This window comes from Lynx canadensis, chromosome C1 (assembly GCF_007474595.2).
Source record: "Lynx canadensis isolate LIC74 chromosome C1, mLynCan4.pri.v2, whole genome shotgun sequence".
In the NCBI taxonomy this organism is placed as follows: domain Eukaryota; kingdom Metazoa; phylum Chordata; class Mammalia; order Carnivora; family Felidae; genus Lynx; species Lynx canadensis.
In genome coordinates, this window is record NC_044310.1 from 101,050,056 (window position 1) to 101,194,234 (window position 144,179).

Sequence of the window (144,179 nt, forward strand, 5' to 3'; positions counted from 1 at the left end):
CTTGGTAGACTTTATCTAGAGACTCCTCTTATGGGCTGAAATATGGAAGTGACTATATTGAATAAGTTGTGTGGAAAGGAACGATAGGCAGGAACTGCAGTGGTTTCTAAGATATAACCTGTCCTCTAGCCAAAAGTCATCCAAAAAAAACAGAGCCCTCAATCATATAGCCCACTGAGCATGGAAGCAAATTCTTCCTCATTCAAGTTTCCAGATGAGAATGTAGCCCACTTGATGTACAATAAAAGTGCTCAGTAATTTACGTTTTAATTATAATGTAAATACCTAACGTTAAGTGTTAGATTGCTGAGGTATCCACTTCAAAGACATCCATCTTGAATAAACATAATGCCAGCTAAACAAATAGATAAAGATCCAGGCCATTCAATCCATCAAGTTTCCCTTTTTAGAAGCTCTGGTTGGCCTAGATGACCTTGGGGCTGTGGCTGACTTTTAAAATACAACACCAAGATATTAGCCATGAAAAAAAATAATTAAAAAGCTGGCATTTATTAAAATTAAAAATTTCAGCTCTGCAAGTGATACTGTAGAAAATGAAAAGATAAGCCACAAAGTCATTTAGATTTTTTCCTATGTTATCTTCTAAGAGCTTTATAATGTTGCATTTTACATATAGGTCTGTGATTCATTTTGAGTTGACTTTTGTAAAGGATATAATGTCTGTTTCTAGGTACTTTTTTTTTTTCAGTTTTTGTATGTGGATGTCCCATTGTTTCGGCAACATTTTGTTGAAAAGATTTGCAAACACTTGCAAAAGATATATCTGATAAAGGACTGAAATCCAAAATATAAAATAAACTCTTAAAACATAACAATAAGCCCTTAAAAAAAGAAAACACAATGATAATAAAACAAACTCAGTTAAAAAAAAATGAGCCATAGACCTTAACAGACACCTCACCAAAGAAGATAGATACACAGATGGCCAGTAAGCATATGAAAAGACATATCACATCATGTGTCCAGAAAAATGTAAATTAAAACAACAGTGAGATACCACTACACATCTATTAGAATGACCAAAATTCAATTTACTGACAACACTAAATGCTAGTGGAAATGCAAAATGGTACAGCCACTTTGGAAAGCAGTTTGGCCGTATCTTATGAAACTAAACGTACTCTTACCATATAATCTGGCAATCATACTATCTGGTATTTACCCCCCACCAAAAAAAAAAAAAAAAAAAAAAGCTGAAAACATATCCACAAAAAAGCCTGGGCATAGATGTTTCTAGCAGCTTTATTCATAATTGCCAAAACTCAGAAGCAACTAAGATATGCTTCAGTAGATGAGCAGATAAATAAACTGTGGTTCATTCAGATAACAGAATATTATTCATAGATAATAAGAAATAAGCTATCATCCCATTAAAAGATATAGAGGAAACTTAAGTGATATTACCAACAGAAAGAAGCCTAAAAGGCTACATGCTGTACAATTCTCCCTGACATTCTGGAAAAGGTAAAACTGTGGGGACAATAAAAAGATCAGTGATTGCCAGAAGTTAGTGGGACACAGGGATACATAGTGGAGCACTAAGGATTTTTAGGGCAGTGAAATTATTCTGTACGATACTATAATGTTTGACAAATGTTATTATACATTTGTCCAAAGTCATAAAGTACAACACTAAGAATGAATCCTAATGTAAACTAGGGACTTCGGGTGATAATGGTGTGTCAATGTAGGTTCATCAACTGTAACAAATATACCATTCTGATGGGGGAATGTGGATAGCAGGAGAAGCTATGTACATGTAGGAGTAAGTGTAACACATGTACCAATCTGGTGCGGAAATGTTGACAATAGGGGAAGCTATGAATCTGTAGAGGTGTGATAATGGAGGAAGCTAAGCAATGCGGGGACAGAGGGTATCTGTACCTTCTGCTTAATTTCTCTATGAACATAAATTTGCTCTAAAATGTAAAATCTATTTTTTTAAAGTACCACTTTTTTTCTGGCCTCCATGATTTATGAATAATCCACAATCATTCAAATCATTGTAGTCCTATAGGTAATGCACTGGCTGCATTCAAATATTTTTCTTTGTGTTCGGTTTTCACTATTTTGATTATGGTACATCTACGCATTGATTTTTTTAAGGCTTATTCTCTTTAGAGTTCAGTGAAATCGTATCTGTATACTTAAGTATTTCACCAAATTTGAGAAGCTTTTGGATTTTATGTCTTCAAATACTTTTTTATCAGTAATGCACCTTTTCCTCTTCTGGATTCCAACAAAATGAGCATTAGGTTTTTTTTAATCACCCACAGGTACCTCAGGCTCTATTGATGTATTTTTTCAATATTTTTTTTTCTGTTTCTACACTGGATAATAGCTATTGATCCATCTTCAAGATCACTGATTCTTTACCCTGTCACCGCCATCCTGCTATTGAACTTATCTAGGGAACTTTTTAAAATTTTGGTTATTGTCTATAATTTTCATAGCATCTTCTTTATAACTTCTATTTCTTTGCTGTGACTTTCTATTATTCCATATGTTTCAAGAGAGTCTGCAATCACTTGCTGAAGCATTTTTACAATAGCAGCTTTACAGTCTTTGTCAAATAATTCTGACATCTGTGTCACCTAAGTGTGGACATCGACTGATTATCTCTTCTCATGGAATTTGGGATATTCCGGGTTCTGGTGTTGTTTTATATTATGAGACTCTGGGTCTTATTTGGATACCATGAGGAATGTTGATATTTTTGCTTTCGTAGGCAGATAAGCTGGTTAGGTTTTGGTCACAATTTCTGACCCACCTTCCATGTACTGTCATTCCAATGTCAATTCCGTTTTTAAAGCCAGGTGCAGTATTATGCAGATATGTCCTTCATGTGCACCACCTAGTAGCCAGTCTGGGACCTGAAATATGGTCTCTGTTAGTTTAGTTCTCAGTATTTGATATCTGAGAATGATCAGATCCATGCATGCATGGCAAGAAGGTTAGTCTAAGGATTCATAAATAATTTTATGGATTTCCTCTGTCTGAGCAACCTCTTTGATACTTTTTCCAGTCCTTGGGACTCCTCGTTTTGGTGCTCTTGCTGGAAACTGGGACTGTAGTTTTCTTTTGCTGTTACAAATTTCTACAACTGCAACTACATCAGGGGCTAAGCATAAGAACAGTGAAGAGAGAAAACATGCAACAAGTGTTGGCCTTATCCTCTTGAAACCACAGTTCCATTAAACGGAAAGGAGTAATTCCTCTCTCAGACTGTTGGCTCCTGTGGGCTACCATTACCTGCTACTGTTACCATGGGATTGCTTAGGGATTGAAAATAGAGAGAATGGGAAAAAAAGAAAAAAACAAGGAAATATTTCTGCATTCTCTCTCTGAAGATTATTAACTGCTTTTCCCTGCTTCTTGAGCAAGAATTCCTGCAGGGCTCTTTGTTTGCATTCAGACACCTAATTCCAGGTTCCTAGTGCAGGTGCATGGTAAACCAATTGCTGGCTCAGAGATACCCAGAATTCTAGTTGTCTTCTCAAGTATCTCTGCTGCCATTTACTTTTCAGAGTCCTGAAATAGCTGTTCCATGCATCCTGTATAAGTTTTTTTTTTTTTTCAACGTTTTTATTTTTATTTTTGGGACAGAGAGGGACAGAGCATGAACGGGGGAGGGGCAGAGAGAGAGGAGACACAGAATCGGAAACAGGCTCCAGGCTCTGAGCCATCAGCCCAGAGCCTGACGCGGGGCTCGAACTCACGGACCACGAGATCGTGACCTGGCTGAAGTCGGACGCTTAACCGACTGCGCCACCCAGGCGCCCCAAGTTTTATAGTTGTATTCAGTAGGAGAGACAGGGTGGAGTGGGCTTACTCCATTTTAACTTGACATGGAAACTTGTTTTCCTCAAAGCTCTTATCATTACGTTTACTCTTTATCTTCTTTTAATTATTTATTTTGTTGGATCTCCCATTATAACAGAAGCTTCATGAGAGCAAGGATCTTGTCTATCTTTTCACCACTGTATTCCCACAGCCTACAACAGCACCTAACACATCGTTTTAATTTAATTAATATTAGTTGAATGACCAAATAAATGGAAGTAGGCTATGAATTGGCCCTTAAAGCATGAGATTATGGTTTTGAAAATGTGTAGAGGAAAAAGGAGGAGTTTCTGTCATTCGAGCAAGTGTATAAGCAGAAAAAGAGGGACAGAAATTATTTTGAAAGATAGAGATTTTAATTAGTTTATCTGAAGCAGAGGGCTCATATAGGAGAGGTACTGGTAGTATGCAATGAGACTAGAAAGATAAATCGAATCTCCTTCTGTAAAGACTTTTTTTCTTAAAGTTTATTTCTTTTTGAGAGACAGACAGAGACAGAGTGTGTGCAGGGGAGGGGAAGAGAGAGAAGGAGACAGAATCGGAAGCAGGCTCCAGGCTCTGAGCTGTCAGCACAGAGCACCATGTAGGGCTCTAACTCACAAGCCACTCGATTGTGACCTGAGCCAAAGTCGGACACTTACTGACTGAGCCACCCAGGTGCTCCTGTAAAGACTTTTTTCAATGTTTATTTATTTATTTTTGAGACCGAGAGAGAGAGAGAGAATCTGAAGCAGGCTCTGTGCTGCCGGCACAGAGCCCAATGAGGGGCTCAATCTCATGAACCTGAGATCATGACCCGAGCTGAAATCAAGAGTTGGACGTTTAACCAACTGAGCCACCCAGGTGCTCCCACTTAGTAGAGACTTTAGTAACAGGCAAAGGCATTTAGATATTATTCAGTGGGCAAAAGGGAAGTGATAAAAGTTTTAGATAGGTAAACAATATGATCAAAATTGTAATTTAGAGTGACTGCTATGGTGAGAGCAGAAAGAGATGGAAGGCATGTAGACTAGTTAGGAACTTTCAAGGACTTTCAACTCCTTTTCAGGGAGGTGATAATTTAAGAACATGAACTGACAGAATCAAAGAACAAATAGAAGAAACGAAGAGGAGGTGACTAATACATAAACAAAGCCATCATGGATTGATTGGTTCAGCAAGGGTAGAGTGCACAATTAAAGGAAGTGGCAGGATTCTTGTCAAGTGACAAGGCAGGTATCTCCAGAGCATACAGAGAAAGACTTGAGCAACGTTTCTCTCTGCAAGGTAAAGCTCCATTTTTAATCTTTTTTCAGATGGAATGTGATTGAACACTCCTCCCCCTCCATTTCTGTTCTGTGGCTCCACGAGCCCTATCGCTCCAGAGGCTCTGACCTTTCTTTAGTTGCCTGGCATCCAGGCAAGTTCTTAGCTGTCAAATTTCTATCCAGGTGGCCTCCATAAATATCTCAACAGAATTTATTTTCTTTAATTTTCTTTGGCCTTGCTTGAGAATTTGCTGATTGGGAGACTGTTTGGGGGCCAGTATGCCCAAAGATGGATAGCCACATCTGCTAGCCATTTGGATTAATTATTACACCTGTGTCATAAAACCTGCATTAATAAAGAGGTGGCAAGAAAACTCATACTGAAACCTAGACAGGACCCTTATTCCTTCCCAACTTTCCGTCCTCATCAATGGTGTGCCACCATCCTACTTTCTTGGCACACCACCTGGAGCATTACAGGTTGCTTCCTCCAGAACCCCCATGACTAGCGTGTCTCGAAGTCCTCATCTTTCTTTATCCGAAACACCTTTCAGAGCCATCCTTTCCTACTTCTTTCTAGTCCATGTTCTAGTCTTGGCCTTCTCTAATCACATGACACCTAAAATATTACAAATCATCCCCCTTGCCAGCTGCCTGCCCCTTCAGTCTGCCCTTTATACAGTAGAAAAAATTTTCCTTCTCCAACATTTTTATGAAGTTAGACTCCAGTGCCTTGACTGGTAAGCATGAATCTCATCTTTGATCTATTGATAGGTTCTCAGGAATTTACTGGTTTTCTGTTGTCTTGGTCTTTTTAATTACAAACAAACGTTTCATACTAGTCTTTAAGACTGTCTATCAACATCCCTTAGTATTCTTGTTCTTGTTCTTCTATAATTACTTTATGCCCCAGACAAGTAAACTTGCTCGCTCTCATGTGCAAAAATGTTTGATTCTTTGCTGCTGGGTGCTTCAAACCTTAGCTGCACACAATACCCCTAAACACCTTTCCCTTTCTTTCCACTAAGCCCCTCTGCAAGATGCTCTCCAGGAGTCACAGCTGACACAGCCTTCAGTCCCAAGTACATGGGGTCTGTATTAACAAGAGATCTATAGTCTTATGGGAAGCTGTTGAGAATCCAATGCATGAAAATCCAGAGTTGGCATTGTACCTTTAATATCCCGCTTTCGTAATGTATCAGCCCCTGGCAGAAGCTTTTTCCATGTTGCAGAGCCTTTGACACATGTGGGGAAGTGGTCTAGGCTGTCAGACATGGAGAATCAACTATATCAATAAATAAGGTGACAGATGTTACAACTCACATCCCTCATGATAGGATATCGATAAGTATAGATGCATCATATATATGCAACATATCATGCTAATCTTTTGGTGGTCAGGTAGAGATGACTTAAAAACAAAAGTTTTATAGCGGGGGAGAACCTCTTTTAATTTTCCTTTCTCTTTACTGTTTTCAGTAGAGTGTATTATTTAGGTAATATTGACCTAAGTAACTTGCTATACTTATGAGGGGCAGAAGTAGAATCCTTTATATTAGGAGAAAACATACCGTTCTAATTCTATGAAATGTTCTCTATCTAATATTGAAAAATTATTTTCTTTCCTTTCCTCCTCTTATATAGTTTCCCCCTTTTTACTTTTGCATCTCGGCCCTCTCCCTCATTCCCCTTCTTCAGCCTATTTCTCTCCCTTTCTTTCTGAAACACATTGCTCCTAAACATAAAGGGAAAGAAAAATCATTAATCACGCTGCAGGACACAGTGCTTAGATGGCTATAGTTGCTGAAGGAGGTCTGTTTAGCATCAGCCGATTTTTCATTTCCTTTCAGTGGGGACAGTGGGCTGCTCTGGGTCCCTGGGGCCAGCCAGCATGAATGCAGGTATTGAGTGTTCAAGAGGAGACAATTAGGACCAAGTGCTGGAGATACAATAGCATTTAAATTAATCTAGTATCTGGGCTGGAGTTCTTCAGCCCCTCTTTTCCTTTCTCTGGCTTAAAGATACAGATTTAACAGGATAGACATCAGTCATTGTTAACTCTGCATTTTCTGATGGACAATGATTCCTTCTCACATAATTTATTCTCCTCCATTGAACTTGTGTTCCTCAATTCTAAAAATTAAATTCTATAGTTTCAAAAGGATGGAAACACATGCCCAGTTTTCCCAGCAAAACATTTGCTGAATTTGGGGACAGAGAGGCTAGGAAGCTGGAGTGCAAACTTCTAAAAACCAGAATGAAATTTCCATCACCTTGGAGTACTTAGGGAATAAAGTCCCAACAGAGTGGAGGACTCAAGATTACTGCTATATTTTGAAACTGCATGGGGCAGGAACCTCAAAAGGTAAGTTCAAAATCTCTTCAGGGTAAAACCAAATCTCACATGGTATTTCAGGGTCAAAATTTCTCAGGCTGTCAAAGCTGATATATAAGAAGCATAGTACATTATGACTAAGTGGGATTGGTTTATTCCAAGGCTGGTTTAACAGAAAAATCAACCAATGTAATTAACCATATTAAAAGAATAAAGCGGCGGGGGGGTGGGGAAGGGACATGTTTATCTCAATAGATACAGAGCATTTGATAAAACTCAACATGTTTATGTTACAAACTCCCAGCAAACTAAGGATAGAATTTTTAACCTGATAAAAGCCATCTATAAAAACCCTACAGATAGCATACTTGCTGTTGTGACATTAAAAATTTCCTCCCAGGGCACCTGGGTGCCTCAGTCGGTTGAGTGTCTGACTTAGGCTCAAGTCATGATCTCGTGGTCCATGAGTTCAAACCCCACAGCGGGCTCTGTGATGACAGCTCAGAGCCTGGAGCCTGCTTCTGTGTCTCCTCTCTCTGCCCCGCTTGCACTCTGTCTTTCTCTGTCTCTGTCTCTCTCCTCTCTCTCTCAAACATAAATAAACATAAAAAAAAAAAAGTTAAAAAAATTTCCTCCTGAGGTCAGAAATAAGGCAAAGACATCTGTTTTTGCTACTTTGATTCACTTCCATACTCCAGTGTAATAAAAGAAAAAGAAATGAAAGGAAGAAGCAAAACTACTTTTATTCATAAATGATGTAGTTTTGTACTATTGAAAATTCCCAAATCTACAATTTGAGTCAATGAGTTAATTTAGCAAGGCTATCATTGATAAATTAACTCACAAAAGGGGCACCTAGGTGACTCAATCGGTTAACCATCCGACTTCAGCTCAGGTCATGATCTCATGGCTCATGAGTTCGAGCCCCATGATAGTCTCTGTGCTGCAGCTCAGAGCCTGGAGCCTGCTTCGGATTCTGTGTCTCCCTCTCTCTCTGCTCCTCCCCTGCTCACACTCTCTCTCTCTCAATAATAAATAAACATTAAAAAGGTAAAAACAGGGGCGCCTGGGTGGCGCAGTCGGTTAAGCGTCCGACTTCAGCCAGGTCACGATCTCGCGGTCCGTGAGTTAGAGCCCCGCGTCAGGCTCTGGGCTGATGGCTCGGAGCCTGGAGCCTGTTTCCGATCCTGTGTCTCCCTCTCTCTCTGCCCCTCCCCCGTTCATGCTCTGTCTCTCTCTGTCCCAAAAATAAATAAAAAACGTTGAAAAAACATTAAAAAAAAAAAAAGGTAAAAACAATTAACTCACACAAGATGAATATATAAAACTCAATTGTACTTCTACATTCTAATAACAATTTGAAAATAAATTATTAAATACCATTTACAGTAGCTTCAAAAATAATAAATATCAGGCTAACAAAATACTAATACTAAAGCTAGCAAAACATCGCTAAGGGAAATTAAAGATCCAAATAAATGGAGAGATATCCCATGGTCATAGATTGAAAGATTCATGTTGTTAAGATATCAATTCTCACCAAATTTGTCTATAATCAGCATTTAATTATTTGAAAACTTCAATAAAATTGGTAACTCCCAGCGGGGTTGATATAAAATAAAAATATATAGTAAAATATATTTTTAATCACAGAAAACATAAGTTGCTTTAACTCACCTAGAAGACAGATTTTCAAACAGGATGAAAAACAAAAAACCCTATTTTGTTTACCTGAGATTAACCTGTATATAATATCACAAAATAGTAGCCGTTTACCAGAAAGAAGAGGAAATCCAAATGGCTAGTAAACATATGGAAGGTTGTACAATCTCACCGTTAACAGAGAAATGCAAAAAACAGTAATGAAATGCCACTCCTCAAGTGACTCTTATTTTTTAATAGTTTTTTTTAAGTTTATTTATTTTGAGAGAGAGAGAGAGAGTGAGAGAGAGAGCACAAGCATGGGAGGGACAGGGAGAAAGGGAGAGAGAGAATCCCAAGGAGGCTCCATGCTGTCAGGACAGCACCTGACACAGGGCTGGATCTCACTAACTGTGGGATCCTGACCTAAGCTGAAATCAAAAGACTTGGCTGCTTAACTGACTGAGTCACCCAGGCGCCACCCCTCAGCCCTCGTGTCAAGTGATTCTATAAGTACTGATGAAAGTGAGGGAAAATAGTAAGTCCTATGCATAACTAATGGAGCTATAAATTTGCAAAGCAGTAGGTCAATATGTAGTAAAGTGAAAACATACATATCTAAGGCTCAGAAGTAGAATGTTAGAAAAAACTTGCACTTGGACATCAGGATACATGTTTGAAAATGGTCACTGCATCACTGCTTATACTACCTGAAGTTGGAAACAATATAAATGTCAGTCAATACAGATGCATAAAAACGGTAGCATACTTAGGGTGACCTTACCTCCTGATTTACCTGGGATAATCCTAAGTTACTCCTATTACATTGATGTCAGTATTAATTGACCCTATTTTAATTCTCAAAAGAGGGTGCTTTGATAATAAATTATATAGTCATCCTGATATATCCATATAATGGAATACTGAATAGTTACTTAAATGAAATAAACATGTTGGCATAATGTGTTTAGCCTGGATAAATCTAGAAAAAAGCATAATGTTGAATGAAAACAGTCAAGTTGAAAATAGATATACACCCCTCTTGATACCATTTATGTAAAATTTACAATAAAAAGCAGTACTATCTATAGATATATAAATATATATATGCATATATGACATAGGTGTGTATGTATACACATGTCTGTATATGTAAAATTTTATTTTTTAAATTTATTTTCTCAAGTTTATTTATTTATTTTTGAGAGACAGAGAGAGAGGAGGGGCATAGAGAGAGGGAAAGAGAGGGAGAGAGAATCTTAAGCAGGTTCTGCACTGTTAACGCAGGGCCCAATGCAGGGTTTGATCTCACAAACAGTGGGATCATGACCTGAGCGGAGGTCAAGACATCAGGTGCCCCAAAAACTTTATTTTTTTTGAATATCTGTCAAAATTTTTTTGTTAAATCCGGGGTTTGCTATACTACTGAGATTATTTCACAATTAAAAAAAAATTTTTAATATTTTTAAACCATTGGTGGTCCCATCCATCATTTGTACTTCAGAAAATGTTTTTGGTATGGCAAGGAGATTGGCCTGGATGAGCTTTAAGATATTTTTGAATTTCATTACTCCATAAATATAAAAGCCTTTCTTTATTAGAGGATGAATCATCTTTGCTTTGAGGTCAAACAACAGCCTGACTTTGAACAAAGCCTATGCACTTATAAAAAAAAGGCCGAATGTGTTGGTCTTGGATAGGTCTTAAGCTTGGAAAATATTTCCTTAACCATTTTCCATTACCCTTTGTACAACAAAAGCAGCTTTCTGTGTTTGGCTAGATCTGAGAACACTCTTTGGTGTCTGGTCTGATCTGACCCACCGATAAAAGGAGGAGGCAATTTTTATTAGAGTGAAAGTTCCATGTTATTACCCATCTGTTTGATATGATAAGTTTATGTCTGGGGAGCTCACAGGTGGGGTCATGAGCCTTGTCATAGATCACAGATCTAAGAATGGCTTTGTGATGAGCAAGTGTGTTGCTATGGCAGGTAGGACTGCATTTTAAAATAAGATGGTTAACAGCTGCACTCGGAACTTGTTTCTTCTTGCTTATTGAGTTACTCTTTTTGATGGAATTTAGAAAAGGTTGATGCTCTCTGAGCACAGGAAATACCTCGGACTGGTCATGGGCAAGAGGACATGTCTAGTGTGCCTCCTGCCTGGGGTCATGAGGCCTGAGTGACCGAACACTGGTGTGAACCTGGGTCCAGGTGTGCTTCTAGAATCTGCATGTAGCCCGGTGAAGCAAGGAATCTGGGCCAGTGCCCCAGGCCCTTTCTCTTCTCAGGGGCCTGCTGTTTCCTCCAGTGTCAGACTTAGTATGATCACAAATGCTAGAGTCAAACAGGACATTGAAAACAAACTTCCACTTAATCATAAATTATATCACCTTCATGCAGATCTAGTGCCCAGCGTTTCTCATAACAAAAATCAAAGGATACTTTCCTTAATTATCATCTCATTAAAAACAAAACACAGGAGATACAAAGCAATAATGTTTGCCTGCAGTACTTAATAAAGTGAAAAGCATAGGAATATTTGAAGTCAGACCTTGGGTTGAATTCTGATTGTACTACTTACTAGCCTTTTTTTTTTTTTTTTTAATTCAACTTAGTTAACATACAGTGTAGTCTTGACTTCAGGAGTTGAGCCCAGTGGTTCGTTCATCTCTTACATATGACACCCAGTGCTCATCCCAAATGCCCATCATCCATTTAACCCATCCCCCCACCTATCTCCCTTCTAGCAAGCCTCAGTTTGTTCTCTGTATTTACGAGTCTGGGGGCACCTGGGTGGCTCAGTCAATTCAGCCACCGACTCTTGATTTCGGTTCAGGTCATGATCTCACAGTTCATGAGTTCAAGCTCCACCTTGGGCTCTGCTCTGACAGAGCGGAGCCTGCTTGAGATTCTATCTTCCTCTCTCTCCACCCCTCCCCCACTCATACTCTTTTTTCTCTCTCTCAAAATAAATAAACATTTAAGAGGCGCCTGGGTGGCTCAGTCGTCCATCTTCAGCTTAAGTCATGATCTCACCATTCCCAAGTTCAAGCCCCCTGTTGGGCTCTGTGCTGACAGCTCAGAGCCTGGAGCCTGTTTCAGATTCTGTGTCTCCCTCTCGCTCTCTGCCCCTCCCCCACTCACACTCTGTCTCTCTCAAAAATAAATATTAAAAATAAAAAAAAAATGTAAATTTTTTTGAAGAGTCTCTTATGGTTTGCCTCCTGTTTTTATCTTATTTTCCCTTCCCTTCCCCTATGTTCATCTGTTGTGTTTCTCAAATTCCATATATGAATGAAATCATACGATATCTGTCTTTCTCTGACTTATTTCACTTAGCATAATACCCTTTTAGTTCCATCCACATAGTCGTGAACGGCAAATGTCGTGGATGTGTTGTTTTCCTCACCAAGTAGTGTTCCATTGTATATATATTATCCATTCATCAGTCGATATACATTTGGGCTCTTTCCATGGCTTGGTTATTGTTGATAGCACTGCTATAAACATTGGGGTGCATGTGTCCTTTTAAATCAGCATTTTTGTATCCTTTGGATAAATACCTAGTAGTGCAATTGCTGGGTCTTAGGGTAGTTCTTTTAATTTTTCTGAGGAACCGCCATACTGTTTTCCAGAATGGCTGCACCAGTCTGCATTCCCACCAGCAGGGCAAAAGGGTTCCCCTTTCTCTGCATCCTTGCCAACATCTATTGTTTCCTGAGTTAATTTTAGCCATTCTGACAGGTGTGAGGTGGCATCTCATCTTTTTCACCAGATCACTTTCACTGTACCTGAGTCAGTGTCCTTGGTGTACCATCTATTCTGTCTTACTTTGCCCTCACTTGTGTTTACCTTTCTAAAGCTTTTCTTAGTGTAATTTTGATTTCCAGAGAGGCAACTCCATGGAGGACATATCCTGGTTTTACTTATTTCGTGTCCTAATCTCCATTATGTATAGTGAATATTTGGTTTTCACTGAATACTCAAGAGAGCAGGAAAAGCTCTGACCTCAGGCAATACCTCCAGGGTAGGGATAAAATGGCTCCACTTTTGGTGAATCCAGTTTGCTGTGTTACTGATTCTGTCCTATATGTTCACACCCAACTAAGTAAGGTACATCTTAGTTTTGTGCTGCATTTTTAAAGAAAACATTATAAAACTGAGAAGCAGAGATAGAGTGGTAGAAGCAAATAATTTAAAAATAATAAGGATGCACACACACACACACACACACACACACAGAGGAAGAGAAAGGCCAATTCTGTAATGTGTCTGCCAAACAGAATATGGCCCTAAAATATTTCAGAAGTCATGGAAGTATTTTATTAAGTATTTAGATATTTATGTACTTTAACATGAAAAACTCCAGTAGAGTACTTAATTTTTCAATGGAAAAGATACCAGTCAGGCCTGAAATACTGATTTATAGGTCATTAGTGGCACCCTAAAAACTGGTTTGCTTTTTGACCAGGAATCACTAAAAAAAAGCAGGGGTGGGGGATCACTTAAAGCACTTCAGTATGAATAAAAGAGACTAGTAAGGCTAGAATATTGAGGGTTGGGAGGTAAGATATGGTATGCTTCAATGGCAATGGAAACCAGTTGCTCCGATCATTTACCAGCTGAATTATTCTTTTAAAAGATTCCCCTACTTCTAAATATCCATTCAAACAAAAATAACATGGACAATGAATATGGGATCCCTTTCAATTCAAAGGCTGGAGATGAATAGGAGATGATGGATAAGAGATAGCTTATGCCAACAGACACATGTGTTATATTGGAACGACCACTGGATTTGGCTTCAGGACACAAGGACATGCCTCTTATTTGGCCACTGGCTGACTAATCAGCCAAGAGTCAGATCTACCATGTATGTCTCATACACAGTGGATCAGTAATAAACAGAGGAAAATGTTTATTTTATTAAGTGTTTTTATAGCATCTAATTGTACTGTATCTTTTTTTTTTAAGAGAGAGACAAATCATGAAACACTCTTTTTTTTGAAAATTTTTGATGTTTCTTTTTGAGAGAGCACAAGTGGGGCAAGAGCAGAGAGAATGGGACAGAGGATCCAAAGCAGGCTCTGCACTGACAGCAGCGAGCCCAATGTGGGGCTCGAACTCACGAACTGCGAGATCATGACCCAAGCCAAAGTCGGACATTCAAACAACTGAGCCACCCAGGTGCCCCTGTAATTATATATTTCTCTACCACGTGTTCACCACCATTTTTCTTGTTCACTTGCAGATGAAGAAACTATAGCTGAGTAACTTGTCCAAGTTGAGGCAAGTGTAGAGATAAGTCCATTTCCAGAGGTGTTGTTGGGAGACCTGTATTCTAGCCCTGATTTTACTTCTTACTAGCTGGTAGGTTTTAGGTAGCTGAATTCATCTTTTTGAACCTTAGTTTGTGGTTCTGTAATAGGATAGTTACCAGTATAATAATAATGTGTGACAAGGTTAGTGATAGAACTGAGTTTACCAATTACTGAGCACTGACTACCAAGATTAAAGAAGACACACATGATTACATCTGACACAAGATAGCGAAAAATGCTATCAAACCACATGCTGTGGGATTATGGAAGTATAAATAAAGACATAGGACTTCCAGCTGGGGTAACATGGAAGGAAGAGATAGGATTTCCAGTGGGTCTTAAAAGAAAACAGTGCTTTGATGGCAAGTAATGAACACTGAATGGGCAAAGAAGGATCAAACAAAAGGAATTAGTATCTTGTAGAAAGGCACAGACCAATGAAAATGTAGATTTAATTCAGAGAATTTCAAGTATATGATCGGCTCTTTAAGAATTGGGACCATATGTGTATCTTGTTCGTTGCTTATCTCTGGGACCCGCACAATATCTGACATGTAGTGATAGCTGAAGTTTACTTGACAGTTACTTTATCTGTATTATCTACTTTAATCCTCATAGCAACAATATAATGGAATAGAATTATTCTCTTCCATTAGAGACAGGATACTGAAGATTAGATTCATTTACCCAAGGCCATGCAACTAGGAAGAGGCAGAGCAAGAATTGGAATCTGGGCTTTTAATCATTACACTCTGCTGCCTCCCCAGGTAGCAGAGAAGGTTCAGTAATAGTCTTTGAATGCTCACATTAATGCAAAAATGATATGTCCAAATACAGAGTAAATGGGAAAGTGTTTTTGGAAAATGACAAAAATGGGAGCCATACTATGAGTACGTAGGACTTTAAAACCTGTCTGCACACAGCTACAACCACTCAGAGGAAGAAACACTTCAGCACCTGATCATAGGTGGAATATAATGTCCTTTTATTACATTTCTTTTTCAAAGAAACCTAGTCTAGAGCCATGAGACTTTAATCAGAACGGTGACACTTCACTAGTTATGCGACCTTGAGAAAGATAACCTCCATGGGCCTCAATTTCCTCCTTGGTAAAATCAGGGGACTGGACTTACTTATTTTAAATCCCTTTTAGCTCTCTCATCCTATACCTTTATGATGTTAGGAATTTACTCTGTTTCTGCCATGTGAACTGTCTATCTTTAAGGCAGTCCTGGCTGCACAGTCCCAGGAGCTGCCTAATCTAGCTTTCAGCCCCCCATCAATCCAAATCTTCAGGTTTCTTTTTTTTTTTAATGTTTTTAATGTTTATTTATTTTTGAGAGAGACAGAGAATGCGAGTGGGTTAGGGGCAGAGAGAGAGGGAGACACAGAATCCAAAGCAGGCTCCAGGCTCTGAGCTGTCAGCAGAGTCCAATGAGGGACTCGAACTTACCAGCTGTGAGATCATAACCTGAGCCGAAGTTGGACGCTCAACTGACTGAGCCACCCAGGTGCCCCCCACATCTTCAAGTTTCTTTATCAGATGTGAATATAAGGCTGACTTTTCTCACCTTTTTTTGATACACATAAAATATCCTACACCAATAAGGGAATGGTTGACTATGTATATTATGGAATATTACATACCACATAGCTGCTTATTATAGATTACATATAACTTTATGACAATAAATTGGATATGTGTGTATGGGTTTTTATGAACAAGAATAAATTTTTTCCTTATAAATTTCTAAATAATTTGACTATTTAAAATAAGCATTATTTCCTTTATAATTATAATAAGGAGGAAAGAAAATAATAACCTTCTAACTTTTAAAAAATTTACTTACATACCCTCTCTACAAAATACTAATCCCTCCTCATTTTCCTTCTCTAATATTATGGATCTTTCCCTCTTCCCACACAGAATCACTACTTCCATATATTCCTCATGAGCTAAGCAGATTTTCATAGAGGTTTACTTAATATTAGCAAAATAAAATGCCCCCCCTCCATGTTTTTCCAAATAGCAGATTTCTATTGTGCTATTGGATATGCTTTTGGGGAAAAAAAAAACCCTCCTAGAGACTGGCAACTACTCTCTGTCCCCACAGAAAGCTCCCCCCTCCCCCCAGTAATGAATTCCCACTCCAGGACAGCAATTTATGACAGTTTATGTTGCTGGCAAGGTATCACTAAGATCATGTGTGTGTTCATATGTTTCAAAAGAAAATGTCTCTTTAACATTTGTAGAAGAATGCTAAACAATCCTTTTTAATGTCTGACCCACAGAGAAAATCTGGGAATGTTATTGCTATCCAAATCAAATCCTTTTGTGGTTCATAGGCCAAAAAAGAGGGGAGGGAGGCAGAACAAAAGAAAAGCAGCCAATAATATATATATATATATATATATATATATATATATATATATTTGCCAGCAACATTTGATATGTTGAAATCCACAAAGAACTAGAGGTGATTTGAGTATCAGTATTAGGATTGAAAAGCTAAGACAGAAACCAATGAATCCAACCTCTGAATTTTACAAATAAAGCAGCTGAAGCCCGGAGAGATTAGCTTATTTGCACAATATCACACATGGTGGCAGTGGAGTTGGAATTACACCCTCCATCCCTCACTTCCCAGTTTACAGGTAAACACATACAGAGGCTTGGGATGCAGGCTGACCTATTTGAGGTCTTGGATCCTCCACTGAGTAGTTGTGTGACATTCTGATTCATCATCCAAAAAAGGAGGAATGTAATAATATCCAATTCATGGGTTTATTGTAAAGATTAAATGAAATGATGCATACATATGGCTTAGTACAATGCCTGGGGCACAAGAGGTATTCATAAAATGTTAGGCTTAGTGTCCCTTCAAATGTTCTGTTCACTGTGTGTATTTTCTTTGCATTTCATGGATTACCTCTACTTCCAGCACATTTTATCTTTTCTTACATTCATGAGGTAAAACAAGGCCATCCAAAATCATCCTCTTACATCACTGTTCTTATCTTCCATGTTTATCATGGCCCAGACGTTCTTAGTCTTCATCTGATCACATCCTACCGTAACGCTGCCAAGTCACTTCTGTCTTAGAAAAAACAAACATAACAGGGTCTTTGGGGCCTAGGCCATGGTAGCAGACTGTCTAGATAGCTTTCTTATCCAAATCATCTCTGAACTGCTACTCTTTAGCCTAGAAATGGCTGAGCAGAAAGAAAGGTAGAATTAATTGCGCTCTGCAATATGATAGCCACTACCCATATGCGGTTAAATAAACTAAAATTAAATAATATTAAAAATTAAGTTCCCCAGTCACACAACTTAATGGCTACCATATTGGACAGTGCAGATTATAGAACATGACCATCACCGCAGCAACTTCTAGCGAGCAGTGCTGGAACAGAACATGATGCTGGAGTAAACAGATGGAGGAAATGTAGTTATTAACCAGAACCTGTAGATAATGGTCACTATTATCAGACCAAATCTGAAGGAACTAGAGAAGAGATCTTAAAGGTGAAAAATGATTAAGACCAAGCTCATGTGAGAGAAAGAAGGTGATAAGCCTTGCTATCCAATATAATTCACAGCAAAAGAATGAGTCCATCAACAGAAAAGTGACTATCAAAAGACAGTGAGCTTCAAATTCCTCAGAGTTTCAACTGTTTCATGAAGGTGTTTTCACAATGAAGGTGTTTTCAATAGTCCAGTCCTTGTCCAACATGCTAGGACTGTAGTCTCCAGGAGGCATTCTCAGTAGAAGACAAAGACTGTCGAGAAATAGAGGGTCATTTTTTTAATGTTTATTTATTTATTTTGAGACAGAGAGAAAGAGTAGGGGAGGGACAGAGAGAAAGATAAAGAGAGAGAGAGAGACAGAGAGGGAGAATCCCAAGCAGGCTCCATGCTGTAGCACAGAGATTTAATAATAATTCACACAGTTAATAACAGACCATGAAAATATATGAAGCAAAAATTGACATAACTGAAGAGAGAAATAGATCGAATAATTCAAAACACCATTCTCAATAACAGATAGAAGAACCAGACAAAAGTCTTGCCATTTGCAACAACGTGGACGTAGCTAGAGAGTATCAGGCTAAGCAAAATAAGTCAGTCAGAGAAAGACAAATACCATATGATTTCACTCATATGTGGAATTTAAGAAACAAAACAAATGATCATGGGGAAAAAAAGGAAAGAGGCAAACCAAGAAACAGATTCTTAACTAGAGAGAATAAACTGATGGTTACCAGAAGGGAGGCAGGTGGGAGTATAGCTTAATAGGTGATGGGGTTAAGGAGTGCACTTATGATAAGCACCAGGTATCATATGTATGTGCTGAATCACTAAATTGTACACCTGAAACTAATAATACACTGTATGTTAACTAACTTGAATTTAAATAAAAACTTTAAAAAAAGAATGTAAGTAAACTGAGTATTTGAACAACACCATAAACAAAGTAAATACATACAGAACATACTTCACAGTCGTAAGTGCATACACATTCTTCTCAATTGCACATGGGGCATTCTCCAGGACAGACCATATTTGAGGCCACAAAATTAAGTTCAATATTTTAAAAGACACATATCATGCACAGTATCTTTTCTGACGAAATGAAGTTATAAATCATAACATAAATAAAACTAGAAATGTCACAAATTTGTGGCAATTAAGTGACACACTCAAACAATAAATGAACCAAAGGAAAAATCACAAAGGAAATTATAAAATACTTAGAGATGGATAAAGATGAAGATACAACATACCAAAACATCTGGAACACAGTGATAATAACAAGGGGAAATGTATAACTATAAGCACATATTAAAAAATGAAATCTCAACGAACAACCTAATTCTACAACTTCAAAAGCTAGAAAAAGAAGGACAAATTAAACTCAAAGCTAGCAGAAGGAAAGAAATAATAAAAATTAAAGTAGAGATGAAAGAAAGAAAAATAAAAATAACAGATAAAATCAACAAATTTAAAAGTTGGTTCTTAACAAAGATCAACAAAACAGACAAACCTTTAGCTAGATTAACTAAAGAAACAGAGACCAGCCAAATTACTAAAACCAGAAATGAAAGTAGGGACATTACTACTGGTTCTACAGAAAGAAAAAGGATTATAAGCGAGTGCTGTGAAAATTATACACCAACAAATTGGATAAACTTAGTTGAGATGGACACTTTCCTAGAAACACAAAATCTACCAAGATTGAATCACAAAGAAATAGAAAAAGGAACGGACCTATAACTAGTAAGAAGATTGAATCAATCATCAAAAATCTCCCAACAAAGAAGAACCCTGAATTTGATGGCTTCACTGGTAAGTTACACACAACATTTAAAGAAGAGCTAACGCTAAAGCCTTCTCAAACCTCTTCACCAACGTAACTGCTTGCGCTCCTGCCTGCTATCCCTGACCAGAGCCACCATGCCTAGAGGTCAGAAGGGTAAGCTCCATGCCCTTGAGAAACACCACCAGGCCCGTGGTGAGACCCGGGGTCTGGGGGGGCACTCAGGCTACTGCAGGAGCAGCAGCAGCATCGGGAGAGTCCTCCTGCCCTGCCTGCCCTCTCTCTGGGGATAGACCTCAGAATCTGCCTGCTGCTGTGACACCCAGCTGTCCTAAGGCGGCTGAGTGAACCCCTCTCCTGCCAGTGCCAGTGTAGCTGTTTCATGCACCGATTTGGATGAAGGTGCCAAAAGCCAAGAGGAGGGAAGCCCAAAATCCTCTAATGGCACTGAGGTCTCATGCAGAGACCCATTAAACAAAAGGTGGTTTGGTTGGTGCAGTTCCTGCTGCAGAAGTATCAAAAGAAAGAGCCAATTACGAAGGCAGACATGCTGAAGTTTGTCATCCAGAAAGTACAAGTATCATTTCAATGAGATCCTCAAGAGAGCCTCTGAGCACATGGAACTGACCTTTGGTGTTGATTTGAAGGAAGTGGATCCCATCAGCACTGCTAGGCCCTTGTCAGCAAATTAAACCTCACCGTGGAGAACTATTTATCATGCCACTGGAAGTCCAAAGAAAGCTGGAGTAGCCATACTTATATCAGACAAACTAGACGTTAAATTAAAGGCTGTAACAAGAGATGAAGAAGGCATTATATAATAATCACAGGGTCTATCCATCAGGAAGAGCTAACAATTATAAATGTCTATGCGCCGAATACAGGAGCCCCCAAATATATAAAACAATTACTCACAAACATAAGCAACCTTATTGATAAGAATGTGGTAATTGCAGGGAACTTTAACACTCCACTTACAGAAATGGATAGATCATCTAGACACACGGTCAATAAAGAAACAAGGGCCCTGAATGATACATTGGATCAGATGGACTTGACAGATATATTTAGAACTCTGCATAGAAAGCAACAGAATATACTTTCTTCTCGAGTGCACATGGAACATTCTCCAAGATAGATCACATACTGGGTCACAAAACAGCCCTTCATAAGTATACAAGAATTGAAATCATACCATGCATACCATACTTTCAGACCACAATGCTATGAAGCTTGAAATCAACCACAGGAAAAAGTCTGGAAAACCTCCAAAAGCATGGAGGTTAAAGAACACCCTACTAAAGAATGAATGGGTCAACCAGGCAATTAGAGAAGAAATTTAAAAATATATGGAAACAAATGAAAATGAAAATACAACAATCCAAATGCTTTGGGACGCAGCGAAGGCAGTCCTGAGAGGAAAATACATTGCAATCCAAGCCTATCTCAAGAAACAAGAAAAATCCCAAATACAAAATCTAACAACACACCTAAAGGAAATAGAAGCAGAACAGCAAAGACAGCCTAAATCCAGCAGAAGAAGAGAAATAATAAAGATCAGATCAGAAATAAACAATATAGAATCTAAAAAAACTATAGAGCAGATCAACGAAACCAAGAGTTGGTTTTTTGAAAAAAGAAACAAAATTGATAAACCTCTAGCCAGGCTTCTCAAAAAGAAAAGGGAGATGACCCAAATAGATAAAATCATGAATGAAAATGGAATTATTACAACCAATCCCTCAGAGATACAAGCAATTTTCAGGGAATACTATGAAAAATTATATGCCAACGAACTAGATAACCTGGAAGAAATGGACAAATTCCTAAACACCCACAAGCTTCCAAAACTCAATCAGGAGGAAATAGAAAGCTTGAACAGACCCATAACCAGCGAAGAAATTGAATCAGTCATCAAAAATCTCCCAACAAATAAGAGTCCAGGACCAGATGGCTTCCCAGGGGAGTTCTACCAGACGTTTAAAGCAGAGATAATACCTATCCTTCTCAAGCTATTCCAAAAAATAGAAAGGGAAGGAAATCTTCCAGACTCATTCTATGAAGCCAGTATTACTTTGATTCCTAAACCAGACAGAGACCCAGTAAAAAAAAGAGAACTACAGGCCAATATCCCTGATGAATATGGATGCAAAAATTCTCAATAAGATACTAGCAAATCGAATTCAACAGCATATAAAAAGAATTATTCACCATGATCAAGTAGGATTCATTCCTGGGATGCAGGGCTGGTTCAACATTCGCAAATCATCAATGTGATACATCACATTAATAAAAGAAAAGATAAGAACCATATGATCCTGTCAATCGATGCAGAAAACGCCTTTGATAAAATTCAGCAACGTTTCTTAATAAAAACCCTCGAGAAAGTCGGGATAGAAGGGACATACTTAAACATCATAAAAGCCATTTATGAAAAGCCCACAGCTAACATAATCCTCAACGGGAAAAACTGAGAGCTTTTTCCTGAGATCAGGAACACGACAGGGATGTCCACTCTCACCGCTGTTGTTTCACATAGTGTTGGAAGTTCTAGCATCAGCAATCAGACAACAAAAGGAAATCAAAGGCATCAAAATTGGCAAAGATGAAGTTAAGCTTTCACTTTTTGCAGATGACATGATATTATACATGGAAAATCCGATAGACTCCACCAGAAGTCTGCTAGAACTGATACATGAATTTAGCAAAGTTGCAGGATACAAAATCAATGTACAGAAATCAGTTGCATTCTTATACACTAATAATGAAGCAACAGAAAGACAAATAAAGAAACTGATCCCATTCACAACTGCACCAAGAAGCATAAAATACCTAGGAATAAATCTAACCAAAGATGTAAAAGATCTGTATGCTGAAAACTATAGAAAGCTTATGAAGGAAATTGAAGAAGATATAAAGAAATGGAAAAACATTCCGTGCTCATGGATTGGAAGAATAAATATTGTCAAAATGTCAATACTACCCAAAGCTATCTACACATTCAATGCAATCCCAATCAAAATTGCACCAGCATTCTTCTCGAAACTAGAACAAGCAATCCTAAAATTCATATCGAAACACAAAAGGCCCCGAATAGCCAAAGGAATTTTGAAGAAGAAGACCAAAGCAGGAGGCATCACAATCCCAGACTTTAGCCTCTACTACAAAGCTGTCATCATCAAGACAGCATGGTATTGGCACAAAAACAGACACATAGACCAATGGAATAGAACAGAAACCCCAGAACTAGACCCATAAACATATGGCCAACTAATCTTTGACAAAGCAGGAAAGAACATCCAATGGGAAAAAGACAGTCCCTTTAACAAATGGTGCTGGGAGAACTGGACAGCAACATGCAGAAGATTGAAACTAGACCACTTTCTCACACCATTCACAAAAATAAACTCAAAATGGATAAAGGACCTGAATGTGAGACAGGAAACCATCAAAACCCTAGAGGAGAAAGCAGGAAAAGACCTCTCTGACCTCAGCCATAGCTATTTCTTACTTGACACATCCCCAAAACAAAAGGGAATTAAAAGCAAAAATGAACTACTGGGACCTTATGAAGATAAAAAGCTTCTGCACAGCAAAGGAAACAACCAACAAAACTAAAAGGCAACCAACGGAATGGGAACAGATATTTGCAAATGACACATCGGACAAAGGGCTAGTATCCAAAATCTATAAAGAGCTCACCAAACTCCACACCCAGAAAACAAATAATCCAGTGAAGAAATGGGCAGAAAACATGAATAGACACTTCTCTAAAGAAGACATCCAGATGGCCAACAGGCACATGAAAAGATGCTCAACGTCGCTCCTCATCAGGGAAATACAAATCAAAACCACACTCAGATATCACCTCACGCCAGTCAGAGTGGCCCAAATGAACAAATCAGGAGACTATAGATGCTGGAGAGGATGTGGAGAAACGGGAACCCTCTTGCACTGTTGGTGGGAATGCAAATTGGTGCAGCCACTATGGAAAACAGTATGATGGTTCCTCACAAAATTAAAAATAGATTTATCATAAGATCCAGCAATTTTGCTTCTGTGTATATATGCAAAAGAAATGAAAGCCAGATCTTGAAGAAATATCTGTACACCTCTACATATAGCGGCATCATTCACAGTAGTTAAAACGTGGAAGCAAAGTGCCCATCAACATATGAAAAGATACGCACAATGTGGTATATAATGTAATATTATTCAGGTTATAAAGGAAAGGAAAATTTGTTTTTCGAAGAAAATTCTGATAAATGTTACAATATGGATGAAACTTGAGGACATTATGCTAAGTGAAATAAGCCAATCACAAACCGACAAATACTATACAATTGCACTTACACGAGGTGCCTAGACTAGCTAAAATCAGAGACAGAAAGAATGGTGGTTGCCAGGAGATGGGAGTGCAGGAAATAAGGTGTTCTTGTTTCATGACAATAGAGTTTCAGTTTTACTAGATGAAAATAGTTCTGGAGATAAATGTACTTAATACCACTCAACTATACACTAAAAAAGTATGAAGATGATAAACTTATTTTATGTGTATTTTATCACAATAAAAAATGTGGGGCAACAGCTGGAATGTACATTTTCCCAGTAATTTCGTAGACACTTTATCCTATTGCTGTTTTTGTCAACTTGATTGGCCCTTTTTCCTATGTTGTCTTTTAAGAGGAAAATATCTGCCTATGCCCTTCAAAATACTTAGTGTTATTTTCATGGGAGCCCTGGTTCCCAGGGATCATTCAGTGGACTCGCTGTTTTGTCCCAGTTCCCGGAACATGTACAGATGGATGGACTACGGACTCCCAGTTACCACCTTTCTGAATGCTCTTTTACACAACAAGCCTGAAGGATGCTGACTTGGATTGGTTGTGGCTGGAGTGTTTTCTGGTTTGGTGTTCCAATCCTTCCTTCCATATCCAATGATTACTGGATATCCATCAGTCCCCAAATGGTGATTTAGTCAGCAGTGAGGAAAGGCAAACACAGATGCTCTCCAAATATATCAAAGGATTAACAAAGTGGAAACAAGAAACTTTAAGTAATAATTAGAAGATTTTAAATTTGTTGAGCAGAACTGAACACCAGTTAGTAGCTTGTTTTCTCCCCAAACCTCTTGTACTCTTTTCTGTTTCACAGACAGAGAAACTAAGACTCAGACTTCGTGAATATTATCAACAGATCAACTCTCTCTCCCTTAGGTTCTGAGGTTTCTGGCTATATGTTCATTAATTATAAGCAGAAACTTTCTATCTTAAGTACCTTTGAATTTATCTCAGCAGTGAGCATAGTGACTAGCACACACTCAGTTTTCAATAAATATTTCATAAAGGAACAAATGTCCTAATAATCAGGACATATGCTTAAGCACAAATAATCTAATTTTCTAAAACCCAAATGGCACGGTTGAATAGTTCCTGAGCCACCTTCTTAGTTTTGCTTCCGTCATGAGGAAAAGAAAAAGGATAGTAAAATAAACACTTTCTTTAGAGAAATAAACTCTTTTCTTTAGATAACCAGGCATCTGTGTTACTTAAACTGCCATTTCTCCAGTTCTGGCTAATTATTATGCATTTTATCATAGATTTTCCCTTGTATTTCCTGCAAGAGAAAATTTCTGTTGTATTCTTTCTTTTAAGTCTACTTTTTACTTCGATCAGCTTCTCAAAACACCTGGAGGACTAATGTGAACCACCCAGAGAAATGCTATCTGAAACTTACCAGCAGCTCATGGTAGCGTCAAAATCAATGGTTGCCACAATAGCCCTGAGTTATCATGATTTCATCTCTGCCATTACCTAGCTGTGACATTGAACAGGTCACTTAACTTCTCTGTACCTCTCTTTCTTTGCTAGGGGTATTATGAGGCTCAAAAGAAATAATGTATTTAAAAAACTTTGTTCTTTGAAAAATATAAAATGTAATGAACGTACAAAGCATGGTTACAAACTTTTATAAAGTAGAGTCTTATGAATTAAAATCTTATGGGTCTTCATGACCACCCACACTGCCATCTGTGAAAGAAAGGAGAAGTTCTTTGTTTTTTATTTTGTTGCTGCATTCTTTGGCAAAAGGGACAACTTGTCTCCCTGCTAGAACCATAATAAAACAATAATAGGAGTGACGGCCTCCATTTGGTAATCAACTATCCATATCCATAAAATATCTCATACTTCCAGTGGCCAGTAGTTAAATTCTCACATTAAAAACCCCTGCACTTGGGGTGCCTGGGTGGCTCAGTCGGTTAAGCGTCTGACTTCGGCTCAGGTCATGATCTCACGCTTCATGAGTTCAAGCCCTGCGTCTGGCTCTATGCCAACAACTCAGAGCCTGGAGCCTGCTTTGGATTCTGTGTCTCCTTCCCTCTCTGTTCCTCTCCCACTCACACTCTGTCTCTGTCTCTCTCAAAAAATAAATAAAGATTAAAAAAAATTTTTTTAAACCCATGTGCTTGGTTCTTCCCCTACTTCAGATTGTGTGCTAATAAGCATATGGGACAGCAGATCTGAGTATGTAAATATATAATGTGGTAAAGAAGAACTTTTAGAACAAATGCCACCTTCCCCCCAAATAAGAAGGCCTCATGGTTATTATAATCTTGCAGGAATTCTCCCTAGGTAACTAATTTTGTGGATATTGCCGAATGGCATTATTTCCCCATCTTTCGCCTTCTTGAAAATATCTGAAATAAAAGATTTCTTAGACTAATCTCTTTGGATCGTAAATGATGGAAATCTAACTTGAAGTAGCTTAAGCAAAAAAAAAAAAAAAAAAAAAGGGAATTTATTGACTTGTGAAGTCCAGGACTTATTTTAACATTGGCTTGTTCCTGTGATATAAGTCCTTCCTCATAATCAATTTCAAGCTACTGATGTGACATTACAGGATGTGGAGCTGGGAAGAAAGGTGCACAGCTGGTTCCAGTATGAGCCACTTGAGCACACCCCTGCTTAGATGCTGGGCACGGTGCTGCGTCAGTTACTGAGGTAAACAGAGTAAACCATGGTCCCTCTTCTGACACAGGGAATGAGGAGGAAATAACATTTATTGTAACGTTAAGAACTTGCCAGATGTCTCGCACTTATTTCCATTCTCTTTGTTATAAGAGCTTAGACTCTGAATCCAGACTGCCTGAGTTTAAACATCAGTACTATAGTTTACTTAGTGTTTGATTCTAAACAAATTAGATAACCTGTGTCTCAGTTCTCTCATCTACAGAAAGATGATAGTAACAACATCTGTTTTATAAAGTTGTTTGGGGAATGAGATGTATTGATACATGTAAAACATTAAGCATAATTTATCCTTCATGGTGATTAATCATCAGGGGTTCACTGTTCACACATTGTTATTGCCATTTTCTAATCCTACAAAGAGCCTTTTGACTGATAGGTACAATTGTCTCCAGTGAAGAAACTGAGAGGTTAAGTGGTTTTTCTCAAAGACAAATAAAATGCACGTAAGTTGGTATTTGACTCTGAGTCTGTATAATTCCAGTAAAAACAACAGCACTATTTATCATATGTCCATTCTGAACCAGTAGCTTTAAATACATTTCCTAGTGTATTACTCATAATAGTACAATGGACTTGGGTTTTTCTTTCCATTTGACAGATAAGAAGACTGAGGGTCAGAGGGTTAAGTAATTTTTAAGGCTATATAGCCAGTTGGGATTTGAAGCAAGTCTGCCAGATTCATAAAAATGTCATCTTAATTACTCTGCTAAATGACTTACAAGTATTTTTTTAATCATTATTTGGAGCTGTATTTCTTCATTTTACTCGGACAAAAGATGTGGATCATGGGTAATGTGGAAAGTGCCATATAGGAATTCCAAGAGATAGGAATCTAATGCATAACATAAACAGAAAGAAGGGAGAGAGATTTTAGTCTTTGTTTTCCTTATTGTAGGGTCAGAGGACTTCTCAGAGATGGCATTTTAGCTGGGTCTCGTTAGATAAACTTTAACAGTCTGATGGTGGTGGGGTGTGCACTTCCTATATAGGAAATTCTATGAATAAAAGCATACAGGCCTGAGAGTAGCTGTATATTTAGCGAATAGCAAACAGACTCGACAGGCGTTATGCAATGGACAGCTGAAGATGGAAAGGGAAATATTGCCTTGATTGTAGAGGGTTTTTCTGAGCACCACACTAAGGAATTTGGACTTCACTATTTGGCACTAAGAAGCCCCTAAAGATTTTTGAAAAGGGGAATTACATGAACTGGACTGCATTTAGGAAAACAAGGCTTATAGCAATATGTAGAGTAGACTGGAGTGGAAGGAGTCTGGAGCCAGGAAGATGAGTTATATGTAATTGCAATAGTTTATGCAAGAGATTATGAAAGCCAGAATTAGGGTGGAGTGGGACAGTAAGAAATGACGAAATAGCATTAACAGGATCATCCTCGCTCATTAAAAAAAACAAAAACAAAAACAAAAAAACTCTACATACATAGCTACTGGTGGCACACCGGTAACAACATTTTAATGCATTACCATCTTTACTGAGTGCCTGACAGAGACAGGTATTATATTAGGTAGTGTCAGGAATATAAAAATAAATATGAAAGAGCTTCTAAACAATTTTTTTTCATTACTTACTATTTGCAATGTACCATTCCAAGCATTTTACATGTATTTTCTAAATTAATTCTCATAACAACCATAGGCAGTAGTTACTATTATTTTCTCCAATTTGCAGATGAGGACACCAAAGGTGGGAGGCAGGATCACTGGCTGAAGACCACATGGTACTCCTAGTCCCTTGTACGATACACAAATAACCATATTGGTGTCCGCCACGGCATCCCTCTCTGGGCTGGACAGTTGCGGTAGCCTTCTTAGCTGATCTTTGTGCTTCCACTCCTTCCTTAATAACTCTTCTTTACTCAGTAACCAGAATAGTATTTTTAAAAACAAACATAAATCACTTCCCTGCTTAAAAGCTTGCTGTGGTTTCCCACTGTGTTTAGAATACACTCCCAAATCCTTTCCCACCCTGAATAATTGGTCCTGACCATTGGCTATCATAGTCCAACAATACTTATTTTTTTGCAGGACTATTTTAAGCACTTTCTCACCTCAGGGCCTTTGCAAATGCAGTTTCCTCTTACTGGCCTCATCCCCCATTCTTTATCAGCTAAAATTCTTACATATACTTTTTTGTTCTGGTGTGTGTTTACCGGTTTTGTTTTCATTTTTGTGTGTCTTTGTTTGTTGAAGCATGATACTGAGCCATACTGGAGGCTGGGGCAAAAGGATAAATTAGTAATATTGATCCTAACATTATTTAATATTTTTATTTCTTTCTACATGGAATTTTTGCATCGATTTTTATTTTTTTAAATATTGCATTCATAGGTTATTGATCTTGATGATTTTCGAGTTTTAGGGTGCCCCTTTATTTATTTTTTTAAATGTTTAGTTTTGAGAGAGAGAGAGAGCAGGGGAGGGGAAGCAAGAGAGGGAGACACAGAATCTGAAGCAGGCTCCAGGCTCTGAGCTGTCAGCCCAGAGCCTGACACGGGGCTCGAGCTCACGATTTGTGAGATCATGACCTGAGCCAAAGTCAGACGCTCAACAACAGAGCCACCCAGGCGCCCCTGGTGGGGGGTACCCCTTTAAAACTTATACCAGAGGCAAGAGCCTCCCTCTCTTCACCCTCATCCTAGCCCTGGTTATCTGTCTCTCTCACTAACCTGCAAGCTTCAGGATAGAGGAGCCATGCCTGTTTTGTTCGCTACTACATCCACTGTGTGTAGCAGAGTGACTGGCATAGAAAAAGCAAAAAAAAAAAAATCTGCTGAATGATTGAATGAGTGTTCAAATGTATCATCATATTTTGTCATCATCTAACCCTGTTTGGGGCTTTTCTCTCTTGTTTATAGATGAAGAAACTGATGCTTAAAGATGTTAAGTAACCTGGTCAAAGTATGTACACAGTTAATTAGTGCACAGAAGAGCTGGAACTGGAATCCAAGCCTCTGACTTTAGACCCAGGGCTAGTTCACAAGCCCCTCCCCCGAGGTGCTTCAAACAAGAGCTGAATAGACATTTACCAGGGCAGTTGCAGAAAGAGGTGCTGGAATGTATGGGAAGCTGGACTTGTTGACTTACTTCTCTTCCAATACTTAATGGTCTTTAATTCCATGATGATCACCTTATAATATAACCTGCAGTCTCTGTAGAACTTGGTAATCTCAGTGTATTCATCTGCAAAGTAGGAAAATAGCACCCATCTAACTAACTTGTTGGAAGCATTAAATAAGATGGTGTATGTCAGTTTCCTAATACAGTGTTTGTCATATAAGAGATATCAAATGTCATTAATTTCAATAATAATAAAAATAAATGACTTTGGTGAGAGAACTCTGGAGTTTGAAAGTAAAATAATGTCTCCTTTCCTCGACTTTCACAGGAAGGGCCACTCTTCCAGTTGGAAGAAGAGAATTAGACCCGCTATGTCACTTCTGTACTTGCCTTCCTGGTAAGAGCCTGGTCAACCCTGTTTGAAAGTTGAGAGTCTTGGGCTCTGAAAGTAACAGAAATAGAACCACACACAAGATCACCTGCTTTTCACCTAACTCTCTTGCCTCCTTACTTTCTCAAATGGAACTAATTTCCAGTAGCCTGCAACCAAGCCCTCTTTCCTGGCTCTTTTCTTTTAGTCAGAAAGAACTTCCTCCTTGAGAGGAACAGGGAGGAGGCTCCACTTTACAGAGAACTTCTCTCCAGCAAAAGCAGCATTATCTATTAAAACTCTCCACATGGAAAGGAGGGAGAAGAGTGATGTTTTATCTACTGAGAGTAAAGTCACAGTGAGTGTTTCACGGGAGAGAGTATGGTTTCAATCAGTTGATGCTGCACGCGGCAGCCTCTTGGCTCCTCTCCTTCACCTTTTCTTATGCCAGAATCTTTCTCCAAGAAGGAGGAACCAAACCAGTGATAGAATCATATCCAGTGCAACGCTCACCCCTGGGGTCAACTTCATAACCTCCAGAATGGTGTGGGTCTTGTAGCAGACACCCAATAAACACATGTTGAGTGACTGATAAAACCTAAGTGTATAATGGACAACTTTACACACATGCCCACACATTTTCAGGCCTCTGGTATGAGGCAGCTGTCTTCAGACACTTTCTCCTTTGAATTCCCTTTTATGTTTTTTCTTTCACTTTCTTGGTTCATTTCTTTGCCCCCTCCCATCCTAACATACACTCACACATACACATGCATGTGTGGGCACATACACACACATGCACACCCCCCTGAAGATCAAAAAGATGTGGAGGGATAACAGATCAATTTTACTTATACTTCAAGGAAACTTACATTTCAAATGTGATGTACTGCAGGAAAAATTACTATTTCAATTGTTATAAAACAATTTCAATTTCCTAGTTCAATTGTTATCAAAATGAAAGCAAGGCTTGGCTGAGTTTGCTTCAATATCTAGACAATTTAATATTCTATATCATTTCAGAATGAGTTGGTGAAGCATACTGGCTATTCAAATCTAAGTGAAACACACAGGAAAGCAGACTCTGAGACTAGAAAATAAACAGAGGAGAAAATGGAGTAAGAATATGTATTGACAAGGGGTGAAAAGATAGATCAAGGGCAAAGTAGAGCAAAGCAGAATGGACGGAGGGTACAAAAGGTACGGTACTTACCTTGCTCTCACTGCTAAAACCAATGTGATCTGACAGACAATGTAAGAGACCCAGCATGTACTTTATGTCACATTGAATACAAGTACCCATAGGATGCTTGGGTACTGAATACAAGGCCATAGGATGCAGCAGAAGGTATTTAAAATAATGTAAAAGCATATACTATCAGCTAAAACAACACAGGAATGAGGAATCTAATGTGTGTAACAATAAGGAGTCCAGATGGGTAGCAAGTTGGAGATCTGCCAATGAATAAGTAACTGTGCCCCAAGTCACAAAGACTGGCACCTGATGTGGGGCTGACTGGTAATAGCAGGGCATGCTCCAAACTTGGCAGGCAGTGCAGTGTAGCTGATCACAAAAATGGCCCCTCTGCCATGTAAACTTTGCAGCTTATCCCTTCAAGAGGTATAATCTATTCTCCATCCATTGATTCTCCACCCATTTGACCATTTAACCTATTCTGTCATGTTTCGAGTGGATGCTTGAAAATAACTTGCTCACTGGGGCTTACCTCTTCTCTCCTGATATTGGAACCCTGACCATCACCACCATGTGAAGATTCCAAGCCTACTGAATGATGAGAGATACTTTTCCCTGTCACCCTTATCACCCAAGCCAACAGACACCTACCAACCATCAGAAGCAGAATCATCTACCTGACCAGCATGTGAGTGAGCCTGGCCAAGATCAGAAGAAGAATTAACCAACCAAGCCACGTTCAAATTACTAACATACAGAATTATACACTAAATTGATGGTTATTGTTTTAAGCCACTAAGTTTAGGAGTGGTTTGTTTTTGTTATGCTTCAAAAAATAACTGCTATACAAGGGTATCAGATGGGTCATTAGTCTAGGGACTTGAGAACAAGAATTCAGTAAACAGAAAAACTCAGCCTTGGGAACAAACTAGGAGGCCAGTAACAAGAACTTGAATAAAAGGGGTACAAGGTCTCAGAAAAAGAAGCAAATTTGTAAGATTTGGGGACCTCACAATAGAATTAGGCAGTCTTAAAAGTAGACATGTTTAACATCAAAATGTGGACAAAATTCACTAAGTGCCTTCAAGATCAGGTCAGGACTGTTGCTAGGAACATTGATTTTTAAAAATTTCCTACCCGTATCTTTTATGATTACTATCCACAGAAGCTATCCCAAACCTTTTCCAAACTCCTCAGGAGCAAAATCACACTTCATTTTTCTTACTCTCTTTCAGGACTCACTCAATGTTCTGCCACAAAAGGTATAGACTTGACCATGGTCATCCAGATTTGCCTCCCTCTCCCCCACATGATGGAATAAATGTCTTCCTTGTGCCTGATGTTCCTCATCCTACCTGTGCTCTAGATCCTCCGGGAGGATTTCCATCACTCATTTCCTCTCTTCCATATCTTCACTCTTTCTTTTACTTAGTTTTTCCCATCAGAATGGAAATATTCCAATAGGTTCCATTTTAAAAATTCTCCCTTATTCCACTTTGTTCTTGTGACCATCCTGCTTCTCTCTTCCCCTTTGCTCTGGGAAAAAGTGGTGTACTTGTTGCTCCTATATTCTCCCTTCATTTAGCTCTCAACTTTGGTTGTTGTTGTTGTTTTTTTTTAATGTCTGCCTTCAACACTCCATGAAATTTCTCTCACCCAAAGCCAGGAACCAGATTAAGCCTGACATAGGCAATGACATTAACCTCGTTCTTCCTGATTATGTGTGAAGGGTTACAATAATCTGTTAGACATTCTAGTTTCCCTTAGGATATTTTCCTGGAAGTGACCTACAACTTCTCCAAACTAGAGGATGTCTGTTCAATTATTTATTAGGAATTGTCCTCCTTGGTTGAAGAATTTAAAAGGAATGGACGTCAAGGCCAGAGCTGAATTCTGGTCAATCATGAGGGATCTGTATGATACTGAGGTTCTTTACGACTGAAAAGTCATAGCCAGAGGGTTACCTACTTTTTAAAAAGGCCATGCTAATACTATTAGCCCAAAAATAGCCACTGGCTCTAAAGTCCAGGAGATCAGTATAGATGGGAAGAGAAAGAGAAAGCTGTAGTCTAAGTTTTGCACCTGGGAGTTAGTCAATCTAGAAAGAGCCATGCAATCTGGAAAGGTTTTTCCACTGGAACTTGTAACTTGTAAGCTGGAAATACTCACATGTCTCTGATTCTACTTGCCACCTTGCTGGTGCCAACCTGTCTGGTTTACTCAAGTTTTTGTCACTGACCTCCTGTCACAGTTTTGTTCTAGAAAAAAACTAATTTCCAATCAAACCCAGCAGCAAGAGAAGAAAGAAAATGGAGTTTTTTTGTTTCCAACGTCTGCAATTCAGGAAAATACAGGGAATGGGAATGGCCAGAGTACTAACAGATTATATCCAGAAACAAATCTTCCTAAATATTAAAAGAAGCACTCATAAAAAGCCAAATAGGCAAGGCTCTTTAGGAGCTATTTAAACTGGGGAAATTCCAGAAATTAATAGGCAACACTAAAAGAAAACATCTATGTTAAATGAGTACATGTAATGCACTAATGTTACCTAATAAAAGAAAAAGTCTTTCCAACTGGACAACAAAGCAAACTCACACTTAACACACTTAACTAAAAAATAAGGCACACACCTAAAATAAAGTTACTGAAAAAAATGATGATCAGGGTGCCTGGGTGGCTCAGTTGGTTAAGTGTCCAACTTCAGCTCAGGTCATGATCTCATGGTTCATGAGCTCAAACCCCGCGTGGAGCCTGCTTCAGATTCTGTGTCTCCCTCTCTCTCTGCACCTCCCCTGCTTGTGCGCATGCTCTCTCTCTCTTTCTCTCTCTCTCTCACCCTCTCTCAAAAATAAACATTAAAGAAAAAAAAACATGATCAAAGACCGTGCAAATATACAGTAGGTAGATGCAAACAAAAAGAAGATGAAGGTCTAATCTTAACACAAGATTAAATTCAACTTGAAAAAATTAGAAAACAAAGAATACTTTGTAATGTTAAATTTTCTATCAACAATAAATATTAAACAGTTATAGCAAATAATTTAACATCATAAAGCAAAAACTATAGGAGATAAAAAGGAAGAATTGGTAGAAACAAACTAGTGACAACAGACTTTAATTACCCCATTTATATTAACTTCCATCTATATAACTCTCTGACTATGATAGCTTAAACCCATAAAATATTTCCCACAATTAGCCAAATATAAAGCCACAAAGAAAACTTCCAAATTCCCCAAAGTGGAAATCTTACAGATTATATCCTCTAAACACAATATAATATAACTGGAAATTAACATCTAGTCAGAACACAAAGAATAGTTCATCACTTGGAAATTAGAATTCTTACTTAAAGAATTCTTAAATGAAAAAGAAAACCCTAATACAAATTAGAGAAATAAAAAACAGAAGTTCCTGAAATGCTATATACTGGATCTATGAGTCAGCAAGTAAAACAGGGCTCACAAGAAAATTTGTAATCTTAAACATTTATTTTAATACAGAATAAAAATCAGTATTTAACCTAAGAAATTAGAAAAGGAAAAACTAACTTAAACAGGGGAAGAAGAAAATTAGTAGAGAAAAGGCAAAAATTTGTGTGCTAGCTAATAGATGATAAATAGGAAAGATCATATCAAAAAAATTCAAAGCTGATAGTTGGGAAAAACCCACACTGGTTACCACTAGCCAACAAATTGAATGAAACTACACAAAGAGAGAAACCACAAAATCACACACAAAAGAAATTGTCATAAGGAAATAATCACAGACTTAGAGAAAAATAAAAGGTTATATACTCTTTGCCTAATGTTTTAGAGACAAATTTTAAAACTTTATTGAAATGGACATTTATCTAGAAAATATAAATTATAAGATCTAACTCTAGAAGAAATGGAAAATCTAAACAATCCCATGGAAGAAACAGAAGTTGTTAATGAGGTACCCCTTCATGATTTACCGTGATGAACACTCAGTAATGTACACAAGTGGTGAATTGTTATATTGTACACCTGAAACTAAGAGAACACTGTATGTTATTTATACTTGAATTTAAAAAATACTATAGATCCAGATGTTTTCATAAGGAAGTTATGCCAAATATTTAAGAAGTTCTTAACTGGTCCTGAATGTATAAAATGGATGCATTTTCTTAAGTATTACATTGATATCAAAACATGTAAAAGATTCCCTAAGAAGAGGAAATTGCAGACCAAACTAATATATTAGCACAGTGCAATATTAACAAATAAAATTCAGGTATTAAAAAACTAATAGCTAGATGAGATTTATTCAAGAAATGCAAAGAAGTTTCCATCAGAATTGATCGAATGAGAAAAATAACAATATTATAGTGGTAACACTTCTCTCAGTGTTTCCTATGTACTAGTCATTATTCTAAGCACTTTACGTATGTTAACTCACTATTTTTTGTGACATCTATATGAAATAAGAATTAGATAGATAAAAAGATTGCTATTGAGAAGCATTAAGAAACTTTCCCAGGAGGGGCGCCTGGGTGGCGCAGTCGGTTAAGCGTCCGACTTCAGCCAGGTCACGATCTCGCGGTCCGTGAGTTCGAGCCCCGCGTCAGGCTCCGGGCTGATGGCTCGGAGCCTGGAGCCTGTTTCCGATTCTGTGTCTCCCTCTCACTCTGCCCCTCCCCCGTTCATGCTCTGTCTCTCTCTGTCCCAAAAATAAAAAATAAACATTGAAAAAAAAAAAAATTTAAAAAAAAAAAAAGAAACTTTCCCAGGATTATACACTTAGTAAGTGACAGATACACTTTCCAGAACCCAAGCAATGACTGACTTGAGACTCTTATCTTCCCAACCACTATGGTGTACTGCCTATCTTTTATCATCTTCATAGATTCTAAAACACTGTTTGAAACAATCCAGCATCCCTTCCTGAATTTTAAAATATACTCATAAAATATAAAGATATGAAAAGTTCCTTAATGTGATAAAATGTATTTATTTGCTTGAAACACAGATTACATTTAATAGAGAAACCATTAGAAGCGTTCCAACTAAAGTCAAGAATAGAAGAGGAATTGTATTCCTTTGGTATTCTTGTGAATCAGACTGTTTTCTTAATTTATTTTTCTTTTTTTTTAATTTTTTTTTATGTTTATTTCTGAGACAGAGAGAGACAGAGCATGAGTGGGGGAGGGGCAGAGAGACAGGGAGACCCAGAATCCGAAGCAGGCTCCAGGCTCTGAGCTGTCAACACAGAGCCCGACGCGGGGCTTGAACTCACAAACCGCGAGATCATGCCCTGAGCCAAAGTTGGTCACTCAACCGACTGAGTCACCCAGGCGCCCCCTTAATTTATTTTTCAAATAGTTCCTTTTTATATATAGAAATGCAACTGATTTTTTTATGTTGATTTTGTATACTGCAACTTTACTGAATCAGTTTATTTGTTCTAACAGTTTTTTTGGTGGATCTTTAGGTTTTTCTACATATGAGATCACATCATCTCCAAAAATATAATTTTATTTCTTCCTTTCTGATTTGAATTCCTTTTCTTTCCTTTTCTGGCCTAACTGCTCTGGCTAGTACTTCCAGTCTACTTTGAATAGAAGTGGCAAGAGTGGGTATCCTTGTCTTGTTCCTGATCTTACAGGAAATCTTTCACCATTGAATATGATGTAAGTTGTGGGCTTGACATAAATGGCCTTTATTATGCTGAGGTACATTCCATCTACACCTGGTTTGTTGAGCTTTTTTATCATAAAATGGTGATGAATTCTGTCAAATGCTTTTTCTTCATCTATTGAGAGTGACGTATCTTTCATCTTGTTACTGTGGTATATCACATTGACTGATTCGCATATGTTGACACATCCTTGCATTCCAGGAATAAATCCTACTTGATCATATTAATATGATCCTATTCATGTGTTGCTATGCTAGTTTCTGTGTGAGAGTGTGTGTGTGCATGTGTGCGTGTGTGCGTGCGTGCGTGTGTGTGTGTGTGTTTCACAATAATGTTTATCAGAAATACTGGCCAGTAGTTTTCTTTACTTGTAGCGTCTTTGTCTGACTTTGGTATTAGGAGAATGCTGGACTCATAAAATGAGTTGAAAAGTGTTCCCTCCTCTTCAATTTTTTCAAAGAGTTTGAGAAACATTGACATTAATTCTTTTTCAAATATTTGGTAGAATTCACTGGTGAAGCCATTTGGTCATGAGATTTTCTGTGTTGGGAGGTTTTTGATTACTAATTCAGTCTCCTTATTTATTATTGGTCTGTTCAGCTTTTCTATTTCTTCAATATTCATTCTTGGTAGTTTGTATGTTTCTATGAATTTATCTATTTCTTCTATGTTATCCAATTTGTTGGCATATAATTTTTCATAGTATCTTTTATGCCCCCTTGGTATTTCTGTGGTATTATTTGCAATATTTCCTCTTTCATTTCTGATTTATTAACTTGAATTTTCTGTTTTTCTTAGTGTAGATAAAGGTTTATCAATTTTGTCTTTTCAAAACACGACCTATTTTACCACTGATTTTTCCTATTATTTTCATAGTCTCAATTTCATTTATTTGTACTGTAATTTTATTGTTTCCTTCCTTCTGCTGACTTTGGGCTTAGTTTGGTCTTCTTTTTCTAGTACCTTGAAGTATAATTTTGGGTTGTTTATATGAAACATTTCTGTCTTTTAAATGTAGGTGTTTATTGCTGTCAGCTTCCTGCTTAATACTCCTTTTGTGACAGGTAAAAGACTTGTACATTGAAAACTATAAAACATGGATGACAGAATTGAAGAAGAAACAAATAAAAGGAAAGATAACCTGTGCTCATAATTTGGAAGTTAATATTTCTAAAATGTCCATGCTACCCAAAGCAGTGTACAGATTCAATGATATCCCCATCAAGATTCTGACAGAACTTTTTACAGAAACAGAAAAAACAATAATAAAATTCATATGAACTGCAAAAGACACAGAACAGCCACAGTGATCTAAGAAAAAAAAGGGGGGGTGGTGCCTGGGTGGCTTAGTCAGTTGAGCATCTGACTCTTGGTTTCAGCTCAGATCATGATCTCATGGTTCATGAGTTCGAGCCCTGCATCAGGCTCTGTGCTGACAGTGTGGAGCCTGCTTGCGATCCTCTCTCTTTCTCTCTCTCTCTCTCTCTCTCTCTCTCTCCCCCCTGTCCCATGTTCTCTCTCCCTCTCTCAAAATAAATAATAAAAAAAAGAACAAACCTGGAGGCATCATACTTTCTGATTTCAAAGTACATTACAAAGCTATAGTAATTAAATCAGTAATTTACTGGCATAAAGACATACAGAACACTGAAACAGAATAGAGACCCCAGAAATAAATCCACACATATATTGTCACTGATCTTTAACAGGGGTGGCCAACAACAAACAATGGGGAAAAAATAGTCTCTTTAACAACTGGTCCTGGAAAACTGGACATCCACATACAAGAGAATGAAATTGGACCCCAACCTTACATAATACATAAATCAGTGCAAAATGGATTAAAGACCTGAATATCAGAACTGAAACTGTAAAACTCATAGAAAAAAAACAGATAAGCTTCTTGACATTGGTCTTGGAAGTGATTTCTTGAATAAAAAAAAAAAAAAAAAAAAGCTAAAACAAACAAGCGGGTCTACATCAAACTAAAAAATCTGCAGAGCAAAGGAAACAATGAACAGAATGGAAAGGCAACCTGCAGATGGGGGGGGAATATCTGCAAACCATGTCTGATAAGGGGTTAATTTTCAAAATATATAAGGTCCTCCTAAAAATCAATAGTAAAAAACAACCATATTTTTAAAATGGGCAAAAAACTTAACAGATATTTTTCCAAAAAAGGCATGCAAATGGTCAATAGGTATACAAAAAAATGGTCAATAGGTATACAAAAATAGGTATACACAAAGTGTGCAAAATATGTACTGTGGAATAGTATTTGGCTTTAAAAAGGAAATCTTGCAATATTCCACACCACAGATGAACCCCGAGGACATTTGCTAAGTGAAATAAACCAGACACAAAAGGATAAATACTGCATGACTCCACTTATATGGGATATCCTAAATAGTCAAAGTCATAGAAGCAGAGAATACAATAGTGGTTATTATGGGCTAGGGACTGGGAAATATCGGGAGTTGTTATTCAGTGGATATAATGTTTCACTGATGCTCAATTAGTAAATTGTAGATCTGCTATATAGTGGCTATAGTTAACAATATAGTATTGTGCACTTCAAAATTTAAAAGGATAAATGTTCCTACTACAAAAAAAAAAAAAAAAAACAAGAGACACAAGGAAACTCTGAGAGGTGTTGGATATGTCTATTACCTTGCTTGTGGTGGTATTATGGGAGTTTGCATATGCCCAAACTCATTAAATCAAACACATTAAATATACTCAGTGCTTTGTAATAATTTATACCTGAATAATGTTCTTCAAAAAAAAAGAGGAAGGGCACCCACTATCACCACTATTTGTTTGTTTGTTTGTTTGTTTATTTGTTTATTTACTTATTTATTTTAATATGAAATTAAAAATTTTTTTTAATGTTTTTATTTATTTTTGCGACAGAGAGAGACAGAGCATGAGCAGGGGAGGGGCAGAGAGAGAGGGAGACACAGAATCGGAAGCAGGCTCCAGGCTCTGAGCTGTCAGCGCAGAGCCCGATGCGGGGCTCAAACCCACAGACTGTGAGATCATGACCTGAGCGGAAGTCGGACACTTAACCGACTGAGCCCCTGAAATTTATTGTCAAATTGGTTTCCATACAACACCCAGTCCTCATCCCAACAGGTGCTCTCATCAATGCCCATCACCCACCCTGCCCTCCCTCCCACCCCCCCCCCCATCAACCCTCAGTTTATTCTCAGTTTTTAAGAGTCTCTTATAGTTTGGCTTTCTCCCTCTAACTTTTTATTTTTTCCTTTCCCTGCCCCATAGTCACCACTATTTTTTAACATTATTTGGAAGTACTAGGAAACCCAATGAGACAATAGAAATAAATTTAAAATGTGAAAATTAGGAGAAAAAAATTATCATTACATTCACACAACATAATAGTTCAATGGAAAACCCAAGATGATACATTTTTTAAAATTATAAACAATAAAATAAATTCAAGAAAGTAGCAGAGACCCCTTTGACCAATAAATCCCTATCACCTGAGTGACCCAACATGCAACCAGCAGAACTGCCCAACTGAGTCCACTGTGACCAAATAAAGTGGTTATTGTTTTAAGATGCTAAATGTTTAAATGATTTGTTACACAGCAGGAGATAACAGATACAATATATGACAAATGTGGTATATCTAATCAGTGAAGAAAAGATTCATTATTTAATATATCTACTTGGAGAACAGGTAGTCATCTAGAAATAAATTAGTTATTTCTTTAAATCATACCTAGAATTTTAAATCCATACTTTATATTTTGCCAGGATTAATTCCAAATAAAAAATATATTCAAATTAGAAATATAAAAACACAAGGTACTATAAGAAATCATGGGAACTTTTTACAACATTAGGAGCATGAAGAAGAGCATTCTAACTACATATTAAACACAGAAATCATAAAATAAAACACTGATATATTTAACAACATAAAAATTAAAACTCCTGTGTGGCAGAATATCATGATGGGAAAGGAGAATAAAAAGACAAATTATAAGCTAGGAGGAAATATTTTCAACATCTATCACGGGAAAAGGACTAATTTTATTACTATATAGAGAACTCCTACAAAATTACTACAAAGAATGAATCGATCCAACAGAAAACTGGGGAAAATTATTTTATTTATTTATTTATTTATTTATTTATTTATTTATTTATTTATGTTTATTTGAGAGAGAGAGAAAGAGAGAGAGAGAGAGAGAGAGAGAGAGCTCATGGGGGGATGGGCAGAAAGAGGAGAGCATCCCAACCAGGCTCCCAGATACCTGCACAAAGCCTGATGTGGAGCTCAATCTCACAAACTGTAAGATCATAATCTGAGTGGAAATCAAGATTCTGATGCTTAACTGACTGAGCCACCCAGGCTAGAAAAAAATGATTTTAATATACAAGTCACAAAAAAAGAAATACAAATAGCTCTTAAAAATATGAAGATACATATGGTAAGAAAAATACTATACTAATGTTAAGAAACACTTATTTAAAGATTCAATTCTAGGGGCACCTGGGTGGCTCAGTCGGCTGAGCATCTGACTTCGGCTCGAGTTTGAGCCCCACCTCGGGCTCCGTGCTGATAGCTCAGAGCCTGGAGCCTGCTTCGGATTCTATGTCTCCCTCTCTCTCTGCCCCGCCCCTGCTCATGCTCTGTCTCTCCCTCTCTCTCAAAATAAATAAACAAACAAACAAACATAAAGATTCAATTCTACACTATTTTTCACTTAAGTGTGCAAAGAGCAAAGTTGATAACACGGTGTGGTGTCAAATGTGGAAAAATGGGCACTTTCTTTTTGTTTTAATTTTCGATTTAAATTCTTGCTAGTTAATATATAGTGTAATATTAGTTGCAGTATAGGATTTAGTGATTCATCACTTACATCTAACACCCAGCGCTCATCACAAGTGCCCTCCTTAATATGCATCACTCATTTAACCCATCCCCCACCCGTATCCCCTCCATCAACTTCTTCTCAATAGCTTCTTCTCTATAGTTAAGTCTGTTTTGTGGCTTGCCTCTGTGTGTGTGTTTTTTCTGGGTGTGTGTGTCCCCTTATGTTCATATGTTTCATTTCTTAAATTTCACATATGAGTGAAATCATATGGTATTTATCTTTCTCTGACTGACTTATTTCACTTAGCATAATACACGCTAGCTCCATCTATGTGACTGCAAATGGCAAGATGTCATTTTTTTTGATGACTGAGTAATATTTCATTTTATTTATATACCACATTTTCTTTATCCATTCATCAGTTGATGGATGTTTGGGCTCTTTCCATAATTTGCCTTTTGTTGATAATGCTGATATAAACATAGGGGTGCATGTGCCTCTTTGAATCAGCATTTTTGTAATCCTTTGAATAAATTCCAAGTTGTCGGGTAGTTCTATGTGTAACTTTTTGAGGAACTGTTTTCCATACTGTTTTCCAGAGTGGCTGCACCAGTTTGCATTTCCACTGACAGTGGAAGAGGGTCCCCCTTTCTCCATGTCCTCACCAACATCTGTTGTTTCCTGTGTTGTTAATTTTAGCCATCTGACAGGTGTGAGGTGGTATCTCATTGTAGTTTTTATTTGTATTTCCCTGATGATGAGTGATACTGAGCATCTTTTCATGTGTCTGTCATCCATCTGTATGTGTTCTTTGGAAAAAATGTGTATTCATGTCTTCTGTCCATTTTTTAGCTGGATTATTTGTTCTTTGGCTGTTGAGTTTGGTAAGTCCTTTACAGATTTTGGATACTAACCCTTTATCAGATAGGTCATTTACAAATATATTCTCCCATATTGAAGGTTTCCTTTTAGTTTTGTTGATTGTTTCCTCCTATGTACAGAAGCTTTTTATCTTGATGAAGTTCCAACAGTTCATGTTTGCTTTTGTTTCCCTTGCCTCTGGCAATGTGTTTAACAAAAATTTCCTCCAGTCAAGGCCAAAGAGGCTGCTGCCTGTGTTCTACTCTAGGATTTTGAGGGCTTCCTGTCTCACATTTAGGTCTTTGATCCATTTTGAATTCATTTTCGTGCATGGTGTAAGAAAGTGGTCCAGTTCATTCTTCTGCATGTCACTGTCCAGTTTTCCCAGAACCACTTGCTGAAGAGACTGTCTTTATTCCGCTGGATATTCTTTCCTGCTTTGTCAAAGATTAATTGACCATATAGTTGTGGGTCCATCTCTGGGTTTTCTATTCTGTTCCACTGATCTATGCGTTTGTTTTTGTGCCAGTATCATACCATCTTGATTACTACAGCTTTGTAATATAGCTTGAAGTCTGGACTTGTGATGCCTCCAGCTTTGCTTTGCTTTTTCACGATTGCTTTGGCTATTGCTTTGGAGTCTTTTGTGGCTCCACACAAATTTCAGGATTGTTTGTCACAGCTCTGTGAAAGATGTTGGTGTTATTCCAATAGGGAGTAAATGTGTAGATTGCTTCGGGTAGCAATTTTAACAATATTTGTTCTTCCAGACATTTTAACAATATTTGTTCTTCCAATCCATGGGCATGGAATGTGTTTTTTCATTTCTTTGTGTCCTCTTCAATTTCTTTCACAAATTTATATAGTTTTCAGAGTACAGATCTTTTAATTCTTTGGTTAGATTTATTCCTAGGTATCTTATGGTTTTGCTGCAATTGTAAATGGGATCATCCTTGATTTCTCTTTCTGTTGTTTCCTTAATGGTGTGTGGAAATGCAACAGAATTCTGTACATTGATTCTGTATCCTGTCGCTTTACTGAATTCATGCATCAGTTCTAGCAATTTTTTGGTACAGTCTTTTGGGTTTTCTACATAGTGTACCATGTCATCTGCAAATAGTGAAATTTTGTCTTCTTCCTTGCCACTGTGGATGCCTTTTACTTCTTTTTGATATCTGATTGCTAAGGCTAGGACTTCCAGTACGATGTTAAATAACAATGGTGAGAGTGGACATCCCTGTCTTGTTCCTGACAGTAGGGGAAAAGCTTTCAGTTTTTCCCTATTGAGGATGATATTAGATGGGGGTCTTTCGTTTATGGCCTTTACAATGTTGAGGTATGTTCCCTCTATCCCTATTTGTTGAGGGTTTTTATCAAGAATGGATGCTGTACTTGGTGAAATGCTTCTTCTGTATCTACTGGGAGGATCATATGGTTCTTATCTTTTCTTTTGTTAATGTGGTGTATCACATTGATTTGTGAATATTGAAACACTCTTGAAGCCCAAGAATAAATCCCACCTGACGGTGGTGAATGATTCTTTTAAGGCACTGTTGTATTTGATTTGCTAGTATTTTGCTGAGAATTTTTGCATCCATGTTCATCATGGATATTGGCCTGTAATTGTCCTTTTTAAGGGGGACTTTTTCTGGTTTTGGAACCAAGACAATGCTGGCCTAGCAGAATGAGTTTGGAAGTTTTCCTTCCATTTCTATATTTTGGAATAGCTTGAGAAGAATAGGTATTAACTCTTCTTTAAATGTTTAGTAGAATTCCCTTGGGAAGCCCTCTGGCCCTGGACTTTCATTTGTTGGGAGGTTTTGATTACTGATTCAATCTCTTTGCTGCTTATTGGTCTGTTCATATTTCTTAGTTTGATTTTAGGAATGTAAATTGATAGCAATATCTATCAAAATTATAAATGCATACAATTGTATTTAATGGGATTTATCCTATATAGGAAATATTTGCATGGTGTGAAACGTATGTTAAAAGTGAGTAATGTCAGGAGAACCTCAGTGGCTGTCAGTTGAGTATCCAACTCCTGATTTTGGCTCAGGTCATAATCTCACTTTATGAAATCAAGACCCATGTTGGGCTTGTGCTAACAGCATGGAGCCTGCTTGGGATTCTGTCTCCCTTCTCTGTTTGTCCCTCCCCCTACTTGTGCTCTCACTCTCTTTCAAAATAAATAAATAAACTTGAAAAAAAGCAATGTCAGCATTTTTCTAATTGCAAAATATTGGAAAAGAAATAACCACTAAGAAATTGATAAAATAAATTATGGTATAGTCTTAAAATGGAATATATTTTAGTCATACAAAAGGAAAAGGAAGCTCTTTATATTTTAATAAGAAAGATATATAAATCTATTACTAAAGATAAAGCAAAATATGGACTATCCCCAAACTGCACTTATGATCATGACCAAAGAGATATAGTCACATATAGTCCTGATATATATAAAATGTCCTGGATATACTTGGGAAGACCCTGAAGAAAGTAATAACAGCTGTTTATAGGGATGGAACTGTGTAGTTTGGGAACAGAGACAGCAGGATGAATTTTCACAGCATACTCCCTTATGGTTTTTTTTTTCTTTTACTTTTTCAATACATTTACTTTAAATGTATTACCCATGTAAGATTTAATTTAAAAAATGGAAAGCAAAAGGATCAAACATGAAAACAAAAACAAAATGCTATGAAGAAGAATGACATGTGGGAAGCTTTGTGTTTCTTTGTCAGAGAGTTTAAGAAAAACAGAAATATTAAGGTAGAATTATACTATCTATTTATGGATGAATCAACAGATCAATGGACCAGAATAAATAGTCCAGAAAAAGATCCACAGAAATAGTGATAGTTGAACTGTAACAGAAGTGCAGATGAGTGGTGCTAAAATACTTGGATTCCCATATACAAAAAAACTTGAAATTAGATCCAAAAATTTGAAATTGGATCCCTACTTCCCATCATATATAAAAATCAGTTCTAGACAGATAAAGAAGGAGGATATTTTCATGATGCTAGAAGACTTTTTTTAAGGGACAAAAAAATGCAGTTCTAAAGGGAAGAAGGAGTTGACACTTGACTACATTAAAATTAATAACATTGGTTCATCAAAATTCAAAACACAAAAGTAAAAAGCCAAGCCCAAACACACACACACACACACACACACACACACACACACACACAATCTATGAATCAATAAGAAAAAGACAAAAAATGATAAAATGTCATGAATAAACATTTCACAGAAGAGGAAAAATAAATAACAGAAATTGCCAATAAACATATAAGAATATGTATTTTTACCAATCAAGAAAATACACATGAAAACCCCAATGATATATATATATATATACCTTATGCTCACCAGAATGTCAAAAACTAACTCATATATTGAGAACTCATATATTGCTGGTAGCAGTATACTTTGGTACAAACACCATGGATATAATTTAGGGTTATCCAGTAAAGTTAAAAGAACAAATATCTGGGGTGCCCTGGGTGGCTCAGTCGGTTGAGCATCTGACTTCAGCCCAGGTCATGATCTCATGGATCGTGAGTTCAAGCCATGTGCTAACAGTTCAGGGCCTGGAGCCTGCTTTGGATTCCGTGACTCCCTCTCTCTTTGCCCCTCTCCTGCTTGTGCTCTGTTTCTCTCTCTCAAAAATAAACATTAAATAATAAAAAAAAGAGCACATACCCTACAACATAGCTATTCCTCTCCCAAGTACACACCTTGGGAAACTTGCCTATAATGCAACAGGGCAGGTGGATAAGAATGTTAATGGCAGAATTATTCTTAATTAAAACAACACACAAAATGAACAAAAACAAAACAAAGAAACAAAAAACAATGGCAACCAGCCACATATCCATTCTTGGAAAATTTTAAAAACAAATTATAGAATAGTATATAGCAATGAAAATGACTGAACTTGTCAAACATACACGACAGACAAAAATCACAATGTTGAGCCAAAAAGAATTACAGATTAGTATTTACTTCTAGTAGTGAAGGAAAGTTATTGTAATTTGGAAAGGAAGCAAAAGATGCTTCAAAGGAATTGCTGAAATATTTTTTTCCTGAAACATTGTGCTTTTTTTCATAATTGCTCCCTATTTTCCCCACCATCCAGCCCCTGGTGACCACTTTTCTACTCTCTATGAGTCCGATTTTTTTTTTTAATTCCACATATAAGTGACACCATGTGGTATTTTTCTTTCTCTGTCTGGCTTACATCACTTAGCATAATGCTCTCCAGGTTCATCCATGTTGTCTCAGATGACAGGATTTTCCTCTTTTTAAATGCTGAATAATATTCCATTTTCTCTCTTCCTCTACAAATATATCTATATTTTCTTTATCCCTTCTTCCATCAGTGAACACTCAGGCTATTTCTATATCTCGGCTATTGTGAATAATGCTGTGGCAAACATGGGAATGTAGACACCTCTTTGAGATTCTGTTTCATTTCCTTTCCTCATCTCTAGAAATAAGACTGCTGAGTTATGTGGTAATTCTAGTTTTAACTCCTCGAGAAATTACTATGCTGTTTTCCATAGTGACTGCACCAGTTTACATTCGCACCATATTTCTCCATATCAAAAGGGTTCCCTTGTCTCCATATCCTTGCCAGCATTTGTTATCTCTTGTGTATTTTCATAATATTAACAGATGTGAGGTGATATCTCATTGTGGGTTTGATCTGTATTTTCCTGATGAGAAATGATACTGAGCACCTTTTCATATACCTGTTAGCTGTCTTTTGTTGTTGTTGTTGTTTTTGAAAAATGTCTATTTAAGTCCTTGCCTATTTTTAAATTGAGTTGGGTTTTTTTGGTGTTTGTTTTTGTTTTTGTTTTTTGCTATTGACTTATATAAGCTCCTTGCATATTTTGATATTAAACCCCTTATTGGATACATGATTTGCAAATACTTTTTCCCATTCTACAGGATGCCTTTTCATTTTGTTGATGATCTCCTTTGTTGTGCAGAAGCTTTCACTTTGATGTAGTCCCATTATCTATTTTTGCTTCTGTCATAAAATATATTTCTTTTTTTTTTTTTAATTTTTTTTTTTTAATGTTTATTTATTTTGGGGACAGAGAGAGACAGAGCATGAATGGGAGGGGCAGAGAGAGAGGGAGACACAGAATCGGAAACAGGCTCCAGGCTATGAGCCATCAGCCCAGAGCCTGACGCGGGGCTCGAACTCACGGACCGCGAGATCGTGACCTGGCTGAAGTCGGACGCTTAACCGACTGCGCCACCCAGGCGCCCCCAAAATATATTTCTTTTTAAGTTGAGTGATGGGTACATGTTTTAATTTTATTATTATTCTTTAAATCACATATAGATATATGATCACAGACTATTTAAAAAAAATTTTTTTAATGTTTTATTTATTTTTGAGACAGAGAGAGAGAGAGAGACAGAGCTTGAGCAGGGGAGGGGCAGAGAGAGAGGGAGACACAGAATCGGAAGCAGGCTCCAGGCTCTGAGCTGTCAGCACAGAGCTCAATGCGGGGCTTGAACTCACGAACTGTGAAATCATGACCTGAGCCGAAGTCAGATGTTCAACCAACTGAGCCACCCAGGTGCCCCCACAGACTATTTTTTAACTTAAAATAACATTTAATAGAATTAAAATTCCTAGGAATTTGTAAACTTTTAGAGTTTTTTAATGGTCATGTACAGGACTTAAACAAACTAACAAAACCAGATAGTAAGTATTTGTATGTAGGCCAGGATGGGGTAAAGTAATTAGATAGCAAGTTTTATCATCAGCATGTAGCTATAATCCTGACATATAATAGACTTTCTATAAATGTTTGCTGAATGAATGGACGAATAAAAAGCAAGGATTGAAAATTCTTGGGCTGGGCCTTGAAAACTATAGGCTTCATTCTATTACTAATGTGAAATAAGGCTTTAAGAGAATATGATGGAATACTTTGAAAATGTTCCCTAAGGGACATAGGCCATTAAAAATGCATTAATAAAATGCTTCTAATTAGAGGGAGTCATAGGCATAATGAAAACAACTCATCAATTCATTTCATCTGTTAGCCTTATAGCCCTTACAAGACATACAGCTTAATAATTTATTCACATAGCAGATGAATATTAGGAGTATCCTGTGGGAAAATACACTCTTCATAAGAAAATACTTAATAACATATTCCTAGAAATATAGCTCTCGTATGTAGTGTTTAGTATTTTATGTGTGTAAACTGATGTCAAATACTTTGTATCAATTACTTATAAAATTTCTATGGTCATATTCATATTTCACACGAAAAACAGAAAGACCTAATGTATCACCCTGTCACACAACTAATTATACAAATATTCAGCTGAGCTGAGACTGCCCTAACATAGCAGAGTTAAGTGCTCAGAATTAAGTAATATGTGGTTCAGGATATAGATATGTAATCTGCTTAAATTTACTTGAAGTTTTAACGCCAAATGATTCATTTAACTAGGGTAGGGAGTGAACCAGAGGAAATGTGTCTTTCGAATCTGTTACCATGTTGTTTCTGCAGCCATCTTCCATGTTTTTTTTTTTTCCTCCAGGCTCTTTGTGTTCCTTTGCTGTCTTGATTGCTGCCCAGCATATATTGTTCCCTCCTAAATCCAGGCTTTCCTAGCAAAACCCCATGCAAAAAAAAAAAAACAAAAAAAACAAAAAACCTATGATGCTTTTCATCCCCAACCTTAATAAAACAAAACTTTCATACCTAATCTCTCAGTAATCAGATGACTGATTTTTGTCCTAATCAACAGTAAATAAACTCATAATTTGTTTTTTGAGTTAAAGTGGTTGAGCATGTCTTCTCTCTCAGGAACATAACCATCTTAACAGATGATGATAGATGATTAGACAACTTTATTATGAGGCTTTTGACAAGCTCTCTTCCTTCCCTACCACTGCTAAAATCCAGTGTCCCTTCTCAGCTTCCCTGAGATGCACTTTTCCTACTTATCACCTATATGATTCACACGCTAGATACCCCTCTTTCAAAAACTATGATTCCTAGTATGCGCTATTGGTAGAGGCAGCTATGCTTCTGCAGAGGAAGCACTTAATAGTTGACAGAGTGTACTAACTCTTTTCGTTCTGGCAACTCTCATATTTGCATGATATATTTGCTTGCAGGGCCAAGGAGTAAATGCTTGTGTTCCGGGCCAGTCTTTCATGTAGCAGAAAGACTGCTATACACACAACTCCCTGATTGCCTTCCCCCATAAGCCCTGAAATGTCACACCATTTGAAACTCGGAGTTAGACACACGTAAAAAAATTTCTTGGTATTCTTGGAAGATGTAGCACCTTGTAAGTCTTTGAAATCTAAGCACTCACTATTTGTTTTCCCACAGTTCAGTAGTCAAGAAGGCTCCCATGGGAATATGTTACAATTGAGGGATGTTGACCTGGGAAAAGCCGAGGCTAGGTTCCACATATGGGAGCACTGCCCAAGGAAGCCACTCTAGTAAAAGCATTGAGCAGAGAAATTCAAGACTAAGAGAGGAAGGAAGAGATAGTCTGCCATCTTGAAAAGGGTATCAAAGGAAGAGAAGTACCGCCTGAATAACTTAATGGAATAGCCCGAGAGCCAGATGTTGTCTACTCTACTATCAGGCACAATGCCTTCCTGTTCATCTGCTGAATACTTCCTAGGTGTTTAAGAAAAAGGAAACCACCCAGCGAGTTTCAAGGGGGTCAAATTACAGTCCAAAGAAGGTTAAAGGATGAGTTTTTTAAAAAAGTAAACTAGTGCAAAATCAAGTTTTAATACCAAGAGAAAGGATAGAGATAAGATGTGAAAGATGACCCCAGTATAGTTCATTTCAGAGTTCTTCATTCTGTCAATTAGCAACTTTTGAGTAAGAACTGGCAGATGTTACTGTGCCCAGTAATGAGGGGAATCTAGAGAAGAATAAGATATATGGATATCTGATAAGGCATGAAAGTCAATCAGCAGTGGAAACAGTAGATACTATAGTAATTTTTTTATAATTTTTTTTAATGTTTATTTATTCTTGAGACAGAGACAGAGTGTTAACAGGGGAGGGGCAGAGAAAGAGGGAGACACAGAATCCAAAACAGGCTCCAGGCTCCGAGCTGTCAGCACAGAGCCCAACGCAGGGCTCAAACCCGCGAAATGTGAGATCATGACCCAAGGAATATATTCCTTTTGGACATATATGTTTAATGGAGGAGTAGACATCTGAATAGAACTTCAGAAACGCTTGAAATTATGTTAAAGAAAGGCAAGAAGGCAGTCTGGCAAAAGGAAAGTAGTCAAGCAAAGGCAGTGAGACAGCAGAGCACAAGATATCTTCAGGAGACAGAGTAGACTGTTACAAAGAGATGGTGGTACAGTTTCCAAGAGCCCGTAGGGTCAGAATTGACTGCCTACATCAAATTCCAGCTCTCCCATTAGCAAGACATATAGCTTCTTTGTGCCTCAATTTCATCTTCTTAAAAGAAATGATAATAGCACCTACCTTATAGGAATGCTGTTAAGAACAGAAAGACAAACTATGCATGTAAAACGTTCAGCACAGTGACGGATACATATATTTGATAATTTTATTTACTACTACTTAATGTTATTTTTGCTAACACAGAATATTTATATCTGTTACCAGTAGGAAATAGACCTATAAAAGCAAGATCATTCCTTAAATGCCAGAAGACAGCATGTGGATTTTACTCTATGGGAAATAAGGGAGTGATTGGAGCTTTTGGAAGCACGTCATACGGGGGAAATTGACCCTGGCAGCAAGGTTCTGGGTGTGTTGTAAGTGCTGGATGGAATGGGAGCTTAGAGACTAGAGGGAAAGAAGTTGAATGGGAAGCAATGGGTGCAGCTGATGCATGAGGTAATACGGTCCTGAACTAGGAAATGATAGCAGAGGTGGGAAGGAAGTTATAAACTTGAGGGACACTGTGAAAGAAAGAAGGAGAGTGTGTAATGTCTATTTGAACCTAGAAAGGAAACCAAAGTTGTAGTTGATATCTTGAGCTTTAATGACTAGACTACCATGGTGCTATAATAAAAAGCAGAAAACGAAGACAATAGTGATTTAGGAAATGGGGAGAATAATTTGTTTAAAAGCTACTATGACATTTAAGTGCAACGTGCTATAGGCAGCTGGAAATGCAGAGTGAGAATTCAGGAGAGTGCTTGGGCTGGAGATGTGTTGCCTTCCAAGTAATGGTGGAACGCGGGTTGATGGATGACTTCTCTGCAAGCAAAAATGTCAAGGTAAGAACCTTCACTCATATCTGAACCTTGGGGATTATGTAGATTTGGGCTTTGGAAGAATGGCATTATTTTATTTTCTCTTGTTGTGATTATGCTGTTACAGAACTATTAGCAATGAGGCATATATCCATGTTTTCCATTCATATATTCTTTTATTCATCTGTTCACTAATGAATATTCATTATGCCATTTCAAGGTGTCTAATACCCAATAACTACTTGATAAGTGAATGAAATCCATGGTAACCATGGAATCCTACAGAAGAGCTTTTCTGACAGTCCTTCAGACTGTTATCACCTTCAGGGTGAGCACTGCACAGAGATTTGTCTGACATCAGTGGGGCCCACAGCCCCTTGGCCATGCATATGCAGGCTGTAGCTTGGGAGAAAGCTGATATCCCTCTTGAAGAGCTTCTCTTTTCCTCATGACCAAGCACTTTCATTCAACATTTACCAAAAATATTTTGACTCCATTCCATTTTGTGTAATCAACAACCAGACTTGGAGTGTGAAGAGGACAGACTGCCCCTGAGAGCCTCACGTTGGCAGCACATGCTCCACAACTCACCCTTACTCACTTTGGCAGGAGTAACTCCCTAGTGGGACAGTGCTTTGCATTTTAACACTATGAACTGAGGTTGTAATTGGCATAAAATCACCAACTAAACACTGCTAGTTCCCTCACTTCTTTAAAACAAAACAAAACAAAACCCTACAGCTAATTGTCCTTAAGTGCCTAAGCCACACTGGGGCAAAGAACACTTTGTACCCCTTCCCACCTCCCAAGACCTGCCCCCCATCCTTTCTCCCAGATCTCCATGGCAACCTCTAAAACAAGCCGTTACAATCCTGACATGGCACCAGGCTGACACCTTGGGCTGGGATTTAATTTTGAGTTATGACCGCGTTAGGAAAACATATGATGTGGCCATTTGCTTACAGAAAGAGGGGGGAGAATCATAAAACCCTCTTTTTTTATGAGCTGTCGCTTGATTCGTTCCTGGAGCCCCAAGTAGCAAGCTTCTAAATCAATGTGTGCAGCTGTTTTGGCTTCTTGGAGCCCAGCAGGTGTATTGCTCAGCTCGGCTGCCATCTCCCTACACTCACATAACAAATAATAACGTCTTACACACACCAGCCATCCATCAGAGTTACTGCTGGTCCCTGAGAGGCTTCCTTCCCTCTTCCCTACAACCCTTTATCCTCCTCCTTTCTTTTTTCCTTGCCTTTTTTTTTAATTCTTTAACAGTAGATGTACTCCATCCATGGATTTTTCATCACACTTTCTGGACACTTTTAATTGAATAACCTTTGGGTCTTTGGCAAGAGGAGAGAAGGAGAAGGAGGAGAAAATCCACCACAGTGTTTATTTGTGTTTTAAAAAAATAAAACAATAGAAGTATTGTGACTAGTGAAATCAATTAGTCTTCCTAAGCAGTAAAGGCCCACATCTGGTGTGACTTAAGTTAATGTAAGGGAAAGGGCTGCAGAGGCCCAGAGACCTTGCATTCTCATTTCAACAGGTGAGAGAAGGCATAAAAGGCTAATAATATACTACAAGTGCAGAGATGGTGCGATAAATACTGGGGGAGCTTGCCTAGGAGGTAAAATCCTCACTGGCCCATGACAACCAAATAAATGTTCCTTCTTAAGGTTGACCATCAACTTCAGGGAACTGAAGGGCTGAGAGTATTCTGAAGGGTCAACCAGCCCAACTCCCAGGGCAATGCAAAGATAAGAGCTAGAACTCCAAGACTGCCAAGACTGGTGGTGGTGGGCAGGGGGAGCAGGTGAAGACAGATTTGACAACTTGTAGACTCTCCAATCTGTGTGGGTCAATTGAAAGAGGGCTATGGCAATGCCAGGCACAGTGATTATTGCCTAGTGGAGGCTGCTAGATGATTCAAACATACGGCTCAGAACTTGACCTTGTGGTAGAGTTGCTAGATTTAGCAAATAAAAATGTGGGCACCCACTTAAATTTGCATTTTAACCGAAGAGTGAAAATTTTTTGTAATATACATACATCCTATGCCATTTTTAGACATTTTTATACTAAAAACTAATGTGTTGTTTGTCTGACATTAAAATATCCTATACTGAATATCCTATACTTTATCTAGCAATCCTACCTTCTAGGAACTTATATTTTTTTTAATTAACTTTATTTATTTTTTGAGAGAGACAGAGGCAGTGTGAGTGGGGGAGGGGCAGAGAAAGGATAAGCATCCCACACAGGCTCTGCACTGTTAGCACGGAGCCCAATGTGGGGCTCAAACTCACGAACATGAGATCATGACCTGAGCCCAAACCGAGAGTCTGATGCTTAACTGACTGAGCCAGCCAGATGCCCTGGAACTTGTAATTTTTAATTTGATGCCCTCCTCAATGTTTTCCATATTGTGTTATATAGGTCAAAATTAGAAATAGCCATAATGAAAGCATGTCTGCCATTTCTATAAAGCCACTGCTCATGACAATACCCATAATATTATCTCATACCCTTTGAATAAGGATACATGGAATAAATCCTTTAAACTTATTTTGAATATTAAGTGTCATTCTTATCTAATGAGCTGTATTCCTTCTTCATAAATGTCTTTTTTTCTTTTTTTTTTTTTTGCCTAATGCCTAAGGAGCTTGGAATTTAAATTGCTGCTCTGTTCCAGAAATCATTTTGGCATAGGTCCATTTTTCACAAAGCATGTTCTGCAGAACACCATGAAAAAACATGCAGTGGTATCCCTCTCTTGAAAGTTTATAGTACTTTTAAGCAAATTAAAGGATATGGGGAATTTTTCAGTAAAAACATACATGTTTAGCTTTTCTCCACTCAGTTTACTTAATTTGTTTGATTACAGAACAACCTTTTCAAGAAATACCTATTTATACCCAACAGAACTCACCGAGTAAGTTAACATAGTTTGACAAATGCTGGCTTAAGGTTTTGATATGTTTATTTTGTCCTCAGTCTACATGACTTTCAACCTTCTATTTAAATATTAACTGTCTTGTTCTACATGTATTTTATTGCAAGCTATCTCAAGTCTTTCTTCAAAGAATGCAACACATGAATTCTAAACAAATAAGTAATAAATAAATGCCTTGAGGTGGTTGACAGGTATCATATCAATAGCACACAAAATACTTGCAAAGAACCTGTGACCCAGAACATTCAGAGAATCATGGTCATTAAAGAGACCTGTTACCCTTCTCCCTCTCTACAACACTGCTCATGTACGTGGGGGGTGCCCCTTCCCCCAAACAACCTGCCCCTTTCTGTCACTGGCTCCTGCCCCTATGATAACCCCTCACCTGGGTGGGGAGCTCTGTAAGGTGCTGGCCCTCCCTATGTCCAGTCTCTCCAGGTGTTACCTTCCACCCCAGATATAGTTGAGTTTAGCAGGAGCTTCGCACTTGGGAGCACATTACAATATGCAGTACTTGGGGACCTTTCATGGATAAAGGAGGTGGGGACCATGTGAGTTATTGTTCTAACGGTCTCAATTATTAACTTAGCCTCAGGCAAGATCCCCCTGGTACCTACCAATCATTCCAGCACAATATAAATCTATTTGTCAGAGAGAAATCTCATTCCAAGGGGGAAAGACTCCCTTATTTATACCAAGGCTGATGGCAGGTACCAGAAACCTGGAATGACAGGATAGTCCAAGAGTATTTTTATTTTTATTATTTTCTTAAACCAGTTTCCAACAGCTGGTCGCCAGTTGCCCCCTAATGTGGACACATAAAAGTAAAGCCTCCAGTACTGTGCCAGCCAGGATCAGGGAAGAAACACAGCCCTCATAAATCAAGGCTGCACCATTGTACAGCTTTAGCTCAACGAAGTGCATGTGCATGGGAGGAAGGGGATGAGCTCTGGGGAAAAAAAAAGAGCAATCCTCCCCCATGGATAAACCAACACCAGTTTGGATACAGCTTTGTCATCCTCTCAGTCTCCCTGCACCAATCAAATCATTCAGTCAAGAGCCCATGGGAAAGGTTTCAAAAGCCTAGTCTTTGCTCTTTTTAAATAGAGGCCTGATCCCAAGTTGTATGAGCTTCAGAAAGGAGGATCTCTCAAGGGAGAAGAGCAGGGAGCTGAGCACAGTTCATTCCAGATCCGCTGGGAGGCAGTTCACTAGACATGGTGATGCAGATTTGGGGCTGAGTTTTAGGAAAGAGAGGGGAGAGAAGGTCATCTAAGGAGAGGGAGGAAAGGAATGAAAGGGAAAAAGTGGAAGAAAAGGTGCAAGCACCACCCCCCAAAATGACTGAACTTTCATTCAGCACAGAGAAATAACTTTCCAGGGATCAACTCATGTGACGTGCAGAAGACAGTAAAAGCTAAGTATTAAGTCTCAAGATGAACTCTGAGAGTTCAAGAGACCAGGACAAATGCCACAAGAACACAAGAGATTTCCAAAGTGGAGTTCCAAACTGACTTTTAATAACTGTTGTCCGCTTACAGTGAGGGGCAGAGTGGATACCTCACCCACATTGCTAGATGAAAAGAACCAGAAATGTGTCAGTCAACAGAGAATACAATCAAAGGAGAATTTACTAGGGCATTCAGTCTTAGGTTACTGTTCAGCACTGGTATGCCTAAGACCATCCACTGGCAAAGCATTCACAATTCTTCAACATAATTATATACCCTTACCTAACCTCCCAGAGCTAGAAGGGAGGTCAGGAAAAATTTGGCCTTAACACTTAAAAGGGCCTAGATGCTAATGTAAGGGGGGGAAATATTAATGAATTCAGTGTGGTCCATAATTAAGTAATTCATTCATATGTGAAGGTTAATTCTATGCCAGACATTGTGCCAAGTGGCTGTCCAGGTAGGGTAGGAATCCCAGACCCAGCATTCCTACCACCTTCCAAACTTATTCTAGCACAGATGCACAGTACTGGAGGGTGTGAGACTGAGTGCCCTTAGAAAGAGCAGGAAACAGGAGGCATCAGATTTTAACTGGAGATTAGAAATCATGTGGTTGATATTACTCACATATTTTTAATGTCTCAATACAGTCATATACCTCTGGAATAGTCAGGATAGACCATGTTATTTCCATTTTATAGCTGAGAAAACTGAAGCTCTGGAGAGCTAAAGGATTAGCCAAAGGTCACGCAGTCCCTAAGCGACAGATACAGACTGACTTCACTACCCAATACCACCTTCCCAGAGGGCCTTCTTTTCCTTAACTGGTTTAGGAAGGTCAACTAAGGATCTCATACCTCCATATATCCACTGCCTTCATTTCCAACAATGTCTCCTCTCTGCACAATGCCCCATGGAAAACCAGCTGCTAAAAAAGTCAGGTGTTTGTACAACTATTTCAATTAACATAACTTCCCAAAGTAAACTCCTAAACTCAATAGCCTTCTGCAATTAGTGGATGATTCTAAGAGAATTAGGAAAAAATTGAAGGAAAAAATTAAACCTATAAAACACAACCCTTATTCTTATATGCTCTTTAACAGGAAACTCTACCTCATCAATCATAGGCCAGACCATAAAAGGCATAACACTATACAAAATTTAATTATATGAGTAAATTTGATAATAGAGAAAAGGTAGTTATCATAAAGCTCACTGATCTAAGTGTAAAAAATAGTACTCAGGATTCTAATTTTTTAAAGAGACACCATCAAAATTAAATCTTTCTATCCACAGATTCTCATCTTAAAAAGAAAACAGTGAATTACTCTGACAACCTAAGATATTTTGCATTAAGATCTGGAAAAATATTTAAAAGAACTATCATCATTTCTTCTAATTAAAATTGGAGCAAATTATTTTATAATTAACAAAACATATTGCATGTTTTCTCAACCATGAATTGTAGACAATAGTGTATGTTGCTTATTCCTGAATGCCAGATGAGAGGAAAGGTTCCGGAAAGAGTTTTGATATCCTTATAGAATTAAGAGAGAGCTTTGCTGTATTTTGCATCGCTATTATTATTACTGTGTTTGTTTATGGGTTCTACTAATTTACCATTCTACATTATCTATTCTTTCCTCTTAAAGCTCCAGTAACCACAGTTCTTCTATGATTACGGAGAATAATTCAGAAGTCTGTGGGTTTCACAACAATAATATTCATAAGAAAAGAGTTATTTTTAATCTACTTCTGTGATATTTTTGACACTACTCCTATAGATAATTCTTTCAGTTCACTGCCCACTCAGTTTCTTAAACTTCTCACCTCTAATGATCCTCTCACCCTACTTCAGCCACTCACACACATGCTTATCCCTTGTCATTAACAGTAAGTACATGTTCCACACAATCTCAATTTTAAGTATACTACTCTCCAGCCAGAGCTCCTTGTGCTACCTAGCAGTCCCACTGCATTCCCTTAGACTTTCCTTTTCTGATCTTAGATGCCTTAATCTGTTTTTCTCTTCTCCAAAACTCCATCATCTCCTCCTTCATCTTTACTCTAAGTTGATGAACTGACTTCCTATTTCACTGAGAAAAAAGAAGCAGTCAACAAGAGGTCCTTTAAGAAAAAAAAAATGTGATGGGGCGCCTGGGTGGCGCAGTCGGTTAAGCGTCCGACTTCAGCCAGGTCACGATCTCGCGGTCCGTGAGTTCGAGCCCCGCGTCAGGCTCTGGGCTGATGGCTCGGAGCCTGGAGCCTGTTTCCGATTCTGTGTCTCCCTCTCTCTCTGCCCCTCCCCCGTTCATGCTCTGTCTCTCTCTGTCCCAAAAATAAATAAACGTTGAAAAAAAAATGTGGAACTAAGAAACTAGTACAGAGAAAAAACAAAATTTTACAATACTCAGTCAAAAACAGTAATTATATATAAACAAATTAAATATTCCAATGAAAAGACAAATATCATCACACTCAAAAACACTAAAATCCAACTACATGCTGCTCATAAGAGGAATATTTTAAATACAATGACATAGAAAAGTTTATAGTAAAAATCTCTAAGAAAAGATACAGCTTTTAACACAAACTAAAATAAACCTAGAATAGATTTACTAATATCGGACAAAGTAAGCCTTAAGAAAAGAAGCATTACTAAGCATAGATATTCGTAATGATAAATGCTTAATCCAAGAACATAAAATAATTCTAATTTATATGCACCTATTAATATAACTCCCGAATTTATAAAGCAAATGTTGTCAGAAATGAAGAATAAATATAAATAGTTCTACAATGATAGAAAGATATTTTAATACATTCTCTCAGTAACACATAGACCAAGGATCTAAAAAGCAGTAGGATGAGTACTGGGTATTGTATGTAATTGATCAATCAATAAATTCTACACTGGAAACTAATATTGCACTATATGTTTTTTTTTAATATTACACTGTATTTTAAATTTTTTGTTAATGCTTATTTTTGAGACAAGGAGACAGAGCATGAATGGGGGAGGGACAGAGAGAGAGGGAGACACAGAATCTGAAATAGACTCCAGGCTCCGAGCTGTCAGCACAGAGCCCGACGTGGGGCTCAAACTCACAGACTGCAAGATCATGACCTGAGCCGAAGTTGGCTGCTTACCAACTGAGCCACCCAGGCGTCCCAATATTACACTGTATTTTAACTAACTGGAATGTAAATAAAATTTTGAAGAAAAAAATGAATATAAGTATAGATGCAAAAAAAAAAAAAAGAATAGCTCTATACCCATATGCTTCTACACATCAGTTTACAACAATTGTATCCAAAAAAAGATGTTACTTGACAGTTTGTATGTGTACAATTTCAAGGAGTTAAGCACATGGCTGTTTTTATACGCTTTTACATATAAGTTTTCATACACTTCTATCTTAACGAAAGAAGATATTACCTGAAAGATGGATTCTACATAGTGTAGTTTCAGTAAGTTAAGAACAGCAATTGTGAACTTCAAGATACCATACACATCCCCTAGCCCTAACCAAAACCCTAACCCTAACCAGTTCTATAACCCTAACCCTAAACCTAACGCTCTGGAGAGGTCTCTGAACTGCAGATTACTGGCACATATCCTACATTAACCCTAACCACAGATTTGGCAAAGTGGGTCCCTGAGTACATGACAAGAAAAGCTGAGAAACAGCCTAGCTATTCTCAAGAAGATACAGAACCTTTTAGAATTGATAATATTTATAGAAATGGGTGTGAAGTTAGAAATAAAACAGAAAGAACAATTGAATATCTGTTTAAAGAGCATTTAGAGGCCCAATTCCCTCTTTGCCTCAGCTCAGTAGATGGCTGTCATGTCTACTCTCACCCAGCAGAAGTCTAGCATTTTCTTCTCTGGAGAGATCTCTGAACTGCATGATACCAGGCATATACCATAAACGTAACCCTAACCTCAACACTAAACATAACTGTAACACATAACCCCTACCATCTAACACCTAACTCTTACTCTAACACTAACCCTAAACCTAACACTCCAGAGAGGTCTCTGAACTGCAGGATACCAGGCACATACCCTTACCCTGTCCCTACATCTAACCCTCACCCTGTCCCTAACCCAAACACTAATCCTACACCTGAGGGGAAAAAAGAAGATGTATTATATACACATGTATATATAATGGATTATATGGATTATTACTCAGCCATAAAAAAGTACAAAATCTTGCCATTTGCAATGACATGGATGGGGTTAGAGAGTACTATGCTAAGTGCAATAAGTCAGCCATAGAAAGACAAATACCATACATGGAAATTAAGAAACAAAACAAATGAACAAAGGGAAAGAAAAGAGAGAGAGAGAGATGAACCATGAAACAGACTTTAACTATAGAGAACAAACTGATGGTTACTAGAAGGGAGGTGGGTGCAGAAAGGGGTTAAATAGGTGATAGGGATTAAGGAGTGCACTTGTGATAAGCACTGGGTGTTGTATGGAAGTGGTCACTATATTGTATACCTAAAACAAATATTATACTGCATGCTAACTGGAATTTAAAGAAAATCTTCTTAAAAAGCAGTAGGATATAGAAGATTTGAATAATACAATAAAGAAAATCATCAGACATATGTAAAATATTGGAGCCAACAACAATAGACCATTAATAAAAATGACATATGCTGGGTAATAAAAAAGTCTGAACAAAGGAGTGAAATCATTCAGAGTCCACATTCTGAACACAACATAACAATTAATTATTAATTAGAAATTAATAACAAAAAGATTACCTAGAAAATTGCCAGGCTTAAAAAGTTTAAAAATAAACTTCAAGACACTGATAAACTTGTGGGAAAAAATCACAATAAAATTTTTTAAATGATGTGAACTGAATGCTAATAGCACATATTAAAACTTCTTGGATGCAGCTAAAGTTTTACTCAAGAAGAAGGCTAAAAACTAATTTTCTCAGTATCCATCTTAACAAGTAGAAGACAACAGCAAATTAAACATAAAACAAATGCAGAAGGAAGAAAATAATAAAAGCAAGAAATTAAGAAACTGGAAATATACGTATACAATAAAAAGAATCAATTTTTCCAAAAATTGTGTTTTTTTAAAAGACTAATAAAATTGAATTAAATTAAGACTTCTGCCAAAGCTCGTCAAGAAAGAAAAGACAGAAAGCAAGAATTTCTTACTATGGGCACATAGTAAGAAATTTAGATATAACTGCAAATACTACAGAGGTTAAAAAATATAGTAAGAGAATATTAAGGACAAATTTGGGTCAATAAATTCATTTCACTTCATTCTGAGAAAGAGAGAGCATGAGCAGGGGAGAAGAGCACAGAGAGAGAGAGAGAGAGAGAGAGAGAGAGAGAGAGAATCTCAAGCAGGCTCCATGCTCAGCATGGAGCCCAACACAGGGCCCAATCCCACAACCCTGGGATCATGACCTGAGCCAAAATCAAAAGTCAGACACTCAACCAACTAAGCCACCCAGGTGCCCCTGGGCCATTGAATTTTATTTATTTATTTTTTTTTAAATTTTTTTTTCAACATTTATTTATTTTTGGGACAGAGAGAGACAGAGCATGAACGGGGGAGGGGCAGAGAGAGAGGGAGACACAGAATCGGAAACAGGCTCCAGGCTCTGAGCCATCACCCCAGAGCCCGACGCGGGGCTCGAACTCACGGACCGCGAGATCGTGACCTGGCTGAAGTCGGACGCTTAACCGACTGCGCCACCCAGGCGCCCCTGAATTTTAAAATGTAGTTGTAAAAGACATTCCTAGAAGAATAAAACTTACTAACACAGACACAAAAAGATTTCAAATCAATAAACATTCACCATTACAAACTATAAAAAGAAGAACAAATTAAATCTAAAGCAAGCAGAAGGAAAGAATAAAGATCAGAGGGGAGATCAATAAAAGAGAAAACAGAGAAAAATATATGAAAACAAAAGTCATGCATATAAAAAGATTTTTAAAAATTCATAAGCCTTTAGCAAGACTAATCAAAAATAGAGAGAGAGAGAGAAAACAAAAATTACCAGATTTACGAATGAAAGAAGGGATATCACTACCAACCTACAAAAATTAAAAGGATTTTAAAGGAATATCATGAGCAATTTTGTTCCAACAAATTAAACAACTTATATGAAATGAAAAAATATATAATTACAGAACTTTAACTTAATATAAATTTAAATTGAATTCATTTAAAATCTTACCACAATCTAAAGATCAGACTTAGATGGCTTCACTAGTAAATTTTTTCAAATATTTGAAAAAGAAAAAAAAAATGTGAATTCCACACAAACTTTTTCAGACAACAGAGGAGGAAGAAACACTTCCAAACTCATTATTTAAAGCCAGCATTACTCTGATACTAAAGCCAAAGATATCGCAAACAAAGAAAATATTTCTCATAAATGTAGATGCAAACATCTTTTACAAAATATTAAAGTGAATACAACATATAAAAAAATCAACATTACCAACTGAGATTTATCCCAGGAATGCAAGGCTGGCAATCTGAAAATCAATCAATGTAATTCACCATATTAATAGCATAAAGGACAAATAATACATGATCATCTTCATAGACACAGAAAAGCTATATGACAAAATTTAATCTTCATTCATGATAGAAGCTTTCAACAAAATAGGAAGAAGGGGTGCCTGGGTGGCTCAGTTGGTTTAGCGTCTGACTTCAGCTCATGTCATGATCTCACAGCTTGTGAGTTTGAGCCCCGTGTTGGGCTCTATATTGACAGCTCAGAGCCTGGAGCCTGCTTGGGACTCTGTATCTCCCCCTCTCTGGGCCCCTCCCCCCACCTCAAAATATAAATAAACATTAAAAAAATAGGAAGAAAAGGGAACTGCCTCAACCAGAAAAAAAGGCAACAACAAAAAAACCCTACAGCTAGTATTACACTTAATGTTGAATGCTTAAATCCCTCCAAGATGAAGAACAAGACACCATTTCTATTCAACATTGTAACAGGAGGTTCTAGTTCATGCAATAAGATAAGAAAAAGAAATAAAAGGCAACCATATTAGATAGGAAGAAGTAAAACCATCTATTTTCACAGATTATATGTTAGTCTATGCAGCAAATCTGACAGAATCTGCAAAAAAGCTAACAGAATATTTTTCCATAAAATAGAGTGGGATAACTATGTGTATATGCAAAAAGAAGAAAAATGAATATTGAACCATACTTCACAACATATGCGAAATTACCTTAAAATGAATCCTAAATCCAAATATAAAGCCTACAACTACAAAACTTCTAGAAGAACACAGAGGATAAAATTTGTGTGACCCTGGGTCAGGCAAAGATATCTTAGACAAAAATCATGAATCATAAAATTTTAAAATGGATAAAATAGACTTCATCAAATGAAAAATAATGTCTTTGAAAGACACTAAAAGAAAAAATAAAAAGATAATTTTTATTTTTTAAAGGTGAGTTTAAGAAGATTGCAGGACAGAAGATCAATGCTGAAAATGAACTGAATTTCTGTATGTTACCATTGAATAACTGGAAAATGAAATTAAGAAAACAATTTCATTATATCAAAATTACTTAGGAATAATTTTGACAAAAAGTGCAAAAAATCACTGCTGAGAAAAATTAAGGATGTAAATAAATAGAAAAACACACCATATTCATGAATTTGGAAGATCAATATTGTTAAGATGGTAATTTCCCTAAACTGATCTACAGTTTCAGTACAATCCCAATATAAACATTAGCAAAATTTTTTTGTAGAAAATGACAAGCTGGGAGCGCCTGGGTGGCTCAGTCAGTGTAGTGTCTGACTTTGGCTCAGGTCATGATTTCATGGTTTGTGAGTTCAAGCCCCGCATTGGGCTCTGTGCAGACAAGTTCAGAGCCTGGAGCTTATTTCAGATTCTGTGTCTCCCTCTCTCTCTCTCTCTCTCTCTGCCTTCCCCTGCTCATGCTCAGTCTCTCTCTCTCTCTCTCTCAGAAAATAAAATAAATATTAAAAAAAAAAAAAGAAAATGACAAGCTGATCTCATGATTTATATGGAAACGCTAAGGACCAAGCAAAAACACTATTTTTAAAGAGAAGACCAAAGTTTGAACCCATGCTACTGTTTACAAAACCTATTATAAATCTTCATTTAGACAGTGGGGGTATTGAAAGACTAGACAGACACTGGGGCACCTGGGGGGTTCAGTGGGTTAAGTGCCCAACTCTTGATTTCAGCTCAGGTTATGGTCTCACAGTTTTGTAGGTTTGAGCCCCACACTGGGCTCTGCACTATTAGCACTGACAGCACAGAGCCTGCTTAGGATTTCCCTCTCTCTCTACCCCTTACACACACACTCTCTCAAAATAAATAAATTAATTAAAAAAAAAAGAATAGACACATAGATCAATGGAACAGAACAGAGAGTCTAGAAATAGACCCACGTATCTATAGCCAACTGATTGCTTACAAAGGTGCCAAGGAAATTCAGTGAAAAATGAATACTCTTTTCCATAAATAGAGTGGGATAACTATGTCTATATGCAAAAAGAAGAAAAATGAATATTGAACCATACTTCACAACATATGCGAAATTACCTTAAAATGAATCCTAAATCCAAATATAAAGCCTACAACTACAAAACTTCTAGAAGAACACAGAGGATAAAATTTGTGTGACCCTGGGTCAGGCAAAGATATCTTAGACAAAAATCATGAATCATAAAATTTTAAAATGGATAAAATAGACTTCATCAAATGAAAAATAATGTCTTTGAAAGACACTAAAAGAAAAAATAAAAAGATAATTCACAGGATGAGAGAAAATATTTGCAAGATACAATATCTGATAAAGATATATAAAAATGAATCCTCAAAATTCAATAATAAAACACCATTAAAAATGAGCAAAATATTTGAAAAGATACTCCACTAAAAATGAGATACAACTGGCAAATACGGAAATGAAAAGATGATCAACATAATAATTAATTAGGAAAATTCATATTAAAATAACATTAGATCCCAGTACCTACTATTTGCTTATATATGTATATTTGGGGGGGGGGAGTGCAAGTTGGGGAGGGGTAGAGAGAGAGGAAAGGAGGATCCTAAGCAGGCTCTGCCCTGACAGTCTAACAGCAGTGAGCCAATGTGGGGCTCAAACTCAGGAATGGGGAGATCATGACCCGAGCCAAAGTCAGACACAACTGGTTGAGCCACCTAGGTGCCCCCAGGACCTGCTATTTGAATGTAGTTCAGCCATTTTGGAAAATACTTCAGCAGTTTCTTATAAAATATGAACTACTGTACAACTAATCGATCTTCCAAGTATTTACTCAAGAGAAATGAAGATATATATATATATATATATATGAGAAATGAAGATATATATATGTATATATATATGTGTGTATATATATATATATATACACACACATATATATACACACATATATATATATCCATACAAAAACTTAAATGTGAATGCTTAGAGTAGCTTTACTGACAATTGTCAGAAACTGGAAAAACAACACAAAACAAATGTTCATCAGCTGGTGAATGGATAAACAAACTATGATACATTCACATAATGGGATTCTGCTTAGCAACAAAAATTAAGGAGTTATAGATATTTTCAGCAATATATATGTAAAAGGAGCCAGATTTATATGCACACTATATACTGTATGGTTATATTTATATTATATTCTTACAAAGGCAAAGCTATAGGGGCAGAGAACAGCATTACCAGGGAATGGGGACGAGAGTAGGGAACTGACTATGGAAGAAAATATGTACTCTTCAGCGTGATGGAATAATTCCATATATTGATATCTTGCTAGCAGTGAAATTACACAACTGTATGCCTTGTCAAAAATGACAGAAATTTACACCTAAACTAAGAGACTTTATAGCATGCAAATTGTAGTTAAATAAACTTGACATAAAAAGTAATCTGGGAGTGGAGTAGGATTGAGTGGGGATATTTATGAAACAAGGCTGGCCATTAGTTGATCACCACGGAAGACAGATGAAAGGGTAAATCATTCTGTTCTATCAACATTTATGTGTGTTTACATATAAAGGTTTTTAAAAACCTTCAATTACAGTTTAGTCTAAAGGAAGTATTTTTAAATTAATGATAATAATAACCAGGGAAGTACAATACAAGTAAACTTGCCATAAATAATTACAGTAAATAAAGAATTACTGGGGCACCTGGGTGGCTCAGTCGGTTGAGGTTGAGCGTCCAATTTCGGCTCAGGTCATGATCTCATGGTCTGTGAGTTTGAGCCCTGCATCGGGCTCTGTGCTGACAGCTCAGAGTCTGGAGCCTGCTTCGGATTCTGTGTCTCCCTCTCTCTCTGCCCCTCCCCGGCTCATGCTCTGTCTCTCTCTCTTTCAAAAATAAATAAACATGAAAAAACATTTTTTTTTAAGAATTACCATTGAGAATTAGGAGTAGAGAGGTGACTGAGTGACTCAGTTGGTTAAGTGTTTGACTCTTGATTACAGCTCAGGTCATGATCTCGAGGTTCATGAGTTTGAGCCCTGCAGACTCCTTGCTGGCAGCTCAAGGCCTGCCTGGGATTCTTTCTCCCTCTCTTTCTGCCCCTCCTCTGCTCTCTCTCTCTCCTCTCTCTCTCTCTCACTCTCTCAAAATAAACAAAATAAATAAATAAATAAATAAATAAATAAATAAATAAATAAATAAAAGAATTAGAGGTAGATATAAGCTATTGCTAAAGTTTAAGTGTATTTAGTTTTTATTTTTCAAAACTGGTATAAAAGAGTGCGATGCATATAGCAATGATGATGTGTCATGAACTAAAAGTTGACAACAAATCCAATTTTACACTGAAATTTTCAAACATGTAATACAATTTTACTCCCCCAATTGAAACACTTCAATGCCTTCTGATCTCATTCAAAGTAAAAACCAAAATCCCTTCAAGGTCCTACATGATCTAGGCACTAGCTAACTCTCTGATATTATATACTACTACTTTTTCATTCTCTTCAACATATGCTGGCCTCTTTGCTATTCTTCAAGTACACCAAACACGGTCCCCCCTTGCCATCTTAATCTTGCGGCACACTCTGCCTGGAACTTTTTCTCTGAATAAGCCAATGGCTTGCTCCCTCACTTCTTTCAGGTCTCTGCTCAAGTGCCCCCTTGTAAATGAGAACTTCAATGAACACACTACATAAAATAGCACACATATACGCAAACACAACATTTTTTTAATGGCATTCGCCTTCTTCGTCTGTTCAACCCTCACTCTATTAACTAAGAATCTACCTAACAATTCCTTAACCTGAATCAAAAATTCACCCCATTGAAATTAATTTACAAGATTTCCTAACAAAAATAATGACAATAGAGAATATTTTGCTATTAAATCTTCTGGGCTAAAGGTAGTGGCTTAAATAGCCTCAATATATAACTCTCTCTGGTTCCCTCCCATTCCTATGCATCAGTCTGCTTAACTCCTACTCCATACAAGGCAATGTACTGAGTGATGAAAGGTTCTTGAGAACAGTCAGGTATGAATAAAGTCTTCCAGAGTTTATAATCCAGTTTTGGGAGGGGAGATCTTTACATGTATGAAGAGAAACCACAGCACCTCACAGAAAATGATGTGTGGGCAAAAAAGTGTTAAAGACAATTAGGGATGAGAGCTCAAATGAGGAAAACATCACTGGACATCTGAAGGTAAAACTTTACAGAGGAAATAGTTTGTGGACAGTTCTGAATGTGGATAAGCGGGAGGAAGCTGAGGACAGTGATATGACTGAGTGACTGGCAAATATGAAACGTGCAAGATGTTTGGGAGACGTATGGCTGGAGTGATGGATCTGGGTAAGACTACCGTGGCAAATAAGGTTACAATGTCAAGTTGAGGCTCTGCATGAAGCAAAAGGTTTCCTGTGCTTCAAATGGGCAGAACTGGAGTATGCAGGAACTGACCATGTATGTGTCTATTTATGTCTATTTATGCCTATGTGTTCAGTTGTATACATACATAGTGAATAAACACAATGTGGAGTATCTGATATTTGCTTATTACTTCATACTTCTACCCTGCTCTTCCTTAAGAAAGTGTGGTAAGAATTTTATGTGTTGCATTCCTTTAAATTTTGGTCAGCCTATTTTGTATTATTGCAGGGCTCTCATTATTTACTAGCTAAACATCTATCTACATTAGCTGTTGGGTTATTAACTATTTTCTGCACAGAGTATAGACATATTTACATAGCTGCTATGTGATTTATTAACTTGTTATACTATGTGAAACACAATTAGGTACTCCTACTCAGAATATTTTGTTCGCTCCATGTTCTGGCATAAGAATTAGAGTTTTGTATATTTGCTTATTTTTCAGATACATTTTTTTAAAAATCCCCACTGCGTTTTTTATGAGTTGGAGCCATTAATGAGAGTAAAATCAACACAACTTAGCTATATAAATTCTGTCTAGGAGTCCTTTCCATCCAAAAGGGAAGGTGAAAAAAATAGGAATTTGGCTTATTCCATGGCCTGTGAGTTAGGAAATAAGGCTTTGTTGACACAGGAAAGGAAGGGAAGCCCCAAGCCAGGGCCTCCCAGAGGGAAATATCTTGTTGCTTCCTGGGGTCTGGCTTCCTGCAGTCGCCAAGTTGTTAACACAAGTGCCGCTGTTCATATCTGCAAGCCCACAGCGTGGTGGGGAGGAGGTGGGGAAGTGGCTGGAAGGTGATCAGGAGAGGAGGGTGGGACCTGAGTTCTTCTCTAAGTGTTAATGTAGTTAAGTGCTCTCTTGTGTCTTTCCCACTTCATTATACTTCTAGCTAAGAAACCCGTCAAAGAGTGGAAGCTGTGGACCACAGACCACCCCCATCTTTGTGACAAGTGGAATTAAGAGACTGTCCCAGCAACCACATGGGAGCAAAGAGGCTTACAGACATGGAAGGAATCTGTTCCCAGGGCCTCAAGTGGTTACTATCACTTAATGCTAAGTTGTATTAGCCAAGGCAGAAAAACAAAACTCTCTAACAATTCATTAGTTCTTTTTGTATCAATAACTCATCTAATAGTAAAAAGCTTGGTCAGGAGATTTGTCCCTTAGAGCTGTCTTAGGATAAGGAGAAGGGTGGAAAGAAATACCCAGGAGTCTGATGTGAACTTCCTGGGTCATGGCAATGAGGAAAAGCAAACTCAGAGATATTTGGATTTGGGGAGCAAAAATGTTCTTGACTGTGGAACAAACACTGCTTTTCTGACTTATATCCTATCCCACACAAAACAAAACAAACAAAAACCTATGCTCTCTGCTAATGACAGGCCACAATTCCTGGCATGACGCCTGCCACCTGGCAGGTCCTGAGCAAGTGTTCATCTCTCCTTTTTCCTCTCTTATACACTACTGTGTGAAAGTATGCCTCCAAAAATAAGTACACTTAATACATAAAGTCCAAATTTACACAACAGATACATTAGATGTTTATTATCTATAAAAGTATTTCTCTTTTCCTTAGCAAATTGATTAATATACTTGAACTATTACTCAGCTTGCAACTATCTGATTTGTATGTATTTCAGGGATAAACCAGTTACATAAAGTGAGGCAGAACTATAGACATGTTTTCCAAATGTGTGTAAATCTAATTTTGATTAGTTGAATCAAATATTAAATTTCCTTGGAGAGTTGGTTATTTGAAAGGGCCCCAAGGTGAATTCTTTTGGTAAAGCATAAACTCTTTCTGAATGGTGAAAAATTTCTGTGAAACGTGATGACAACTTCTCTTGGCCAGAAGAAGTGCTTGTCAAGTTTCCCAACAGTGGAGTCTAGGCAAAGTTCAGAGAGCAGCTCCGGGAGGGTAAAGGAAAGAACAGGTTATGGGAGGGGGTGGGCAGATGATCAAGCAAGGATTTCTAACCTTGGCTAACAGAGGGATGCGTGGTTTCCAAGCACAAAATCATGCATGCCTTTTTATTTTTCAGATTTTGGCAGTGAGTCTTCCTCATGCATATACTAGCAACGTTTTAGAAACTGAAAATGCAGTATTGACTAAATCTGGAGAGCATTACGTATGGAGCTTCACATTACATATGAAGGCAAGATAAATGATACTTAAAACCATGAGCGAATATGAGGGCACTCAAAGGAGTGTGCAGCAGTTCAAGAAGGAGAGAAGGGACAAAAGCCCCTAAGAAACCCTCATAATCAAGGCACAGCAAAGGAATAGACTGAGAAGGGGTAGTCTGAAAGGAGGAGAAAAAGTAGGAGGGTATGGTATCACAGGAAGCCAATAGAGAGAGCCTTTCAAGAAGAGAGTGGTCACCCAGAACAACTACTACAGATAGGTCAAGTTAGATAAAGTTTGGGAGGTGTCCTATAGAGTTAGCATTCATGAGATTAGGGACAGTTGACAGACCAGTGTCAGTGAGGAAGGAGGACAGAGTTGGAAATGGAGGTGACACATGCCTCTCACACTTTAGTTGTCCCAGAGAAGCTGTTGAGAATCAGGTAGTGGTTTTCAAATCAAGACTGGATTCCCTTAGAAGACCTGCAGACAAGGTAGTGTGTTGCCATTTAAAGAAAAGCAATGTTCTCAGAGATACCAGGTATGGGGTCACACGGGTGCTTTACTGTGGCACCTACAGGAATAGTTATGTATTCTTAATGGTCCATCTCAACTTGCCTACATACAAGTTCTGTTGCAAGTAAATTTTATACCTTCCTCAGTAAGCAATTCTGAATGTCCTTGTTATCCCACATGCCACTGACCCCATGATAATCTGACATCATTTGTAGACAATACTTACTTCTAGTCTTCTCCAACACAAGGACAAGTCTATGTCCTTGTCACTTGAGAATTCCTAAACCTATATTAATTATATGTGTGTATTGGTGGCCCATATATTCATCATTTATTTATTTATTCAATGTGCACTTGTGGAAAGAAAGCACTCTAGGAGATAACCAGAATGAATAAGGCATGTATCTAAACCTGTTAGATGAGGGGCGCCTGGGTGGCTCAGTTGGTTAAGCAACCGACTTCAGCTCAGGTCATGATCTCGCGATCCGTGAGTTCGAGCCCCGCGTCGGGCTCTGTGCTGACAGCTCAGAGCCTGGAGCCTGTTTCAGATTCGGTGTCTCCCTCTCTCTGACCCTCCCCCGTTCATGCTCTGTCTCTCTCTGTCTCAAAAATAAACGTTAAAAAAAATTTTTTTTTAAATAATAAACCATAAACCTGCTAGATGAAATGAAATAACAAGTAACTGCACATATGATAGAATCAAATATATGTTATAAGATGAATACAAGCAAATTCCCAGAAAAATATAAACAAAAGAGAAATTAGATCCAACGCACGGTAGGGGCTGATTCTGAATGATTCAAGTAAGAAGGTGTGTTAAGGTGTACTTGGCTTCCCCTTCTCTCGTTCACTATTCTTATATATCTTATTTCTCTAATTTTGAAATGTTTGCAGCTCTTCTTTGAAATTATTTTCCAAGCTTTTTAAATCCCACAGAATCCAATGCCTGCCCTAATGTAAATGCAAAAATTAATGTATAAATGTCACAAATGAATGTGGTGACAGGTAGTGTTTATTGGCCTCCGTGTGTCTTGTGACAGTAAATGCCACAGACTGTGTTTGAGGTCAGAACGCATGATGCTTCTGATGGATGGGCAACAAGAGTTTGCCCTTGGCCTCCCACTCGTGCTGGGAGAATTTCCAGACGGCACCTCCATATCCTGTTTCAGTCTGCAAAGGTATTACCATTAATACAAACATAGCTGACAACCAAAAGGTGATGCAAAACTGCCCAACGTGGCTTGGGAAGTAAGGAAAGTTGATTAACTGTTATTTCCTGATCTATAAATCATCAATTTCTAACCTCTTTGTGTGCTATCCATAAAATATTGGCTGTGGGCCTTTGTTATACAAGGACATCTTATTTTTTACAATGATCTTGTAAATAATAATTAATATGCTAAATGAAAAAGTATCCTGTTGTAAACCATGCAAAATCAGGTCACATATTTAACTGCTTTGGTAGTTAAGGAACATGCTAACCATGTGTGTGCCTATATGTCCTAGTAAGCACTTCATTAAGGCTATGCATCTCAGAATATTCATTTGCATTAGTTTGCCAATAAAGTTACTGTGTACTTATAGAAAGATCGTCTTTACTAGTCACCCCTACTTTAGGACTAACAGTAATCTTGCTAATTTAAAAAATAAGGGATTATACATGCAGAATACTTTCAAGTTATAAAAAACCTCCATATGCATTATATCATTTGATTCACATAATCAGTCAGGTAGGTATCATTTTCCCAACTGAAAGATGAGAGTAAGATTCAAAGAAAGTAAGTAACTTTCCCAAGATCGCACCACTCATAAGTGACAGAAATGAGCCATGACTTTCAGTTGCTTCCCATATTGCTGCTGTCTAGTAAAGACACTCTTGTTACTAAAGGTGAAATTCATAGACTAGTAAACACACTGGCATCTCCTAGGAGCTTGTTAGAAATGCAGCATCTTAGGCCTCATTCTAGACTGATTGAATCTGAAGCTACATTTTAAGAAGATTAACAGATGATCCATGGACCACTTTCTTACACTATACACAAAAATAAATTCAAAATGGAGGAAAGACCTAAATGTGACACAGGAAATAATCAAAATTCTACCGGAGAAAACAGGCAGAAGCCTCTTTGACCTCGGCCACAGCAACTTCTTACTCAACACATCTCTGGAGGCAAGGGAAATAAAAGCAAAAATGAACTATTGAGACCTCATCAAGATAAGCTTCTGCAAAGTGAAGGAAACAATCCACAAAACTAAAAGGCAACCGTCAAAATGGGAGAAAATATTTGCAAATGACATATTGGATAAAGGGTTAGTGTCCAAAATCTATAAAGAACTTACCAAACTCAACACCCCAAAAAACCAAATGATCCAATGAAGAAATGAGCAGAAAACATGATTAGACACTTTTCCAAAGAAGACATCCAGATGGATAACAGACACATGCAAAGATGCTAAACATCACTCAGCATGAGGGAAATACAAATCAAAACCACAATGAGATATCACCTCACACCTGTCCGAATGGCTAACATTAACAACTCAGGCAACAACAGATGTTGGCGAGGATGCAGAGAAAGAGGATCTCTTTTGCACTGCTGGTGGGAATGCAAACTGGTGCAGCCACTATGGAAAACAGTATGGAGAGTCCTCAAAAAATTAAAAATAGAACTATCCTATGACCCTAGCAATTGCACTACTAGGTATTTATAAAAAGGATAAAAAAATGCTGATTCAAAGAGGCACATGCACCCCAATGTTTACAGCAGCCCTATCAACAATAGCCAAAAAAAAAAAAAATAGCCAAATTATGGAAAGAGCCCAAATATCCATTGTCTGAGGAATGGATAAAGAAGATGTGGTGTATGTATATGATGGAATACTACTGGGTGATCAAGAATAATGAAATCTTGCGATTTGCAACAATGTGGATGGAACTAGAGTGTATTATGCTAAACAAAGTAAGTCAGGCAGAGAAAGACAAATATCATATGATTTCACTCATGTGGAATTTGAGAAACACAACAGATAATAGGGGAAGGGAAGGAAAAGTAAGATAAAAACAGAGAAGGAGGCAAACCATAAGAGACTCTTAAATACAGAGAACAGACTGAGGGTTGCTGGAGGGGAGGTGGGTGGGATCATGGGCTAAATGGGTGATGGGCATTAAAGAGCGGATTTGTTGGGATGCGCACTGGGTGTTATATGTAAGTGATGAATTACTGGGTTCTACTTCTAAAACCAATACTACACTGTATGTTAACTAACTTGAATTTGAATAAACAAATTTTAAAAATTAAAAAAAATAATAAAAGATTAGCAGATGATTCATATGTACATTACAATGAAAGAAGGAATGAAATCAATTATTTCAGAATCATTTTTCAATGAATTATTGAATGAAATAATTATTCATTGATTCAGTACATGTTCAGTACCTGTTAAGTATTATTTACTCAATAACTGATTTGAAAGTTAGAAAGTTTAATTGGTAACAGTTGTAAATTTAAAACAGTAGGAACTACAAAAACATTCAAGTATGGCTCTCTCTAAAGCTGTTTACTTGCTTAATGATTTTGATTGAATTCACAGGTCAAGTCAATCAACTAGTTGATTAAAAAAACAAGTTTTCCCCATTTTCTAATAAAATTGATACTAATGTAAAAGGTGGTGAAAAGTGAAAATGCCCTTCTACTACTACTTTTCCTTAATGACTGATCGGTCTGCCTCACATATTACACACAAGGCCGTTGGACAGAGATCATCGTTGGTACCCTTCCAAACCCAACACTGGAATTACCATTGAGCAGATTCTCAAAAATAGTCAAGTGAATTAATGAATTACTAACTGAAAAGTTTGGGGTGGTTAGAGAATTATTCCATATATTGTTTGTATAATTAATCCAATTTATTTAATTAACTACATTTCTTGAAAAAAAAAACACTGAATACATTTCCTCTTGATTTCTGTATTTAGGACACAACAAAATGGTCTGCTGATTATTGCTGTCACTGATTACTGTTGCTGATTATTGAAGCAACAATTCATTTTTTAGGACTTTACAAAGGGAATTAAAAGAGATAGTTACTCAATAAAGTTTATTAGAAACAGGCAAATATCAGGAAGGAGACATTAAACCAGAGATGGAGGTAGATTTCATGAGTCTGGGAAAAAACAGAATCAGAATTGGAATACTACCTCAAGGGGATGCAACTGATTAAGGTCTTAAGCAAACTGTTCTTTATTATTATTAATAGCAGCGTTTTTCTGGAACACACTACACTGTATGCTTTTCCTATCTCTCTTTTACTCTTTTATTTTAAAATTTTTTAATGTTTTATTCATTCTTGAGAGAGAGAGACAGAGAGAGAGAGAGATGCAGAGAGAAAGAGAGAGAGAGAGAGACAGAGACAGAGACAGAGCATGAACAGAGAGAGAGGGAGACACAGAATCTGAAGCAGGATCCAGGCTCCAAGCTGTCACTTGCCATTTGCCATTTGCGACTGTGTGGATGGAACTAAAGGATAGTATGCTAAGTGAAATAAGTCAGAGAATATGATTTCATTCATATGTGGAATTTGAGAAACAACAGATGAACATAGGGGAAGGGAAGGAAAAATGAGATAAAAACAGGAAGCAAACCATAAGAGACTCTTTAAAAATTTTTTTAATGTTTTTTTTTTATTTTTAATATTTATTTTTGAGAGAGACAGAGTGTGAGTGGGACAGGGGAACAGAGAGAGAGAGAGGGAGACACAGAATCTGAAACAGGCTCCAGGCTCTGAGCTGTCAGCACAGAGCCCGACACAGGGCTGGAACCCACAAGCGGTGAGATCATGACCTGAGCTGAAGTCGAATGCTCAACTGACTGAGCCACCCAGGCGCCCCTCTTTTACTCTTTATTCAACATTTTATCTCCCAATACTGTCATCTATCTTTTTATTCAGAACCCATATGAATAAATGCAGGTTTATGATGATATCCTTCTTTTTGCTTTAGTTTGTATTCATATCAAAACTTACATTTATTTTACTTTATCATTACCTAAAGCACAGTATACCTTTGCTTCATTCAAACTAGATAACAACAGCAAAAACTAATGACATTTTAGACAACATGGTTATTCTGGAGGTTTGGAAGATACCATGGATTATCATGTGCCACCAAATGACCACCAATCTATCAAGAATATGGTCAGAGTTCTGAATCAACTATTCCATGGGGGATCTTCTTGCAATGCACAAGCATGGCCTTATTGTTTGTATGGGGACTTTTCATTCTCATCTGATGCTTGGAGGCTGACATTCCCAGTCTTAATGGGCCTCTGAGTGATCTCCACATTAAAAAATATATTAAAAACCATTTTTCTTTATGCCTGTGAAATTATGAAATCAAGACTATAAGATTTATTCCTAACAATATACAAGGCTTCTCTTGCAATAGGTGTTATGCTGCATTAACAGAGATACTACACATCTCTAAATAGCCTTTTGTTAGGGTATAATAAAATGTTTTGTATTCAACAGATATTCGTGAATGTTATACAGATTTAGAATTCCATGTGAAAATCCAGGAAAAGACATGAAATGCACACACAAAATCTGATTTCTATCTCTCACCCTGACTTCCCATTTGACTTAGAGAAAAATCATAAAATCATAAGGTCAGATGGTCATCTAAATAATCAAGTACATGTATTTGCATTTTGTGTCCCACTAACTTCCAAAAGGATTTAATTGACTTATAGATTGAAATGCCCAAAGAATAAGATATAAAAAGAAAACAGATACTACAGTAACTTTTTAAAAGTTATTTAATGCACTGATGTTTTAACTGATTCCAATATTTGGGCATTACCTCTGGGTTAAGCTTTTTGGGAAAGAAAAACAAAGAAATGCACCCATAGTATTTTAAGGTCTCACCCACACATTTTCTAAGAAACCTGGGTACTTATTTATTTCAAAGGAGTAAATCCTGCTTCCAAATGCCAAGACAGAGAAAGGACTGGATGGCTACCATGTATAGTTGCCATTGTTTCTGCTGCTACTACTTAATCTTATGAGGGTTTTTAAAAATATTTTTTATGTTTATTTATCTTTTTTTTTTTTTTTTCTGAGAAAGAGAGAAAGAGAGAAGAGCACGAGCGCAAGCTGGGGAGGGGCAGAGAGAGGGAGAGACAGAGAAATCCAAAGCAGGCTCCAAGTGGTCAGCGTAAAGCCTGATGTGGGGCTCAAACTCACAAACCGTGAGATCATGACTGAGTCAAAACCAAGAGTCGGACACTCAACCGACTGAAACCCCCAGTCTCCCCAGTCTGATGAGTTTTTATTCATGGCTATCCCCTTCACTGGTCAGGCAGTGTAATGTGCTCAGGACTCATAAAGTTATGGCTATGTTTAGCTTACATGCCTAAGCCTGACCATTCTTTCTGAAGCAGGTCAGTTGGGCAAGGATAGCTGAGCCTCGGAAAGCTTCTAGCTGTAGCCACAAATTGAGCTTTTACCAACTCTCTTCCAAAAACCCCACCAAAAGTCAGAAATTTCCTTTTCTCCTTATGAATTTATTTTTGGGGCCCTTGATGCATTTTTCTTCCAGTGACTTTTAATCAGGTTATTCCCTTTTTTTTAAAATATATGAAATTTATTGTCAAATTGGTTTCCATACAACACCCAGTGCTCATCCCAAAAGATACCCTCTTCAATACCCATCACCCACCCTCCCCTCCTTCCCACCTCCCATCTAATCAGATTATTCCTAATAGTAACACCGAACCTCAAAGGCATCTATTTCTTCTCCTTCCAGGAAGATTCTTGATTCCATATCTTTTCCCACTTCCTTCCCAAAAGTCAGCACTGTGTACTAAGAGATATAGGGAGAAGCCATTTCTTGAGGCTTTGAAGAATCACTTAAACCATATTCAAGAAAATAAGTGGACAACAGACTTCTATTTCATTTATTTATGAGTGGATATGTGTGAATATGAAAAACTCACACCTTTATGAGTGTCTCCAATCTGCCAGACACTGTTCTAGGCTCCCAGGAAACCGCAGTGAATAAGGCTGACCAAGTCCCTGAAACCAAGAAGTTACATTCTAGTAAAAAGATGAAAAACAAAAAAACAAACATCAAGATATTTAATAGAAGGTAATGGTATGTATTATGAAAATAAAGCAATGACCTAGATAGAGAATGAGGTTATTTTAGACAGAATTGTCACAGAAGGACAATATAACACTGAGTGAAGTAGGGAGTAAGTCACGTAGATTCTGAGAAAAGAAAATTACAGGAAACGAGCATGTGCACAGTGCTGAGGGAAGCATATGCTTGGCAAGCTCGAGGAACAGCAAGGAGACCAGGACATTTGCAGCAGAGTGAACAATGGAGAAGCAGCAGATGAGGCCAGAAATACACTCAGGAGCAAAAACTGTAGAGCCTTAAAGATCATGGTAAGAACTCTGGATTGAATTCTATGTGAATTGGGAGGACTCTGAAAGGTTTTTAGCAGAAGACTGCACAATATATTCTGTGTTTTAGAAGAAAAATCCTGACTATTACGTGAAGGCTAAATAGTGTGGGGCATGGGGTGGTGGGGTAACAGTGACAACACAGCATAATAGGAGCAGCTGGAAAAAAATAGCACTGATAATTTGCCATTGGATTTAATACGATGGAGCTTATTGGTAGCCTTGACAAGAGCTGTTTCATCAGACTGGTAGAGACAAAAAGCTTTTTGTTCAGTCTTCTGCCCTCTACTTCTATCATGGGCTGGCTTTGAGATTCTAGTGGAATTCATTCATTCGGTATGGCATTTGGGAGGGCGGCAGGGGAGAATTACTCTGTGCCGAGGACCCACCTTCTTTTTAGAGATGTCATAGATTAATGAGGCACTGGTTCTTACTTATCACCAGCTAGGAAAGACAGACACATAAAATGATGAATTATAACTCAATATAGTAAATACATAATCTTCTTGTTGGAATGGAATTTATATAATAAGAGCTCAATCACTTCTCTTAATGAGTGTTTAACCCAGCGGAAAATGGTCAGAGGCTTAGGAAACACATCAAACGAGTTCTTTACTCCCTTAATTTGAATACAATATTTTCAAAAACGAGAACCTAAATTGTTAAATGTATCACATCTGAAAATGGTTTTCTTGTTTTGCATTTATTGGATATTGTCCCAGCCCATTTACACAGGACATGTATGGGATGATTTTTTTTTTTTTTCACCTCCTGGAACAGAAAAGAAGGTAACGTAAAGGATGAAAGCGGGAAAGAATTTCTGCAGCAAGGACACTTACAAACCTAGGGAAGGGCGTTTATATCACCAAACCGCACAAGAGCCTAATAAACCAGGCAAATGAACATACCTGAGTGGCCACACCATAACCCCTTCAAATAAACACCCTGTGAATTACCTGAATGCTTTGTGTGTGCAAGGGTGTGTGTGTATGTGCATGTATGTGTGTTTGTGTGACCATACAATTTAATAAGTGCAGCTGTGTTTATTCAACGATGTAACATTCCACATATACATAGAGCACACATGTTGCTGGAGATCACTCATAGCTTCATTCTTGGAAAGAGTATAAGTAGAAATATTGTAGAACCCATGAAAACCAATTCACACTGGCTTACATACACATAAATGCAGAGAGATGCTTAAAGTAAATTTACAGTTGAAATCACTGCTTTGAAACCTGAAACTATTGATTCAACTGAATAACTAGATGTAGTCCATTTAGAAGCACTTCTGAGAACAGTCACACACATGATTAAAAGGATTGGAAAATCATATTTACATGAAAATGTTAAAAGAAACTGAGATCACATGACATGGAAAAGAACAAAGAGTGAGTGATAACTTATTGTTTTGAAATATATAAAAGTTATGCTACAAAAAACAATAACCCACATTTTCTAAAAAATAAAATAGAAGAGCTACATACGAGAATTTTGTCTTGCAAAAGAAGCTTTGTCAAATACTGACCTGCACTGCAAAAATGAAGATTAAGAACTTATTTCCGTTTGACAGATTTTTCACATGTAAACAACTATAAAAGCAAGGAAATTCTCTTTAGGAACTTCTCCTCTTTTCTCAGAACCTTCTTTTTCTATCTTGCCCTGTGGTAAAGCATGAAGAATGTGGGATTTAATGACTCCTGTGGGAAAAAAAAGTCAGGGAAAAAGAGAGGGAACTGATAACTCCAAATGTACACCTGGAACTCTCATACATTGCTGGTGGAAGTACACAATGACACCAAAAGCTGAGAAAACTGTTTGGGTTATTATCAAGATAAACAGACATTTACTCTATGGCCCACCAATCCTACCCTTAGGCATGTTCTCAAAAGAGATGAAAATATATACCCACAAAAAGACATATGAGCTATAATGTTCACGGAAGTTTTACTTGTAGTGGATAAAAACTGGAAACAATCCAAATGTCCAAATGTCACAGTTGGGTAAACCAACTGTGATATTTTCACAGAACTAATCAGCAATAAAAAAATAATCTACTGATGCATGCAACAAGGATGAATCTCAAAAACATTTTTTTAAGTGAAGGAAGGCAGATAAAAAATAGTATGCACTATACAATTTCGCTTTGTAAAATTTCATTTATATTAAGTTCCAGAATAAGTAAAAGTGACCTACAGTGGTGAAAATCAGAATGGTGGTTTCCTATTAGACAGGGAGGGGGATTGATGGATAGGGAGCAAAAGATAACTTTTTGTGATGATTGGTTAAGCACATTGGAGTATACATTTGTCAAAGTGTATCAAACTGTGTGCATTTTGTTTCCTGTAAATTTTACCTCAATAAAAAAATACAATTATCAAAATTCTCCAATGACTTTTCATCTCACTGAGAATCAAATTAAACTTCCTTTACGTGGCCTCCAAGTCCTTCACTTTCTCTCAGCTCCTTCTGCCCCTTGCACATTCCTTTCCAACCTCAAAGGCCTCCTTATCATTTTTTGAACATGTGGGTGTGCTCCTGCCACAGACCTTACACTGTTTGTCCTTCTGCTAGAACTCTCCTCCCCTAGGGATCTATATAACCAGCTCCCTCATTTCATTCTGATCTGTGCTCAAGTATCACCTCATTAGATGGTGTTTCCCCAACACCTTTGCTAAAATGGCAACAAGTTTCCCTAAGACATACGCGTCTCATCACTTGTTATACCATCTCCTTTTTCTTCATAGTACCTATCAATCCCAGACATTATATAATTTATTCCTTTACTTTTTTGCCTTTCTCCCCTCTACAGAATGAAGAATTCTGCAGCCAAGACCTTTTTGTTATTCACTGATGCATTCCCCAGTGCCTAGGAAATGTCTGATACATAAACACTGAATAAATATTTGTTGAATGATTGGACAGACAAGCAGAGCTTAGATAAGTGACAGGGTAGAGGAGATGTAAACATCAGTGGGGAACAAACTAGATGTTCTACCTACTGTTGCCTAACAAACCTCCCCAAAACAACAGAAGTTTTGTTCAAATCTATCATTTGGGCAGGGCTCAGCAGGAACAGCCAGTATCTTTCATGTAGGGTCAGCCTTGGTAGGGCTGGAGTAAAAAGGATGCACTTTCAAGGAAGCTCATTCACATGTGGGCTGGGAGCTCAGCAACTTACAGGCATCTGTCTCTCTCATATGGGCATAGTGGCTGAGTTCTAAGAGCAAGCAGCACAAGAGACAGAAAGTTGAAACATCACATCCACACCATGATATGTAAGTAGTTACAGAGCCCAGATTCAATGGGAGGCAATATAAACCTCACCTCTTGATAAGAGCTGAAGAATTTTAGGGTCATTTTTTATAACCACCACACAAGATGATCTTTAGGTATGTTCTACCACCCTTGGATTTATAAATCTGTGGCTTATTTCACTGTAGACCTTTTCAAAATTCATGTGAAGAGAAGTTGTTTAACACTAAACAAAGCCATGATACAATAATCACTAGCTATTATGTACTAGATATAGTGTGTTAAAATGTTTTATATACCAAATCTCAGTATTTTTAAATTTAACATTTAAATAATGTTAACCATATACCAGGCATTGTTCTTGCTGCTTTAAAGATAAAACCTAATTTAGTCCATGCAATAATCCCATAAATTACATGCTATTATTATCCCCATGCTATTGAGTGGAAAGCCTACACAAGAAGAGATTAAATACCTCGCAAAAGTCACACAGCCAATGAGAATGGAGCCAGATTTGAACCTGCAGTCTGATCCCAGAGCCTGTACCCTTAACACTGCTTAAGCACAGTGTTATTCTATCTCTTGTAATCTACTCAGTAATCCTATAAGGTAAATACTATGGTTATCCCCATGTGACAGAAGAAAAAAAAACTGATGCTTTCAGCCATTATATCACCTTCCCAAGCAAGGTCTGTCTACTTACAATATTTTATACAATGTTTCTATCCTCATAACAATACTGCAAGATAGATGTGTCAAAACTGAGAATCAAATGTGAAGTCAGTTGCTCTAGGTCACATAGCTAGCAAGTATTAGAGCTGGGATTCCAACTCAGGTGTATGTGGCTGCAAAACCATGCTGCACTGCCCCCATCTTCAGGGGCAGGGCAAGAAGGCAGGGGTGGAGCAGCTGATACTAGAAGAGAAGATCCCTCCCCACGCTAGGATTCCTGGTAAACCTCTGAGAGGGCTCAAACAGAGATGCCCAAAGATGACAAGAGTTCTATGGATTATTAAGAGAAGTTTCCTGGTTCTATTGTGAGATTATAAATGCCAGCTCCATATTTTTCTCTCTTCCTTTGAGAAGTTTTACTTCCCTCTCTCACGCTAGGGCATGACCTGTTTTTCATTGCAGCCATCATCTTTAGCCCAACTGATAGAGGAAGAAGGTAAAGTGATGAAAGTCAACATCTACCCAGGGACCTCTTGTGGTTTAGTCAATTAATTGTTGGTCCTGTGGGGAGAGGGGAGTAGAAGTAGACTGAGGGGCAAAGGAAGAGATGAGAAAAAAAGAAATCAACTAATCTCCTGAACCTGTCAGGGTTCCTCTCAACTTTTCCTATGAAGATGTCCCCTGTGGCCCATTTAGAGCCATTTACCAAACCTTTTTCAGACTTCTTTGATTTTAACATCTGCTTTCCTCCTTCTTCCCTGCACAGTCCTATGCTTCCTGGATACATGGCAGTCAGCCTTTGATCTTGGTGCCTCTGGATAGCTGCATGCTGTAAGTTATCCCTCCTCAACCTCATTCTGGGTAATGATGAAATCTACATCCCTTCCTCCTTCACCCTCTTTATCACAAACCTCCCATCCAGTCTGACATGGGTTGGACCATCTCTCCCAGGGGGACTCACAGCACTCACTAATCCTTTACAGAGAAGAGGGACTTCAGGCTATTCACAGTCCCAGAGTCATTATGTTAATCGTATAAATCAACCATCCTGAAAAGTCAGAGAGGCCCCAAAGAAATTAGATTATCAGCAAATAAGTTTAGTATAATTTTCAAAGACAGTTAGGTTAGGTAGGGAAAGTCTCTGAGTTATTTGCATCATCACCATTATTATTGTTACATGATTTCTGTCAACCTCAACTTTGCCATGATACTGATCTGAGTGTAGGAAGAGCTGGAAAATACTTTAAAGGCAAGCTAAATGGGGAAGGCTAATGTAACAAGGTGGCTAAATTGCAGAAGCTTTTAAAAGAACACAATTATAAAAAAAAAAAAGTACACAATTATATTCTTATAAATTACCCTTATAAAATTACTCTATCTACATTCCTAAGGATCCTTGTGTAAGAGATAATTTTCAATAAACTGTAAAAACTGTTTTAATGTTTATTTTTTGTGAGAGAGAGAGAGAGAGAGAGAGAGAGAGAGAATGGGCAGGGGAGGGACAGAGAGAGAGGGAGACGGAATCTGAAGCAGTCTCCAGACTCTGAGCTGTCAGAACAGAGCCCGACGTGGGGCTCGAATTCACGAACCATGAGATCATGACCTGAGCCAAAGTCAGATGCCTAATTGACTGAGCCATCCAGGAGCCCCTACAATAAACTTTTAAATGCAATTAAACATTTCTTCAGAAGATTCTCTCCAACAATTTTAATATTTCCAGGTGATAACTCCATCATAGAACATTTGTATTCGAATTATTCTTTAATGACAGTAAAGACATAGGTGAATGTTAGACCATTTCCTAGGCAAATAATCACAAATTCTGAGTAATGAAGATTTTATTGTACTACTTTTCTACCCTCTGAGGAAAACACAATTAATATGTAAAATGTTTCTTCTACTGAACAGGAATTGCTTCCTACATTAAAAAATTATCATTATTTTAAGTTCCCCAGAGGAAACCATGTCCTGGTACTGTTAATTCTTGATATCCCAGGAAATTTTTCATTTTGTGACTTTTCCATGGCCAATATACACTACTATTTACATTTGGTCACAGACTCTCTCTACTCTACAGCATGTTTCTGGTAGTTATTCTCCACCTCCTAGCTGGTAGGAAAGCTGAGGGAAATATTCAATGTGGTATCAGACTGAACTAAACAACTGGAGTTTTAAGCATATCACTTTTTAATTATCTGGTATTTACAGGTGACCCATATCGTCACCCCTTTATAGATAATTAAGAGTAAGTTTTATTCTTCTACCACGTTAGAAGAGGGCCAGAGGAAAGTAAAGAACATTTTTCTGTGTATACAATGATTTATTAGTAACCAAAGAAGTAAAACACATGCACAATCTTGTATAAAAAATGGATAATAATAATAATAATAATAATAATGTGGTTTTGGGGGCACATGGGTGGCTCAGTCGGTTAAGTGTCCGACTTTGGCTCAGGTCATGATCTCACGGCTCATGAGCTCAAGCCCCACGTCGGGCTCTGCGCTGACAGCTTGGAGCCTGGAGCCTGCTTTGGATTCTGTGTCTCCCTCTCTTTCTCTGCCCTTCCCCTGCTCATGCTCTCATGCTCTCTCTCTCTCTCTCTCTCTCTCTCTCTCTCAAAAATTAATAAACATTAAAGAAATTTTAAATAATAAGGTTGTTTTGGCTGAAATACTCAAAATATAAAACAACCATGGAAAGAAGAAACTTGACTTTTAGATCCATGCTTTTTAAACTGTTCTGTGGCCACTAAATTGAGCGATGTTCCAACAACTAAACAGAATACAGGGAAGAGAAGGAAACTGAAACAGGAAGCGTTAGGGAAACCATTCAGAGACAGAGGTTCTTAACTGGATTGGGGGGGTGGGTGGTGAAGGATGAAGATGGCAGAAAGAAGGGAGAATATCTGTCCTAAGCAGTGGTGATGGGCACCTGCTCAGAGCAGACCTCCTCCCCACTGGCAGATGTTTTCAGACCTTCTTTGAAGCAATGAGCTACCCTTGCAGAACCTGGGGTGGGCTGTCCTCATCCTACTCAGGCAGGGGTTCAACTTTGCTGACTCCATCATGTGCTCCTGATGGCGAAGGGCAAAGGCCCTGGGGTGCCTGTCTTTGAGCCTCATCCCTCTTCATGACTCCCTAGACAGAACTGTCAGTGGGGCGTTCCTGGCCATAAAAAATGATCCTCTTCCTGGGGACTAGATTATTTCACCTGGAAAACTCAAGCATTTCTTCCTGCAAGCATTTGTCAATGGGACAGGACCTACTGCTCTCCAGATTGGGGATAGCTCTCCCATCTTCACTGCCTGGCCCCTGAAGTTCTGACATTCAGCTGCTGGGCATTACTGCAGTCTCTGCTCTTCCCTAACTGCCATATCCCCAGCACTTATGTGGTCTTTTAGAGCTTACAACCTCTGTACACAATTCTCTCTAAGAGGGTAGCCTCTGAGACAAATATTTCTCAACCTGCCTACTTCCAGTGAACCAATTAAACCTAACAGCTGGTGTTGACACAGCACTTACCTTCCAGGCCTTTTCCAGTGATAGACTCTAATCCTCTCCCAAGCTCTACACAGTAATAGGTATTAATACAATTCCTCTGAATACATTAAGAGGAAGATTGAGTCAAGGAACATGTAATAGTTTGCTGAATACTGCTTTGCTGATAAGTGGTTCATTCATTCAACATTTCCCCCCCAATTATGTTCTTGTCACTGTACTGTAAGGTATTTTCATATATATTAACTCATTTTTTCCCCAAATTTTCCCAATAAGAATCACTTGAGGCTCTTGTTAAACAGACAACTTCCCTGACCCCTGTCCTGGACATTCTCATTAAGGGATCTGCAATGAGACCCAGGAAGTTGTGTGCTTGTCCAGGTGATATTCTCTCTTTCTCTCTTTCTTTCTCTCTCTCTCTCTCTCTCCCTCCCTCCCTCCCTTAATGAATTATAACATCACAGACGATTATTATCATTAGGAGAGTTTGGAAGCACCATTTATTTCATTTAATTTTCACAGTCACCCTGGGTGATATTATTATGCACCTTTCTTGAAAAAGAAACATGAGACCAGTGTATCAATATAAAAGGCTGAGATATAAAATCAACTCTAACTCCCACAGACAAGAGGTAACAGTTGATTAATTTCTTATATTCCTTCCTTGGGTTTTCTCAAGCACACTTTCTCAGTTAAACAGTTTTTTAAAAAGCTATTCATCCAGGGTTTGAGCTATATACATAATTTCTGCCTAGGCCTGTGCCATACACTGGTGCCACGAGAAATTCTTAGTAGAAATTGTAAAAATAGTAGAAATAGTATTTCTATTTTTCCTCGCCCTCAATCACTCATGCTCTCTTCCTGTCATCATGGCCAATTTTAAGCTACCAAAGACTTAACAGCCAGCTTAAAAGATTCCTGAATATTTAACAGGCATGAACCAGCCCCAGCACACTGCTGTGTAAATCTAATCCCAGAAAAAAAATAATTCATTTTCCCCTGGATCTTCTATTGCTTCCTACTGGGTACCTTACTTACTAGTAGACAAAGATTACTGACTCCTCCCCAGACATGCTCTGTGATATCGCACCACTATGCCTTTCTTCATGATGGTCTATTTGCCAGGAGTCTCCTTCTTCCTCATCTCCTCAAGGCCTATTTCAAATGCTTCCTGTTTCCTGAATCTTCATAGCCCTTGATCTATAACTCTCTTATGAGACTTACAGCTTTCTATCTTACATTAGAGCTATTTTCCAACGTGTGTCCCATACAATTACTGGATAAAAGCTCTCTGTTTGCATCACCCCTGTATTCTGACAGCACTGAGATCAATGTCTGGTGCACAGCAAGCACTTAAAGCCACTTTGACAACATGTATCACATGCTTTCAATGTAGCAGGCACTGTCCTAACCCATAGGAGAAAAAACTCAGCATTTGGAAGAATTGGAGACCTTAAATTGAGGTTCCATGGGGAAACTTCAGAGTCAAATGGTCCATGTAAGTTGACTACTAACCGAACCCAATATATTTGCAAGTTGTAGACAGCTTCCACCCAAGACCATTGGAACAATTAGTCTAGTCAGCAAAAATTTTTTATAAAGGACCAAATAGTAAATTTTGTAAGCTCTTTTGGTCCAGAGGGTCTCTAACAGAATGGTTCAACTCTGCCACTGTAGTGCAAACGCTGTTACAGACTACAAATAAACAAAATGAGCATGGCTGTGTGCCAATAAAACTTTACTTATAAACACAGACAGCAAGCAAGATTTGGCCCACAGGTTGTAATTTGTAAACTGCTGGTCTAGACACTTGAAAGCTCTGATTTCCAAACAGTCATGTGAATGTTTTTGTTCACATTCCGTTGGGTATTATCATTCCTTTTTACTAGTTTCTAATAGCCCATCGTGATTTTCTTATTAATAAACTTAGTTAAGTCTAGGCTTTATTAGAGATAATCATTAGTCTAATTATAATTTAGCTAATTTGGGTATTTGTAGTGCAGCCAATCTGTTAAAACAGTATAGGGGCGCCTGGGTGGCGCAGTCGGTTAAGCGTCCGACTTCAGCCAGGTCACGATCTCGCGGTCCGTGAGTTCGAGCCCCGCGTCGGGCTCTGGGCTGATGGCTCAGAGCCTGGAGCCTGTTTCCGACTCTGTGACTCCCTCTCTCTCTGCCCCTCCCCCGTTCATGCTCTGTCTCTCTCTGTCCCAAAAATAAATAAACGTTGAAAAAAAATAAATAAATAAAACAGTATAAAGACATGTTACACTGACTTTGCCAGTAATGATACAACTTATAGATAATATATAAATGAAGTAAAATGTCCTTGCAATAGATGATACAGATATTATCAGGATGCAACTATTACTGCTGTCATGATAACATCTAGAGATAATATACTGAAGTTCCACCGAGGTTAACTGTATCTCATAAAGTACCTGAGTTCCTTTTCCTATGGTGAAATCAGCATCTTCAATGCCAACGCAGAACCAAGACTAATTGTTCTGCGGCACTTGTAGATCATTTCTAGTGTATAATTCCCTAACACGCTAAATGTTTCCTACAAAAAGTCTGTATGGATAAAACTCTTCCCAAGAAAATAAACAGTAATTGGTAAAACAGACTCCAAAGGTTAATGATCTTACCGTAGAAGCTGAAAAACTTGATACGGTCATCAAAAATAAGTTCCTTACTTTGGCTGCCGTGGTAAATAACATAGCTCTTACCCTGGGTATACAAGTAACCTTTTTAAACTTCTTTGCCCAAGTAACTATGGAAAAGAAAATAGCCTTAGATTTTCTTCTGGAAAATCAGGGGAAATCTTCCCCCTTTCTAATACTTCATATTGTACCTGGATTAACAACATGGGCAATCTGTATCTAAGCTAAAGTAAAAGGTGGGGCACCTGGGTGGCTCAGTCAGTTGAGCAGCCAACTCTTGATTTCAGCTTAGGTCATGATCCCAGGGCCATGGGATTGAGCCCCATGTCAGGCTCTGCACTGAGTGTGGAACCTGTTTTGGATTCTCTGTCTCTCTCTCCCTCCCTCTCTCTTTCTCTCTGTCTCTCTCTCTCCCTCTGTCCCTCTCCCCCATTCACACTCTGTCTCTCTCTCTAAAATAAAAAATAAAATAAAATAAAATAAAATAAAATAAAATAAAATAAAATAAAAGGCAACCTGGCCATCTAGGGAAGACCCGAGGAGTCAATGGGATTGTTTTTTTGGTCAAACCTGAGAAGTCGTGTTTATTATTTAAAGTGACTATTGGTTCCTTCTTAGAATACTTTAATTATATTTGTCACACAAATTTTTTAATATGTTTTCAAGTCTTAAATGTTTCCATGCAGCCACTTTTCCAGCAGATGATTGACCAAATAACAACAACAACAAAAATAATGAGCGCAAGATAAAATCATGCTTGTCAACACTCAACTGAAATTCAGATATCTACAAACAAAACCTCATCTTCAAAGAGATAGTGGAAATATGAAGAATGCTTATATCATTCTTGAAGCTTTAGCTAGAAGAGAACCTAAAGGAAGATTGAAAAAAAATTAATTTCCATACTCCTAGAAGACCAATTGTTCTTACAGCAAGGATGGAAGTAGACACCAGAATCAGTTTTAAACCTGCTTAATCAATAAATAAGAATTCTGTAGCTATGGAGCCATCAGAATTGGTTTCAAACGTATTTACTCAAATCAAAGTCAACTTGTCTTTGTGAACACACTTCTGTAAGCCAACCAATTATTGAAAACTACCTGCTCCTGAAGGTCAGCCGATCAGGAATGGGCTCATTCCAGTGACCTGCTTCTGGAAGTATACAATCAATAAGTCTTCCCCACATAATCACACTTCAACCATTGATAATAACTTATTTACAACTCTGAACTTCCATCAATCTCTGAACTCCATGCCTTTGAGTCCTAATACATGATCAACAGTCTTTCCTGCTTAAAGAAACTTCGACTGAAAAACATATCTCCTGTCTTAAGTAAGTAATAAATTCAGCACTGTGGGCTTTTATTTGTTGGTTTCACCACCATTTTTAGTGGAGGTTTCATACTTTGAGAAAATGGAGAAATGTAACAAGACAGAAAGGGCATTAATAGACACCACTGGTAACTTGGACAAAGACACGAAAGTACAAAGGTACTTGGTGAGTTCAGGAATTCGGAACCCCAGTATTAGCTGCTTGGCATCAGAAAAGTCAAGTGAGAACTAAATTTTGAGCTTTTGAGGTCAATATAAAGAGGTCATATTTTATCTTCTAGGTGTTGAGCGCTCATTGAATATTTTAAGTGGGGGTATTATAATTAAAGATGAGTTTTAGAGGATGAAAAACTGCAGTGCCAAGGTCACTGGTTGAATTGGCTATGACACAGTCAATATCTATATTAGAGACTCTAATGAATCTTATGACTTATTGCATGAGAGAGGTAAGGAAATTAGAAGCAAGGAAGAGATTTTTTTATTTGAATGATTTATAGGAAGGAAAGGGAAGACAAGGGAAGGGAAGGGAATGAAGGCAAGGCATAGGAGGGAAGGAAGAGAGTAGAATTACTGTTAAGATCAGGTAGCTAACAAGTATTGACAATGGAAGGGGTATGAACAAGATTAAATTAACGTTTTCATACACTCTGCAATCCATTTATCTCTAACCTTTCTATCTCTAGATCAGCACCTTGAACCTTCATCCATCTCAGAAAGACCAGCCTAATGCAAGTGATAAAAGTACAGATAAAGAAGATTTTTTAAAAGGAGATTAAGAGATACAAACTTCCAGCTATAAAGTAAATAAATCACAGAGATGAAAAGTACAGCACAGGGGATATAGTCAACAATACTGTAACAGCGAAAGATGGTAACTACACTTATCGTGGAGAGCATTTTTGTAATGTATATAAATGTCAAATTGCTAAGTTGTAACCTGAAACTAACGTAACATTGTATGTTAATTATACTTCAACTTTAAAATAACTTTTTTAAAAGCCGTATAATTTTTGGTGTTTTGTCCTCTCCTCATCCTGGGTTTCTCTCATGCATTTACCTAGAAGCTCTTCCATACTTCCTCAACAATCCACTTTCCAATCCTGGTGATCCACCACCCCAGGGTTGTGCACCAAGTAAAACAATCTGGGCTCTGGGCCCTGCCCTCTCTTCATTTCCCATCTAAACAGACATGGAGTTGTTTGGTGAATTAAAAAGCAAACTCATTTAGGTGGGAGAGTAAGGTGCTGGTATTTGGGCTTTTATTATTAGAAATGGCTTCATGAACAGACTTAGCAAGCCTTTCTTAGAACATGATCAGTTAAGACAATTATCATGGGGCATTGAGGGGCCACTTATTACCAGTGTGCTAGGCTGTGACTTAAGGAAGCAGCCAGCAAAAGAGAAGGGAGGAATGCCAACAGGCTCTCTACTAAAAAGCTGTAAGATTTATGTGCATATCATTCATCCATAATCACTACATCCCCCCATCCCCAATACACACACACACACACACACACACACACACACACACACCCCTTCGGCACTACCACCATGGGCACACTGGTAAAATGGCTACCAAATAATCCCACTCCTCCATAGACCTCTTCCACCTATTTGGGGTCATTCTTCCCATGAGGTAGTAAATACAAATGAATTTATTCCTTTACTGACATAGGTACCAACTGCTATCAGTGGAAGCTCAAAAATACTAATACTCATTAATACTACTCACTCAATACTACTTTCCAGGTACTTTAAGTGCTTCACATATACTCCCCATAATATAGTACCTATTTTATCTCCATTTATAGGTGAGGAAATGGAATTTGAGAAATTCACCAAGTATAGACAGCAGGAATTAATGCAGGTTTGTTTATTTGAGAGCTCAAGCTTTTAACCACTGTGTTATATTATCTTTCCCATAAAAACCTAAGAACTAATATTAAACTAATAAGAATATTAAAGCTGTACATAATACAGGACCCATCTAAATATCCTTCCTAAGTTTCAAACACCACTACCACCTTTGTGACTTCTTTTTTCTTCAAATCTGTGTGAAAGTTTCTTTCTAACCTTATTAAATACTAAAATGTTGATTAAGGGGACAATTCTTCACACATTTAGCCAAAGCTTTCACTCCCTTAAAACTTTGGGCCCAAATAACACTGAAAAATTATATTTCCATTCATCCTGGGTTATGCGGACAATGCTTCCTTCCCATGTACATTTCCTGCTCAGACTTTAATATCTCACCCTTTACATTAATCTCCTAGGACTACCATTAAAAAGTACCAGACACTGAGTGGCTTAAATGACAGAAATTTATTTTCTCACATTTCTGGAGGTCTGAAGTCTGAGATCAAGATGCCAGCAGGGATGGTTTCCTCTGAGGCCTCTCTCCCTGGCTTAATAGATGGCTGTCTTCTCCCTATATCTTGACATTGTCTTCCCTCTCCATAGGTCTGTGTCTCTTCTTATAAGGACATCAGTCACACTGGATTAGGACCAAACCTAATGACCTATTTTTAACTTAATCACCTATTTAAGAACCCTATCTCCATGTGGTCACATTCTGAGACACTGGGAGTTAGAACTACAACATACGGATTTGGGGTCAGGGGACAAAACTCAACCCATTACACACTCCAAGCCCTGAACCAGCACCTAGCGTGATACTGATGGTCAAGAAGCGGCTAAAACCTTTACTGGTCAGATAACTGTCCAGAAAAACAAAAGAAGTAATAAATAAAATGGTGGTTCAAGAGACAGATTCAAGTAAAGGCTGAATTTAAATTTCCCCTTCTGGGTGAGTAAAGCTGAGCTTCAGATGGAGGGTGTAGCTGGGAGTGTGAGGTGGGGAGGGGAGGTCTAACCTTGGCTCTCCTGGGGACTTGCTGTGTGGCTGAGCAGTTAAATGGCCCCACAACTCAATTTCCTCATCTTTCATTCCCAGGGGCCATGACAGTGAATTAAGGCAAAGGCAGAGTCTTTAGGGGTCCCTCAGTGAGAAAAGCTGAGCTAGTTGAAGGCTTAACTACACATGCCAGGTAGCTTAAACATTCTTCCATCATTATATGTTTAAGCGACAATGTCTTAGACTCACTTTCTAGCTTGCAGAAAATATTTTTTGAGAATTTAGAATTACCCACTGAGATGGTTTTGAGCTGTATGCACCAAGGGATCTGACCATAAAAGCTTACCTCTGGCCTTTGCTTAGCTTCAAGCACAGGATTATATTTAGACCTGCTGCTTTATTTTCACACTTAGAGTCTAGAGCCGTAGGAGTCTGAACAAGTTCTCCTGGTCTTCCCTGGATGTTAACATGTCTGAAAACAAAAGGAAGTTTCTCCTTTCAGGCTTTTCTTGGACTGGTTTTAAACAAAAAGAAAAAAGTTGAAGGGATAATGTAAGAGGACAGTTAGGCACTAAATTATTTGGTAAACACGGGTGCTATGAACTGTAACTGCCCATCCCTTCACCTTCTTTAGCTATGTGGACAATTAACCCACCGTACAATTCATCTTGCATATTTCAGGGACTCTTGGTGCAATTGTTCTCGTGTTCTCGTGTTCCATGGGGACACTCTGGGGCTGAGATTCCTCCGAGGGTCATCTCTCAGGGCTCTAAGCAATAGAACAAGTTGACTTCCTTCAAGCTTTAACTGGAGGTATCATCCTATCCTCTCTTAAGAGCTTAAATCCAAAATGAAGAATTCCTTTTGGAGATCCCAATGCATTCCTAAATGATATTCCTAAATGATTCCCCTTTCCCTTCCTCATACTATTTCCTTCTCTCTACTCCTCCGTGAACTCTTCATTTTCTCTTTTCTTCTCCTCTCTCTTTTAGGTCACCAGACTTAGAACTCCAAGCCTACTCTCTCTAAATATACCATTTGCTTACTGGAAAGAAGGTTGGGCATAGGGAATTAAAATGCCTGGTTCCAAACCTAGCTCTACCATATACTGGTGGTGTGACCTTAAGCAAGACACCTTTTATTTCTTTAGGCTCTAACTCCTATGTCTGTAAGACAGGGATAACAATAATGCCTGACAGTTTTATGGTGAGCAGCTCATAAAATAATATATGCAAATTATCTGGAAAGAGGCACTAAATACATTTGACTTCACATCAACCAGGCCTCTGAATAAATCTCAAAGTTGAAAAGCCCCAGAATCCTAATCTGTAAAATGGAAATAATTATAGCTACCCTGCCTTCTTCATGATTATAGAGATTATGAGATAAAATATGTATAAAAGTGCTTTGCAAATTGGAAATCATTCAGTTAAAGTATCACTTTCTGATTACTTCTTCACAGGGTGGAGGACGACAGTTCAGGATCAGCCTGAGTGATGCCGCTGCGGGATGGAATCTAAAGTCAGTATCGCCCACTTGTTCTGGTTCTTTTCTCTCTCTCTCTCTCCCTCAGGATGGAATACTATGTTGAAAGACTCTCCTTTTCTGTCTGACATGATTTCTTTCTGCACTGCAGGCTGTTCTCCAAAATGAATAATGACAATGCCATCTCTTCGATGAGGCAGAACACCAACACTAAATTGTGTCATCGCTTGTCTCATGCTGTAAAGGAGCATGTGGTGGGCCCAGCATCCCGGTTAGGGAATGGCCACCCTGGTGAGCTGGACAGATCTAGCCTGTTGAATCCATTGCTCAGATCCCTTGGCAGCCATTTAATATTATTACTTTCCCTTCTTTTCTTGGAATTGTGCTTCCTCCTGTCTCCATATGAAGCATGAGTGAACTGGGAGAAGGCGAGGAAGACGAAGAGGCTCAAAACAAGAGCAAAAGATAATAATGATAACAACTCACATTTGTAGAGTGTTTTACAGTTTATTAAGCCTTTTAAAATGTTACTTATAGTTCTTACTCCCTGCATAACTCATGCGAATTATTTCACTTCCACACCTCAGTTCCTCATCTATAAAATGGTGAAAACGCCGACTTCATAGGGTTCTGAGGACTGAAAACTAATGGATGAAAACAGTCCAAAAGTGTGTCTGGAACTCAATCCTTCATTTACTTAACAATATTTTGGAATGTCTACTATGTCTTAGATACTGGCCTAGGAACTGGAAAAAGATCAGTAGAGAGGACACACTAAAGCCCCTTCCCTTATGGTGCTTACACCTTGATGGCATATAATAAGCGCGCGCACGCACGCACACACACACACACACACACACACACACACAGATAGCTGATATACTTACAGAGAAATGAGAATTGAGAGGAATAAATACTTTAAAGAGAGTATGAAGATATAATTTATTTTGATTAGGAGATCAAATAAGACTGGGGAGGTGGGGAAAGGGCAAAAGCAAGGATTATTCTAAAGGTTCCAAAGGCTCGGGGAAAAGGACTGTGATTCCACACACAGAGATGTAGACAGAAAGACAGTCTGGGTGTGTGGTAGGCAGCCTCTATAATGGCTCCCAAAGATCCCCACTCCTAGAGTGAGGGAGTGAGGTCTGGTCCTTTCAATGACAAGTGATGAGACACCACTTTCAAGATTAGGTAAAGGCTGTGACACCAGTCTTGCTTGTTCTATTTTACTTGCTCTCTCTCCCTCTCTCCCTCTCAAACCCTCACTCTGAGCAAAAGCAGCTGCCATGTTGTGAACAGCCCACTGGAGAGGCTTACACGGTGAGCCAACCAGCTCACTAAATGATAACTGGTGAGGATCTGAGGCTCTCAATTCATATGAAAGAGACCACAAGTAAATTTTCTGATGCCTACCCAAGTAGTGAGCTTGGAAGTGGCTCCTTCCCCAGTCAAGAGATGACTGCAGTCCTGGCTGACGCCTTGATTTCAACCTTTTGAGAGACTCTAAGTCAACCAGTTAAACTTTGTCCATATTCCTGACCCACAGAAACTAGGAGATAAGACATGTTTGTTGTCTTAAGCCACTACATCTGGGGGTAATTTGTTATGAGAATATCTCTTGTGCAATAAATAACTAACATAGAGTATGAAGACAATGAGTTCATTTTGGAGATTTCAGTTTGAAATGATAAAAACCATCTAAGAGTTAGCCAATAGGCAGTGTGGTATATGTGTCTGGAGGTCATTTCCCTAAGAGGAAGTAGTGAGAATAGAGGCTAGACTATAGTGGATTGAGGAATGATGGAAGGGGAAGACGAGGACATTCCTCTTTCAACTAGTGTGACTTTCAAGAAGAAGAGAAGTACTGTGTCAGCTTCTTCCCAAGAGGAGAAAAGGAGTTCAAGAAAAGTTTTTTTGTTTTTCAGATACACATTTAAATAGAAAAAAATTTTTAATTGATTTGTAAAAGGCGAGAATACTTATATTGAGAGAGAATTGCACAATTTAGAAGGCAAGCTCAAATATAAGAGAAAATGAGAAAATAATTAATGAAACAAGGTTCTAGATAGAGTAAGAGGGAGCCAAAAGAATTAGTGGAGGGATTAGGCCAAGCCAAGAAAGAATGGCATTTGTTTTCTACTGTTGCATAACAAATTACCACACATGTAGCAGCTTCAAACACAAACATTTACATCTCCTGCTTTTTGGGAGTCAGGAGTCCATGCATCGGTTAGGTGGGTCTTCTTGTCAGGCTCTTACAAGCCTAAGATGAAGGTTTCTTTCTACATTCCTTTCTGTATCTCGGAGTCCTCTTTCAAACTCACACGGTTGTTGAGGAACACAGTTGCTATGACCATAGGACTGAGGTCCCTGCTTCCTTGCTAGCTGTGAGCCAGGTGTGGTTTGCAGCTCCTTGAGACGACCTTCAGTTCTTTGACACAAGGCCCTGCCATACACTCTCACACAACATGGCAGCTTGCTTCTTCAAGGTCAGCAGAAGAATCTCTCTCTAGTCTGTTAAGATGGACTCTTACATAAGATAATGTAATCAGGGAGTGGCTTGCCCATCATCTTTGTCACATTCCGTTGGGTAAAAGCAAATCACAGGTTCTACCTACACTCAAGGGTTAGGGATTGTACAAGAGCATGACTTTTGTGGGGCTCACCTCAGGGTGCGTCCACTGCAGGAAGGAAGAACAGAGAGGAACACAGATATTCATGTCATTTTACATGGACATTTGCTGGGAAGATTTTTTTTTTTAAGAACTGTTCTGCTGAGCACTGGGCAGGCGATTCTGCTGCCCGCTCTGGATTAAGATGCTGAAAAGGCACCTCCCGTTTGCCCTGATGGCCCCCACTGGCATTACTTCAGTTATGGGGCATGCCTCTCCCATATCCATGCCAAGGAATGAGCCTAACAAGGAGTTTGAAAGGATATCTGTGTTTGAGCTAGTAATTTTATTTAGAGATGCAAATTTGTAATACAGCAGAAGCAATTCTGAAGATAAGGAGCAATCCTGCCTGAGGTGCAGTGGCTCTAGACAGACACCACGTAGTATAAAAGAAACACTAGAAAGCCAGAAGCTAAACTGAGCCTATGCAAGCAGATACATATGTAGACTGAAACAACTCATTTCCTGATTCTATAGCTCAGTTTCTCATCTGTATGATGATGCTTCTAAAGTACATTGCGGGTTTCCAAGTGATACTTCTCAAACTATAAAGCAACTTCTACAGAGAAGTTCTCAGTAAATGAAAGAGTATTTTCACCAAACAATAAGATTTCCGTTTCCTGAAGAACCCACTTAGTCCATCACTTTTATTTATCTGACATTTCAGATTTCCCGGGTAATAAATCTATGAAAAAAAAGTTCAACTCCTTTTAATTCATGAAAATAAATGTGAAAATCACCAAGCTAGTTAATCTCTAGGGTCTAACTCTGATCTTCTTTGGATCCATGACAGACAGTGTGCTATAGAGAGGTTTTTTTTTCCTCTTCTTTTATTGTGGTAAAAACACGTAACTACAATACAGTGTTACTATGCATAAGTGCAATGTTGTATAGCAGATCTCTAGAATCTATTTGTACTGCATAACTGAAATTTTAAACCCATTGATTATCAACTCTCAAGTCCCTGGGAACCATCATTCTATTATTTGCTTCTATGAGTTTGACTGTTTTAGGTATTTCATATAAGTGGAATCATGCAGCATTTGTCCTTCTGTGACTTTGGCATAATATCCTCAAGGTTCATCCATGCTGTTGTATTTTGCAGTATTTCCTTCTATTTTAAAGGCTGAAAAATAGGGGCATCTGGGTGCCTCAGTCAGTTAGACATCTGACTTCAGTTCAGGTCATGATCTCACAGTATGAGTTTGAGCCCCGCGTTGGGCTCTGTGCTGACAGCTCAGAGTCTGGAGCCTGTTTCAGATTCTGTGTCTCCCTCTCTCTCTACCCTTCTACCGCTCACACTCTGTCTCTCTCTCTCTCTCTCTCTCTCTTTCAAAAATAAATAAACATTAAAAAAATTTTTTTAAATAAGTAAAGGCTGAAAAATATTCTATTGTATGTATATACCACATTTTTAAAAATCCATTCATTTTCTGGGGACATTTAGGTTGTGTCCATACCTTGGCTATTGTGAATAGCATTGCAGTGAACATGCGAGTGTTAATATCTCTTCAGACCCTGATTTCACGTATTTTGGATATATATACAGAAGCTGGATCATATGATACTTCTATTTTTAACTTTTTAAAGAAGCTCCATTCTCTGTTCCATAGTGGTTGTACTATTTTGCATTCTAACCAACAATGTACAAGTGTTTCAATATCCCCATGTCCTCACCAACATCTGATATATCTTATTTGTATGTGTGGGCATTGTCAAGGGGGGGAGGAGTACTGGCATAAAGACAGACATAAAAACCAATGTAGCTGAATAGAGATCCCAGAAATAAATCTATGCATGTATGGTTAACTGATCTTCCACAAGGGTGTCAAGAATACAGAATAGGGAAAGGACAGTCTCTTCAACAAATGGTGTCAGAAAATTATATATCCACATAGGAAGGAAGGAAGGAAGGAAGGAAGGAAGGAAGGAAGGAAGGAAGGAAGGAAAAGGGAAGGGAAGGAAAAGGGAAGGGAAGGGGAAGGGAAGGGAAGGGAGGATGGAAGGAAGGGAGGAAAAGGAAAGGGAAGGAAGAAAGGAAGGAAGGAAGTAAAGAAGGAAGGGGAAGGAGGGAAGGAAGGGAAGGAAGGAAGGAAGGAAGGAAGGGAAGAGGGAAGGAAGGAAGGAGGGAAGGAGGGAGGGAGGAGGAAGGAAGAAAGGAAGAAAGGGAGGAAGGAAAGGAAGGAAAGGGAGGGAAAGGAGGGAAGGGAAAGGGAGGGAAGGAAAGGAAAGGAAAGGAAAGGAAAGGAAAGGAAAGGGGGGAAAGGAAAGGAAAGGAAAGGAAAGGAAAGGAAAAGAAAGGAAAGGAAAGGAAAAGAAAGGAAAGGGAAGGGAAGGAAGGAAGGATGGAAGGAAGGAAGGAAGGAAGGAAGGAAGGAAAAGGAAAGGGAAGGAAGAAAGGAAGGAAGGAAGTAAAGAAGGAAGGGGAAGGAAGGAAGGAGGGAAGGAAGGGAAGGAAGGAAGGAAGGGAAGAGGGAAGGAAGGGAAGGAAGGAAGGAGGGAGGGAGGAGGGAGGAAGGAAGGAAGAAAGAGAGGAAGGAAAGGAAAGGGAGGAAAGGGAGGGAAGGGAAAAGGAGGGAAGGGAAGAGGGAAGGAGGGAAGGAGGAAGGGAGGGAAGGAAGGAAGGAAGGAAGGAAGGAAGGAAGGAAGGAAGGGAAATTAGACCCTTAGGGCATACACAAAAAAATAATGAATTCAAAATAAAGACTTAAGCATAAGTCCTAAAACTATAAAACTCCTAAAAGAAAACATAGGAGAAAAGCTTCATGACCCTGGTTTTGGCAATGGTTCCACGGAAATGACACCAAAGCAAAGGCAACAAAAGCAAAAAATGACAAGTGGAAATACAACAGAAAATGTGTGGAATGGGAAAAAATATTTGCAAATCATGTATCTGATAAGAGGTTAATATCCAAAATATATAAGGAATTCCTACAATGTAGTAATTAAAAAACTAATAACCAATTAAAAATTGGCTAAGAACTTAAATAGACATTTCTTCAAAAGTGACATGCCATGGCTAGTAGATATATGAAAAGATATTCAACATCAGTAATCATGAAATGAAAACCAAAACCACAATGAGGTATAATCTCACACCTATTAGGATGTGAATTATGAAAAAAAAAAAAGACCAAAAGTGTTGGTGAGGATGTGGAGATATCAAAGCCCTTACAGGTACTTAAAACTAGGGCTTTGGAGCCAAAATGTTCTTGGATTGAATTGTCACCACCACTCTGGAACCTTGAACAAGCTACTTAAATTTCCCTGAGACTCTATTCCCTCAGGTAATAACTGAATCACCCACACAGGACAAATGTGCAGATTTATTCTGAGAGTTAAAGTTAATTTGTCTGAGACTTGTTTCCCCATAGCCCAGCTCCCTAAAAAGTTCAATGGAAGCCAGCTTGATAGAGTCAAATGCTTAAAGTGGTCAATGCTGGCAGAACAGTTTGCCAAGTCATGAAAGCTATAACCCCAAGGCCTTGACTTCAGCTCCCTTCACCAGGAAAAAGGGCTAATGCTTCTGCAACCATTAATGCTGAGGTGGTAAATCATGCCACTTGCCTTCCAGGTCACCCCGTTGCAATTGCATGGCTTCAATTCCTGATCATATCAGGGCAGGGTTTCTCAATCTCACACTCCTGACATCTTGAATAGGGTAATTCTTTATTTGTGGGCAGCTGCCCTGTGCATCGTAAGATATTTAGCAACATCTCTGGCCTCTACTCCCCAGATGCTAACTGCATGCTTTCCCCACGTGGGAACAATCAAAAATGTCTTCAGCTTTTGCCATTTGTCCCCTAGAGATCAAAATCCCCCTTGGTTAATAATCATTGCACTAGGTGAACCCAGACGAAAAATGCTGAACTGATAGAATAAGGCTGTGGCCAAGTGCTAACCATAATACTGCTGTTGCATCCCAACTCTGATTACACTAGGAAATAAACTGTGCTTCCCTAATCACATACACCTTAAAAGCCCACAAACTTTGAGTCAAGGATTCTGTGACGGACAGAAAAATGCTCCCCGCACCCAAGACATCAGTTCCAAATCCCTGAAATCTATGAATGTTACTTTATGAAGAAAGGGGGATTTAATTAAGGATATAGGGATGGAAATACTATCTGAGTTATCTGGGGCGGTGGGGAGACCTAAATGAAATTACAAGTGTCTTTAAAAGAAAGGGGAATTTGAGACATAACAGAGGAGACTCACACACAAAGGAGAAGAAAACAATGTGAGCATGGAGGCAGAGAACAGAGTGATGGGGCCACAAGTCAAAGAATGCTAGTGGTCACCAGAGGTCGGAAGAGTCAGAGAGTGGACTCTCCCCAAAACCTCTGGAGACAGCCCTGCCCTGCCCGCAACTTAAGTGTCACCGATGATACTGATTTCACACTTCTGGCCTACAGAATGGTTATTTCAAGTCGTCAAGTTTGAAGGTAATTTGTTACAGCAGCCACAGGAAATCCATACAGGTCCTACTCGGCATTTGGCTCTGGTCCTGCTCTATCCCTGTGTGCTGTCCCTGCTCCAGTCTCTATGCGATTTCCATGATAAATTCCACTCCAGCAGGCCCTGTGTGTGCTATCAGAAAGTAGGCCTTGGTTTGCACAACACAGTCAGAAACAAAAACTCTTTCAGTATCTATTATATGTCAATGTTCAAGGCTCTGAAAACACAGTAATGAATAAAACTAGCCCTATTTCAGGCTGGGAGCAAAAACTGTACAAGGAAAGAAAGAAGAAAGGAGGTAGCATAAAACACAATAAATAAACAAAGCTAAATAAATAACAACAGATAGAAAGCCCGGAAACAAACACGGACCTTAACAAAAGGAACACTGAAATGCCAGTGGGAAAGCATGTATTTTGGTAAATGGTGCTAGTCAATTGGGTGTGCCTATGGACGGAAAATGAATATTAAGGCTTTATCTACCATTATGCTCCCATATCAATTTCAAATGAACTGCAGATCTGAATGTGAAATGAGAAACTGTAAAGCTTTTAGAATAAAACATAAAACACCTTCATAATGTGGGGTAGGCAAAAATTCCTTAACATGTTTTGAAATGCACTAGCCATAAAAGAAAAAAAATAAATAAAGTAGGCTAAATTAAGAACTACTACTAGGGCACCTGGGTGGCTCAGTTGGTTGGGCGTCCGACTTCGGCTCAGGTCAGGATCTCGCGGTCAGTGAGTTTGAGCCCCACGCCAGGTTCTGTGCTGACAGCTCAGAGCCTGGAGCCTGCTTATGATTCTGTGTCTCCCTTTCTCTCTATCCCTACTCAGCTCACGCTCTGTTGTCTCTCAAAAATGAATAAACATTAAAAAAATTAAAAAAAAAAAAGAACTTCTGTTAATCAAGACATTATTAATAGAGTGAAAGGCAGCCCAGCCCACAGAATGGGAGAAATACTGCGATTTCTTTTTCAGACAACTGAAAAAAATGGACAAAACACTTGGACAGTTTAAAAACGAAATGATGCAAATGACAATAAATATATGAAAAAGTTCTCAATCTCACCCATCATCGGGGAAAAGCAAAGTAAAACCATAACGATATGTGTACTTATCATGGCACCATGGTGTTCCGGCCTAGAGAAGGATATGTGGTATGGGTGAGACCCGGCCAAAACATACTTCAAAGTGTCCTTGTGATGAGGGAGCATAAGGCAAGCTGACAGGCCAGGTGGGATATGTGGGATATTCCTCTGGCACTTCTGGCTTCCCAAGAACAAAGGAAAGGGGAGAATGATGTGGGAAACAAAGGCAGAAGGAAATGGCAGATAGAATTAAATTTCCTTATAATCAGCAGCCCAGTGACAAATACTTGTGGCGGGCAGAGTAAGTTTCTCCAGGAACTCCCTGCTGTCTTGATGCTAATGCTTTGCTAGAGGGAAAACAACCCTAGCTTGACAATAGCTAGGCCTCCACTATCCTGTGAGTCCTTAGCATATGAAAATCTCACTGGAAACTTCCCCTGGACTTTACCTCCACTACTGAACCCCACTACTACCCCCAAAAAACCTCATCACTTGGACACAGGCAAAGTGAGCTCCAGGCCTGATGCCTTCCTTGACTCTGCTTCTACCTGATTCATACATCCATTCCACACTTACTTCTAATACTGTGGACAGATACAGTGGATACAGTGGCCAATAAAACACACATGGGTTTTATCTTCATGAAGTCTAGTGAGAAATCCAGACACTCAGCAAACAAACTCCTAAATATACAATTATAAATGGTATGTGCTACAACATAAAATAATAGTTACTGTGAGAGAGAAAAATAGGGGGAAGGGCTAAGCAAAGGCCACAGAGGAAGTGCTACTTAGGCTGAGAAGTGAAGGCAAGAATAAAAAGAAATGCCCTTCAGGTAGAAGTGATAGCCTAAGGCCTGAAGGCTGGCAGAAACATGAGGTTACTAGAACAGAAATAGGGGCAGCGAGGGTGTTACTGGTACTTTAGGGGAGGGTGGGAGGAGACCGGAGCTATACAAGGGTCCAGGGCCATACATGTCTTTGCAGACTACTTATACCTTTGAATTGTATTTTAAGTGCAGTGGAAGCCATTATAAGATTTTAAGCATGAAATTAATATAGTCCAATTTAGATGTTTTAAAAAAACTGGCTGGCTTCTGTGTGGAAGATAAATTGAATGAAGAGATCAAGACTGGAAACCTGGAGGCCAATTAGAAAGATGTGTCCATCGTTCAAGTGGAAGACGAAAGGGGCCATGTCACTAAGTCTCAGCTCATTCTGTTTGTCCACTGTGGACAGGTCAATAAATCGAAACTCAAGATGTTGGGGTAAGAAAAGCAACTTTACTTGGAAAGCCAGCAAACCAAGCAGATGGCACACTGTCGTCCCAAGGAACCGTCTCCCCAAGCATTAGATTTGAGTTTCTTTTATGTAGGAAGAGGGGGAAGCAGGAGAGGGTTGGAGTCAAAAGGTGACCCACATCCGTAGACATCAAGGAAGGTCATGTAACTTCTTTGTCTTTGGTCAGTTGATCGTCATGTATAGAAATCTGGTCAACATAGCAGTCATTTCTGTACATACTTACTTATCTCCTCAGGTGAGGTAAATTTCAGGTAAAAAGCAGTTTTTGCAAATCTTAGCTGTAACATGCCTACATGTAAAGCTAAGCAGAAATTTCCAAGCTATAGGTCACAGCAACAAGGGAAAGAGAAGCAATATGGAGTCAGACATGCTAAGTTTCTCCTGTTACAGCTGGACCAGGAGAGTGGTCCTGGAGATGGAGAGAGGTGGATGAGTCAAGTTACTTTGGAGATAGAACCAAACAGTTCAATGGAATAGGGGCATGCTGCATCTGAGAAGAAGGATTGTATTTTCAACTTCACAGAAGAGAATCAGCTCCATGGGCATGATTTTTTCCATCACGCACAGGACTTGAGATTGTTCAGGGGTGGGAAAGAAATCAGCCTGTCTTTCCCACTTCTGAATTCTCCTTCCCAATTAGGCAAATGTGAGGATCAGCCCCCAGCTCTTTGGCTGTTGGATGCAGTTGTTTTCCCTCTCTTTTAAAATCCTCTCAAGTAATTCCAAAGACAATTGCGAAAACAATCCAATATTAGATATGTGTACTTAATTAACTCTAACCTGAATCCTTTATGCTGTAGAGGTTAAATTCAAGCTTCCTGTTGGAAAATGACTTTCTTCTTCCCAGCAGGAGGCAGTGTGAGATTTTTGCAGAAACCTCTGAACCTTACTTCTCACCTTCTCCTCTGAGGCCTCTGGGCTGAGAATCCACTTTATCAGCCATACAAGGGAGTGCAGGAGGCAAAGGCCATCTTCCTTAGCCTGCTTCTGAGGAGGCTATTAAAAAGACAGCTTTACAGGACGTTTATAGTGTTCTTGATCCTAAAGGGCAGGCCTGCAGGGCCTGGCAGGGGAGAGTGTTTGTGTGTGTTCTGGATGAAGCTGCTGTCTTCAAATCCAGATGGCCCATGATGTCACTGGAAAAAACCCTGAAACGTGCTACGAGAAAGAACGTTTTTATGGCTCCCTGTGTAACGTTCCCATACGCTGGGCTTGAGGTGGGGAGAAAAAGGAACTGACAGACTTTTCTACTCCCCACAGCCCTCCCCATCTGTCACTTTGGGCTGTAGGGAAAGGAAGGGCTGGAGGAAGGAAAGGGATTAGGTAGGAAGAGAGGAAACGCAAAAGGACAAAGGGAGTTGAGAGCTAATCCTCTTTCCTTCATCCGGCCTCTGCATCTTGGCACACGGTACTTACCACATGGGGGTACGGCGATTTGTTTATGGACGTGAGTCCCCTACTGGACTGTTTGAAGTCAGTGTTCCTGCCTTACTTATTTCTTTAACCTAAGAACCTAAGGCAATATCTATTAGACATTAGATGTTCAATAAATGCTAAAAGAAGAGAGTTCTACATTGCAGCCACATTATTAAAGACCAAAGCAGGAAGAATCAAGAAAAAGAAAAGGGGAAAAAAGGTACTGCCTCTTTTATTGTTCTACTGCTCATTTCACATATCGTAACAGACACCTTTGGATAAATTTTCCTTGTTGCTGCTGTGTGAGGTGGAAGTTATTAATCCCACTCCACAGAGGAGAAAGCTGAAACCTAGAGAAGGTAAATACAGTGCCCATGACCAGTCTGCAAGTATAGCCAGCACTGAAGCCCAGGCCTGCTTGACTTTGAAGCAATTCTCACTCGCACGACCTGCCTTTCTCAGGAAACAGCCACTCCACGCTCTTCCCTACCTCACAAACAAAACAGAAAGAAGTAGGCCACATGTGAGAAGCAGTGGGCTGGAATGTGAGTCCTAATTCAGTACTCATTATAAATAGACTCTGCTGTACCACAGTGCAGGGGTGCTTTTAATAACCCTTACAGCTGGATTTCTTATAATTTTCTAGCTATTTCCCCCTGAACTGAAAGTAAGTTCTAAAGAGCCTAAGTTACTCAAGCAGTGGCTTATATAATGAGAAATGATGGCTTACAAGGAGAACCACTCCCTATTTAGGCTAAGGATGACCTAAATCAGCTTTGGTTCTTCAGCTAAAAAAAAAAAAAAAAAAAAAAAAAAAGTACAGGGGAGAGTAAGAAAAGAATAAGAAAGAAATAATTAAGAGTTACTCTGTGAAGGGGTGCCTTGGTGGCTCAGTCGGTTAAGCATCCGACTTTAGCTCAGGTCATGATCTCACGGTTTGTGGGTTCGAGCCCCACGTTGGGCTCTGTGCTGACAGCTCAGAGCCTGCAACCTGCTTGTTTCCCTCTCTCTCTCTAACCCTCCCCAGCTCATGCTCTATCTCTATGTCTGTATCTCTCTCAAAAATAAACATTTAAAAAATAAATTAAAAAAATAAAATCTTAAAAAAAAAAAAAAGAGGGACTCTGTGAAATACTTCATAGTCAAAGAAGGGGAAAACTCCCCTCTCCTGGATTTGAGAGGGGAACCTTGTTTAGGGGTAAGAGTTGGGGCAAGACTGAGGTACATACCTTGCTAATTATAGACACATAAGATTTCAGAACTGAAAATTCTTTTGAATGTTAAGTTTAAACTCTTAAATATCTAAGCCATCTACTTCACTTCATGTCTGAGAAAACCTGGTCCAGAGGGTAGAGACACTTGCCAAACGTTGTAACAGGTTATTAATAGAAGTAGCACAGAACTCAGGAGTAGCATAGAACCCCAGTTGAGAGGTCTACTCCATTAAGAAAACACGTAAGGCTCCAGGTGCTAGCCCTTACTTGAGCCACTCTATTCTGGCAATTATCAAGGAATCTTCAGGGCCACTATGGAGATGGTAGGAAGTATCCCTGTCTATGCTCAGCCAAGAAGCCGGAGTTTCCCTAACATGTGACCAGATAGCATCAAGAAGTGTAGGTATTTTCCTCTCCAGGCATATTAGGGGTATGTTGCTAAGGACTACAAGATATGAAGGAGAGATTTCAATGGGCATTTCCTCACACACTAATGTGCCATGTAGGTATATTTTTCAGGTGATTATATATATAATAAAAAAAAGTTTCTTCACCTGGCATTAGAATTCTTTTTAAAGAAGGAACTCCCCCTATTTGGAAAATTATGCTTGAAACTGAAGGTAAGCTGTTGAGGGTCAATGCATCTTCAAGGTCAAAATGGCACAGAAGGCAATACAATACAGTGCCTTGAATAAAAATAAATTTATTTCTTAAAATAAGGAAGTGAAAGCTAAGAGCAAAAGAGAAAGAAGAAAATAGATGCCATGTGAAGGAAGAACCAAGTAAACACCCTCATTGGGGATTAAACAAAAAGTATACTTGAGAATGCAATATTTTACACAGTGGGTTTTCTTTATTGTGTGTACTACTAACTTTCCTGTGACATCTCCCCCTATCCAAGTTCTTAGGTAACACTTTCTACACTCATACATACTTTGTGTGATTCAAAACTCTTGGCTGTTCGGTTGGCTGGTTGTTGGAGAAACTAATGAAAATGCATATATTGACATGGACAAAACAGGAAGGCAGAAAAAAAAAAAGCCTGCTTCAATCCTGACCATAACATTCATTCCATACTTACTGAACACTCTCACTGTATGAAAAGGAGTAGACAATACTTTCCAACTGATTTTATGAGGCCAATATAACCCTGATATTAAAATATGACAGTCATCACAAAAATTAAAATTATAGACTAAAAGCACTCATGAACATAGATGTACAAATTACTAAAAGAAATGACAAAACCAAACCCAGCAATCTTCTAAAAGAATACACCATGCCAAGTGGGGTTTATCCCAGAACTTAAGGTTGGTTTATCAGTCAGAAACAGATCTATGTATTCATCATATTAGCAGACTAAAAATAAACAAATGAATATCTCAATAGACTTAAAAAGGCACTTGAAAAAATTCAATGTCAATCAGAATAAAAATTCTCAGAAAACTAAGAATACAAGGGTATTTTGGAAACCATGATTAATATCATAATTGATGGGGAAAGGTACCCTTTCCCTTGAAGATAAGGAATAAGGCAAAAAGATCCACGTTTATTACCTTCATTGAACATTGTGCAGGATGTCCTAGTTAGTGCAAGAACGCAAGAAAGAAAAATAAAAGACAGACTTTAGAAAGAGACAATTGAAACTTATTTTTTCACAGAAATTATAATTGTTCATACAAAAATCCCAAGGATTCTACAACACAACTGTGACAATTACTAAGCAAATTTAGCAAGCTTGCAGGACTCACACTGTGATTCTATATAACTGGCAACAACAACTAGTAAGAGAAACTTTAATATTTCCATTTATAATAGCATCCAAAAGCATGAAATAGCAATAACATAACAAAAGATAGAGAATTTTTTTTTACAGAAATCCTCAAAACTTTGCTGAAAGAAAGTGAGATGATCGAATATATTTACTATTTCATGAAGTAAAAGGCTCATAATTATTAAAATGTCAATTCTCCTCAAACTAAAGCTGATTCTAAACATAGATGAAAATACAAAAAGCTAACACAAATCTGAAAAACAGAACAACAAAGCTTAGGATCATACACCAGCTGATTTCGAGAACTTTCGATATAGCTACAGTAATCAACACAGTGGGGCACTAGAATAAGGACAGACATACAGGTCGATAGAGCACAAAAGAAAGTTCAGATACATGCAGATACACAAACACACACACACACACACACACACACACACACACACACACACACCTATACAGACAGACAACTGATTTTTAACAAAGAACCAAGCTAATTCGGTGGGGGGAAATGATGGTGATAGTCTTCAAAAACTGGTGCTGGAATAAATGGATATCCGTATAAAAGAAAAGAAACTCTAATCCCTATTTGCACGCCATACAAAACAATTAACTGGAGACGGGTTTCAGATACAAATGTGAATGCTAAAACCATAAAAGTTTTAAAAGAAAAATGTAAAAATGTATTTATCATTATTGGACAAGCAAAGATTTCTTAAATAGAGCATACCAAGTACTACCACAAAAGAAACAATTATAAATTAGAGTTCATCAACATAAAAATTTCTTCACTTGAAAACCAGTATGGAGAATATGAAAAGACAAGTCACATGGTGGAAGACAATATCAATGATATTGTGACAACAGAGTTTCATCTAGAATATATGGAGAACGCCTGCAAAACATTACCAAGAAGATAAACAATACAATAAAAATGGGTAAAAATCATGAACCAATACTTAACCAAAAAAGACATGCAAATGATCAGTAAACACACATAAAGATTTCAACATTATTGACCATCAGGGAAATATCAACTGAAACCACAGTGAATAAAATTTAAAAGACAGATAATACCAAGTATTGGTGAGAATTTGGAGCAGCAGTTTCATATAGTTTTGGTGAGAATGTAAAATACTACAATCAATTTGGAAAGCAAGTAATTTCTTACAATATACACACAAAGTCTACAATCTGACAACTCCCACAAGATAGCTTTGTCCGAGACAAATAAAAAACTATGTCCATAAAATGATGTATATAAGATATTCATTATTTATATAATAAAAGCTTCTTCATCTGGCATTATAATTCTTTTTAAAGAAGGAACTCCCCCTCTTTGGAAAACTATGCTTGAAACTGAAGGTAAGCTGCTGAGGGCCAATATCATAATTGCCTAAAACTAGAAACAACCCAAATAGCCATCAACTAGTGAGTGGATATCAACTAGTGAGTATGATGAAACAATGAAAAATAAGCTGCTGATACATGCTACGACTTTAATCAATCCACAAAATATTAGGCTGAATACAAAAACAAACAAACAAACACCAAAGAGTTCACAGTGTACAACTGAATTTACATGAAGTTCTAAAATAGGAAAAACTAAGCTATGATGACACAGATTAGATCAGTAGCTATGTCTTGGGCTGGGAATTAAAGAGTACTAACTGCAAAAGGGCATGATAAAAACTTCTGCGATAATAAAAGTGTTCTACATCTTGAAATGGCAATTTGTATTTCTGTATACACTGAGTGTGTACTTTTGTCAAAACTTGTGGAACTGCACACTTACAGTTTTTGTATTTTATTATACATGAATTATATTTTAAAAACAAAAATAGAAACAATATTAAAAAGAATGGTTAGGGAGGAAGAAAATGTACCAACCTATACACACACAAACACATATATATATGACACATATATAAACATATATATATATATATACACACACACACATGCATATATGATATAATATACATATATATGTATGATAGTGTTATATTTAAAAGTATAACAAGCTTTTTATCCCTGACATGAGGAATACTTTGTAAAAGTTATGTAAAAATTAGATAAGAACACAAGAGGAACAAAATTATTGATATAATTAAAAAAGAAAGAATATTAATCCAAGAAGACTAACATCTTACTACTGGAAGCTCCAGAAAATAGTAATAAAAATACTAGGAGATTGGGTTGTGGAGAATTATCAAAGATACAATAATTTTCTCAGTAGTGGATTGCAGCTTCCAAGATAAAACAGCCAATGAATGTCATGCAAAATTAATGAAAAAGATCTACATCAAGGTATAATAACATTGTGACATTTTAAAACACCAGGATAAAGAAGTGATTCTAAGCTCTTCACAGGACACATAAATGAGTCCTGAGGAAAAAATCAACAGGACAGTGTCAGAATTTTCTAAAGCCATGCTAGAAAACAGAAAAATAGACAAATAGCTATAGCATTCTGCATAGAAATAATTCCCACCCTAAGATTGTAAACCAAGACAAACTTGAAATCTAATGTTAAGGTAAAATACATTTTCAGTGTCACAAGTTGTCAAGAATTTTACTGACCATGGCTTTCTTTTTCTGTAAGAAATTAGATGATGTCCTTCAATAAAATAAAGGGGAAAACCAAGAAGGAAAACAAGGAACCCAGGAAACAAGATCCAACACGTGAGAGAAGTGAAGATGATTTTCTAGCAAGTCTGTAGGCAAAATCCTGTCACACCCTAGCGATCCACCAGCACAAGGCAGATGACCCCAAGAGGGAGTTGTCAAAAAAACAAGAATGAAGCAATGCATTTGACCATTCTGACAGGACTGCTACAGCTCTTTTGTGGTTTCTAAGAAGAATTGGGAGATGGTGTACAGAACACAATCCAAAGGGGCTGGGAGGGGAAAGAATGAAGATAATTACTGATTCCAAGAAAAACAAAATATTGTGCAAAAAAAGTAAAAGTAATTGCAGTATATTCTATGGTTTAACTGTAAATAAATTTACACAGTAGTAATAATGTGAATAATTAATGTTCACTTAGTTAAAATAAGATATAATTTGGGAAACAGAATAAAATAAAATAGAATAAAATAAAGTAAAATAAAACAAAATAAAATAAAAAGCATCGAAAATAAGCCTTAGAATAAAATAAAATAAAAAATAAAGGCATGGAAAATAAGCATGTGTGCAATTAGGATGGGAGCAAAGTTAATAGGAAAGAAGAGATAAATCCTAAATGTCATAGTAGAAAGCAAGAGATAGTGTCTAACCTACAAAATCAAGTAACTATATAGGCAATATTTAGCTATATGGAAGTGAGTGCCCAAAGAATTAGCTTAATTAGTTAAGATGGTTGCCTCTAGATGATTAAAATGAGAAAATGGGAGCTTCTCTTTCCCTCCCTTTGTTGAAACTACATAGATATATAATTTTAACAAATATATAATCTAAATTGGAATGAAAAGAAATAAAAAGCTAAGCAGAAAGTATTACATTCAGAAAAATAAAAATTGTACAATAAGGGAAACTGATCATAATAGATGATTTCCCTGTAAAATATATGTAATCATGTTCTTTTTTTTAAGTTACTGCAAGTAACTTTATCTTTTTTGGGGGAGACAGAGACAGAAAGAAAGAGAATGTGCATGCAAGCTGGGGAGAGGGGCAGAGGGAGTGAGAGAGACAGAGTGAGAGACACAGAGAGAATCTTAAGGAGGCTCCATGCTCAACACGGAGCCCAATGCTAGGCTTGATCCCATGACCCGAGCCAAAATCAAGAGTAAGACATTCAACCAACTGAGACACCCAGGTGCCCCTATAATCATAGTCTAAACATAGGTTGTTAATTTATCAAAAAGCCTGATAAAAACCACATTGATTCATGTGAAAAGAGAAAGATTTACTTATCTATTTCACCCATAGGACTACAAGACCGGAATTGTGCTTTCCCAGGATATAGACACATGTTCCAAGGAATATTACAATAATGAGGAAAAGAGAAAAATAAAGGCTCATTACAGAACTATTTAGCAAAAACTATGATAGAGTATCTTAAGAAATCACAATGAAGGCTGGTCTAAATTATTTTGGAAAGTCAGTAAAATCTTCTGGAAAAGACCCGGACCTCATGAGTTCATGTTAATAAAGTCTTAAAAAGAAAGGTGGGAACTACAGACAGAGAATGGCATGTAGAAAGGGGCAGAAATATGGAATGTAGTATGAGATATTTTAGGAACTACCATTAGTTTGTAATAGCTGCTGCAAAATGTGTCTGGTATTTTCACCATAAGCATCCTTTACCACAAGCATCTTCATCACAAACATTTTTGCCACATAATAGCCTATTAGGATATTTTGCCATAAAAAATAAATCACAGAAAAGAAGAGAGGGACTTTCATTAAGGACATAATGAAACATGAAAAATTAATAAAATTAAAAGATTTTATTGTGGAATATAAAATACCTGAATATATTCAAAACATACATTGTACATTCACGTAACTGATTTTATTTTGTGGATTTGTTTGAAAGCATTTGTTTTCAAAGTTTTTCATTCATACTATTTACACATATGTTTTTGCTTGTTGATTTGTCTCCTTCTTTGGCATCACACTTTTTTTTCTCACTAAATGTCTTTTCTTCATTAAGAGAAGTGTCAGTTTCCAAATACGAGAATTGCATATTTGTAACTGAGCTTTATATTGCATTGTGAAAGCTTTCTACACTGTTGTTTGTTCTTGGCGCATTATCACATGTCCACTGATAGCTGTTCTGAAGCTTTATGGGAAATGTGGGTTCAAAACTCTGCACCACTGTACAGGCCATTATGAGGGCTAAGATTTATATAACATATAAAACATCTGTGTGCAGGGTTTTGTATGGACATGAGTTTTCAATTCAATTTGGATAAATACCAAGAAGCATGACTGCCGGATCATATGGTAAGAGTATGTTTAGCTTTGTTAAAATCTGCCAAGTGTGGGTGTGTGTGTGTGTATGTGTGTGCGGGAGGGGTGTAGTTCAAGATGGCAGTATAGGAAGACCCTGCACTCACCTCTTCCCACAGACACACTGAATCTATAGCTATATTTAGAACAATTATGAAAAGGACCTGAGAACTGGCTGAACAGCTGCTACACAACAAAATAAAAAAGCCACAGCAAACCAGGTAAAAGAGACAGATATACAATCTCACCAAAACCCCATTTGCAATGCAGTAACCCACAGGCAGGAAGGGTGTCACAAATACGAAGTGTATCCCTGAAGAACAAGGGGTTTGAGCCCCACATAACTTCCCATCCTTGGAACCTGCACTGAAGATATGAAACCCTAAATTTTCAGGGTTTGAAAAACAATGGGCTTCTCTCCAGGAGATGCAAGAGGCTGTAGAAAACTGAGACTTTGTTCTAAAGGGCCCATATAGAGACTTATTTGCTGTAGGGCCCAATGCAAAAGCAGCAGGTTGAAAAGTGTCTAGACCATACGTGAAAGAGATTCATCAGCTTATCTTAAAGCATCTGCTACAGGGGAAGGAGTCTTCTGGTACTCCCTCTGGGGACAGAAGTACTGGTGGGCACTATTTATACACTCTTCTTCCTTGCTAATGCTGGTCCTGGTGGGAGCCATTTTTGTACTCTCCCCCTACCTTGCTACTGATGCTTGCTTTACCCCTGCACTCTCCCATCGCCCCAGCCCACCAAACCCAATGAGTGAGTGTGCCCTGGCCCAGCACTCCTTTACAAACCAGTTCACCAAACTCAACAGGCATCATGCCCTGGGCTGTCACTCTCCTACAGCCCTGCCCCATCAAAGCCCATAGGAGGGTTTGACCTGGGCCAGCACTTCTCCCTGGTACCCACGGAGGTTTTCCTTACAGGGCCCCATGGACTAAAACAATCAGAGGAACAGTTCTTAGCAGGCTACTACCCCCAGGGTACTACACAGACAGCAGATTGAAACACACTCTCATTCTTTCTGTGACCTTCCTTCAAGACCAGAGAAATAGATGTTTTGCCAAAAACAGAAGAAAACAGAGACAGTCAAGCAAAATGAGGAAATAAACGTGTTCCAAATGAAAGAACAAGATAAAACCACAAGGAAAAAAAAACAATGAAATAGAAATAAATAATTTACCTGATAAAGACTTCAAAGTAACAGTCGTAATGCTCATCAATTCCAGAAGAAAAAGTGAACACAGAAAGAACTGCAACAAAGAGATAGAAAAATATAAGAACATACCAAATAAAAGTTACAGAGCTAAAGAACACAGTAACAAACTGAAAATACAATATAGGGGTTCAACAACAAACTATAAAAAGGAGAAGAAAGGATCAGTAACCCAGAAGACAAGACACTTGAACAACCCAAACAGAGCAGAAATATAAGGGTTTTTTTTTTTTTAAAGAACTTTTAAGAAAATACCTTTAAAGACAAATGATAATGAAAATAAAATCTATGGGATACAGTAGAAGCAGTTCTAAGAGGGAAGTTCATAGCACACAGGCCTGCCTCAAGAAACAAACAAGGGTCACCTGGGTGACTCAGTCGTTTAAGCATCTGACTTCAACTCAGGTCATGATCTCATGGTTCATGAGTTCAAGTCCACATCGGGTGAGCTTGTGCCCTGATTTGGGTGAACACAAGCCCCACATCAGGTGAGCACGAGCCCTCCTTCAGGTGAGCCCTGTTTCTCTTTCTCTCTCTCTCTCCTTCCCTCACTCTCCCTCTCCCTCTCCCTTACCCTCTCCCTCTCCCTCTCTCTCTCCCTTTCCCTCTCCCTCTCCCTTTCTCTCTCTCTGCCCCTTATGGGATTCTCTCTCTCTCCCTCTCTCTGCCCTCACTCACTTGTGCCTTCTCTCTAAAAAACAAACAAATTCTCAAATAAACAGTATAACTTTACACCTAAAGGAACTAGAAAAAGAACAAATAAAGCCCAAAGTTATTATATAAAAATAAAATAATAAATATTAGAGAAAAAAATAAATGAAACAGAAATTAAAAGACAATAGAAAAGGCCAATGAAACCAAGGGCAAGACCTACTTCTCTGAAAAGATAAACAAAATTGATAAACCTTTAGCTAGATTTTTTTAAAAAGAGGGGTCAAGTAAGAGATACTAGAAATGAAAGGGGGGATTTACAACTGATACCAAAATATGCAAAGGATCATAAGAAACTACTATAAATAATTACACAGCAACAAATTGGGAAACCTAGAAAAATGGATAAATTTGTAAAAATATACAATCTCCCAAGACTCAGTCATCAAGAAATAGAAAATCTGAATAGACCAATCACTAGCAAGGAGTTTGAGACAGTTATCAAAAACCTCCCAACAAAGAAAAAGTCCAGGACAGATGGCTTCACTGGTGAATTCTAACATTCAAAGATTTAATACCCATCCTTTTAAAAACTCTTTCAATAAAACTGAAGAGGAGGGAGTATTTCAAAACTTAATTTACAAGGCCAACATTACTATAAGTCCAAAATCAGATGACATCACAATAAAAAAAATTATAGACCAATATCCCTGATGAACATAGATGCAATAATCTTTAACAAAATATTAGCAAACTAAATTCAATAATACATTAAAAAGATCACATACCATGACAAAGTGGGATTTATTCCAAGAAACAAATTTCATTTGTAGTTCAACATCCATAAATTAATCAACATGCTAAACCACATTAACAAGATGAAGGATAAAAATGATATGATCTCTCAACAAGTACAGAAAAAGCATTTGACAAAATTCAACATCCGTTTATGATAAAATCTCAGCAAAGCAAGTAAAGAGGAAACATAACTCAACATAAAGGCCATAAATGACAAGCCAACAGCTAATGCTATCCTCCATGGAGAAAAGCTGAAAGTTTCTCCTCTAAGATCAGGAACAAAACAAGGATGCTCCCTCTCACCACTTCAATTCAACATAGTTCTAGAAGTTTTAGCCAGGGCAATTAGGCAAGAAAAAGAAATAAAATGCATCCAAGTTAAAAAAGAAAAAATGAGGGGCGCCTGGGTGGCTCAGTCAGTTAAGCATCCGACTTAAGCTCAGGTCATGATCTCGCGGTCCGTGAGTTCAAGCCCCGCATCGGGCTCTGTGCTGACAGCTCAGAGCCTGGAGCCTGTTTCGGATTCTGTGTCTCCCTCTCTCTCTGACCCTTCCCCGTTCATGCTCTGTCTCTCTCTGTCTCAAAAATAAATAAATGTTAAAAAAAAAATTAAAAAAAAAAAGAAAAAGTGAAACTATCACTATTTGGGGATGACATGATTTTATATAGAGAAACCCTAAATACTCCACCAAAAAAAAAACCCCAAACAGACAAACAAACAAAAAACCATTAGAATTAATAAACAAATTCAGTAAAGTTTCAGAATACAAAATCAATATAAAAAAAACTGTCACATTTTTATACACTAATAAAATACCAAACGATAAATTAGGAAAAAATCACATTTACAATATTATCAAAAAGAATAAAATACCTAGGAAAAATTTTACAAAGACCTGTACACAGAAAACTATAAGGCATTGATAAAAGAAATTGAAGAAGACACAAACAAATGGAAAGATATTCTGTGCTCATGAGCTGGAAGAATTAATATTGTTAAAATGTCCATACCACGCAAAGCAATCTATGGATTCAGTTCAATCCCTATCAAAATCCCAATGGCATTTTTCATAGAAATATAACAAATAATCCTAAAATTTGTATAGAACCACAAAAGATCCCAAATAGCCAAAGCAATCTTCAAGGGGAGGTGGGGGGAAGAACAAAGCTGGAGGCATCATGAAATACTGAATATAGCAATATTTCAAAACTATAGTAATGAAAACAGTATGGTGTTGGCATAAAAAATAGACAAACATATCAGTAGAACAGAATAGAGAACGCATAAATAAATCCATGCATATATGTTGTATTAATTTATAACAAAGGAGGCAAGACTATACAATGAGAAAAGAATAGTCTCTTAATAAATGGTATTCAGGAAACTGGACAGTCACATGCAAAAAATTGAAACTGGACTCCTATTTTACACCACACATAAAAATTAGCTCAAAATCTATTAAAGACTTTAATATAAGACCAGAAACCACGAAACTCCTAAAAGAAAACATAGGTGTTAAATTCCTTGACATCATTCTTGGCGACACCTTTTTGGTTCTGACTCCAAAGGCAATGGCAATAAAAGCAAAAACAAACACATGGGACTACATCAAACTAAAAAACTTCTGTACAGCAAAGGAAACCATCAACAAAATAAAAAGGTAACCTACTGAATGGGAAAAGATATTTGCAAGTCATATATCCAATAAGAAGTTAATATCCAAAATCTATGAATAACCCATACATCTCAGTAACAACAAGAACAACAACACAACAATAACAACAACAACAACAATCTAATTGCAAATGGGCAAAGGATCTAAATAGATGTTTTTCCAAAGAAGACACATAGATAACCAACATGAAAAAATGCTCAACATCATTAATCATCATGGAAATGCAAATCAAAATCACAATGACATACCACCTCACACCTGTCAGAAGAGCTACTATCACAGAACAAGAAATAAAAAGTGTTGGCAAGGATTGAGAGAAAAGAGAAACCTTGTGCACTGTTGGTAGGAATGTAAATTGATGCAGATACTATGGAAAAATAGAATCAAAGTTCTTCAAAAAACTAAAAATATAACTGCCATATGATCCAGAAATTCCACTTCTGGATATTTATCCAAAGAAATAAAAAGATGAATTTGAAAAGATATGTACACCCATATATTTGTTATAGCATTATTTATAATAGCTAAGATATGGAAACAACCAAACTGTGCAATGATACATGGACAGAGTATGTGAGATACATATATATAAAATACACATAAACACATACTCACACACAATGGAATACTTACTCAGCCATAAAAAAGAATGAAATCTTGCCTTTTGTGATTAACATGGATGGAACTTGATGGTATATTATGTTAAGTTAAATAAGACAGAGAAAAATGAATTCCATATGATTTCACTTTACATGCAATCTAGAAAACAAAACAGGGGCGCCTGGGTGGCTCAGTCAGTTGAGTGTCCAACTCTTGATCTCTGTTCAGGTCATGCATGATCCCAGGATCATGGGATCCTGGGATCCCTTGGGTCATGAGCCTGCTAAAGATTCTTTCTCTCTCTCTCTCTCTCTCTCTCTCTCTTTCTGCCTTTAAAATAAAAAATAAATAAACAAAACAATACAAAACTCACAGATGCAAAGAAGAAACTGGTGGTTGCCACAGAGGAGGGGTGATGGTAAGTGGGCAAAATGGGAGATGGGTGTCAAGAGGTACAAACTTCCAGTCATAAAGTATGTAAGTCTTAGGAATATAATGTACAGTGTGGTAAGTATAGTCAATAACATATTATTGCATATTCTGTAATGTTATATGTTAAAGGATGGAAAGTAGACTTATTAGGGTGATCATAGTATGTACAAATACTGAGTCAATGTTGTACACCTGAAACCAGTATGTTATATATCAATTATACTTCAAAACAAAAACAAAACAAACAAAAAAAACCTGTCTTATAAAGTGGATTTACCATGTTGCATTCTCACTAGCAATCAATGAGAGAGATTTCCTCTTGTTCCATGTCCTCACCAGGATTTAGTGGTGTCAGTGTTTCAGATTTTGCCATTCTAATAGGTGTGTAGGTGTATCTTGTTGTTTTTGAAATCCCTGATGATCTACATATGAAGTGGAGCATCTTTTCACATTGCTTACTTGCCATTGGAATATTTTCTTTGGTGAGGTGTCTGTTCAGGTCTTTTGCCCATTTTTTTAATCAGGCTGTTTTGTGTGTGTGTGTGTGTGTGTGTGTGTGTGTGTGTGTGTGTGTGTGTCTTAAGAGTTCTTTGTATATTTTGGATAATAGTCCTTTATTAGGTATGTCTTTCAGAAATACTTTCCTCTGGCTTCTTTAAACACTTTATCTTTGATTTTCTTAAGATTGAATATGATATACCCAAATGTAGGGAGGTTTTTTGTGTTGTTTTGCTTTAGCATTTATCCTGATTTGTGTTTTCTGAGTTTCTTTAATCTGTGGTTTGGTGTGTGATGATAATTTGGAGATATTCTTAGTCATTATTGCTTCAAATATTGTTTCTGTTCCTTTTTCTATCTCTTCTCATATCCCCATTATGAATATATTACACCTGTTTATGGCTGTCTTGCTGTTTCACTTTATTCAGTCTTTTTTCTCTTTGCCTTTCAGTTCTGGAAGTTTCTCTTGTTATAATATTAAGCTCATAGAATGTTTCTTCAGGGGTGCCTGGGTGGCTCAGTTGGCTAAGCATCCAACTTTGCCTCAGGTCATGATCTCACAGCTGATGAGTCTGAGCCCCACATCAGGCTCTGGGCTGACAGCTCAGAGCCTGGAGCCTGTTTCAGATTCTGTGTCTCCCTCTCTCTCTCTCTCTGCCCCTCCCTTGCGCTCTCTCTCTCTCTCTCTCTCACTCAAAAATAAGTAAAAACATTAAAGAAAATTAAAAAAAAATCTTTCTTCAATCATGTTCAGCCTACTAATAAACCCATCAAAGGCATTCTTCATTTACTATTTTAGAACTCTTCCCTCTCTGCTTACATTATCCATCTATGCTCATATGTTGTTTGCCTCTCCATTGAAGCCCTCAGCATATCAATCACAGCTTTAAAAACGTCCTGGTCTGATCATTTCAACATTCCTGCCATATCTGATTCTGTTTCTGATGCTTGTTCAGTCTCTTCAAACTGTGTGATTTTTTTTTTTTTTTGGCTTCTTTGCCTTGTAAATTTTTGTTGAACAGCAGACATGATGTTCTGAGTAAAATGAATAATAGAAATAGAACTTCAGTAATGCAATGGTAAGCTGTCAAGTGAGGGCAAGAATGCTGTAGTCCCATAATTAGGTTTCAGTCTTTTGGTGAGCCTGTGTTCCTAGACTGTGAACTTCATCAGGGCTATTCAGGTTTTCACTCTCCTTACATGGGATAGGATGGCAAGAAGGGGCTGGAGTTGGGTATTTCCCTTCCTTTAGGTAGGTTAGATTTTGGTAAAATAGCTTCCCCTGAGTGAAGACCTTGTTAAGAACAGAGTGCTCTGGGATAATTCAGAATGGTTCTTTTCCTTCTCCCCCAGCCAGGAGCATGGCATATACATATACATATACATATACATATACATATACATATAGTCTCTGTCATGTTCTACTTACAGGCTTTAAATATAAAATCTCCATCTTGTAGCCAAATAGATCTGTTAAATCCAGGAACTCCAAAAAATCATGTCTTACCAGTGTGCCCTTGGGTAGGGTCCTGCAGTGCTAACAGCCCAGAAGTGGCTTTTCTCTTCCTCTGAGTCTCTTTGAGCTGGGGTACAGCAGTCAGCACAATTACAGGCAGCCCTTAATTTTAGTGGCCATGACCTTCTGTCATGGTGAAGTTACTGTGTGTGTTACCTATCTATCAGAATCAAATATTCTACCTGGTTGCAGTATATAATGGGGTTCTTTTCTCCTTTTTCTTATTTTTTTTTCTGACAGGTTTTTGTTCTATTTTTAAATATGGAAAACCAAAAAAGGAAAAGAATAAGATTGGCTTGGTTTGGGGGGGGGGGGAGAGTTTCGTACAAAAGTAATATCAAAGTCTAGATTAACCTACTGGGACAGTGTATCAAGTCTAACCATAAACACACCTAGGAGAAAAAGTTTTTAAAGGTAGAAGTCTGGGGACACTGTATCAACTGTTGTTGCATTTTCCTACAAAGAACTGGTCATTCACTGCAGTCAGACACACACCAATATTTAAGTACAAGGAAGAAAACATGGTGATACATAAAAAGAAAACTAGAAAGTGAGTGGGTTCAAGAGATCAGGAGAATAGGTCTGATGGTTTCAGTACCGGGTATGTGGCTCTGTACAGGGCTCTCAACTTTGGAGGGCCTGTCTGGGTTCCTATCTGTGAAACAAGAGTCTGCTTAGATTACTCTTAAATTGGTCCCTGACTAGGTCCCATTGGCAGAGTTAGGAATGCTAGTACATGGAGTTATGTTTAGTAGAACAGTAGGGGCAGCCCTAGACTGGTCCCAGAGGGACTGGAAACACCATTATCAGGTGGGTGAGGTCAATGTATAGCTCTAGGGGGAAGCCAAGAATCAGAGCCAAAGGGGAAGTACTAACTCCCAAGTCTAAAGTCTTAGTATGAACTGTATGAAGAAAATGTATATAGTATTTAGAAACTGAGAAGATCAAAGAGAGGTTAGAAACACATTATAAAAATAAAGTAGCAGTTCAAGACGTACTTAAGCCATAAAGGAGAACAAGGTGGTAAGAGCCTCTTCCTGTTAGAAACATGACAGCTGGCTCAGCAGCATAGAAAGGGATTTGACCTTGGTTGGGTCTCGGAAAGGAACAGATCTAAAAAGTCCACGGCTCTAAGTGCATGGTAAGACTTAATAATTTCAGGATAATGTGCGATTTTAAAAATTATCTGTCCATAATCTTCACCATCATCATGATTCATCCTCACCACAGATATTCACTCATTGATCTGATGCCATGACCAAGTCCTGTGCAATGATTTTTCTTCCCTTCCCTCTTGCGCACTTTCTCTCACTCATACTATCCCCACACTGCACATTATAGCTTTTAAGTTTTATTTTTCACGATTTCCTTATGAGGTTAGTTTCAATAATTGGATTTCTGTTGGTAGCCTGTAGATTTTACTAATTTAGGAGTAAAACTTTTTCACTGTGAAAAGAGCACCTGGTAAAGTTGAAGTTAGTGTGGGGTTTGTTTTTGTTTTTGTTTTTGTTTTTTAAATTTTATAGACTTGCCTTTAGGCAAAAACTGGCCAGGTTGTTTGCCACAAAGGTAAATTTGGCTTATGACTAAAATATTGTAACAGTTACACTAACAGATTGCAAGTGGCTACTGAAAGCTTAAACACAAGTGCCAAAGGGTCCTTTATTTTCTCTAACTGTAGCTGTTAGAGAAACCTAACCTAAACCGTTTCAAACAGACCCTTTTAAAAGTCACACCAAGGATAATTACATTTGTTTTCTCCCTTTTATGGACACAAGAATCAATGAGACTGTCACATTCAGAAAAACACACACAATTTGAGGCCACTAAAAATGAATTATGTTTATACTCGGTTTTCTTTTATTATTATTATGATTATTTATTTATTTATTTATTTATTTAAAACATGGGTGCAAATGTTTATTTATTTTTGAGAGAGAGGAAGACAGAGTGTGAGTGGGAGAGGGGCAGAGAGAGAGGGAGACACAGAATCCGAAGCAGGCTCCAGGCTCCGAGCTGTCAGCACAGAGTCCTATGCAGGGTTCGAACTCACGAACCTGAGCCCAAGACCTGAGCCCAAGTCAGATGCTCAACCGGCTGAGCCATCCAGGTACCCCACTACTAGGTTTTCTTGAACCTGGATTTAAGAGCTATGATAAGAAAAGCAGTTGGTATAAATATTGAGAGGATTGGAGGTACTCTGAAGATTCACATTCAGCACTCCCTATTCCTGCTATCTAACGCTGTGTAACGAACCACCCCGAAAGTTGTTGTAAAATAATTATATCATTTATTTGACTATAAACTCTCCAATTTGGGCAGGGCTCAGTGGAGATAGTTAATCTTTGTTCCACTTGGGATCAGCTGAATAGAAAACGGAGGCTGGAAGTGTCTCATGGCTCGCTCACTCACAAGTCTGGTGGTTGATTCTGGCTGCTGGCTAGGAGTCTCAGTTCCTTTCCATATGGGCCTCTCCATGTGGTCTCGGTATGAGCTACTTTGGGTTTTCTCACAGCACACTGGCTTGTGTGAAGGTTGAGCATCCAAAGAGCAAGCCAGACAGAAGCAACGTTGTCTTTTGTGACTTGGCCTCAGAAGTTATGCAACATCACTTGTGCCACATACTTTTGAACTATTGATCAAATCAGTTACAAAAGTCTGCTAGGGTTTAAGGGGAGGGGACACAGACCTTGCTTCTAAATGGAGGAGTGTCAATGTCACATTCTAGGAAGACTATGTGGAATATATAGGAAGCCATGATGGGATAATACAGGACCTACACAGAAAAGTGCCTCTGCATCTAAATAGGAGGACACTACTTCTCAACTACTACATATCAAACACAGAAACAATTACCACCTCCTCAGCTTGTCACTACCAGTCATTCAATTCCTTGTCTTTAGTAATCAAATGGATTTTAGGAGAGGATGATGCAGTCACTTCCTGAGGACCATGCATTCACTTTTCCTTTTCCCATCCTAGAATAGCTGCTCTGCTCTAAGCCTGGAGCAAGAAAATTACTGCCTGTGCCCCACCAAGCCTTCTCCAACCCCATGCTCTTTCCCAATGTTCCTCAGAAAGGGTGATACCCAGGCAAAAGAGAGTGCCATGATACAGCAACCTACCCAGGTTGTACTCCAAGCTATATGCCTTCCGATGTTAATACCCCTGTTAGTGAGTAAGAGCATTTCAGTTCAAGAAGAGTCTCTCTTGAATTTCACAAAGCAAAAGAAATATTTATTCCAAATGGGGATTTATACTGCATTGTCTTTTCAAAAACTACTTCAATCTTTTTTTGTAAGTTTCTGAGGCAGGCCAAGAGTTCTGCGGCCCATAGAAACTTTCAAGGTAGCTCTAATTCCAACAACGTCTCCCAACCTTCTAATTTTTTACTTAGCTTGGTCACTGGTCCTCTTATCTGAATATTCCTATAAAAGCCAACTTGGGAATCAAGATACTATTTTTTTTCTTGAAACAAATGAGAAACCATTACTTGACCTAGCAGCTTGAATCTAACTATATTTCTGAAGATCCAATTCCAAAACCCAATTTCTAAGAACTAGTTTCAACTGTGCTATGGGTTCAATGCCTACTAAAATGTCAGGAGATCTTATTCATTTCAGAAAAATTGGAATTCCCTCTATCTAGAAAATAAGGCTACAGTTAAGACTCCAATACTTCTTACAAGATAATATATTTATAAAGTTAATTATAAATTAATGTAAACATATGTGTTCACCTTTCCTATGCTCCCCAAATACCTTAAAACAAAGGCTTAGAAATTGACAAGCGTGGGTAGGGGAAGAACTTGTTGCTGAATATACTTATCAGGGACAAGACCAAAAGCTTCCACCAAAGACTGATGTACAACTATATAAGTACAAATGGGAGTCCTCTTACACAGTTCTATCTTCCCTACAAAATGTAAATTTTAGGGAAATATAAGGGAAAATAACATTGCACTCTCTTTCCACTTACATACCCCAGACCCTGTAAGTCTTCACTTTTCAAAGTAGGGGATCTCTTCAGTATCAAGAGATACCCCAAATTTCTGCTTTTTTCCCCCATCGATGGCAATTTTCGATTAAGATACAAATGAATTAGTAAGAAATCTGCCCCTTCCCCAGAGCAAAGACGAACTGGATGAAATGAGCAGTGTATCTCATTTACACGAGGACATCACATGGTAGGAACTCAGTCATATTGATTCTACCTCTGGGGCCTCTCTGAAATGTCTCAAGTTTAAGGAACATGCTGCATGTGCAAATCTCCCATGCTCTTTCCCACATAATTTGGACAGAACCTAAATAACATATAGGATTTTAACATTCTTGATATCAACAGTAGCTATTTAGTTTATGCCATTCAGTTGAGTTGAAATATCATGTAGTCATTTCCCCTCTCTGGTTCCATAATTACTCAATTTATGTATTTTCTGCAGACAGATTTAAAAACTATGATTAAATCAGGACACTTTTCTTGCCATTCAAATAGTTTGTATTAGGTTTCAGCATCAATTAGAAAGGATATTTAGTTACTAGAAAACAGACCAATATAAAGTGATATAAGTAATATTGAAGCTAATTCCTCTTTTCTGTAAAATAAGTCTAGAAATGAGAAGTTGAAGCAAATGAGCACGGTTTCATTTGGGACCTGAGTTCCACTATCTTTACTCCATGTCCTTCTTTCTTCATGATCCAAGAGGCTTGCCCATCTATCATTCTCATTAGTTTTAAGTGTCTCAAGGGCAAGAATCATTTATTTCCTTTTCTAGCCACGGCCCCTACCACATATAGGCTCCAAACAGTATTTGTTGAATGAATAAATGGAATAAAACAAAAAAATGAACAAACGAGTGAAAAAACAAATAGAGGACAAGTCTAGTGAGGGTACATTTAAATGTACAAATCCTGAACAGGCAGCAGTCCATTTACTGCTCAGTACTTCATTCATGGAGGTATTATTAGTGCATATACTAGAGAAAATCTTATGGGGAGAAGAGCTATTTAAACTGAGTATTGAGTGATGGGAAAAACATGAATAAAAATAAGGTTGTTATTTTGGTGCTAGGACATAGAATTTGGAGTCAAAAGACTGGCTTGCAGCCCTCCCTAACTCAACCATTTACCAGATGTGTAATTTTTGGCAAAGTAAGAAAAACTCTCGAGCCTCTAGCCTCATCTACAAAATGGAGATAATAATAACGGACTACGTTTTGGATTATTGTGAGGTCTTCTTTATTCTTTAAATTTTTTTTAAATGTATGCCATCTCATTTTATTCCATGTTGTATATAATTCTTCTATAAAAGTATACATACTTAGAAATGTACCAGTCTTATTAACCACTCTTATGATGATTAATTTTATGTGTCAACTTCATGGGGCCAAGGGGTGCCCAGATTAAACATTACTTCTGGGTGCTTTTGATGAGATTGGCATTTGAATCAGTGGACTCAGTGAAGTAGATTGCCCTCCCCAATAGGGAAAAGTATCAGCCAATCCACTGAGGGCCTGAGTAGAGCAGATGCAGACCAGAAAAAGGAAATGTCTTCTTCCTGCTTGCCCACTGAGATAGAACCTGTGTTCTCCTGCCCTTGGACTGGGATTAACACCACTGGGATTAACCCCTAGTTCTCAGGTCTTTGGATTTAAGACTAGGAATTAAACAGATTGACAGAATGCTCAGATTCCATTCCACCCTATCTATCCATTTACAGGCATACCTCATTTTATTGCACTACAGCTTACTGTGCTTCACAGACATCACACTTTTACAAGTTGAAGGTTCTAGAAACTGTACATGAAGCAAGTCTATCAGCACCATTTTTCCAACAGCATTGCTCATTCCGTATCTCTGTGTCACATTTTGGTAATTCTCTTATATTTCAAACTTTTTCAATAGTATTATATTTTTTATGGTGATCTGTGATCAGTGATCTTTGATGTCACTAATGAAATTGCTTTGGGGTGCCAGAAACTGCCTATGTAATTCAGGGAACTTAACTGACAAATGCTGTATGTGTTCTGCCTACTCCACTGACTGGCTGCTCGCCCATCTCTCTCCCTTTCCTCGACCTCCCTATTGCCTGAGACACAATAATATTGAAAGGAGGCCAATTAATAACTCCTACAATGGCCTATAAGTGTTCAAGTGAAAAGGAAGAATAACATGTCTTTCACTTTTTTTTTTAATTCTGAGAGAGAGAGTGAGGAGCAGAGACAGAGGAAGAGAGAGAGAGAATCCCAAGCAGACTCCGCACTGTCATCCCAGAGCCCAGTGTGGGGCTCGAACTCACAAACCCATGATATCATGACCTGAGCCGAAATCACGAGTCAGACATTTAACCGACTGAGCCACCCAGGTGCCCCAATGTCTTTCACTTGAAATCAAAAGCTAGAAATGATTATGTTTAGCGAGGAACAGTTGTTGAAAGCTGAGACAGACCAAAGACTAGGCCTCTTATATCAGTTAAACCAAGTTGCAAATGCAAAGGAAAAGTTCTTGGAGGAAATTAAAAGTGCTACTCCAGTGAACATGCTAATGATGAGAACGTGGAACAGTCTATTACTGACATTGAGAAAGTTCTAATGGCCTGCATGAAGGATCAAACCAGCCACAATATTCCCTTAAGACCAAGGCTAATCCACAGCAAGGCTCTAACTCTCTTAATTCTAAGAAGACTAAGAGGTGAGGAAGCTGCAGAAGAGAAGTTTAAAGCTAACAAAAGTTAGAGGTTTAAGGAAAGAAGCCATCTGCACAATATAAAGTGCAAGGTGAAGCAGCAAGTCCTGATGTGGAAGCTGCAGGAAGGCATCCAGAAGATCCAGCTAAGACAATTCATGAAAGCGGCTACACTAAATAACAGATGTTCAATGTAGACAAAACAGCCTCCTACTAGAAAAAGATGCCATTTAGAACTACCATAGCTAGAGAGGAGAAATCGAGCTTTGCTGCATCAAAGAACAGGCTGACAGTCTTGATAAAGGCTAGCAGCTGGTGACTCTAAGTTGAAGCCAGTGCTCATTGGTCATTCCAAAAATCCTTCAGAACTATGCTGAATCTACTCTTCCCGGACTAAATAAATGGAACAACAAAGCCTGGACGAGAGTACATCTGTTTACAATATGGTTTACTGAATATCTTAAACACACTACTGAGACCTAGTTTTCAGAAAAAAAGATTCCTTTCAAAATAGTATGGCTCATTGACAATGTACCTGGTCACCTGAAAAGCTCTGATGGAGATACCATGAGATTAACGTCGTTTTCATGCCTGCTAACACAACATCCATTCTCCAGTCCATTGATTAAGGAGGTCATTCCAACTTTCAAGTCTTATTGTTTAAGAAAACACATTTTGTAAGGCAATAGCTGCCATACATAGTGGTTCCTCCGATGGTTCTGGGCAAAGTAAATGGAAAACCCTCTGGAAAGGATTCACCATTCTAGATGTCATTAAGAACATTCATGGTTCAAGGGAAGGGGTCAAATATCAACATTAGCAGGAGTTTGACAGAAGCTGATTCCAACCTTCATGGATGACTTTGAGCAGGTCGAGACTTTAGTGGAGGAAGTGACTGTAGATGTGCTAGAAATACCAAGAGAAGTAGAATGAGAAGTGGAGCCTAGAGATATGCCTGAATTTCACTGCAATCTCATGAGAAAACTTTCGTAGATGAGGAGCTGCTTCTTACAGACGAACAAGAAAGTAGCTTCTTGAGATAAAATCTACTCCTGGTGAAGATGCTGTGAAGATTGTTGAAATGACAACAAAGGATTTTGAATATTACATAAACTTAGATGAGAAAGCAGTGGCAGGGTTTGAGGACTGACTACAATTCTGAAATAAGCTCTACTCTAAGTAAAATGCTATCAAGCAGCATTATGTGCTACAGAGAAACTTTTCATGAAAGGAAGAGTCAGTTAACGTGGCAAACTTCAGGGTTGTCTTATGTTAGGAAATTACCACAGGCACTCCAACCTTCAGCAACCACCCACCCTGATCAGTCAGCAGCCATCAACAATGAGGCAAGACCTCCACCAGGAAAAAGTTTATTAATTACAATCTGCCTGAAAGCTCAGATGACGGTTTACATTTTTAAGCAATAAATATTTTAATTAAGGTGTGCATATTGAATTTTTAGACATAATGTTATTGCACGCCTCACAGATTACAGTATAGTGTAAACACAACTTTATATGCACTGGGAAACCAAAAAATTCATTTGATTCAGTTTACTGCAATGTTCACTTTATGGCAGTGGTCTGGAACCAAATCTGCAATATGTCTAAGGTATGCCTGCATGTACATATATTCTACATATATATGTTAATGTATTTTTATCTATGTATGTACAGTATATACCCATTATATACTTATATATTATAGAGATAATATCCATATATTATGTGTGTGTGTATATATCTATCTATACACATATAAATGTATATACAAACTTTAAAATGGTGCAAAAATGATACACATTCAGTAGAAAACTGTATTATACATTGAATTTTGAATTTTGATCTTTTCCTGGGCTAGCAATATGTGGTACAATACTTTCTCATGATTCTGGACAGCATCAGCAAGCTCCCAGTCAGCCTGGCAATCACAATGGTGAACAATGAACACACTGACAACCATTCTGTACCCACACAGCCATTCTGGTTTCCCTTTCATACAGTAGTCAGTAAATGATATAAGACATTCAATGCTTCATTATAAAATAGGATTTGTGTTAGATAATGTTGCTCAAATGCAGGTTTATATAAGTACTCTGAGCATCTTTAAGGTAGGCTAAGCTAAAGTGCGGTAGGTTAGGTGTGTTAAATGCATTTTCCACATGATATTTTCAACCCATGATGGGTTTGAGATATATCCCCATCGTAGGTCAAAGAATGTATGTACATGTGCATATACATTTACACCCACTGCTGGTTCTATGTATCATATATATGTGATATATTATACATGTGGAGATATGTATGTGTATATATATATATATGTATATATATATACATACACATATATATGTGTATGTATATATGTGTATACATATGTATATGTATATGTATATATATGTATATATGTGTATATATATGCATATGTATATATGTATATATACGCATATATACATATATACATATATATGTATATATGCGTATATATATATATGTGTGTGTATATATATATATATATATATATATATATATAGCCTATTGGCTCTATTTCTCTGGAGAACCCTCATACCCTTATCATAAAGAATACATTTTCTTATCACCGAATAGATCAACATTTTCTTTGGTCCCAAGACACTGCTCAGTGTCTATTAAACATTTTATTTTTTTCACTTGTTCACTCAATTCATTGATTTATTTTCAGGCAATATTCTGTCCCTGAGGATTACATACCAAGCAAGACAGATGATGTGAACCTGTTTCTTACATTCTGGTGAATGAGACAGACAATAAAAGGGGAAATATAAGCTGGGGAAAATCCTCTGACAGAAGTAAACATGGTGATAAGAGAGAAGACAGTCATTTCAGGCAGGGGGATTATGGGAACCCTGTCTGAGTCATTAAGACTTGGGCTAAGATGTGGAGAATTCATGACCCAGCCGTACAGAGAGCTGAAAAATAAATGTTCCAGGAAGAAGAAACAGCAACTGCAATGAATGAAAGCTTGATGTGTTTGAGAAAGAGAAAAAGGGTGTAGCAGGTAAGGTAATGCTGGCTGTTATAATAAACTTCAAAATCTCAGTGGCTTAGCAGTAAAAATTTATTTTCCATTTACTTAAAGTGTAATTGATGCCTGAGGTTTTCATCCATATCAATATCCAGCTAAAAGATGAAGGAAGAAAGGGTTATGTCTGGCGGTCCTTTATGGTCTAGGCTTCTAAGTGATACCTGTCACCTGTCACCTCCACCCCCATTTCACTGGCAGGACTCGGGCAAAGGCCATACTTAATAGCAAGGGGTAATGAGAAATGTAATTTTAGGATCTCAGTCTAATTGAGAGTTCAGAGGTGTGGTTTGCCAAGGAACTAGTTGGTCTCTGAGATAGGAGGCCAGTGTGGCTAGAGGTTAATCAGTGAGGAAGGGAAAGAGACGAAAAAAGAAAAGAAGGACAGTGAGGAAGGAGGGAGGAAGAAGAGGACGAGGAGAAGAAGGAGAATGAAAAAGGAGGAGAAAGTGGAGGAGAAAGGAGGGAGGAAGGGAGGGAGAAAAATTAGTAATTTGACACTGAGAAGTAGGCAGGAGCAAAATCATGCAGAGCCTTTTAGGACACAGGAGTTCTCATTTTAATCAATGAGCAATCCTCTGTGAAGTTTTAAGTGTGAAGTGACATGCTCAGCTTTACTTTTTAAAAATATGTCTCCACTGTGGAAATGCATTTGAGAGGAATAAGAGTACAAGATTTAAGTTGCTACTGGAAAAATTTATGTAGAAGAGGACTGTAACTTGCTGAGGATACTGAAAGTGAAGACGGAGAGGAGTGGTTGGATTTGAGATATATTTCGGCAGATATAAAGCCAACAAGTATGTAGATGATTGGTAACCATTTTGTGAATAAATGAATCAACAGTAATGCCTAATATTTACTGAGCACATACTGTATCAGACTCCATGCTGAGAGCTTTTAATGGATTATGACAACTAACGTAACGATCTTCTGAAGCGTATTATCCACCCATTTTATGGATGAAGAAATTGAGGCACAGAGAGCTAAAATCACTTGCTCCTGGTTAAAGGAGCCAGGATCAGAACACAGGCATCTGACTTCACAGCCCTTACCCTACTGGCCCTAAACAATCCACAATTCTCTCCTAAAGGTAATAAGTCTGTTAATGATGATCTGAAATGATTCCAAACTCCAAGACACCTTTCCCCTTAGCCCCAGGTACAGAGAAGTCTCCAAGTAACACAGTCAAGTATCACAGGTAAACTCAAGATGTTGGAGGTATTTATGGTGCCCCATCTTTTGGGGAGTTCACATCTTGTTTCTGAAATCCCTGCCTTTGGTAACTCCTGTTAAAGCCAGTTGTAATGTACTTGTAAGATCAAATGCTCAGAGGAGAGTCTGTTCTGAATTAGAAAATTGTTGCTGCTAAGGAGCCCCTGGGGCATGGGGGGTTGGGGTGGAGGGCTGCACATGGGTTCAGCATGGCAGGCCCCTATACTGATAATGAATGGGGAAACGTGGCCAGTAAGGCCCACAGAAAGAAAAACACTTAAGCCTCTTGATGAAAGGCCAGATGAGAAGGTAAGTGTTATAATTCAACTGAAAATAAAAGCCAGCGGCAGGTTATCCTTCCTTCCAGGCAGACAGTTTACGGGACTGCTTTCCTGCAGCTACAGTGGCAGTGATGGATTATCTGGGAAGGTGAAGCAGCTGAGCGGATCGCCCCCTCCTTTTCCACCTCCAAATCCCCCTCAGGCTACAAGGTTTCAGAGCAGCTTTAATCCCTCTTAGCCTCCACTCTCTCTCCCACAAATCCCAAGACAAGTCCCAGCAGTTGTGAGGACTGGAGAGCATCCTCCCAAGCCGTTTCCTGAAACCCAAGCCTGAGAGACAGGAGTTGGCCTTCAGGTGCTTGCCAGAAGCCTCCATTCATTACCCTGCTGGGAAGATTGTTTGAGGAGTCTGGAGCTAAGAAGGATTGTTTGAGTCTGGCCTCAGAGGGAGTGTTGGTTGTTCAAGAGTGGCTTGTTGGAGGTATGTCTGGAGTGAGCTGTTCATTTCAGAAGGCCGTCAGCAAGCCTTCCTGGAGGATGCAATGTTGAGGTTGACTGGGGTCAGCATGGAGAGTGGGTCCTCTGCCCCAGCCAGTTTCTGCCTCTGCTCTTTAATAAAGAGGACTCTGAGTTCTTCCGTTCTTTCTGCCCCTAATTCTCGTTCCCATAATGATCGGCTTGAGTTGCCAGCCCTTTGAAAGCCATTTTATTTATATTGGGAACTCCGGAGTCCTCAAAACCTTCCAAGAGGTATGAATATGTCTCTGGTTTTGGAATTCCAAGGCTCTTGGAGAAATGTTCTTGGATAAGAAGGCTATTCTGGAGCCTCTCAAGTCTCTCTACAGGGGAAGCTATCGTGCTTCCTGTTCAAAGGCTGGCGAGAATCTCTGGATGTAAAGAAAACAGAACAACAGACAAGTTATCTTTTTCCACACTTTGCTGATCTCCTCTAAGGATCTTGCATTCAATACTTGATGCAACAAGTAATACAGAAAGAGTGAGAGGAAGTAAAGGGCACAAGCCCCTGAAATCAAATCATACAGGGTTGATGAACCTCTTTCAAGAAAAGATAATTCTCCCCCAAGTACCTCTCCATCTTTTAGTCCCAGCCACATTTTGTAGGAAATCCCCTTTAGACCTATTCCACGAATATCTACCATGTTACACCATATCAATTTTATAAACCTGGAATAAAAAAAATCCTACCCCACAATCATAACTGTTATGTACTCTAAGTCTTAGCACTGAAGGAACATTTGGGTGTGATAAAATGGTATGGGTTTTAGACTGGGACAAATATGGATTCAGATCATACCATTTATATATAGGGTCTTAAACAATTCTATTTTGTCAGCTATAAAATGAAGGTAGTCCCTGAAAAACTACTGTGAGAATTAACTGAGGTATGTAAATCCCCAGACAATAATGAAATAGCATCCTTTTCCTACAGAGGCAAATTTGAATTAAACCAGAAAGGAGGTTGAGATTTTCCTGTTTTCTATAATTCCCCATAACATATTTCTGGGGAAGCAAAAAACTAAAGATAGTTGTTTTTCTTTCTAGTCACAACAGCAATCTGATCTTTATATATACATAACATGTAACGCCTTCCAAAGAATATTTGCGTTCACTTTGTATCACATGGAGTCTTCAGAGTCATTCCATAAATACATACTACTTCAGCCCTAGGTCAACAGCAGGGTAACTATGCTTTTAATAACACAGAAACGCAGGTTTTAGTACTGGTGGTTTAGAAAGGAGAAGGGAGGCAGAGGTCTGCAGAGAGAGTGAGCAGACTGTATTCCTGACCGCCAAGGCGCCTTGCCTTCCAGCTGGGGACACAAAACCAACGCGCACAAGAGCAAGACACAATGTTTGCCGGGGCATGGCGAAAAGCAGAACACGTGAAACCCACGAGTGCCCCAGGTCTTCAGAGAAGGGAGAGAGCAGCAGCGTGAACTGGAGCAGCCTGGGAGAGTCATGTAGCGTGTGAGCCGGGCCTCATGGGAAAGATAAACTGAACACACAGAAAGAATAAGAATAATGCACTTGTGGCAAGAGCCAAAGCCAGAGATTCCCAAACCTGCCTGCATATCAGAATCATCTGCAAAGATCTTTTAGAATTCGGATACCTGGTCCCCAGCCCCAGAAATTCTGCTTTAACTGGGCTGGGCTGGGGACCGGGCGTCAGAATTTTTTTAAAAGTTTCCCCTATTGATTCTAATGTAGTGAAGGTACTGCACCATACTGTGTTGTGATTTACCTACTTCCACAGAACTAGATATTTAAATCTCTCATGATAAAATAAAATACATTTATGAGAATTAGTTCAGGAGTTCCGATTCTGCTCCTCGGGTTTTCCGTAAATCTTCCTGAACAAAGATGCAGGATATTTGTTATAAATTATGTCTCCTGAAAATGTGTTATCTAAGCCTGCTCTGGTTAACTCCTGCTCCATCATGTTCTTGTTATGTAAACGTATCTAGGGGAGGGTGCACTGTCACACTAACCAGGTGTTTGGTTTCAGCAAATGTCTGGGCTTCAGGTTCTTCACATACAGGGCAGCAGAGGAGGAGTAACTCAGGGGCCTTCAAAACTGGGCTCCACGTAGAACTGCAGACTGCGTGGGAGGGCAGTGTGTTCTAATTTGAGGCCACCTACCAGCCTTCAACTAGAGAAGCCGCATTTCTACCCATCTGTAACTATTATACATCTGGCTTCCTGATAATAATTCATTTAAAGAAGGAATGAGGGTAGATGTCAGTAAGATAGAGTAGGGAGTTCCAAATACCTGTTCCAATAGAGCACTCTTCACAACAGTCAAAACCCGGAAATAGCTCCAATGTCTATCAATGGATGAAGGGATAAACAAATTATAATATGTACATACAATGAAGTATTATTCATTTATTTTTAAAAGTACTGATATACGTGAATGAACATAAAATATGAATGAACCTCTATAATGCCATGCTAAGTACAAGAAGCTAGACTTAAAAGGCCCCATGTTGCATGACTCCACTTATGTGAAATATTCATAGAACTGGAATGCAGACTGGTGGCTGGCAGGGACTGGGGAAGGAGGGAGGAGGGAGAGACAGCTTAATAGGTGTGGGGTTCTACTTTGGAGTGGCAGAAATGTCTCAGAAATAGCTAAAGGCAGTGGCTGTGTAATATTTGAATGCACTGAATGCCACTGAATCGTTCACTTTAAAGTGGCTCCTTTTACCTCAATAAGTTATTTTTATTCTAAAAAAGGAATGACCTGTGGGGTTAGATGATAGGTCCATCTCAGCTCTAAAATTGTACAACTAGGACTCTATGAATTAAGTATCATTTTTAAAGTATGGTAAGTACCAAGGAAAACATATAGAAAAAGTGTTCCGTGGGGTTCACATGAAGAGTTGGGGGCAAGAGAAAAGGAGACATTTAAGAGAGGTGCTGAAGGAGACAGGGAATTCTACATGGAGACGGCAGAGCGTGTTCACACAGACACGGAGACAGGAACCTGCAGAGGAACAGCTGGTGGGAGAGTTGGTCCATACAGGGGACGGGGATCTAAGGCTGGAAATATGGGTGTGAGCCACACTATCGACCTAAATGCCAGGGTAGAAATGTTTAAACTTCATTTGGACTCAGATTATCTTTTAAAAGTTTTGGAGTGAACAAGCTCCAGGCAATTGTAATAAGAACTGGAATTCTACCTTATCCGGCTGTCCTGGCCTCAGAGTATAAGTGGGACGCTGTAGAAAGGCAGCACAGTGGCATGGTTAAGGGTGAGGACTCTGACGCCAGACCGCCTGCATGTGAATCCTGGTTCTGCCACACTCAAGTCAGGTGCATTCGAGCAAGTTACTTAACCTCTTCCTGCCCCAGTGTTGTCATCTATAAAATGGAACAATGTCCGCCTGATAGAATTGTTGACAAGATTAAAAAATTAAAACAAGTACTTAGAATAACACATGGAGCAAAGTAAGTGCTCAATAAATGTTAGTTGCTATTATTACTGAAATGAGGGTTGTGCGTATTCAGGAAAGAATGGGATTAGTGGGGAAAATCAGGCCTGCTGCTATTCTATGTTGCGGGTGAAGAAGTCTTTTGTGTGAATTCAACGTTACACTGGACTCGGAAGAATACAATGTTTATTATAACGTTTACGCAAGAGTAAACACTGAACAACGAAGTTTTATAAATTTACTGGGGCATGCAATACAGACCGTTAACCAGGAATTGGTGAGACATGAACAGTATCAGGATGATGACCTTTCAAAGTATCCTCAGATGACCTTGGGAGTTTCCTATGCCCAGACTCCTCAGGAGTGTGTGGCAATACGTCTGGCTGCAGGGACATCGTTACTTTGGAATGGACACGCATTGATGAAAATATTGGAGGGAAACCATGCAGTGTGGAGCAAAGTCTGGCAAGAGGAGATGGTACTGTTTGAGGACACCTGTTTTTATCAGCAAGACTGCCACAGTGCTTGAGGGGAAAGGACAGAGCTGAAGCTGAGGTCAACTGAGTTCAGAGGGGAGGCAACTCTCGCGGCCACATCAGGAAGGTGCTAGCTGCTAAAACTGACAGCACAAGGTTCTTCAATAAACTCACCCCCTAAGCTAGAATTCAAGCCTTTTGTATCAATCAGTCAACAAATCCACTACACGCCTATAATGCAGCAGGTGATAGGGTACCTTCCCCCGTACATAGTAATGAAAAAGACAAAAATATCCTGACTTTGTTACACTCTAGCAGGGGAGAAGGAATCAAGTGTGTTGATGTCTCAAAGGCATTTGAAAACCAATGTGTACAAAAGTGACTTCCAGAACTTCCCTCTGGGCTTCTAAGTTTCCTTTTGCAGTAAATTCTATAAGCCAAAATTCATCCTTGACGACTTTGGCTCATTACCTCCATGTGCAACTCATCACTATGTCTTGTACATTTTGCCTCTTAAATATTTTTTTGAGTCCATTTACTTTTTTTCATCTCCAAGGTCTCAGTCTCTGAGCCTCCATCTACTGGAGCATAGCAAAAGCCTCCCAACAGGTATCTCATATCCACTCTGTCCTCCTGCCAATCCATCCTTGACTTAGATAAAGTACAAATTCCTTCATCTGGCCTACAGATCCTTTCCTGACCTGCCTACTGCCTACTTCTCCATTCTCACTACTTTCTTGCCACATCACAATTCCTCAAACTTGACATGTGTCCTCCTGCCACAGGCTTTATGTATGTTGTCCCTGACTGACTTCTCATCCCTTAGTTAACTCCTATTCATTCTTGGGAGCTCAGTTCACACATCACTTCTTTGGAGAAAGCCTCCTTCATTGGCCAAATCAGACCTTCCAGTTAGTAACTTCTCTTAGCACTATGCATCCTGTCTCCATAGGTCTTATACAATTAGTAACTATATATTTATTTGTGTGATTATTTAATTAAGTTCTGCCTCTCCCTAAGGACAGATTCCTATCTGTTTGCTTATCATTATTTCCCCAGTATCTAGCATAGTGCCAGGTGATAATTTGTTCAATGATTGAATGAAAGGAAGAATAAATGAATTACCAATAATCCCTTGCCAGCGCTCTGTGGTCTTCCAACAATCAGAGCCATCAAGGAAGGCTTCCATGAGGTTTTGATATTCAAACAGCTATTGAGAGAATGAATAGAAATTAGATAGCTGAAGAAAGTAGAAAGGCACACTCCAGACAGAGGGAACAGCACTGAGATGAAAGGGAGCACAAAACAATCACAGACTTAGACACATCCAGTGTGGAGAGAAGAGCGAAGAATGACCCAGTGCTAATGGGCATATTAACAGTGGCTAGGGGGGTGCCTGGGTGGCTCAGTCAGTTGAGCGTCTGGCTTCAGCTCAGGTTATGATCTCGTGGTTCCTGAGCTCCAGCCCTGCGTTGGGCTCTGCGCTGACAGCTTGGGGCCTGGATCCTGCTTTGGATTCTGTGTCTCCCTCTCTCTCTGCCCTTCCACTGCTCGCACTCTCTCTCTCTCAAAAATAAGTAAACATTAAAAAATTAAAAAATAAATAGTGGCTAGGGAAACATGATGTAGAGGCTTTGTTTCTACTAGACTTTAATTCTATGGTCAGTGAAAAGCCATTAATGTTTTTACAAGTTAAATACCACATTTGGTATATAAAAAGGCTTTTAAAAGATTACCCAAGCTTAAGTAAGACAAATGGAAAAGAATCTGAGAAAGAGAGACTGTTTTTCGGAGGCCATATCTGTGGCTTGGATAAGAGGCTATGATAGCCTGGATTAGGATAGAGTAGAGCTGGACAGGGCAGACAGAAGAACATTTAGGAAGTTTGTGAAAATCCTCATAATAGTGTGTGTCGGGGGGGGCAGGGGGATGATACCTGAAAGAGATTTCTCTAAACTGTCAATAACAGTTACCATTAGGCTATACCAATGAGTGGCTCTGAGGGATCCTGGCCCTTGCTCTATAATGTCTTTTACCCCAAATTGTAACATAATCTAGGGAAAAACGGTGTGCTACTTACAGTGCAAACACAACCTCAAGACAAGTCTTGCAGCAATTCCTTTTAATCTCTAAGTTCTTCCTATACATACTTGACCCCCAAAAGCCATCATATGTGCTACTGTAATTTTAAGCCAAGATTTTAGAACATCATTTAATAAGTATTTTCGTATTTTGTTTTACTTAATAATTACAACTTTATTGTTTCCTAGTCTTTCCAGATACAAAACTGAAGTACAATAAAGAAAAAAAAAATTATGTCCCAAATTATAAAGTCAGAAATGGCTGAGTCAGGGTTCAAATCCAGATGGGTCTGATTGCAAGATTGTAAAACCCTCTAGATCCTTTCCTCCACCATGTGGCAAACTGACATGCCAGGCAGCTTCTCCTGAAAGTGCTTTGGACCCCAGGCCTCAGCACTAATGGGGCATTAGCATTTCTCTTTGCATTCATCCCCAGACATCCTTTCAGCTTGGCTTATTCTGACACCATATTTCCTATAGCAAAGGAAATGCTGTAAAATATGGGAGCTTTCAGATGTGGACTTGATTGAAATGGGTGAAGTTTGTTTTCTTTTATGTTCTATTTCTCTCTCATGCCTTCATAAGCTAGTGGATCCAGATGGCTGAAAACACCAATTAAAAACAAAGAGAACACTAGGGAAGGAGCAAGGGAGAGAGATACCAAGTGGTAATTAGGGATGAGACAGCTGAAATGGCTTCATGATGGTAAAGATTCTTTCATTCCAGAAGAATGTGTGTGCAAATTAGAGTCTTTTTCTCCTTCTGCACTGTAAAAGCAATTTAACATTAATAAATTGCCACCAGAGTTCTTTATTTCTGTAAGAAAATGTATGCCAGTGTATATTTCCACAGTAAGCAAAGTATGTCATTTAATTTACAGATTGGCTGGTGGAAAAAGGTGAAGGGAAAAGCCAGGCTTCACAGATCCTTAAACCCACGGTCAGACAACCTATGTGGCTAGTCCAGGGCCACAGACAGACGTTTTTAAGGCCCACCAGCCTCACCTCAAAGCAACTGAGAGAAAGACTTAGCACCTTGGAAGCACACAGACTGACCACTTTTGCATTCAGGAAACCATATGCATATAAACTTCTCTCAACTTAGAAGCAAAAGTGACAGAGGCAGAGAGAGTGAGAGGAGGGGAGGTGGTGGGTGGGAGGAAGAGAGAGAGAAAAGAGGAAAGGGAAAGGGGGAATGAGACAGGCTACAGAAAAGGGAAAGAGAAGAAAAAGGGGTCAGGAGACATGGGGGAGAAGGGAAAAGGGAAGAAAGAATGTAACATGGGAGAAACTAGAGAGGAGAATTACAGGCTATTTCACAAAAAATATATATATTACTTTCTGATACCAGAAATATTGTGAAATAGGTTAAATAACTGCTTCTATGTACTAGATTCACTACCAGCAAATTTAGGAACAGCTCTATAATGACTTGTGATTAGCTTTATACTTGCTCACTTCTAATAAAAACCTTTCATATGCTTGAAAGCAGGTTTACTCAAGTTTATAGAAGCAGTTTGTTTGATAAATTTGGGGGGCAGGCGGTTTCCATTGGGGAACCAAGAAATAGAAAATCTGAACAGAACAAATTACTAGCAAAGAGACTGAATCAGTAATCAAAACTTCCCAACAACAACAAAAAGTCCAGGACCGGATGGCTTCATTGGTGAACATTTAAAGAAAAATTAATACTACTCTTTCTCAAGCTCTTCCAAAAAAACTGAAGAGATGAGAACAAACACATCCAAACTAATTTTATAAGGCCAGCACAATCCTGATCCCAAAGACAGACAAGGACACTACAAGAAAATTACAGGCCAATATCCCTGATGAATATAGACGCAAAAATACTCAACAAAATATCAGCAAGGGAAATTTAAAAGAATCATACACCACGATGAAGTGTAATTCAGTCCAGGATGGTCCAACATCCACAAATCAATAAATGTGATACACCACATTAACAAAATGAAGGATAAAAATCATATGATCGTCTCAATAGATGCAAAAAGAGCATGTGACAAAATTTAACATTCTTTCAAATTAAAAACTCTCAACAAATTTGGTGGAGATGGAATGTACCTCAATGTAACATGGGCCATATATGACAAGCCCACTGCTAACATCATACTCAATGGTAACTGAAAGCTTGTCCTCTAAGATCAGGAACAAAACGAGTTTGTCCACTCTTGCCACTTTTATTCAATATAGTACTGGAAGTTCTAGCCAGAGCAATTAGGGAAGAAACAGATTTTTAAAAATCCAAATCAGAAAGCAAAAAGTAAAATTGTAATTGTTTGCAGATGACTTGGTATTATGTACATGAAATGTTAAAGACTCCACCAAAAAACTATTAGAACTAATAAATGAATTCAGTAAAGATGCAGGATACAAAACTAGTATCAAATATCAATTGTGCTTCTATACACTAGCAATAAATTATTGAAAAGAGAAATAAGGAAATAATCCCATTTACAATGGCATCAAAAAGAATAAAATACTTAGGAATAAACTTAATGAAGAAGGTGAAAGATCCGTACACTAAAAAACTATAAAATATTAATGAAGCAAATTGAAAAAGACACAAAAATATGGGAAGATGTTCCACATTCATGGGTTGGAAGCATTAATACTGCTTAAATGCTCATACTACACAAAGCAATCTACAGATTGAACGCAGTCTCTATCAAAATTCCAATGGGATTTTTTTTTTTGCAGAAATAGAAAAAATAATCCTACAATTCTTATGGAACCACAAAAGATCCAAATAGCCAAAGCAATTCTGAGAAAGAACAACAAAGCTGGAGGCATTACACTTACTGATTTCAGATTATATTACAAAGCTACAGTAATCAAACACTGTGGTATGAGTATAAAACAAACACATAGATTAATGGAACAGAATAAGCCCATAAATAAACCTATGCATATATGGTCAATTAATGTCCAACAAAGGAGCCAATAATATATGGGGAATAAGGGGGAAAGGATGGTCTCTTCAGTAAATGGTGCTGTGAAAACTAGACATCCATATGCAAGAAAATGAAACTGTACCCCTATCTTACACTATACACAAAAATAATCTCAAATGGATAAAAGCCTTAAATGTAGCACGTGAAAGCGTAAAACTCCTGGAAGAAAACATGATGGGTAACCTCCTTAACACTGGTATTTGCAACGACATTTTGGATTTGACAACAAAAGCAAAGGCAAGAAAAGCAAAAATAAACAAACGGAATAACATCAAACTAAAAAGCTTCTGCACAACAAAAGAAACAATCAACAAAATGAAGAGGCAACCATCTTGGAACAGGAAAAAAATGTTTGCAAACCACAGACCTAATAAGGGGCTAATATCCAAGATAAATAAAGAACCTATACAACTCAATAGCAAAAAAAAAGCCTTAATAACCTGATTTTAAAATGGGCAAAGGACCTAAAGAGAGTTTTCCAGGGAAATACAAATAGCCAACAACTACCTGAAGAGCTGTTCAACATCACTAATCATCAGGGAAAGGGAAATCACAACACCGCAGTGACATACCACCTCATGACTGTTAGAATGGCTATTATCAAAAAAGAGATAAATACTGACAAGGATGTGGAGAAAAGGGAACCCTTGGTACAGTGCTGGTGGGAATGTAAACTTGTACAGCCACTATGGAACAGTATACAGGCTCTTCAGGAAATTAAAAACACAACTATATGATCTGGCAACCCTACTTCTGGGTTTATATCCAAAGACAATGAAATTATCTCAAAGAGACAGCAGCACCCATATGTTCACTGCAGCTTTATTCATAATCGCCAAGATATGGAAACAACACAAGTGTCCATCAATAGATGAATAAGGAAAATGTGGTATACATTTACATTATTCAACCTAAAAAAAAAAAAAGGAAATCCTGCCACTTGAGACAACATGGATGTACCTGGAGGGCATTATGCTAAGTGAAATAAACCAAAGACAAAAACTGCATGGTATCACATACATGAGGAATCTCAAAAAAAAAAGAAAAGAAAAAAGTCAAACTCACTGAAACTCCTTAGCTTCACCTCCAGGGCATCTGATTCACTAAATAGAAAGGTTGGGAGAGCAAGGAAAGTACCTGGGAATTTGCATATAAATAAAAATTTGCCCATCAGGCAATCCTAAACCATCTTTGAGAACCCCCCAGACTTAACTTTTAGTGTTCAGCCTCATTCTCTTCACTTCCAGTAATGTCTGTACACTCCTACTAATTTTCTGCATAGTGCCTACTTAAGCAAATTACTGCATGAATTCTCCTGGGTTTTCATTGTATTTATCTTGTCACATGGTTTAGAATTAGGTCAATCTAGCGGCGCCTGGGTGGCTCAGTCGGTTAAGAGTCCGACTCGGTTTCGGCTCAGGTCATGATCTCACAGTGTGTGAGTTCGAGCCCCGCGTCGGGCTCCGTGCTGACAGCACAGAGTCTGCTTGGGATTCTCTCTCTCTCCCTCTCTCTGCCCCTCCCCCACTCACTCTCTCTGTCTCTTTCTCAAAAATAAATAAATAAAACTTAAAAAAAAAAAAAAAAGAATTAGGTCAATCTACAGTGAGTTAGGGTAGAAGTAAGAGAAAGCAATTTTAGCCAGGAAGAAAATCAAAAGACAAAAGGTTACGCTTACCAAGCCATTATATTTTTTTTAGTGGCAAAAAAAAAAAAATTAATTTCAATATATAAAGCCAAGAAACAAAAGCTTCTTAGGATCCAACTGCTTTCAAAACTCCATTCATTCATGTGTTTTGAATTGAGAATACTGGAGCTGTAATAGTAGTGTCAGCAAAGCCACTAGACTGTTTAGTCACTGTCTGGAATCCTCTCATTTAGGGACTCCTAGCCCTGCTTTCAAAATCATACACGTTTTCAATCATCCCGGGATGTCATAGAGTACTCAAAACCAATTTCAGTTTAACTTCATTTAAACACAGCAATTTCTACTTAAAATAACACTTAGGATACAATTAAAGAAAAAAGTTATGAGATAATGTCCAATTCTTCCTATAAAAACAGTTGATATATATCTCTTTACATTTTATTTATTTAGCAAAAGGTCTAAGAATATAGTCACTAAAATGTCAACAATGATTCCCCCTGAAGAGTACAAATCTAGATAAATTCAAATTTTTTCACTTTTTCTATTCAGTGTCTTTTTCTGAATTTTTCTAAATTAATATATAAACAGGAAATAGGAGGGGCGCCTGGGTGGCGCAGTCGGTTAAACGTCCAACTTCATCCAGGTCACGATCTCGCGGTCCGTGAGTTCGAGCCCCGCGTCGGGCTCTGGGCTGATGGCTCAGAGCCTGGAGCCTGTTTCCGATTCTGTGTCTCCCTCTCTCTCTGCCCCTCCCCCGTTCATGCTCCGTCTCTCTCTGTCCCAAAAATAAATAAACGTTTAAAAAAAAAAAAAACAGGAAATAGGAAAAAAGAAATATCTTCCTGAACAGTTATAGAAATCCAGCAGTTACAGAAATCATTATGTCAATTCTCAGTTCATAATCAATTCCTCTATCGTCAAGAGCATCTTTTCTCTTAAATAGTTTCTTTTCCTCAGATTATTTCTCCTCAGAGTCATTCAAATATACACCTGGTAGGGTGCCTGGGTGGTTCTCTTGGTTAAGTGTCCAACTTAGACTCAGGTCATGATTTCATGGTTCAGGAGTTCAAGCCCTGCATTGGGCTCTGTGCTGTCAGCTCAGAACCTGGAACCTGCTTGGGATTCTGTGTCTCCCTCTCTTTTTGCTCCTCCCCTGCTCATGCACTGTCTCTTAAAAATAAACACATTGTCTCTCTGTCTCTCAAAAATAAACACAAAAACATTTTAAAAATTAATAAAATATATTTTAAAAAAATACACCTGGTACTGTAATACTGGAATGAATGA

At 38.2% G+C, this 144,179-nt stretch overlaps 1 pseudogene; it reads left to right on the plus strand.

The window, feature by feature from the left end:
• The first annotated feature begins 19,864 nt into the window (after positions 1–19,864).
• LOC115519779 lies at positions 19,865–100,390 on the plus strand (annotated as a pseudogene).
• The last annotated feature ends 43,789 nt before the right edge of the window (positions 100,391–144,179 follow it).